At 56.9% G+C, this 139114-nt stretch overlaps 13 protein-coding genes and 1 pseudogene across 16 annotated transcripts; all 14 read right to left on the reverse strand.

Annotated features, from left to right (window-relative positions):
• Positions 1–349: 349 nt before the first annotated feature.
• LOC137672773 (protocadherin gamma-C3-like) lies at positions 350–53390 on the reverse strand. 4 transcript variants are annotated; one of them, XM_068417169.1, is made up of 5 exons: positions 51615–53390; positions 50949–51203; positions 24474–24532; positions 8803–8891; positions 350–2691 (listed from the first exon to the last, which is right to left on the reverse strand). In XM_068417169.1, the coding sequence occupies exons 1-5, from the start codon at positions 53388–53390 to the stop codon at positions 2465–2467; spliced, it is 2406 nt and encodes an 801-aa protein (XP_068273270.1). In that variant the 3' UTR covers positions 350–2464. The 4 variants fall into 4 exon arrangements, with proteins under 4 accessions (XP_068273270.1, XP_068273271.1, XP_068273272.1 ...); XM_068417170.1 differs by lacking the exons at positions 50949–51203; positions 51615–53390 and adding an exon at positions 46083–47146; XM_068417171.1 differs by lacking the exons at positions 50949–51203; positions 51615–53390 and adding an exon at positions 41378–41589.
• On the reverse strand, positions 26437–28965 carry LOC137672715 (protocadherin gamma-C5-like). Its single transcript, XM_068417117.1, has one exon. It carries the CDS (start codon positions 28963–28965, stop codon positions 26437–26439), a length of 2529 nt encoding a protein of 842 aa, XP_068273218.1.
• Positions 29627–32080, reverse strand: LOC137672716 (protocadherin gamma-C5-like). Its single transcript, XM_068417118.1, has one exon. It carries the CDS (start codon positions 32078–32080, stop codon positions 29627–29629), a length of 2454 nt encoding a protein of 817 aa, XP_068273219.1.
• On the reverse strand, positions 32478–34943 carry LOC137672717 (protocadherin gamma-C5-like). The gene has a single exon (XM_068417119.1). The coding sequence runs from the start codon at positions 34941–34943 to the stop codon at positions 32478–32480; it is 2466 nt and encodes an 821-aa protein (XP_068273220.1).
• Positions 53391–57167: 3777 nt separating the features above from the next.
• Positions 57168–59696, reverse strand: LOC137672723 (protocadherin gamma-A5-like). Its single transcript, XM_068417123.1, has one exon. The coding sequence runs from the start codon at positions 59694–59696 to the stop codon at positions 57168–57170; it is 2529 nt and encodes an 842-aa protein (XP_068273224.1).
• A 13652-nt stretch (positions 59697–73348) lies between these two features.
• LOC137672724 (protocadherin gamma-B5-like) lies at positions 73349–77757 on the reverse strand. The gene is made up of 4 exons (XM_068417124.1): positions 77727–77757; positions 74638–77442; positions 73552–73648; positions 73349–73436 (listed from the first exon to the last, which is right to left on the reverse strand). Exons 1-4 carry the CDS (start codon positions 77755–77757, stop codon positions 73349–73351), a joined length of 3021 nt encoding a protein of 1006 aa, XP_068273225.1.
• A 5417-nt stretch (positions 77758–83174) lies between these two features.
• LOC137672726 (protocadherin gamma-A12-like) lies at positions 83175–85706 on the reverse strand. The gene has a single exon (XM_068417125.1). The coding sequence runs from the start codon at positions 85704–85706 to the stop codon at positions 83175–83177; it is 2532 nt and encodes an 843-aa protein (XP_068273226.1).
• Positions 85707–89532: 3826 nt separating this feature from the next.
• On the reverse strand, positions 89533–97879 carry LOC137672727 (uncharacterized). Its single transcript, XM_068417126.1, has 4 exons — positions 97829–97879; positions 93911–96637; positions 92869–92948; positions 89533–92482 (listed from the first exon to the last, which is right to left on the reverse strand). The coding sequence occupies exons 1-4, from the start codon at positions 97877–97879 to the stop codon at positions 89533–89535; spliced, it is 5808 nt and encodes a 1935-aa protein (XP_068273227.1).
• Positions 97880–103285: 5406 nt separating this feature from the next.
• Positions 103286–106228, reverse strand: LOC137672728 (protocadherin gamma-A5-like). The gene has a single exon (XM_068417127.1). It carries the CDS (start codon positions 106226–106228, stop codon positions 103286–103288), a length of 2943 nt encoding a protein of 980 aa, XP_068273228.1.
• Positions 106229–109647: 3419 nt separating this feature from the next.
• Positions 109648–112176, reverse strand: LOC137672729 (protocadherin gamma-A5-like). Its single transcript, XM_068417128.1, has one exon. The coding sequence runs from the start codon at positions 112174–112176 to the stop codon at positions 109648–109650; it is 2529 nt and encodes an 842-aa protein (XP_068273229.1).
• A 1516-nt stretch (positions 112177–113692) lies between these two features.
• LOC137672730 (protocadherin gamma-B5-like) lies at positions 113693–116810 on the reverse strand. The gene is made up of 2 exons (XM_068417129.1): positions 114387–116810; positions 113693–113704 (listed from the first exon to the last, which is right to left on the reverse strand). The coding sequence occupies exons 1-2, from the start codon at positions 116808–116810 to the stop codon at positions 113693–113695; spliced, it is 2436 nt and encodes an 811-aa protein (XP_068273230.1).
• Positions 116811–124274: 7464 nt separating this feature from the next.
• LOC137672731 (protocadherin gamma-A12-like) lies at positions 124275–126803 on the reverse strand. Its single transcript, XM_068417130.1, has one exon. The coding sequence runs from the start codon at positions 126801–126803 to the stop codon at positions 124275–124277; it is 2529 nt and encodes an 842-aa protein (XP_068273231.1).
• Positions 126804–128115: 1312 nt separating this feature from the next.
• LOC137672732 (protocadherin gamma-B5 pseudogene) lies at positions 128116–131723 on the reverse strand (annotated as a pseudogene).
• A 4007-nt stretch (positions 131724–135730) lies between these two features.
• LOC137672734 (protocadherin gamma-A3-like) lies at positions 135731–138896 on the reverse strand. Its single transcript, XM_068417131.1, has 2 exons — positions 136452–138896; positions 135731–135748 (listed from the first exon to the last, which is right to left on the reverse strand). Exons 1-2 carry the CDS (start codon positions 138894–138896, stop codon positions 135731–135733), a joined length of 2463 nt encoding a protein of 820 aa, XP_068273232.1.
• Between the last annotated feature and the right edge of the window lie 218 nt (positions 138897–139114).

The following is a 139114-nucleotide window of genomic DNA, read 5'->3' on the forward strand; positions in this document are numbered from 1 at the left end:
AAGGGTGACCAGATCCCTGCCAGTGATGGGGAAGGGCAACTAGATCCCCTCGGGGCTGGGGCAGGGGCTGTAGCTGTGGACACCACGGTCTCCTCGGTGGGGTGTGCTAGGGTCTGCCCTGCCCTTCCCCCAAAACACCAGCTGGAATCCCACCAGTGCCACCCAGAGCCATGTCACCCTGTGCCCAAAGGCCTGAGGGACCTCAGGATGGGGGTGTCCCAAGAGCATCCCCACTGCTGGAGCCAGGCTTGGGCTGACCCACCCCCTCCACCAGCAGCCTCGGCACAGCGGCAGCATTGGGCTGGACAGACCCCTCCTGTGCCCCCTTCTTCCCACAGAATAAATCCCATTTATTCAGAAGAAACCATTTTATTATTTTTTTTTTTCCCAAAGAAAAAAAAAGCAATATAAATATTAGAGTATAAAACTTGCGTGTAACACATCGACGTTGGTCTATACGGGTATAAGAAGGATATAAGCATATATATAATATATAAGTATAATTCAATATTAGACACATTGAAAGGGCAAACGTGGTTTCATTTCACGTACACTCGGAGCACAGACCACATGGGAAGAGGATACAGAGAAAAAATTGGAAATACTGGTGTCCACAAGTTAGTTACCGCGATTAAAAATAACACGCCACTAAATACACGACACTCACTACGCTACCTCAGATTGCAGATTAAAAAGAAATATAAAGACTACGATTGAGCTACAGCATTTCTAGGGGTGGGGGGGAGGTGACAGCTGCAGGGGACAGGGTGGGAACCGCTCCCAGCGCAGCCAGCGCTGGAGGTGGCTGGATCTGGATGAAACCACGGCGGCTGCTGGTGCTGCCCTGGGTTTGGGGAGGGGGGACCGCTGCCGTGCCGGAGCCTGGCTGAGAGGGCTGGGTCTGCCCGGGTGAGGTACGTGTTAGTGATTAAAAAGGGGAAAAACAACACACCCCCCCCTCGGAAACGCGGTGCGGCCCCTGCTTGGCCACCCCGCAGCCCCTCTCCTCCTTCTGGCGACACAAAGTCCCCTTCTGCCTCCCCGAGGGGACTCAGAGCTCCTTTGATACAGGAAGCCAGCCCGGTGTAAGGGTGATGGGCACATGGAAAAACTCTATTCCTCATCCTTCGATTCCCTGCGCAGGGTGGAAAGCCCAAAGCCAGCAGGAGCATCACCTGTGGGCTGGCCTGGCGTGGTCCCATGCAACCCCCCCCCTCCCTCGACACCCCACACTCACCCCCAACTCTCGGGTCCCTCCTCCGGGTCTGGTCCCCAAGCGCCACCAAACCAACTCTCACTTACTCACTCACCAGCTCTGCACCAAAGCCATGCGCACCCTCGGGGTGAGACCCCCAATAACCCCCTGCTTTGGGCTCCACACCCCAAATACGAAGCAATGAGTCTCCCCATCCCACCTGACGGATCCCAGCCCCCCCCTCCCAAGGCAGCCCCGGCACAGGGGGGTGGTGGTGGGTCCGTGGAGCTAACTGCGCTGGTGCAGGGGAGGTGAAGGGTGTGCATGCAGACACGGTGCGCAGAAACGTGAAGCATCATCATCCCCTGGTCCCCTTGGTGGGGACTTGGCCAGGCTGCTGCCTGGCCCTGCAGGGGAGCAAGACTCTCTTAGCTTTAATTCCAGCAGAACATTGACTGTACATATAAATATTTACTGCCAAGAAGGGATGAGATGTGTCTGCCCTTCGGAGACCCCTAGAACCGCCGGGGCAGCGGCTGCGCACCTCATTGAATTCCCTACCTCTGGGACATCAGGACATCAGTTTTTTGTCTCATATTTCAGGCCATCAGTGGTTGCACTTTAGAAAAAAATAATAAAAAAAAATGTTTAGGATGCAGCTTTGCCATATTCCCTTTGACTCATGCAATATAAACACTTATTTGTTTTTCAGGGTACCAGGTAAGCAGGGACTGAAGCACTCCCTCCCAACAAATCCCTCGCGATCGTTAACTGGAGGTGAATTTTACTAATGGCAAGCTTCAGAGAAAAGGTCTGGAGCATGGGCGCTGAGCTAGGAACTTCCTTTTCCTTTCCAAAAAAAAAAAAACGATGGAAGGTTTATAAATTAAAAGATCCCCATTAAAATTATTTACACTGGGCAAAGCCGAGCACAAGCCTTGGGCCTTTCTCAGACTATCTGGGAGCAAATCGTGGCAGAAGACCTTCCGCCCTTGCGTATTCGAGGGGATCGTATCAAACATTAGCAAATATTCACAGGGCACTTGTTTGCGTTCAATTTAGCTTGCGGGTCGCTTTTCATCACGAGACCTAAGAGCAGCGAGCCCCTGCTCCCAGCTCTGATGATGAGGAGATACATTCGCAACGTTTCCTACTTTTTGCTTCACAAAAAAAAAAATATATATATGACATTCGTCCTCCGGCCTGGGCTGTGGTTTGGGGAGTGCTGGAGCCGGCTGCCCTGTAGCTCTAAGGTCTCCTTCTTCTTCTCTACTTCTTCTCCTTCTTCCCGGATTTCTTCTTGTTGCCCCCCGAGGAGCCGGCGCCCTTGGCGTCGCGCTTGCCGGCGGCGTTGGTGAGGGTGGCCGTGCTGCCCGGGATGTAGACGTTCTGCCGGTAATCGGGGACGTGCTGCAGGGTGAACTGGGGGCCGTAGCGGGCGCTCAGCCCCATGGTGCCCGTCCCGCCGCCCAGGGTCGAGTTGCCGTCAGCAGCTTCTGTAGGGGATGCCAGGGACGGGGCGGGGGGAAGAGAAGGGCAAGTTGTTAGCGCTGGCCAGAGCCCACCCCAAGGCCCAGGAGCCCCCAAAGGCTCTCACCAGTACAGGGTGTCAAACCCAGACCTCGGTGCCACCAACCTTCACCCCCACCCCTCGCTGCCCTCCAGTGCTATCGCTCCACGGGACGGCTGTGCTGCACGTGGTGGGGAGCATGGCACAGCCGGCACCAAAACCCTTTGTTTCCATCTCACGTCGTTGCTAAAGGTTTGGGATTTGGGGCTGGAGGCCGGCCGGGGTAGGGCAACCTCTGCCCTCGGCAGCGATGGGGCTGCCTGTCCCTGCCTGACGCTGTCTGCTCTGCCCCCCTCCCCGGCTGCTGCCTCCGCAGAAAAACACCCCCCGCCCCGACAGCAGCCCATTACCAACACGCTGTACAGCCACAACCATTAATAAAGCATTCAGGGAAAGCCAGTATTACATTTTTTTCTCCGTTGCATTTAAAACCCTGCCCCCAGGATTTCTCCAGCCAAGTTTATTCAGGCAGCAGAACACAGGAGATGAGAAAGAAAATCCTCCCCCTGCAGTACCACAAAATGGCTCTAGGAAGCCGAGGGCGAAGCAAATCAATGCTGGGGCGCGTCTGATGGGCCAGATCTGGGAGCAGGGGGAGGGGAAAGCAAATTCATTCCTGTCGCTGCAAAGCTCCAGCACGGAGAGAGCAAGCGCAGAGGCAGCGAAGGGCGCCGGGGCCCCCCGGGATGCTGGGGCACTGCTGGGAGGTGGAGAGCAGATGGAGATGGGGGATGTACAGAGGCAGGGGGAGAAATGAGCACGGGGGGATGGCAGGGCACGAGCGATGCTGTTGCCATGAGCCGCTGCACGACCTGCTCCGGCGTGACTGTCCATGCGTGGCTCAGGGTGGGATCCGTGCACAGTCCCCCTCAGAAGTGGTTTCACAGAATCACAGAATCACGGAATCAATCAGGTTGGAAGAGCCCTCTGGGATCATCGAGTCCAACCATTGCCCTGACACCACCATGGCAACTAGACCAGGGCACTAAGTGCCATGTCCAGTCTTTTCTTAAACCCCTCCAGAGATGGTGACTCCACCACCTCCCTGGGCAGCCCCTTCCAATGGCTAATGACCCTTGCTGAGAAGAAATGCTTCCTAATGTCCAACCTGAACCTCCCCTGGTTTGCTAAAGCCCTGCCTCTGTGTTAGATACTATGGATCCGATCTCAGCCTTTTAACTGTTTCATACATGGACACGCTCTCCTTGGAAGCTGGAGAGACCCAGCAAGGGCACCTGAAGGGCCCAAGGCTGAGTCTGGGGTTTGCTCCCTCATTTTGCAGGTGGGGAAACTGAGGGAATAAAGAAAAACAACAAGCAGAGAACGTGAGCTGCTCCTCTCGTGTTTTCCCTCGCTCCAGACCAGCTCCGTGCACGCCTCCGTGCTGCCTCAGCTTTCCCCTGAGCAGATGGAGGTGGCTAAGCCAGCCAGAAAGCTAGACAGAAAGCTGGGCCACATCCCACCACCCCCTGAAACATCACTGTGTACACATCACTCGCAGAGGTCGGAAGCATTAAGCAACTGCAGTTTGAAAAGTTACAGCTGGAAAACACACAGCGAGGCCGAAAACAGGCGGGATATTGTGCAGGAGGCCGGGGGACACCCAGGAGGGTGCACAAACACAGCGAACCAGCACGGGGAAAGGCCATTTTGCTTTCTGCTGTGGAAGCATTCACCAGCAGAAGAGTTTTTCTTCAGTCCCCATTAAATGGGTCCCAGACCTGGTGGGGCTTTGATGGAGCATATACAGTTAGGGGATATTTATCGCTCATCCTCGCTCGCCTCACCAGCAGCTCGTTTTGTTAGCAACCAACTCAACCCCACACCCATCGGGGTATTAAAAACGGGGATGGGACGGCTGGAGACAGCCGGCTAAACATGAGCCAGCAGTGTGCCCAGGTGGCCAAAAAGGCCAATGGCATCCTGGCCTCTATTAGGAATAGTGCAGCCAGCCGGTCTAGGGCAGGGATTGTCCCTCTGTACTCGGCACTGGTGAGGCCACACCTTGAATCCTGTGTCCAGTTCTGGGCCCCGCACTTCAAGGAAGACCTTGAGGTGTTGGAGCGAGTCCAGAGGAGGGCGACCAAGCTGGTGAAGGGTCTGGAGGGTCTGACCTACGAGGAACGGCTGAGGGAGCTGGGGGTATTTAGCCTGGAGAAGAGGAGGCTCAGAGGTGACCTTAGTGCAGTCTACAACTACCTGAAGGGAGGTTATAGTGGAGTGGAGTGGAGTGGGAGTCGGCCTCTTCTCCCAGGCAACCAGCGATAGGACAAGAGGACACAGCCTCAAGCTTCGCCAGGGGAGGTTCAGGTTGGACATTAGGAAGCATTTCTTCTCAGCAGGGGTCATTAGCCATTGGAAGGGGCTGCCCAGGGAGGTGGTGGAGTCACCATCTCTGGAGGGGTTTAAGACAAGACTGGACATGGCACTTAGTGCCCTGGTCTAGTTGACAGGGTGGTGTCAGGGCAACGGTTGGACTCGATGATCCCAGAGGGCTCTTCCAACCTGACTGATTCTGTGGCTCTGAGATGCTCTGTCAGACCAGGCTGCAGCCAGGGACCAGCTTGCAGGTGGACTATGGCCTTTGTCAGCGGAGGAGATCTTTTTTTCTGGGGTCCCCCAGTTGGATACAGCCCAGCTGGGGGCTTGGTGGGCTTGGGTACCTCCTCCTCTGCCCTGGGTGCCACTGCCCTGCTTCCCCCCTGGGCCATCCCAGCAGTGAGGGGGCTGGGGGCTGCCAGCACCATCCAGGACAACTGGTCCCCATGAACTAGTTTGCAGTCACAGCACAGCTTTCACGGGGGAGAAAAAGCCGCCTGTGAAGTTCCCAGCCAGCCAGTTGGTCCAGGGTAAGAGTAAAGGGCTGTTTCTAGGTAACATTGACATTAAGGCTGAAAAGAAGAGAGAACAGGGACAATAGAGGTTTACAAATGGGCACTGAGCTGCTCTTGCCAAGCTGGGCACTTCAGCTCGTGTTGCTGGGAAGGTTACGCTCAGCCTTTACCAGCAGCCACCCCTTATCCCAAACGGTTCTGAGGAGGAAAACAAGAATTTGGGCTTCGGCAAAAATAACCAGCTAGCGACTGCATTGCCCTCGTAAGCAGAGGGGAGGAGAGGCCGGCCGGAGGCAGCCCTGGAGCACGTGCTGCTGCAGCTGCTGGTGGGGCTTTCAGGAGAACCCAATATAGCACATCTGTCCCTGCCTGCAGGCAGCAGAGCTGGGCAGAAGGACCTCCTCAGGCTGCCTTTCCGTCTGCTCTCCCACCACCTCATGGCTCCCCTATAAATTCTCCCTGGAAGCCAGAGTATTTTAAGGACAGGGTGTCTGCCCTTTAGCGTCTGGTGTCCTGAAGCATCTGTGCTCCTTGGGCTGTCTTAGCAGCTGCCTCTGCCCCCTCAGATGGCTCAAAACACTGACTTTTCATGCTGTTCCCAGCTACAAGGGAGGAAAATCCAGAGGAAGAGAGCCTGGGAAGGGAGACAGAAGCCCTACAACAGGGTCACAGCCCTGGGGGGACACCAGCTCCCCAGGCACTCTGGCTTGGGAGGGTTTTTTAAGCATTGGGCAAGTGATTTCATCCTCAGGGCAACTGGCTCAGCAGAGAGGCTTGGCATGGCAGTACCACCTCTGCCTCTTGCTGTAACGAAGGATAACCCCCAGCATGGGGTAGGGATGCAGGCAGGGCATCACCAGCCCCTTCCCCATGCTTGAGGAGCAAAGCAACAGCAAAGGAGCTTCTGCCTCCCGGGTGGGTCAGCAAAAGGCACAGTGCCATCACCTGTCCCACCTGCCACCCAGGAGCTCAGAGCTCAGCAGGTGACAGTAAGAGGTAAGGATCATTTAAATAGCCAGGAAACATCACCCAAGGATCACCAGCACCAAGCTTAATGGGCCATTAGCACTGCCCTTAATCAAAGCCTGCTCCAATCAACACTATTAGCTTAATGAGTGAGAGCAGAAAAGGAGGGGACGGAGAGCAGGGGTGGGGCGGGGGAAAGACATGAAAACACAGTGCTGGTGGAAAAAGCTGATGCTGTGTCCTGCCCCAGCCTCATCCATCCATCCATCCATCCATCCATCCATCCACCCATCCACCCATCCATCCAGAGCAGCAAGGGACCAGCATGGGCAAGAAAAGGATGGGGTGCAGGGAGCCATCCTCTCCCCGGGGCTGCAGCAGGGAAAGCCCTTATCTAGTGGATGGATCTGATTTAAATTGACCCCCCTGGGCGCACTAAGGCCGTGGGAGAGGTTAGGGCTGTTTGAGACTTGTGGATTGGAAGAGATTTGCTGCAATAGGGCCTGGGGCTACGTGGAAGTGGGTGCTTAACCTGGAAGGGACCAGCTCAGCTCTCAGATCCTGGGGACTGCTGGAGCTGCGGTCAGAAAAACATCTTTATTTGCGAGCAAGGAAACTGGATCCGGAGGCACGAGGTGATGATAACCACATGCACCCCCCCAGAGGCTATTTTTCCATGGTCATTTTTCAGAGCAGAGACACATTTTCGCATTGTTTCTTTCCCTTGAGTGTAAACAACTCCCTTGCCCAAGACCTTCGTCCCCTTCCCCGGCCACGGCAGCTGGGTCTCCAGCCTGCCTGGTGTCTGCAGAGCAGCAAAGTTCAGCTGCTGCAGCTTTCCAAGAAAGCAACGCCAAAACCATCCCTCCTCCTCCCCCAGATTCCTTCTCTCCCAACAGCTCAAAGGAAACATCCAAAGCATTTTGCACAGGGTTTTATGGCTGTGCTGTTGCTTCTATTTTTAAATCAAGGGGGGGAAGACTTGGAGGTATTTATAAACAAAGACTGTATGAAAACCAGCCTCTTCATCTGCGCGGAGTGATAATTGCACTTCTTTTCTATAAAGCCATGGAGACAGCGAGTGCGTGGGAACAGCCCTCCCTGCCCACCGTGTCCACACAGCACAGCCATAAACCAGAATGACCCAACCCAAAACGACCCCAAACCAAATCCAACTGCAAAGAGCTAGCAGCAGCTGGTGGGGCAAAGCTCGGTGAGCCCGTAGCTCAGCGGAGGGACCCAGCGCGAGCAGGGAGCACACACCGGCGTCTCTGGACACAAGGTTTGTTCATAGAATCATAGAATCATTTTGGTTGGAAAGGATCTTTAAGATCACCGAGTCCAACCGTTAACCCCACACTGCCAAGGCCACCACTAACCCATGCCTCTCAACACCACATCTACACGGCTTTTAAATCCCTCCAGGGATGGGGACTCCACCACTGCCCTGGGCAGCCTGTGCCAGTGCTTGACAACCCTTTTGGTGAAGACATTTTCCCTGATCTCCAATCTAAACCTCCTCTGGTGCAACTTCAGGCCATTTCCTCTCATCCTGTCACTTGTTACCTGGGAGAAGAGACCGACCCCCACCTCACTACACCCTCCTTTCAGGCAGTTGTAGAGAGCAATAAGGTCTCCTCTCAGCCTCCTTTTCTCCAGACTAAACACCCCCAGGTCCCTCAGCTGCTCCTCATCACACTTGTGCTCTACACCCTTCACCACCTTCATTGCCCTTCTCTGGACTCGCTCCAGTTGTTGGGGAAACTGAGTCAGGCATTTGCTGTATTCCTGGCCCAGCCTCTAGCCACAAGCAAATCTTCCAGGCTTCCTACCTCCTCGCCTTACAGCAAGTTGCAATGCAGCAGACGTTCCATCTACTGTGACCTTCTGGAACCAAGTAGTTTATAAAACATCATCTCAAGACCGGCTCTTTCATGTAACACAACCACATCATGAGTCAGATAATGTTCTGTCCAGTACACAGATAATATAGTTTGGGTGGAAGAGGTACCTGTGTCTACAGCACACCTGACGCTGATGGCTACCTGGCATCTCCTCTGCTTGAATCTCCCAACCCAACACACAGACAGCAGTGTTTTCCCACCAGAAAGCACTAAGGGACTTTTGAAGCCACCCCAGACACATAAGTCCCACCAGCATCTTCTCTGACAGCATGCATCTGAGATGTCCACGCAAGAGCAAGTGCCGCGGTTTTCCCACACGTGATAGAGACCAACCGTTTGCTGAAGCCAGGATCATGGCTTGGAGCATCTCTGTGTCAAACTGGTTGTTCGGCCAGGCTCCACCTTCCTCTCCATTCTGGGAGCTATGGGAAAAGAAAAAAATCAGCAAGTTACTGCAGCTCGGTCAGGAGGAGTGGGCTTGCCAGAGAGCGTGAGAAGCCAAGGCTGTGGGCTTGGTCGCTGGCAAAGAGGAGTCTGCAGGCTTTAAATCCTTCTATTAAATAACACTCAAGAGTCAAGACACTTTCAGAAGTCTCCATCCCTCTCCAGGCTTTTGAAGAATAACTGCCAATACCAAAAGCAAGCACTCAGTGGTGCTTCCAGCAACACCTACCTAACTCCTGCTGACTTCAGAGACAGCCAGCACCTCACCACCTCAAAATCCCACCAATATAATGTAATGCCACAGAAAATGCTGGTCCTAAAGCCCCAGAGGTGCTTTGTATGACCCCTTGTACGACCAGGTCCTCTGTTCCTTTTGCAAGCCATACAAGTGGATGCACCTTTCAAGCTGTTTGAGGCTACAACTCCATTTGGCAGCTTCATGCATAAGACAGAGGGTGAGAAAACCCCGTGGCATGGTGGGATTTGGGATCAGCATGGACCCAGCTGCCCACCACCGAAAAGCTTGCTCTGAAGGGAGGCCACGAGCAGGCATCAGCTCCGCAGAGCCGGCAGCAAACAGTCCTGGGGAGACCGAGCAACAGGGAGAGGAGAGAAGGGAGGTGGGCATCCACCTTGGTTCCCCAGGACTGGCTGATGGTGGGGCTGAGCACCACAGATCCACCTGGGAAACCTCTGGGGATGCTACCAGGCTTTGGTTAAGGAGGGTTTGTGACCAAGGTTACCATCAGCAGTCTGTGTGCAGTCTAACAAGCCCCACATTCATGTTTGCCAGGTGCCAGCTGTGCCTGTGGCACTTCCCCTCTGGAAAGGTCAGGACTGTGTACCCAGAGCCCCTCCAGACCCTTCCTGCTTCCAGCAGAGACCTAAATATCTCACCAGCTTCCTGGCTCCTCCTCTGCTCTGACCCTAAGTGACCACAGCACTCAGACCACCAGTCTCCCCTCTCCCAGTTGAGTGCTCTGACCACCCACAGCTCTTGCAGCCCACTGGGATGCCAGGCTCTGCCCCTTGGCTGTGTGCTGGCTTGCCTGGGGCAAGGGCTGCCCCGCTCTTGCAAATGGGAGCTCTCCAGAAGCAAGACAGAGGATTTGAAAGCCCTTCCCCTTGGAGAGAGCTGAGCCTGTTTCTCAGGCTGCCACCGGGCTGCAAGGCACGGAGGTGGCCTCCTCCACCGCTGTGGTCCCAGCCCTCGCACCCAGGAGCTGCCAGACCCCGAAGGCCTGCTCAGACCCCGAAGCCCTGCTCAGACATGCTTAAGCAGCCAAGATCTCCCCCCAGCTTTGGGGTCTCCTGCTGGCAGCTCCGTGCTTGAGCGCTCAGCACCCCACGTGTGGCAAATGCCAGTGCAGGCACTGCCGGTGCCAACACAAAGTCACATGCTGGGTGGCAGATGGGCTCTTCACCACCATGCTGAGCATCTCATTGCCCAAGTGTCCCTGATGGTTGCACCCGCTGCAGCCCTCACACACAGGACAGGCTCAATATGGCCATTTCGGAAATGGGACAGACCCACAGGCACATCCTTGAAGGTTGTATCTGCCACAGTGACCTTGTTGCACGAGCAGCTCTCGTGTCCAGGTCACTGCCCCCGCCGCATCAAAGCTCTGCAAGGAGGGAAGCCCTGAATGCTTTCTCCATCCTCCCTCTGCAAATGTCCTGCACACAGGAAGAAAAACTGCAGATGCACAGGATGGATGAGTGCCCATGAGCTCTGGTCAGGCCCCACACGGCCCTGCTCAGCTACACAGAATCACAGAATCACAGAATTAATGAGGTTGGAAGAGCCCTCTGGGATCATCAAGTCCAACCATTGCCCTGACACCACCATGGCAACTAGACAATGGCACTAAGTGCCATGTCCAGTCTTTTCTTAAACCCCTCCAGAGATGGTGACTCCACCACCTCCCTGGGCAGCCCCTTCCAATGGCTAATGGCTCTCTCTGAGAAGAAATGCTTCCTAATGTCCAACCTGACCCTCCCCTGGCGAAGCTTGAGGCTATGTCCTCTTGTCCTATCGCTACTTGCTTGGGAAAAGAGGCCGACTCCCACTGCGCTACAACCTCCCTTCAGGTAGTTGTAGACTGCACTAAGGTCACCTCTGAGCCTACAGCTTGGTATGGACCCAGCGAGGGGTATATATGGGCAAACTCCCGTTGAAACACAAGATCTGTGTGGAAGGATGAGTGTAGGGACACTCCCAGGCACTCTGCTGAAAATCTGGTCTTAAGCAATTTGCCCAAGACACGCAGGACCTACATCAGGACCACACGGCCATCCATCCCTTCCCCTTCTGTACCTCCTGCCTGATCCCTCCCCAGGCAGGCGCAGGGCACTGCTCTCACGCTGGTTTATCTGTGGAGGGTGCAAACAATCACTAACGCAGCAGAGGCTGCCCTGGCACCACACTGCCACCAGCTTCTGAAGTACCTGCTGCAACCCAGGGCATCCCCAAAACTATTTATAGAGCTCCTCCATGACACCTGTGGTGGCACAGCGGGGACGAGGCAGGGACAGCCCTGGGGCTGCAGTGACCTGCTAATGTCACAAGCAGGGCTGGGAATAGAGCCCCGGGCTAGATCCAATAAAGGACTTAGGAACCTAAACCCCATTGCAAACCACAACCCATTCAGGCACCAGTTAACCCCAGCAGCTCCTGCCCCACCAGCTGCCCCCCCCCCCCAGCTGGCAGCTGAGGTTCCCAGGTGATTCAGGGCTGTGGGAAAGCTGCCCAGAAACACTCCGGTGCCTCCCAACCGCTGCTCCTGGCTCTGGGGGCTGCCCCAGCACACTGATGGGGAAAGGGAAAGCACAAGAAAGTGCCAAATCCATTTTTATTTTTTAAATTGTAATATTCCAGTGGTTTGAACTCTGTTCTGAAATCAGAAGCCCAGGTTCAACTCCCTCTTTGACACGGCAGTGCCGGCATCACATTTTCCACCTCCTGAAACACTCTTTCCTCCCCTCCCACCTCTCCTTTGGGCACCAGGCTGCACTGGACAGAAGCTCCTCCTGCCTCTGTCAAAGCCATGTCTCCATGCCCTAGGACAGTGGGAACACGTGGAAGGAGGAAGGAAAGGTGTTACAGCCCATGTGTTACAGCTATATCCCAGTGTCAGAGGGCCAGCCCAAGCCCCACATCCCTGTGGGATCACAAAATCACAGACTGATTCAGATGGAGAGGGCCATGAAGCACCCAGCCTAATGAAGGTGGGAAGGTCTCTGATCCAACACCCCACTCAAAGCAGGGCCAAGCTTTCAGCTGGATCCAACTTGATATTAGATGCTCAGGGCTCTGAGCAGCCACAGTTTGAGTAAGAGATTTCTCTGTCTCTCTGGCCTCCTGTTCCAGTGTTTGACCACCCTTGGGTGAAAAATGTTTCCTAACATCTACTCCAAATTTGCCTTGTTGCAACATGTGCCCATTGCTCCTCCTCCTTTCGCTGTGCACCTCTGAAGACAGCCACGAGACCCTTCTCCTAGCTCTCATGCCTCCAAGCTGAAGGAACTCTCAGCCTCTCCTCCCCTGCCTCAGGCACCAGACCTCTGATCATTTTGGTGGCTCCTGTATGGCCACGTCTTTGTTGCAGTGGGGAGCCCAACCAAAAGAGGGCACAAGTGCTCCAGGTGTGGTCCCATAAGTGCCAAACTGAGGGCAACCATCTCTTCCCTTGACCTTCTAGCTACAATCTTACCAGTACAACCCAGTATACAGCGGGTCTCCATCACAGCAAGGGTGCATTTGCGACTCAAGTTCACCCTGATGGCCTCCAGGTCCTTTTCTGCAAACCTACTGCACCCAGTGGTCCCAAATTTTTGCCCAAAGCTGTGTGCCTGCGCCCCATGATGCCACACAGCAAAGCTATTTTAGAAATTCCTTAGAGTTGCAAAAAAATGGTATTGAGCTCAGGAAATTCAAGTGCCTCAATTACTTGCAGTGCAATCATCCAGAATTCAGAGGCACATAAAAAAAAAGCGCCGTAATCGTAAAACCCCCAAAAATAACTTCTCACATTGAAAAAGGCACACAGCTGATGGCCGGATCTGGCTGCCTGCCACGGCTATAGGATAGAGCTGTGAATCAGAGCTGTGAATCACTGATTCAAGAGCGAGCAGCCTGCCCTGCCCTGCTCCCCACGCCTGGGGCGGGCAGAGCTCGGGGCCCCCCCTCGCCGCACAGCCTCGGGCACTGCTGCGGGGAGGCTGCCCAGCACAGGAGAGCTGGTTCCTATGGAAATCACCCCAAGGACTTGCTGGTTTTAATACAAATGCCGTTGACTCAATAGGTTTTTTTCAAAAAACCCATCCCCCACAAGGCAGATTTAATTTTTTTTCTCTGTTCAACTCTATTCTACACTTCAAAGCTCAGCAAAGAGCTGGCTTTCATTTTCAGGAATGCTTCCAGCTCAGCTAGGACTGGAGGGAAGGAAGCAAAGCCATGTTTGAGACAAACCCAGGGATGCAACATCTTAGGGGGTTCAGGGCACGGTGGCCATGGAGCAGGGGCCGAGGGCTGTGCCAGCAGAGGCGGGTACAGCCGGTGCACGGCGTGCAAACGCCTTCATTAACCCTGGCTACGTGGAAATCGGGGGATGCTGAAACAAAAGGCTTGTCCTGCCGCCTTGACACAGCCCCATCGCATGCTGCATCGCGGGGCTGCCCCGTTACCGAGGGCTTCCACGAGCATCTGCCCGAGCAGCGCAGGGTGGACCCAGGTGCTTTGCTGACCGGCTGCTCTGCAGCACCCCCAGCCACCACGTCCCTTTTTACCTTCCACTTCGAGCACAGAATTATTCATTTCCTTGCGAGGTTGCTATGGAGCCCGTCACTATGGCAGCCAAAGGCCTTGCAAACAGTTATTTGCACAACTGCCCAGTGGATTCGGGAAAAATTGTTTTCCTCGCTCTGCAGCTGGAAACACGAGCCGTAGCAGCACCACAATAAAATGAAGTTGATTCGTGCCAGAGCGGTGCTGTCAGAGCCCCAGGGGCTGGAGACCCCATGGACGAGACCCCAGCACCTCGGGGGTGCCTGGAAGGACTGCAGGCAGTGCTTGCCATGGGGGTTTTCCTGGGACATCCTCAGCATCCTCCCTCCTTTCTCATTTAGGGATTTCTGGCTCCCCCAGCCAGCACCACTCCCACCCCACAGCCTGGCTGCTCCCAGGTTTCCCTCCTCTGGGGAAGAGGACATGGCTGCGGTTTGTTTCTTTTCCCAGCCTCTTCCCCTTTCACTCCCGTTTGCTCCCCAGCTCTGGCTGCTGCTCCCACCCTCCCATCACCTCCCCCAGCAGCCTGGCTGGGGCACCACTCTGCCCTCCCCTCCCTGCCCAGTTCCCAGGGCCAGGAGGAATCTTCAAGCCCATTTTTCCAGCCCCATTCCCGGGCAGCCCCTGGTCCCCCAGGTTGCCCCCCCGCCTAAACCCCCCTGCGCTGCTGTCTCCTCTCTCCCAGCTTCCCCCAAGCCCTCCCCACCCCCCCCATCACCTCCCACACGCAGCTCCAGCCAGAGGCAGCAGCAGAAGTAAAATCTCCGCCTGTGCGTTTCCAGGCTGGCAAAGTGACAAGCAAGAGGGAACGGATTCATCCCTGATGGTGCTGAGCCTCCGCCACGCTCAAGGTGTGCTGAGGACACAGCCCCACAGCTGGGGGTGCAGCCCCAGGGCCAGCATCCCTCTGTCCCACCACCCACACCCCCAGCCCACAGCCCACCACCCTCCCGCCTCCCCCAGCCTCCGAAAACCCAGAACCAGCTCCAAAATTGCCACAGTTTCCTTCCCTTCTCCCTTCCCGAGGGTGCTGCCAGCCCTTCCCCCATGCTCCTCACATTCCCTGCCGCTTCCGTAATGCAATTACAAGGGCTGCAGAGGACCTGGAGGAGGCCCAGCTTTAAGATCATGACTTTGCAAAGATGGGATTGAAAAAATGTTAGCAGGCGAGCAGGGGAAGATGTGCAGCCTCCCAAAACACCGGCGAGGCGTTACGTCCAGCCAGCGGAGCTGCTGGGATGCTGCTCTGCCAGGCAGAGGCAGAACAAAAGGCCATGATGTCCCTAAAAGGGGGAGCCGGGGCTGTGTACCCCCTCCCAGGGACTCTTCCAGCCTTCCTAGAGGAGCTGGAGCTAAAACCAGGATTATTTCACCCAGCCCATCCTGCCCCAAACACGCCGGGAAGGATATTTTGAGAAATTCTTTGGAAGGGTTATTGTGTCTGTTTGTCAGGTCCCTGCGCCTCTGCAGCCGGCCATGGCATGCGCTCAGCTGCGAGGAAGCAGATGGAGAGAGAAAAATTAAACTAATACTCGTAGCACCTGCTAAATTACCTAAAATAACATTTCTATACATAACACGGTGGTGATGAAACTCCTGATATTTTGGGGGCTTTCCACAATGAGAAACACAGCCCATCACTAGGATATTTCCCCTTCTCCATAAAAGACCCTCCAGCTTTTGTCCCACCTGGCAGGATCCTGATGTCTGTAACTTCAAGGGTTGTGACAAATGCAGATAAAGGGATTATTGGCCCAGGATGGTCCATAAGGGAAGGAAACATTCAGCCGAAGAGGGCTACATGATCTAGAAAGAAGCCCAAATGCTGAACCTGCCAAGATTTGGGCTGTTCATAGACAAAAGGTTGAACCCTGCAAGCAGGAGCGCTCACAGGCGTTGTGCACAGCACGGGGGACCAGCTCTGTGGTCTCCTGGCTGTGGAAGGGGAGGTGGAACCAGGACACATCATTACAAAACCATCAGCTTCCAGTCCCAGGATGGGTTCAGCTCCTCAGGAAGAGGGGAAAGGAGAGCAGTTATCCCAGGTCAGCTCCTGCTCCCAGCATCAAAACAGCTCCTGCCTGTCCCAGCACCCCAAATGCACTCCAGAATTGCACCATGGGGCTGCAGCCCACGCTCAGAGCAAAGCCAGACCCTGAGCAGCCTTGTAATGCTTTAAAGCAGTGTTTTCTCTGCAGTGCTTGATAGGAAACCACAGTCATAGAGTCATGGAATCATGGAATTATTTTGGTTGGAAAAGACCTTTAAGATCATAAAGTCCAATCGTTAACCCAGCACTGCCAAGCCCACCACTAAACCATGTCCCTCAGCACCACATCTACATGTCTTTTAAATCCCTCCAGGGATGGTGACTCCACCACTGCCCTGGGCAGCCTGTTCCAATGCTTGACAACCCTTTTGGTGAAGAAATTGTTCCTGATATCCAGTCTAAACTTCCCCTGGCACAACTTGAGGCCGTTTCCTCTCATCCCATCACTTGTTACCTGGGAGAAGAGACTGACCCCCACCTCACAGAGAGCGACAAGGTCTCACCTGAGCCTCCTCTTCTCCAGGCTAAACAACCCCAGTTCCCTCAGTGGCTCCTCATAAGACTTATTCTCCAGACCCTTCACTAGCTTCTTTGCCCTTCTTTGGACTCGCTCCAGCATCTCAAAGCCATGAGCCTCTGTCTGGTCTTCAGCCTTTCCTGTTTCAGGACCCACCAGGGCAACACCAAACCTGGCAGATGGAACCATCTGGCCCTTGTTGGGCTTCTGTGATTCCCTCCAAGGTGTTTGCTGAGCAAAAGACACACAAACAGGCAGGGGGCTGGCATGGGCTGCATCATCGGGCATAAACAACCACCTCAAATACTCCCCAAAAAGGCAACTTCTCTCCCAGGATCCCCAGGACCTGGCACAAGCTGGTGATTTGAGCTCTGCAGCCCCAGAGGCTTTGGCAAGGGGAAAACCCTCCTTTCAGAGCAGAGCCCCTTCACAACTCCTCCTTCACTCAGGGGTCCACAACCCACATTAAAGCGCGGCAGCTCTCAATCTTAGGTGAGCACTGTGTCACTTCGGTTACAGCTGGTCCTGCAAAGCGACGACCTCAAAGGGGTGCTGTGATTTTTCAGGCTGCTGGGCTCCACTCACACCTTCCTGAAGCCCCGGGGTGGCAGCTGAGAGCACCTCCACGCTTCGCATGCTGCAGGAGCCATGGAGGAATCACTCAATACTCCAGCATCTGAACAGGCAGACAAATGCAAACCAGCCAGAAGCAGAAGTCATTTTAGCCCAAAGACTGTTGCACTTCTTTTGCTTCACCGGCAAAACATGTGGAACCTCACCTGGCAAAGCAAATGCCACTGCTGGTTTCAACCCTTGAGTGCATTTGGGATGGAAACCTGAGGATTACAATTATTTCCTAAACTTCCCAGGGTGGCAGTTATTTCTGCTGCTCCTCTTGCCCCTGTCAATGAGAGGTGAGGGTGGGGAGCCTGCACATCCCAGAAGTGCCAGCAGTCGCTCCCAGGACTCCTGGCCTTCCTCAAGCCATGGGGACACCAGCTGCGGTGCACATCCCACTTAGCTACACGTTCTCCAGGTGACACGGTCCTGATGACTGTCTCCTTTTCCCTTTTTCAGCCCATTTCCCCCACGCTGCCCATCCACTCATTCAATTACCCCTGGCTTCTGGAAGCTGTTGAGTGGTTTCAACCAGATCCGACGGCCAGGTGGAAATATCATCTGATATGCTACTCTTCTACTACTTGCATGAAAATCAACAGAGGAAGACCCTCGTTGGTGTCTCCTGCTAGGGAAAGGCTCAGTTACCCACCATGTTTGGCCCACTATCTTGCCTGTCACTGCCCATCATCACATGGGTGGCTGGAAATTGCAAAAGCTGCTTGTTCTGCTGCTTGTTTGGAGCTGGGCACAGCCTGGGATGCTGTGTGGGATGACGGCGGTGCTGGGGAGGGGGTCAGAGAAAGCAGGAGGCTGGAGTTGCGGTGGGGAACAGAGAAGAGGGGCACAGGGAGACCCTCGCTGCATGGTGCACAGGAGGGCAACAAGAGCAGGGAAATGCCAGGGACCTTGACAGGCTGGAGGAGTTCAACAAGGCCGAGTGCAAGGTCCTGAACCTGGGCTGGGGCAATCCTCAATTTCAATACAGGTTGGGGGATGAATGGATTGAGAGCAGCCCTGTGGAGAAGGACTTGGGGATACTGGTGGGTGACAGATGAGACACAAGCTGGCCATGTGTGCTCGCAGCCCAGAAAGCCAGTTGTGTCCTGGGCTGCGACACATTCAGCATGGCCAGTAGGTCAAAGGAGGTGACTCTGCCCCTCTGTTCCCCTTCCATGAGACCCCTCCCCAAAGCACTGTGTTCAGCTCTGGGGTCCCCAGCACAAGACAGACATTGACCTGGTAGAGCAGGTCCAGAGGAGGCCATGGAAATGGTGCAAGGGCTGGAACAGCTCTGCTATGGAGAGAGGCTGAGAGAGCTGGGGGTGTTCAGCCTGGAGAAGAGAAGGCTCCAGGGAGACCTTACTGTGGCCTTTCAATACTTAAAGAGGGCTTATAAAAGAGAAGGAGAAAGACTTTCCACAAGGGCCTGTCATGACAGGACAAGGGGTAACAGTTTTAAACTGAACGAGGGTAGATTTAGACTAGATATTAGGAAGAAATTCTTTACTATGAGGATGATGAGACACTGGGACAGGTTGCCCAGAGTTGTGGACACCTCATCACTGGAAGTGCTCAAGGTCAGGTTGGATGGGGCTTTGAACAACCTGGTCTAGTGAAGGATGTCCCTGCCCATGGCAGGGGGGTTGAACTGGATGATTTTTTGAAGGTCCCTTCCAACCCAAACTGTTCTGTGAATGTGATTCTATGAAAAGATGCCAGAAGAGCCACAGTGGGGCATGAGAGGGACCAAAGAGTCACAGCCACAGGGACCTGGCTCTGCAACCCAGTGGTAGCACAGGAGGGGAGGGACAGGACTGCTGCAGGCTGCAGCTGGGCCAGCGCCTCTGCCCAGCATGTGCCCATTTTCACACATTTTCAATGAAAGAGTGACCAGAAGGTAAATCCCTCAGCGTTTGCCCGTACATCCCCACCAGTGCACCTGTGCACGTGCTTTATAGCACTTGCTGCTGTGTCCACTCTAACATCACACTGACTTCCAACATAAATTCTTAGGGCATTACAACACCCACAGACACTTGAGTTAGCAAGTGTTTTTTTCAGGAAGGACGTGGTAAAGCCTGCAGCTCTGGCCAGTTGTCTCTCTGCTGTGTATCCACCCCCGTGCTGCGTAAGCCCATGAACGTCCGTGTCTCCCTCTGCCTCTGGCCTCTGACCCCAGCTGCTGCGGGCTCTGCGATGTCCCACCCAGACATACAGGGTCCCCTTGGCGGAAGCGTGTCATGGCACACTGGGGTGTCATGTAGGACACCCCAAAACACACAGCAGAAGCCTCCCCTGAGCTGCTGCAAACCCTTTGGCAGTACCTGCATGTTCTGAGCCCCAAGAACACTCGTGAGAGCTTTAAAGACTGTTCTTGGGATGCCTTCTTTCCCCTCCCTGTCGCCCACCACACACAGGCAGGCTGCCATTAGTCCTGCAAGCCCAACTCTTGGGGCTCTTGCGTGAAAACAAACCAAACCACAACAGAGAGATCAAAACAAAGAGCTACTGGCATCAGGCAAGTGATGGGGGTGATGGTCGACAAGAAGCTCACCATGAGCCGGCAACGTGCGCTTACAGCCCAGAAAGCCAACCGCATCCTGGGCTGCATCCCCAGCAGCGTGGCCAGCAGGGCAAGGGAGGGGATTCTGCCCCTCTGCTCCGCTCTCGTGAGACCCCCCCTGCAGTGCTGCGTCCAGCTCTGGGGCCCCAACAGAAGGACACGGAGCTGTTGGAGCCAGTCCAGAGGAGGCCACGAAGATGCTCAGAGGGCTGGAGCCCCTCTGCTATGGAGACAGGCTGAGAGAGCTGGGGCTGTTCAGCCTGGAGAAGAGAAGGCTCTGGGGAGACCTTCTAGCACCTTCCAGTGCCTGAAGGGGCTACAGGAAAGCAGGAGAGAGACTTTTTACAAGGCCATGGAGTGACAGGACGAGGGGGAACGGTTTTAAACTGAAAGAGGGGAGACTGAGATGAGATCTGAGGAAGAAATTCTTTCCTGTGAAGGTGGTGAGACCCTGGCCCAGGTTGCCCAGAGAAGCTGTGGCTGCCCCCTCCCTGGCAGCATTCAAGGCCAGGCTGGATGGGGCTTGGAGCAACCCAGTCTAGAGGAAAGGTGTCCCTGCTTGTGGCAGGGGGGTTGGAACGAGATGACCTTTAAGGTCCCTTCCAACCCAAACTATTCTATGATTCTTCTATGATTCTAAGTACCACGAATGTGCAGGGCACAAGCCCGGTCTCTGTTCCTTTGGCAACTAGTGAAAAAGCCACAAGATGGGTCCCTCATACCAGCCCCAGTCCCTGCATTCTTCCCCCACATAAGCCGCCTCTCCCAGGGAAACCCCACACTGATGCTCCCACAGGGATGTCCTGCAACACTGCCGGACTCTACATCTACCACACTTAGGACAATTCATCGCTGTAATCTCCACGACAGCCACTGATCTGATTTGTCTGGGAACAGCGTCTGCTGCTCGGTATCATTCACATTTGCCCAGAGACAGCATGGGTGCTTTCTTTTTTTTTAGAAAACAAAATGCAAACATCATTAAACAAATTAATCTATCCTCCTGTTTCTCCCAAACAAGATTAATTGAGAATCGCTCTACTTGGGTCTGACTCCTACCACATTTTCAGAGGATATTGTCTGAGCTCTTAGTTCCTGAGCACGTGCACCAGAGCTCTCCTGTGCTTCAGAACAAAGAACAAATTCTCTTTGTTGTCCTGTAACAGCGCTCTGAATGCAGTGATACATGAGATCAAGAGATGGTCTCTACCTTATTGAGCTTACCCTGAGTTTTGCCTGGTTCCAGGTGCTCGGAGACACGTGGGATTTGTTTCAGTGGGCAGGGCTATGCTGAGAAAAGACAGGATTGTTCCCTTTCTCCAACTCCCATGAAGGCAGCAAAGGAGAAATGGTTGAGTCTCTATCCCCAGAGGTATTTAAAAGCCATGTAGATGTGGTGCTGAGGGCCATGGGTTAGTGGTGGCCTTGGCAGTGCTGGGTTAATGGCTGGACTCGATGATCATAAAGGCCCTTTCCAATAAAAACGATTCTGTGATTCCATGAAATCACAACATGGGTTCAAGCCTGCTTTCTGGCTCAGGGTCAGTGCTGGACTCCCTCTGGGAGCCATTCAAACCACCAGCCTAAGCTGCCTTGTCTTTATTGCTATTTAATTTGGGTCAGACAAATGCAATTAAGATCACGTCCCTTTTTTTTCTTTTCAGCTAAGAGGTGGCCTGTGTTCCTCAAGTGCCAAGCAGAGCCCGGCAGTTCGGAGAGCTCACGGTGCTGGAGAGGTTTGTGTGTCAGCAGGAGACACAGTTGTACGTGAGCTAATGTCGGAGAGAGTAACAGTGAGCAGGGCTCAGGCAGCTGCCCTTGCGCCCTCCTTAATACCTGCACTCCCAACGAGTGCCTGGGGAATTCACACACCAGACATCAAAATGCTGGAAAGAGCATAATGGGGAGCAGACTGCTCTCCAGGATCTGCCTGTTTGATCACCAGAGAGATGTCAGGGCTGGGCACTTTCTATTGCCATCCTTTAGTATCGTAACACAAGTTTAGAATAAAAACATCGCCCTTGATTTAACTTAAAATAGGATAAAAGAAACAGGGAAAAAAAAAAAACAGCAAGAGCTGTTTCATTGCGAATGTGGAATCTGCTCACAGGCCGGTGGGGAAACCCAGCAGGAATTAAAATCCTCTGACTTATTTCAGTACCAGCCTGTGCTCAGGCAAAGCCCCTCTCCAAACCCAGGGGACAGTCTGGGCAGCCTGTGCTACGGGAGCCCCTGCCACAACAGGCACTGACACAAGCCACTAGTGACTGTTTAAGGGACCACCATGGGCACCCAGGTCACAGATCATCAGAGGTAACATCACAGCTCGTGCACCAGAACCAACATGTCACAGAAACATAGAACCACAGACTGGTTTGGGTTGGAAGGGACCTTAAAGATCATCTAGTTCCACCCCCCTGCAATGGGCAGGGACACCTTCCACCAGACCAGGTTTCTCCAAACCCCATCCAACCTTGCCTTGAACACTGCCAGGGAGGGGGGCAGCCACAGCTGCTCTGGGCAACCTGGGCCAGGGTCTCACCACCCTCACAGCAAAGAATTTCTTCCTCATATCTCATCTCAATCTCCCTCTTTCAGTTTAAAACCGTTCCCCCTCGTCCTGTCACTCCATGCCCTTGTAAAAAGTCTCTCTCCTGCTTTCCTGTAGCCCCTTCAGGCACTGGAAGGTGCTAGAAGGTCTCCCCGGAGCCTTCTTTTCTCCAGGCTGAACAGCCCCAACTCTCTGAGCCTGTCTCCATAGCAGAGGTGCTCCAGCCCTCTGAGCATCTTTGTTGCTCTCCTCTGGACTCGCTAGTTGTTGTGCTACTTCAGCTCCCCATGAACAGAGTCTGAGGCTGCCTTTCCTCCTGCCCTCTCTCTTCCCACCCCACATGCTGCTGCTCCCACTTAGGCACTGGGAAGGGGCTGGAGCTTGTAAAGAGCTGCAGGCAGAGGCTGGGAGCTGGGGTGAAGGTCACTGTCCCATGGCCTGAGAAAAGGTCCCTGTCACTGAGTTAAGTAGGTCTGGACTGCATCAGCTCTGTGCCTTGAAGAGCTCCGGAATGATGCTAGAAGAGGAAGTAATAGGGCTTGCTCTGATGGGGCTCATTTACTCGCTTCTTGTAACAAAACTATTACAGCAGCTCTGGCACACTTCTATGTTAGCCGGGTTTTGAAAATTGTCATTTGAACTAGAGCGTAAATGGTTAGAAAGGCTTTTCTTGATTAAAATGTTGTCAGTGATGGGGAATTCAACAGAACTCTGAGAAAACTGTTCCAGCAATAGCCTTGTTTCAAAGTCCATGGCTGGTTTCTAGTAGGAATGCTTTATCTCCTTTACATCAAACCCTCACTCCATTTTGGCTTTGTCAGCTAGAAGAGCCTAGTAACAAAGCTTAATCACTGCAACAAGTTGGTTATGGCAGTCTCTTAATTTTCTGTTACGCTAAACTATCGAGCCAGACCGAGGGAAAGACTCAGACACAACCGGCTGCTGCAGATGTTTAACTTCAAGCTCCAAAACCAGGACCCAACACTCCCTGTGGCACCACTTAAACCTCCATGAGAGCTGTCTGAGTGGCCACCAGGAATGACAAAGCATAGAGGCATGAGCTCCTCTCTTTTCTGCAGAGCTACAGTGCCTGACCCAGCCAGCCAAGGAAGCACAGCATCCGAATTTACTCCTGATTGCTCCAAGGATATAATCCTTGGGTATGCCCCAAAAGACATAATCTTTTCACATATAAATTATCCTGGAGCCAGTTTCCTCACACACAATAACCCCTGACTGGAGTATTCACAGAGGAAGGTGGCCTCCCAGTTTAAGTCCTTTCTTACCCTGACAGTACTCAAGGAAGTTCACCCTCTCAAGAGGATCCCTGCCCTGGCTTCTGAAACAGGAGGGAAAATGGGAAAGGTGAAGGGCACGTGCTCAACACTTTCTTGTCAATGCTTTCTCGCTGTGGACCATGAAAAGCAAGCTTTGTTGGGCCAGAGGCAAGAGGGCGCACAGTCGAGAGAGGGGTACTCACTCGGGAGGCAGGTCTCTGCTCTGCTGCCAGTGCTTCTTATCTTTTTGACATCACACCCCAACTGGCAAAAGCTCAGCCGTGGTTTTGACAGCAAGGCCAGACCTTAGGAGACATCCTTCCTGTGAGTCTCCTGCCCTGTTAGGTTTAATTTCTTCTTCCTTAGATTCCCTCTGCCCAGTTGCCCAGCTCCAGTGGGAAGTGTGCAGAGGGCTCCTCACGTGGGTGAACCAATGATCCACCCCGTGTTGGAGATGGTACTTCCCAAGGAATGCACGAAAGGTTCCAAACTGCCCAACAAATGGAGCTGGATCCAGGGGTCCCAACGCTGATTCAGCCAGACTAGCCCACAGGAGAAAGCATATACAGTGGCATTTCATGAGCGACCTGCTCCTGCTGACTTAGACATGGCTGGGACACGCTTCTCTAGAGGGGCCTTGGGGGACCTGAGGCTTATCCACTCAACTTCTGGCTGCCACGGGGGCTTACAGAGCGGTTTGGCTCTAGGTGGTCAAGCCAGAGCAGGCAATACACTTCAGCAGCACAGAGCCTGAGGCTCCATGGCTAGTAAAGTCACTCATACAGTGATTTCCAGTGGCCTCCGTGCAGGGGGAGGAATCAAGATTTTGGACTCAGAATCTAGTCTAAATGCTGAAAATGTGCTTTAGAGAAGAAGCCCTTCTCTGCAAAGCATGTTTTCCAGTCCTTTAACCATCTCAAAACTTCACCTGGAGTTCCCTCCGGTTCCTGACTGTCCTCCTTGAGCTGTAGACACCAAAACCAGACACATCACTGCAAACAAGAGCTGTCACACCACCACCAAACAGAGCTGACACAGAAGCAGCCCTATTTCTGCCTCTTTGGCTGGACAATTCTGCCAATGACAGGGGACACCCATCCTCAGAGCTGCCAGTTGAGGACTCCCCACCTCTGAAAGTGGCACGCAAAGGAAAGAAACCTTCACCAGACACATATATAGAGGAAGAGGCACTTACCCACTCGTTCCAGGTCTCTGGGTCTGAGAGAAGCGCCAGTCTGTGTTAGGCTGAGCTTGCTGCAGAGAAAATAGAAGAGTTTTAATATCTCCATTCTTGCCTTTGAAAATGAAAGCGAACTGATCCTGGATTATTTCAGTCTGGAATATCAGTGTGTTCTTTTCAAGTAAAGCAAATCAATTAGAACAAAAAGAAAGCTCCCCCTCCCCTTTTCTGGAGGATTTCTGAACCAGCATGAATACTAAAAAAAGCATGACAAAAACTATTCAGCGAATAATCTTCCAAAGCAGCTCAGGAAACCAGGCTGTGAAAGAAATGAAGCATGAAATAAACTGATAAGGGCATCGATTCAGCAGGAGCACTGGTACCAAAGTAATGAGTTTGGGGGGGGAGGGGGAGGGTGGCAGAATTAATTGATACTGAGAAAGATGCTTTTAATGCCAGAAGGTAAAATGATAACAGACCTTCCTAAGCTGTCCTCCTCCTGTCCTTAAAAAGGCCTGCCTGAGGTCTTGATTTCACACACTGTATTTGAATGACTTTTCCTAGATGCTCTAGCCTCAGAGCATTACAATATTTTTCTGTCACAGAGAAAAGAATGAACTTCCGAGAGCAAAAGAAAAAAGCATTATTTGTTTAAGGAAGACATAATAAACTCCGGCCACAGCAGCCCACTTTGTAACTTCATTAGTAAGCCCCCGTATCACTTTCTGCCCGTGTTATTTTACCCCCAGACAATGGACATGTTGTAAATAAGGAAGGACACGAAGCAGGCTTGCATGTTCCTGTTTGAATCACCCCTTTGTGAAGAGCACTAAATAGCAGAACTGTTTTCTGTCTGGAAGACACATACTTCCGAAAAGCATAATCTTCTTAATTAACTCCAGAATCATAACATGCTACCTGGAAAGGACAACATTTCTCTCAGTTACCTTAGGAATGAGCAGCTCATAGTCCATACAGTGGAACATCAATTTTATAGGATTATTCTGCTTGTACATGCAATTACTAAGGAAAAGTGAAGACGGGTACAGCTGACCTAGATTTTTATTTAGGAGATGTGATTTCACTAATTTCTCCACAGCTTTGATGATTCTCATGAAAGAATATATTAGAATAAATTACTCCCCTAAAATAGAGGCCCCACTGGTACCCATGCTGCATGCAAATTAAGCTGTTTAAATACTTGCCCTCCAGCTTTCCCATAGACATTTCTGCACACACTGACACACAGTCCTGCACTAGATAAGCCCTTCCCAATCTATATTTTGAATTCCTGTTGTAATCACCACTTGCAAATTTAGGGCAGGCATTTATGACACAAAATTGCTTTACTTTTTATATCCCAAAGTTATAAAAGCTACAGCTAAACACAGACACCTAAATCCATATTTAGACATCTGAATACGAGTGGCTAAAGTTGTCAAAGCTTGCTGCTGCCTATGTCTCTGCAAGTCCAAGGGCACGTAAGGTCACCAGGATTTTTGCGAAAAATGTCACTATGGTCAGTGCTGAATAGTGAATTCAGCCCCTCGCTCGAAATGACCAAGCTGGAAGATGATCCCTTGCTGAGGCACAATCAGTAATTAATAACACTTGGGAGTTGAGAAATGAGAAATTTCTACCATGCACCCCTAAAACAGCACAAAAGAAACATCGACAAACTTTGCTTTCAGCTGACCCCCTCCCACGTCACAGCTCGTAGCCACGCAGAATAAAGGGGTTAAACAGAATCAAGCAGTTAAACACCCAAAAACCATGTTCCTGACTGTGCTAAGAATCACTTTAAAAAGCAAAGAGTATGAACGGGGCCAAGGGAAAACTCTCCACTTCTACGAACACACAGTCTTTGATTTCACGGTGCTGCCCAGCCCCTTCCCCCACCTCCATCAAGCTGAGCCAAAGTTTTCACCTGGCACCTCCCAGGAGGTGACAGTGACACACATTCCCTGAAGCCACCTTCTTAGATGGAAGGGCAGACAGAGAACAGCCAACTGGCCTGGATATTACGGACCGTTGCGCTTAGCAGACAGGACAGTAAGAAAGACCCATCTCTTACCCCATCGCAGGGACTCGCTAAGGTGCTGGTCACCTGCTCATAGGCAGCCACGGTCTCCGCAGTGCTAGAATGGCTGAAAGGTTTTACAAAGAGGAAATCACTCTGGTCAGACATGGGCGAGAAACAAGAGGTGTAATTCTGTGCCTGGGAGGTCAAGCCCGCTCCTCCCACATCCAGGTACTTGATGAAGCCATCTGGCTTCATCTGCCCACGGAAATGGGAGGTGGGTTTGCGGCCAGTCCCTCGGCAGCAATCCGCAAAGGTCCAGCTGGCAGTGCCAGCTTTGACACACCGGGCAGCCACCACAGCAAACATGACGCAGGACACAAGGGAAATGGACACCAACGAGATGATGAGGTAAAGCGTTAGGTTGGTATCCTTGGGAGAAGATCTGGGGAGGTCCAAGGACTTGGCGAAGTCTGGCACACTGTCCTCCTCCAGAGAAATTACTATTACCACGGATGCCGAGAGGGAAGGTGTCCCATTATCCCTCACTTCGACCACCAGCCTATGGGGATCTTCTGACTCCCTGAGAGCCTGTGCAACCCTTATCTCTCCAGAGCGATGTTCCACTTGGAAAGGCAAAGCCTCAGCGGTCTCCTGCAGCTGGTAGGACAGCCAGGCATTATGGCCACTATCGGCATCAACGGCTACAATTTTGGTGACCAGATAGCCAGGTTCTACCAAGGCTGGGATGGTTTGGTGGAAGGCAGAGCCCTTGGGGACGGATGGGTAGACAATGGTGGGGGCATTGTCATTCTCATCCAGGATAAACACATGGACCACAGCAGTGCTACTCAGCGCAGGAGACCCAGCATCTTTCACCTCCACAGGCACCTGGAACACCTTGTCCTGCTCGTAGTCCAGAGCCCGCACGGTGTAGATGGTGCCATTGTCCTGGTCTATCCGGAAATAGGTTGAGATGGGTATATCCTGCATCCCGTTGTCCAGGATGGAGTAAGACAGCTTGGCATTGGTACCTTCATCAGGATCAGACGCTGACACCGAAAAGACAGAAGTTCCAGGAAGGGCATTTTCCTGAACGTGAGCAGTGTCGAAAGGGCTGGAGAAATTCGGTGCATTATCATTCACATCAGCAATTCGGAGGTAAAAGGTTTTTTGCGTGGCCCTCGGTGGGGACCCTGAATCCACAGCCCTGACCGTGATGTTGTATCCACTGGCCTTCTCCCGATCAAGGGGACCATTTGTGACCAGTGAGAAATGCTCTTTAAAAGATGACACCAGTTTAAATGGGAGCTCTTTCGCTATCTGCAGACGGACCTGCCCATTGTCACCAGAATCGCTGTCCTTCACACCAATGAGGGCAATCACAGTTCCCGGGGTTGCATCCTCCTGCACTGGGCTGGAGAGAGAGGTCAGCACAATCTCTGGGCTGTTATCATTGATATCAATTAATTCCACTCGCAGGTGACAGTGTCCTTCCATGGCTGGGGATCCCTTGTCCCTGGCTCGAACTGCAATCTCGTAAGCACTGGATTCCTCATAATCCAGAGGTGCTTTGGTTCTTATCTCCCCTGTCCGGGGATCTAAGGAGAACAGCTTGGTGAATTTACCAGGTGCGTTATTGCTAATTTTGAAAGAATATTCCACGTCCCCGTTGGGACCTTCATCCAGGTCAGTGACATTCAATTTGGTGACCAGAGTGCCCACTGGCACGTTCTCCTCCAGATGTACCTTGGATATGGGTGGGTCGCAGACAGGAGGGTTGTCATTTGCATCCAGGACGTGGATGGTAACCTTGGCAGTGCCAGATTTCACTGGACTCCCTCCATCCAGGGCTGTCAGTGTTAGGCGATGAACAGCCACCTTCTCTCTATCCAGTGCTTTTTCAAGTACGATCTCAGGCATTTTAACACCATCTCCTCTCACATTGATACTTAGGGTGAAATGTTTGCTGGGGCTGAGCTCATAGGTGGAGATGGAGTTGGAGCCCATGTCCGGGTCTTCTGCTACCTCCAGGGGTAGCCGAGTCCCAGGGTTGGCTACCTCAGTGATCTCCAAGACCACCTCCGGCTTGGGGAACTGGGGCGCGTTGTCGTTGACATCGAGGACATCCACCTCGACGCGGTGGAGCTGGAGGGGGTTCTCCATGACGAGTTGGAGGTGCAGGGAGCACGTGGGGCTCTGCCCGCACAGTGCCTCCCGGTCCAGCCTGCTGTTGAGGAGCAGCAAGCCCGCTGCCAGGTCCACCTGGAAGTGCCGCTGCCCACCCTCGCTCACCAGGCGCAGGTTGCGGGTGACCAGGCTTCTTAAGTCCACCCCCAGGTCCTTGGCCAAGTCGCCCACCGAGGAGCCCGGTTCGCGGTCCTCGGGCACGGAATAGTGGAGCTGGGCGCTGCTGGGAGCCGGCAGGCAGCAAAGGGCTGCGAGCAGCAGCGGGAGCTGCCACGGCAAACTCCGTCCCCCGAGCATCCCGGGCCGGGGGTGCGAGCGGAGCAGCGCGGAGACGAGCGGAGCAAAGCGGAGCGGCGGCGGTTCAGCGCAGCCTCCCCCGCCTCCCCGCCCCCGGGAGCCGCCGCCGAGCCGGAACCCCCGCGCCCCGGGCCGGGGGGGAGCCGAGAGGGGTGCGCGGGGAGGAAGCCGCCGCCGTCGGAGCCGCCGGAGCCGGGCGGGGAGGGATGGAGGGGGCGGGGGGTGAGGGGGGACGATCACAAACCGGCCGGCTGAGCCGCTCCTGGGCACGCAACGGCACACAAAGTCGGCGAGCGGAGGGGATGGACCGAGTGACAGTTTTACGTCTCTCCACAGCCCCCTCCTCCTCCTCCTCCTCCTCCTCCTTTTTCTCTCCCTCCTCCTCCTTTTTCTCTCCCTCCTCCGCCGCCTTCCCCAAAATACGCACGGCGTAGTCCCCCCCCCCACACCCCCCCCGCCGCCACTCCACCCCCGCAGCGCCGGGAGGGCGCCGGGGACTCCCGGCAGCGGGAACCCCCCGCTCCGCCCCGCCCCGCCCCGCCCGGCTGCTGGGAGCGGGGACCGGCAGCCCCCCCCTCCCACCCCCCTCCCCAAAAGCCGGCTGAGGATGTCGCATCCCGAGCCGGTTCGGCGCCGAGCCCCGCAGCCGCCGGGGCTGCGGTCAGGCTGGGGGACACGCTCCCGAGCTCACCTCGCTGCGCAGGGTGGCATCCGGCGGGCTGGCACCGACTGGACCCGCGGAGGGTTTCACAAACACGAACTCGCTGATGTCGGAGACCGGCGAAAAGCAGGAGCGGTAACGCGGAGCGGGGGGTGCCGTGGCCGTCACCTGGACGCCCATCACCGTGTCCCCTTGCTTAGGCTCATAGTGCATGCGGCCAAAAATGTGGCTGGGAGGGGGCTGAAGCGTGTTCACGCTCTCCACGCAGCAGCCCTGGTTGGCGGGCGCAGAGCCCCGCCGGAGGCACCGCACGCCCAGCACTGCCAGTCCCACCAGCGAGACGGTGGAGATGAGCACTAGGGACACGATCAGATAAAGCGTAATCGTGGGTAAGCCCCCACCATCGGTGGCCCGAGCCTCGGAGCCCTGCAAAGCCTCCGGGCCCTTCTCCTCCACCAGCACCACCAACGTGACGGCTGTGGAGAGCGGGGGCTCACCAGCATCCCGGACCACCACCAGCAGTTCGTGGGCAGAGGCATCCGTCTCCTGCAGGGCCCGCGTGATCCGGATCTCCCCAGAGCGCAGGGCCACGCTGAAAAGCCCTGGGTCTGTGGCTTCCACGAGGTGGTAGGAGAGCCAAGCATTGAGCCCCGAGTCCGCATCTATTGCCATCACCTTGGTGATGAGAGCAGGAGGAGCAGTGGAGGGGGAGATTCGGAACTGGGTAGCAGACTCCTCCCCGGCCCTGGGGAAATGCACCTGTGGGGCATTGTCATTCTGGTCCACTATAAAAACGTGAACCAGCGTCCTGTTCCTCAGGGCCGGGGAGCCACCATCAGAGACCTCCACATGGAACTGGAGATAGGTGGTTTGCTCATAGTCAAAGGGGAGTTTGGCAGAGACCTGCCCACTTGTGAGATGTATGGAGAGGTAGCGAGTCGGATCCAGGCCTGGATCTGTCCCAGCAGCTCGCAGGATGGAGTAGGAGAGGCGGGAATTCTGCTCCGAGTCCGGGTCGGCAGCAGATACCGTAACCAGCACACTGCCCACCGGGTTGTTTTCTGCCACCATCACTTCATAGGACGCTTGCTCAAACTGGGGCGCGTTGTCATTGACATCGGCCAGGGCGATTGACAAGATGGTGTGGTGGGAGAGCGGGGGATTGCCCAGGTCCGAGGCAGAGATGGTGACATTGTAGTAGGCAACATGTTCCCGGTCCAAACGGGCGCTGGTTAGCAGCGAGTACTGGTGCTCATAGTCCTTACGCAGCTGGAAGGGAAGATCTGGAGGTACGTGACACTGGACCTTGCCCTGCTCACCAGAGTCCCTGTCTCTGACGTGTATTACGGCCACCACTGTGCCCGGGAGCGCATCCTCGCTCAGGGAGCTGGAGAAGGAGGTAAGAATGACCTCGGGGGCGTTGTCATTCACGTCAGTGATTTCCACCACCACGCTGCAGTGCTCCTCCATCGTGGGTGACCCCATGTCTTTGGCCTCCACTTCGATCTCATACACCGTTGCCTCCTCAAAGTCCAGGTTGCCCTGGACGCGAATCTCCCCAGTTTGCTCATCAATGGCGAAGATCTGGCGTAAGGCAGCCGAGTTGTGGCTGCTGAGGGAGTAGCGGATGTCTCCATTGGGCCCTTCGTCCACATCGGTGGCATTTAACTTCACCACAAGGGTGCCCAGTGGTGAGTTCTCCACCAAGCGTGCTCCATACGATGGTCTGTCAAAGACCGGGTGGTTGTCATTGGCATCCAGGACCTGAATAGTGATGTGTGTCTTGCTGGACTGGGGAGGAGAGCCGCCATCTTCTGCAGTTAGGACCAGGTGGTGGAAAGCTCTAAGTTCCCGGTCCAGGGCCCTCTCCAGCACCAGCTCAGGGAACTTGCCACCGTCTGTGCGTGCCTTCACGTTGAGGTTGAAGTTCTCATTGGCACTCAGGTGATAGGTCTGCAAGGTGTTGGTGCCCACGTCTGGGTCCTGGGCAGGCTGGATGGGGAAGCGGGCACCCAGGGACGCCAGCTCGTAGATGCGCAAGGAAACCTCGTCACTGGGGAACTCTGGGGGGTTGTCGTTGATATCCAGAATCTCCACCTCAATGCGGTAAAACTCCACCGGGTTCTCGATGGCAAGTTTCAGGTGGAGGAAGCAGCGGGGGTTCTGCCCGCAGAGCTGCTCCCGGTCTATCCGTTCGCTGACCATGATAACGCCGGTGTTCACGTTGACCGAGAAGTACTGGGAATCCGAATCGGACAGTACCTGCAGATTAGCTGCCGCCAGTTTCGCCACATCGGTGCCCAGATCCTTCGCGATATTGCCCACGAAGGCGCCCCGGGTGAGCTCCTCCGGGATGCTGTAGCGGATCTGAGCCGAGGAGCTGTGCAAGAACAAACAGAAGGAGAAGACAGGCGGCAGCGCCAGGGCCCGGCCCGCCTTCCCGACCCTCGGCATCCTTCCCGGGGTGGGCGGCGGGGCAGCGATGCCCTCCGCGCTGCGGGGCCGCGCTCAGCGCTCGCCGCTCCCATTCATTGTTTGGGGCGGACGCGGTTCGACGGGGGCGGGTGAGGCGGCGGCGGCGGGGGGGGACGGCGCCGGTGCTCCGCGCAGCCGCCTCGCCATTGGCTCCGAGCGCCGCGCCGCTCCTCCAATCGCCGCGCTCCGTGCCCAGGACAGCAACACCGGCGCCAATCGCCGCCCGCGGGCGGGGGCTGTTGCCGCGCGGCGCGAACCTGCGGCGCTTCCCCGAGCGGCGGCGGCGGCTCCGCGCACCCCCCGCACCGGGTGGGGAGGGGGGAGGCGCGATCCGCCCCCGCGGCGAGCCCCGCACCGGCACCGCCTTCCCCTGCCCCTAGGCTCTCACCTGGCCGGGGTCCCGCAGCGTACCGGTAGCGGAGAGGAAAGCCCCGGTTTCCCTCGGTAGGGTGGCGGGGGGTGGGCAAGGCCGGAGGAAGGTGAAGTCGCTCCGGTCGGAGCCGGGGGAGAAGCAGGTGCTGTAGCACTGGGACTGGGAGTCGGTGGGTCGCAGGGTGACCTCCATGTACTTGAGGGTGCCGTCGGAGCTGAGCTGGAGCTTGGGGCTGGAGTGCTTGAAGAAGTCCCGGGAGGGCGACTCGCTGAGCCAGCAGCAGCACCAGGGCGAGGCGGCCGCCCGGCCCCTGCGACGGAGGCAGCGGGCAGCCAGGAGGGTGAAGGTGGCAAGTGCCACGGTGCTGATGGCTGCCAGAGCGATGATCAGGTAGAAGGTCAGGTCCGGCTTCTCCTTAGCACCAGCCAGGAAATCCCGAGGCTTGTAGCTCTCCTCCAGGGCTGCCTCCTCCAGGGCCACGCTGATGGTGACAGTGGTGGAGAGCGGTGGGTCACCATTGTCCGTCACCTGGACAATGAGCTGCTGTGCTGCCGCATCGGTGTCCTGGAGGGCACGTGCTGTCCGCACCTCCCCAGTGTACAGCGACATGTGGAACAAGGAGGGGTCAGTGGACTGTGGCAGCAGCCGGTATGAGAGCCAGGCATTGTGCCCGGCATCCGCATCCACTGCTGTCACCTTGGTGACCAGGTAGCCCGGTGGGGCAGACAGTGGGACCCTCTGGGGTGCCGAGACATCGCTGTCAATGGCAGGGTGCAGGATGGTGGGGGGGTGGTCATTCTGGTCCAGCACAAATATGTAGACAGTAACGTTGGCATGGAGCGGCGGGGATCCCGAGTCCCGCACGGCCACAGAGACCGGCAGAACCTGCAGCAGCTCAAAGTCAAAGGTGCGCTGAGCATAGAGGTTGCCATTGTCAGGGTTGATGTGGACGAAGGAAGAGGTGGGGGCACCCTGCACTTGGCCGCTCTCTATGGAGTAAACGAGACGGGAATTATCCCCGTCGTCGGGGTCCGAGGCAGAGACAGTGCACAGCAGGGAGCCAGGTGGGTTGTTCTCCTGGAGAAAGGCATCGTAGGAGGGCTGTAAGAAGCGCGGGGGGTTGTCATTCACATCAGATATGTTGAGGAGCAGCGTGAGAGTCGTGGTGAGGGCAGGAGACCCACCATCCTGGGCAATTAGCTCCACTATGTACTGTGAGGTGGACTCTCGATCCAGACTCTCCCGGCTGACCAGGGAGAAGTGGTTCTGAAGGGACCTGATGGTGAAAGGCACGTTGGGGGAGATCTCCAAGCTCACATCCCCATTGGCCCCTGAGTCTCGGTCCCGTACATTGAAGAGCCCCACAACAGTCCCTGGTGGGGTGTCTTCTGGCACCGGGTTCAGCAGGGAGGTAAGCAGCACCTCCGGGGGGTTGTCGTTGACATCCTCCACTTCCACCTGTAGCACACAGTGGCCCTCCATCTCCGGGACCCCGCCGTCATGGGCTCGCACATAGATCTCGTAGAAAGGTGATTCCTCAAAGTCCAGGGCCCCGCTCACCCGGACCTCACCGCTGCGGGGATCCAGGGTAAAGAGCCTCCGGACCGAGTCAGAGGTGTGGACCCCAAAGGAGTACTGCGTCTCCCCATTGGTGCCCTCATCAGGGTCAGACGCGTTGAGCCGGAGGAGCAGAGCCCCCACGGGGGTGTTTTCTGGGACTTGCACCTTGTACGTGGTGCGGTCAAAGGTGGGCGCGTTGTCATTGACATCCAGGACCAGGACCGTTATCTGTGCCGTGCCCGAGCGGGCTGGCCTTCCCCCGTCCATGGCCGTCAGCACCAGCTGCAGCTCTGGCTGCTCTTCCCGGTCCAGGGCACGCTCCAGCACCAGCTCCGGAAAGAGTTTGCCATCCTGCTGCTGCTTGACGTCCAGGGAGAAGTGGGAGTTGGGGCTGAGTCGGTAGGAGCCCACGGTGTTGGTGCCCACATCAGGGTCCTGCGCGCTCTCCAGGGGGAAGCGGGCAGCCACGGTGGCAGACTCGGCGATGCGCAGGGTGCGGTGAGCGGCGGGGAAGCTCGGAGAGTTGTCATTCACATCCAGGATCTCCACTTCCAGGCGGAAGAGCTGCAGGGGGTTCTCCACCACCACCTGCACCGACAGCACGCAGCTGGCAGCCGCTCCGCACAGCCGCTCCCGGTCCAGCTGCTGGCTCACCACCAGCGTGCCACTGTCCAGGTGCACGGCGAAGGGGCGCAGGCTCTCCTCTGAGCCCAGGCGCAGCCTGCGACCCGGCAGCTCCTCCACCTTCAAGCCCAGGTCCCGGGCCACGTTACCCACCACGGTTCCCACCTCTGACTCCTCAACAACCGAGTAGCGGATCTGCCCGGAGACCCAGCCCCAGCCGCAGAGTGAAAACAAACTCAGTACTTGCCATTTCCAGGCGGGTCGCTGGAGGCTGATGCTCTCCATGTCCGTTCGCATCCGGCCCGGGACGCAGCAGGCACTGAGAAGCTGTGAAAAAATCCCTGGGTCTCTCTTCCACGGCTTGGAAAACAGCTCCGGGGCTCCGGCAGGCTGCAGCTCCGGCTGTCAGGCTCTGAGCAGAGGGGGTGGGCTGGGGGAGGGGAACTGAATCACAGCCCCAGAGCGGAGGTGGAAGAGGAGGGGGGGGGAGAAGCAGATTTCCCCCCCCACACTTCAGATCAGCTCCCAATTGGCCGAGAGCTCCGGCCGCTCTCGGCCAGCAGTGGTCCCCCAGAGGTGCGGGAAGCGGGGCCCTGAGCTGGCATCGGGGGGCTGCTACCCCCGGCCTCCCCTCTGCCAGCCTGAGTCACTTGCTCCGACAGCTCGCTTCCCGTTCGCAGGGAAACTGCACGTCCTGGCAGCCTGGAAGCAAGGTACAAGCCCTCCCCGTGCGCTCCCCCTTCCACAATGGTGGCTTCACAGAGCGCCCACAGACAAAGGGCAGCTGTCATGAACGCGGGCCAAAGGACTTTTCATGCCTGATGAAAAGGTGCTTGTTAGAGCCCTGAGGTGCCAGGGGCTCTTCTCCCACCCCTTTTCTCCCCCCCCAGCTAATGCTTTGGCTGCTGCCCGGACCCCAGGATTGCCTCTGTAAGTGAGGCATCACTGCCCCCAGTACCACCATTAGCCAGGAAACCTCACACCGAGACAGGGATGCCCACCCCTGCCAGCCCCCCGTGGGTGTCAGAGGCTGAAGGTGGGAAGGCAGAGGTGGATGGAGACATTCAAAGCTGGAATGCAATTGCTCCCCACGCACACCCAGCAGGATGCCCCTTCCCCACCCTGAGACCAGGAAGGGGTCAACCTCCACAGTACCAGAATCACTGCAAACAAGCCCACGAGACTACCACCAGATCACAACACCAGGTCAGGACGTCAGACAGGGAAGGAGAAGGCCCAAGCCTCCCACCTGGCAGATGCACACACTGAATTCTGCAGCAGACACAGCTTTGCAGTCAAGTGATGTCCTGGAGGGCAAAAGCAGGGGTCTCAGCCTCCCCAGGGAGAAGCAGAGCAGTCATTTCCCCCTCTCCCTGTCCCAGAGGATGGTGGCAAGCTGGAGGGTGTTAGCTCGGCTCACATCTCTGCAGAAGCCTCTCGCAGTCATGCCCTGGAGTCCTGTCCTTGGCGCGCTCAAGGCCACCCTGACCTCCCTTGGGTGCACGCAAACCCTGCAGGGCTGGGGTCCACAGTGGTGCGGCAGGCAGGGGAGCCAGATCGTGCTGGGGACCCTGCCCATCCCCACCACCCGGGCACCAAGGGGACCTGGGGGAATAGGCAAGAGAGGCTGGAGGCACCTGTGCCTGGCAGGGTGGACGGTGTCCCTGTCACCATCCACCCTGGATGAGGACAGAATCGGAGGTGCTGCCATCAAGGGGCCTCCCCCCCTCTGCAGCCCCTCCCTGCCTGTTCCAAGAGCCACAGGGTGGGACCATCTTGCTGCCAGTCAGGGAGAGATGAAGCAAGGAACTTCACAATTGGTGCAGAACACCACCCAGGTCCCACCTACTGCCTGCTCCAGGGGAGGGAGAAGGCATTCTTAAAGGGACAACCCAGGAACAAGCTGGACAAGTGGATTCCCCAGCATCAGACACCCATACCTGTTTGGATGTACTCATTCCCCAAGAGCTTCTAACAGTGCCACCAGCAGTAAGCTGTCACAGTAACCTTGACTCTGGGATGTGCCCTGTCCCCATCCCAGGCAGGGCCCTGGACAGCACAGCTGCGTGACAGACGTTGCTGCTGGTAACATGGGGTGCTGCGCCCCTGGGAATGGGTTTGGTGCTGCTGCAGTGCCTCAGCAGAAGTCCCCTGTGAAGCCCATGTGGTCCGGGAGAATCCACGCAGTGTCCCAAGGTGGGTCAGTCACCATGGGGCTGGAGCAAGGGACAGGTTTCACACAGGGGATCCCGCTGTTGCGCGGGTCTGCTGAAGCCCGGGATGGGGATGGTGGCAAGGCAGGAAGGGTATGGGGTATCTAGGATGGAGAAGGAGATGCCCCCGTTCCAGAGGGCCAGAGCTCACCCTGTGGAAAGGCTCCAACCCAGACGACCCAAGGGAGCTGAGAGATCCCTGGAGATCCTGCAGGGTAGGATCCCCATGGCAGGACACATCACCTGCCACAGATGGGGTCAGCACCATCCCCACTGCATTGGTTTGGGGGTCTGGCTGTTGCCCTGCAGAGCAAAGGGGTGTGAAGCCTTTGCAGGCTTGGCACAGTCCGTGGCATTGGGCTGGATCTTCTGTCACCACAGACTGAAAATCCAGGGCCCAATGCCAGCTCAGATGGTTTCTCACTGCCAGTGCCTTTCCAGTGTAGTACTGGGGAGTAGGAGAGAGCCATGGCTAGGGCTCGGGCTTACTGCTTGCCCATTATAACCTCCCTCCATCCCCACTCTCAAACCATTTACTGCCCCCACCCCCCCAGGCATCTTGCCAGGACCGTTTGGTAGAGGGGTCATCCTTGTCCCCAGCTGTAGCACAACCCACACGATGCAGAGGAACACTTGCTCCTGCAGCTGCTGCAGCTATTCCCACCTGCCACAGATCCAGAGTGCTGAGTCTGAGCAGTGACGCAAGAGGGGAAAAAAAAAAAAAAAAAGGCATAAAATAATTCTGGGAGGTTTCTGCCTCCGCCTGTGATGCGGCCACAGTGAGCAGACAGCACACACAGCCCCACACCCGTGCACCTCACTTCCTTCTGTCCTTAGGAACCGATTGCTCCTACTCACAGCCTCCTGGGAAGGGACACATGACCGGCACCAACCACCTTGGAAACCCAGCAGATCCCCCCCTCCTTCCACTGGATCCACTACCTGGCCTCACTCTGAGGATTGAAGCGTTCCTCTAATTGAAAGCTCTCCAATTAAGCTGCACAATTCCCACCGGGAAGAAGCACAGAAGCTGCCTGCCATGCGCAGACGCCTTCCTGGCTGCAGTTTGTTCGGTCAGGATGTTCGACATCACCCGGAGACCATTACAAACCACGCCTGTACTGTAACAGGGTTGATAAAACAGCATCTGGGTGGAGGACTCACCATCCTGCTCAGAGCCACCATCCAGCCCAGAGCCCTGCAAGCAACTAGGGTAGTCTGCAATCCCACCCCACCCCACCCCGCAGCGAGCATCATCACAAAACTGCCACAGAAACAAAACCGGAACCATCAGGAGTCAAACACGAAGGGAGACATGGACAGGAGGGACTGCTCTTTGGCCACAGTCTGTCAAACAGAGGAACCAGCATCATCCTTCAGCTTTGCATACTACACCGTCGGAAGCGACGCCCCGATCCACCACTGGCAGCTGGTGGTTCCCAGCCCCATTTGCACCACCACCTCCCCAGCCCACACCGGGGCACGACGTGGAGAAGCTACGTCCCCCTCCCAGTGCTTGACCGCCACCTCCCCAGCCCACACCGGGACACGACGTGGAGAAGCTACGTCCCCCTCCCAGTGCCTGACCACCGCCTCCCCAGCCCACACCGGGGCACGACATGGAGAAGCTACGTCCCCCTCCCAGTGCCTGACCACCACCTCCCCAGCCCACACCGGGACACGACATGGAGAAGCTACATCCCCCTCCCAGTGCCTGACCCCGCAAGTCCTCCCTTCGGCTCTCATTTTGCAAAGGGAAGGAAATACCATTACCAGCAAACTTTCTGCCAAGGATTTGCAAGTGGTGGCAAGCTGACCTCAGCCTCCACTGGTTACTCACGCAAGGCATACCCAAAACTGCATCGGAAAGACGTATTGTTCACTAACCTGAGCAAACTTGCTCACTTGACCCTGCTCACCACAGTGCAAATGTCATCGACACATAGGACGGCTCATTTGACTCCAAAGAAGACCTGGTCAGCTCTAGCTAACCACTCTTCAGAGGAAAGGCGCAACTGGATATTCCCCCCAACGCCAACCCGCTACCATATGCATATGGCACAAATGAACCATGGCTCTGCCCGGCACTGGGACATGCCAAGGAAGGAGCTACATTACCTCAGCAGGAGTGGGGAGCTGGCTAGCGGTGCCCACGATCTGGTGGTACAGCCCTGGCTCACCATTCCTCATGGTGCTCTGGCGGCTCCCCAGGGGACTGGAAGTGAAGGGCTTTTTACACAGGAGATCACTGTGGTGAGAGTCTGTGGTGAGATAGACCTGGTGGTAGAAGTTGGGTGGTGTAAAGCCACCCCGCACAGCATCAATGTGGTGGAAGGGCCCTGGTGTCCTGTACAGGGTGCTCCTGGAGCTGTTGAACATCTCCTTTGACTGTCTCCACTTGTAACACTTGAAGATGCCCACTGACAACATAGTGATGAAGAAAGCTGCTGACACCAAAATCACAGCCAGGATGAGATAGAAAGTCACATGCCTCCTGGGATCATTGGCAGGTGTCACGTCAGTGAGGTCAGTGAGCACCTCCTTGACCATCTCAGCCACAGAGATGGAGACAGTGGCACTGGCAGACAGCACAGGCTCCCCATGGTCTTTCAGCAGGATGACTAGCGTGTGCTGAGGAGCGTCATCCTCCTGGAGCTGGCGGGCCGTGACGATCTCCCCACTGTGCAGCCCAACTGAGAAAAGGCTGGGGTCAGTGGCCTGCAATAGGGTATAGGAGATCCAGGCATTGTACCCTGCATCCGCATCCACCGCCACCACCTTGGTGACTATGTGCCCGGCAGGAGTGCCTGGTGCCACCACATCGGTATAGGTGGCAGTGGTGTTGGGGTGAGGGTACAGCACAGTTGGGGCATTGTCATTGAGGTCAGTGACAAACACACTGACTGAGACATTAGTGGCCAGAGGCAGAGAGCCGCCATCCTGGACCTGCACCATCATGTGGAACTCCACCTGGTCCTCATGGTCCAGGGAGGTGAGCAGGTAGAGGGTGCCATTCTCCCGGTTGATGGAGAAGAGGTGGCCTACAGCGGAGTCACCCTGCAAGAGGGTATAGGAGAGACGGGCGTTGCGCCCAAGGTCTGGGTCTGTGGCACTGACATTAAGGATGGGGATGCCAGGCATGTTGTTCTCCAGCACATACACATCATAGGAGTCCTGGGAAGACTTGGGCGCATTGTCATTGACATCTGACACCTGCACCAGGATCTGTTTTACTGCAGACAAGGGTGGTGAGCCCGAGTCCCTGGCTGTGATAGTGATGTTATACTCCGATGCCTTTTCCCGGTCCAGAGCTGCTTTTGTTTTCAATGTGTAGTAATTTTTGAGGGAGGAGCTGAGCATGAACGGGATCCCAGGGGAAATGACGCAGTTCACCAGACCGTTGTCATCGGAGTCCAAGTCCGTTACACTCAGCAGAGCTACGACCGTCCCTGGGGCTGCATCTTCAGGCACAGGGCTGTACACAGAAGTCACTGTCACCTCTGGAGTGTTGTCGTTCACATCCACGACTTCCACCAGCACTTTGCAATGAGCCACGCCAGGAACGGCACCCTTGTCTTTAGCCTGTAAGTAAATCTCGTACAGCTTTGCTTCCTCGTAGTCCAGCTGTCCCTTGACCCTCAACTCCCCCGTGGCCGAGTCCAGAGCAAAGAGTTCTCGTACCTTGGCGGGTGTGTGGCTGCTGAAGGAATAGATGATGTCTCCATTGGGCCCATCATCCAGATCGTACGCACTGATCCTGGCGACCAGGGTACCACTGGGTGTGTTCTCCCTCACGCTTGCCTTGTAGGTGGACTGATTGAAGACCGGGGCGTTATCGTTAGCATCCAAAACGTCGATGTGGATCTGCACGTGGGCCGACCGGGGCGGGCTGCCTCCGTCCAGTGCAGTCAACACCAAGTGCAGCTCCCGTTGCTCCTCCCTGTCCAGCTCCTTTTCTAGCACCAGCTCCGCATACTTGCTGCCATCCACCCTCGTCTGCACGTCGAGCGCAAAGTGCGCATTGGCGCTCAGCTGGTAGGTCTGCAAGGAGTTAACCCCCACGTCGGGGTCTTGCGCGCTCTCTAGCGGGAAGCGTGCTCCGGCCGCCACCGACTCGCTGATTTCCAGCCTCGCCTGACTGCTGGGAAAAACCGGGTCGTTGTCATTGATGTCCTGGATCTCCACGGCGCCGCTGTACAGCTCCAGCGGGTTTTCCACCACGATCTCAAAGCTGAGGGAGCAGGGAGAGAGCGCACCGCAGAGCTCCTCCCGGTCTATCCGCTCGCTCACCAGCAGCGCCCCGTTCGTCAGATCCACCCCGAAGTACTTCTTGTTGCCACCGGACACCACCCGTAGCCGCCGTCCCGGCAGCCGCCCGAGGTCCAGCGCCAGGTCGGCTACCACGTTCCCCACCGCGGAGCCTCTCCGCGCTTCCTCGGGAATCGCATAACGAATCGCGGCGGAAACCCAGTCGGAAACGCCGAGCAAAAGCAAGAGGCTCAGTACCTGCCCCGTCGGTACCCCGCGGCTCCTTCCAGCAACGCCGGTCATCGCACAGGACGGCCGCGCTCTCCGCTTCGTTCCCCCCCCCACCGCCCCGGCTAGAAATCCGCAGCTCGCCCCGGCATGCCGCTGCCCAGCGAGCCCCGGGGAGCGGCGGCAGGCGGGGACACGGGCATTGCTCTGCGGGCTCCGCTCTGACTCACTCCCCGGCTCTCTCTGAGCCCGTCTGCGCCTTATCCCGGCTCCGAGCGGGGCCGGGCCGCCGGATCAACCCCCCGCTCCATCATTGGCCGACAGCGGCACACAGAGTCCCGGCCAATAACTGCACGGAGCGCAGGGCTACCGGAGCCTCGCCTCAGGGCAGCCGCTCGCCAAGCACCGCCAGGAGGGAGCGCCGGGGCGAGAGCGCTGGCAGAGGCAGCGTAGATGGGACACGGGGACTGCGTGTGCGGGCAGGAAGGTCTAAGAGTTGGTGGAGAGGATGACGCCAAAAGGGGCGATAAGGACAACAGGACCCGCTCCCTGTCCCGTGTCCCCCGGGAAAACCTCGCTAGAAAGAGGCAGCGGGAGAAAGAAGGGGAGGTGGAGCGGTTCGACCAGAGCTCCGGGGAGAGCCAGCCCCGGCACGACACGCCAGCTCCGAGTGTCCCTCGGGACCTCCGGGGTGCTGGCCCTCCCACCCAAGTGCTAGGTCAGCCCCTTCCTGACATCCCAGGACGTCACGCCTCTGTGTGCCCCCAAAGCAGCGTCGCGGGCAGAACGATGCGGATTTCGTGCTGCCGAGTTAGGAGCAGCTCCTCCGGCCGCGGCACACAGCCCGCGGGGCAGCTCCTGCCGCAGGGTTCCCAGGAGCATCCCCCCTCCTGGTCCCCCCGTCACCACTGTCCCAGCAGGCATCTTCCCCACAAATCGTAGAAATCTCGGTTTAACACGCCCTCCTGCTCTCGCTACCTCCCACCTTGCTCCCCGGTACCTGTTTCCACCAGCCAGACGCAGGGAAATCACGATCTGCGACGTGCTGGTTCTCTGGAGGCAGAAGCCGTTCCCGTTCCTGTGCAGCAACAGCCCGGCAGGTCACGGCACCGCGTAGACCACGGCACCGGCAGCGCCTGGGCAAGAAACAGCCATTTGCCGGGCTGCCCGCCTGCGTTTGGGGTTGTTGCTGTCAACAACTCATGATACGTCGAGTTTTCAGATTTTTTTGTGCGCACATACAGATAAAACTACCGCAATTTTGGCGTTCGTTGTCTGTCACCCGCGCAACTGCTCAGCTCTCACGGTGCAAGGGGAAGGAGCCAAGGAAGCTTGATAAAGGAGTGCCAGGAGCCCTGTCAAAACCCATCTGTGGCCGAGAAACACAGCGTCCAGGTTTATTCCCACAGCCGAACGTGATAAGGAAGGGATGGCGATGTCTGGGAAAGAAACTGGACTGGAAATCAGCACCCACGCGTTCATTCGCTTATCGCTCTCCACGCCCTGCAGAACTGTCTCGGAAACGTTGAGGCTGGTTATCTGTTACCCCACAGCTTGTCGTGGCTCAGGGCTGCAAATCACCCGCAATCAACGTGGAGACTCGACACCCACCCCAGAGCCAGGGACCTCGACTCTGGCTACGTGTCCTCGCCCTGCACAGTCCAGTCAACAGCCGTGAGCAAACGGGACCCACCCAGGACAATATATGAAGAGTCAACGATATCAAACGGGTCGGCACAGCCTTTCCTCTCTGCATCCTCAGCTATTTCCCTTCCTACCGAATAAACGTTGCCGAAAGATATCAGTGCTATTTACCATTCCTATCACCAGTCCACAGCATGTGATAGAAGTCACACACATAAAAAGGTTCACACCCATAAAATCCAACTTTAGTCATTAAACGTTGTATTTTAATATAATTTAATTCTGGAGAAATGTAAAGACTGAGAAGGAAAACGGTGTGATTTACCGCAGCTGCACCGTGTACGTAAGTACAAACGATTATGCTTCTCGGTCCGTGTTGGAGCGCTTCTGCAACAGACCGTGCCTGCAGGCTCACAGTCCTGACAGTAGATTTCTTTTCTCATAGGCCCTTATGCAGCCAAATCCCAATTACTTTTCTCCCTTACATATAATCGATAAAGAAGAAAATCCACAGCTCTCTTCGAGACAAATGTTGGAACAGTCTTCAGCCACTTATTTTCTCTGAAATAAGCTCTGAATCTGCTTTTCCAGCCACTGCCCATTTCATGTCTTTCCTAAATTCTGTTTACTGAGCAATTTCTCTAACGTGTGTATTGCAATTCTTAAAAGAGTTTCTCTTCACATTGTGCACACACGACCCATATTCAAATTACCCTGTCCGCTTAATCCCAGCAGCAGTAGGACGGGCAAGCAGCGGAGAGCTGAGTACGGCAAGGAGATCTCGGGAAAGGCGTGGAAGACGGAACATTTCCACCTCTCATATTTCGACTGACCTGGGGACATTACATCTCCTTGACTTTGCTAAGAAGCCCGAATATTGAAGGCGGCGCCTCGGAGCTCCTGAAAGCACCATTTGCAGGGAGAGGAGTGAAAACGTGAGAGAGCTAAGGGGAAAGACGCCTTTCCCCTGCACCAGGAATTCTTGCGGGGACGAGTTCAAGCCAAATCCCAGCCAGAGCCGCTCACTCCGGCGCTATTCCCGGCTCTGCCGAGGCTCCAGAGGAGCCGGTGGCAGCAGCGAGCTCAGTGTATTTTCTGCTCGGCTCCGGGCTTAGAGCTACCGTGAGGCACCAGCCCCGGCTCCCCGGGCGGAGAGGAAATGTTAAATCACGGGTGTACACAACATCTTCCTTTTGAGAGGTTCAGAGAATGAAAAGAACCCAGGTGGAAGAGAAAGCAGAGGACTATAGAGTCGCTGCCCTCACTGAGTGAACAGGCTGGGAAAGATCACACATGGTTACCGCAGGAAAGCTCTCAAATGCGGCAGAGACAATAAATGAAGCAGTCACTAGACCAAGATGAAAGGGTTATCTCAGCTTCAGAACCCACGACACTCTTGCCCCCGCTCCACCCCATGTCCACACCACCACCCCGGGTCGATGAAATTCACACCTGGAGTAGGACAAACAAACAGCAGTACTGACAACATAGCGTCGCTCCTCGGGGCACAACCTACAATTCGCGCATGAGACTGGGCAGGAAGAGCCAAGATCACACACACACGCGTCCACAGACAAAACCCACCCCCGAGCTATTGAGCAGTGCGACGTTGAGCTCTCCCAGTTGCCCACCGATCCCCGACGGCCGAACAGGGGAAGAAGACGACTCACAGAAGTCCGGAGAGAGGGACCTCGGGACAGAAGCTCACCTGTGCCGAGCTCCCGGGGCTAGGAGGGTCCTTCCCGGAGTGACTGTCTGAGCTGGGTTCCCCGGCCAGGAGAAGCTCAGACCGCGCTGCCGCCCCTGGTTTCAGAAATGTGAAGTCCTTCTGGCCCGACTCAGAGGCTAAACACACCTCGTAGGAGTAGGGCAAGGGCAGCGTGCTGCTGCAGTAGTTGTACAGTGCTTTTGAGCCCAGGCTGGAATACAGTTCCTTATCCGAAGTTATAAAAACGGGAGGACTCCTTGAACGTCGACATTTAAAGAACAATACCAAAATAACTGTCAAAACGAATAGCAAGGACACGAGAGCGAGAGCCACGACAAGAATGAGATTTAGATCAGATGTGAGCTCGGACACAGCGTCTCTGTCGCCCAGCTCCGGCAGCGCCTCCTGCACGCTCTCGGCCAGCACCACGTGCAGCGTGGCCGTGGCCGACAGCGCCGGCTGCCCGTGGTCCCTCACCACGGCCACCAGCCGCTGCTTGGCCGCGTCCCGCTCCGACACGGCCCGCGCCGTGCGCACCTCGCCGCTGTGCAGCCCCACGCGGAACAGCGCCGGCTCCGCCGCCTGCACCAGCTCGTACGACAGCCACGCGTTGCGCCCCGCGTCCGCGTCCACCGCCACCACCTTGGCCACCACGTACCCGGCCTTGGCCGACCGCGGCACCACCTCGAACGGCGCCACAGCCGCTCCCGCCCCCGCCGCGCCCGCGCCCGCCGCCGGCCACAGCACCCGCGGCGCGTTGTCGTTGCGGTCCAGCACGAACACGCGCACCGTCGCCGTCGAGCTCCTCGCCGGCGCCCCGCCGTCCTGCGCCCGCACCGCCACCGCGAACTCGCGGCACTGCTCGTAGTCGAAGGAGCGCTGCGCGTACACCGCGCCGCTCCGCGCCTCCACCGACACGTACGGCGCCGCGCCCGCGCTGCCGCCCGCCACCCAGTAGCTCACGCGCCCGTTGGCGCCCGCGTCCGCGTCCCGCGCGAGCACGCGCACCACGGCCGCGCCCGCCGCATTGTTCTCCGCCACGTACGCGCTGTACTCGGCCTCCTCGAACACCGGCGCGTTGTCGTTCACGTCCGACACCTCCAGCACCAGCTCCGCGCGGCTCGACAGCGACGGGCTGCCCCGGTCCCTGGCCACCACCGTCACCCGGTGCTCGGCCGCCTGCTCACGGTCCAGCTCGCTCGCCGTCACCACCTTGTACGACCCGCCCGGCGACGCCACGAGCGACAGCGGCGCCTCGCCCGACAGCTCGCACGACACCTGACCGTTCTCCCCGGAGTCCTGGTCCCGCACTTTCACCACGGCCACCACCGTGCCGACCGGCGCATCCTCGGGCACCGGGCTCGACACCGACGATAGTGTCACCTCGGGCGCGTTGTCGTTCACGTCCAGCACCTGCAAGTCCACTTCGCAGTGGGCCACCAGACCACCCCCATCCTTCGCCTCCACCAGCAGCGTGTAGCCTCGAGTGTCTTCGAAGTCCAGCGCCTCCTGCAGCGCGATCGTCCCGCTCTCCGCGTCCACCACGAACTTCTGACGCACCTTGGCCGGCGTTTCCCCGAAGCCGTAGCTGATGCGGGCGTTGGTGCCGGCGTCGGCATCGGAGGCGGAGACGTGCAGCACCGTCGAGCCCGGCGGCGCGTCCTCCCGCAGGCTCGCCCGGTACCGGTCCTGCGCGAACACGGGTGCGTTGTCGTTGGCGTCGGTGACGTTGATGCAGAGCTGGGCGGTGCCGCTGCGGGGCGGGTCGCCGCCGTCCAGCGCCGTCAGCACCAGACGCAGGCTCTGCTCCCTCTCCCGGTCCAGCGCCCGGCTCAGCACCAGCTCCGCGAATTTGCTGCCGTCCTGTCTCTCCTTCACCTCCAGCGCGAAGTACTCGTTGGCCTCCAACTCGTAGCCCTGCAGCGAATTGCTGCCAACGTCCGCGTCTTCCGCCATGCCCAAGGCAAAGCGGGCGCCGGGAGAAGTGAACTCGTTTATCTCAAGCTGGAAATTGTCTCGCAGGAAGCGCGGCGCGTTGTCGTTGACGTCCTGGATGGCCACCTCGACGTGGAAAACGTTGAGCGGGTTCTGCACCAGCGCCTCGAAGCTGACGGAGCAGGACGCCGACTCGCCGCACAGCTCCTCCCGGTCCAGCCTCTCGCTCACGTACAGCTCCCCGCTCTCCCCGCTCACGCCGAAGTAGGGCTTCTCCGCGCTGAGCCGCAGCTTGCGTGCCGGCAGCTCGGCCGGGCTCAGCCCCAGGTCCCGCGCCAGCGGCCCCACCAGCGAGCCTCTGCCCAGCTCCTCGGGGATGGCGTAGCGGAGCCGCTCGCCCGCCGCCCCGCACCACAAGCCCAGCAGCAAAGCGGGCAGCAGCACTCGCCCGCCCGCTCGCCGCCGCCCCTGCCCCTGCCTGCTCGCCATTCTCGGCAGCGCTCGCCGCGCTCCTCGCTCCTGCCGCTGCCCTCCGCCCTCCAGCCGCTCTCCGCAGCGAGCGCAGGGGCCGCCGCACGGCAGCGAGCTCGGCGCCGCCTCGGACGCCGCTGCTCCCCGCGCCGCCTCTCGCCTCTGCTGCCCGGGCCGCTGCCGCTCTGCCCGGCGCCGGCCGAGCGAGCAGCCTGCGGGGGCAGGACGCTGCGGCGGCTGCGGCTGCGGCTCCAGCGCCGGTGCGCGGCGGCCAACAGCGGCACCCGGAGGCGGCGCGACGCCACCGCAGCCGCCCGGTGGCGTGCGGCACTTGGGTCTCCGCGCTCCGAGCCGCCGCTGCCAGCAGCTGCCGGGAGTCGGCGCCATCGGCTCGCGAAAAGCGCGATTCAGCGCTCAGTTTGGCGAGTGTTCTCATACCCGGGGAGAAGCGGGCCAAGCCGCTCTGATCAGCGGCGGAAATGAAGGGTCTGGCTGGGAACGTGTTACCGAGCGGCGGAGGAGCGCGGACATTCCGTACGGCAGAGCACAGGTGAGTGCGGGTAAGTACAAGCAAGTACACAGTACAGCAAATGTCTGATATTCCAACAGCTTCTACTATTGCTGCGGGGTGTCTTTCCCCAGCTCTTTTATTTCATTTCTACGAGCTCTGAGAAGCAGCAGCTACAAAGTACTTCAGAGGAGAAGCTATGGTAGAAAGGAAGCACCGGAACCACCATTTGTCTTGAGAAGATTCTTGATTATATCCCGTTTATTTTATATATATCTCAGTGTGACCGAGACTCTGGGAGAACGCGGCAAGCCTTATTCCTACAACATCAGTATCAGTACAAGCTGCCATGTTACAAATCACGGAGATCACCGTAACTTCTTGCTCTAGAACTGGAAAGACAGACCCGTTAACGCATTTCTTCAAAATTGCTTCTTTGTGTGAACGGGTAAGTAAGTAGGTCTCAGAAAACGGACGGGAAGCAAAAAGGTACCCATGAGCCCAGGACAGTTCAATTACTCGTGTGCTATTCCGAGAATCGTGAAGAGGAGTGGTATGCTCCTCCGTGGTGATGCCCAAGGTGTATGCGACATGTCACCTGCCTTTCCCAGGATAGTCAGAGACACGAAGAAAAAAGACGGAAAAAGAAATCACAAGAAATCAGAAGGGCAGCACTAGAGAAGGCAGTTTACCCATGGCACAAACACAGCCGACGGGTACTTTGGACAGACAATACACAGAACGCACCAGGCGTGGGGTGGTCTGAAAATGGAAAGGATAAAAAGCTCTTGAGTGCAACGCCAATGAAAAAGTGCTCGATCCTCCTCAGTGCCTGTTTGAACGATAACACCACCTCTCAGCACCACTCAAAGGAAATCACGGAGTGCAAGACATTGCAAAACAACAAACCTTATTTCATGACCGTGGAGAGAGCAGGGCGTATTATAACCAGCTGAATCATTTCAAACTCTACACAGACCACGAGTTTGGAAACTACAGGTACAGCAAATTTTCCTATTGCTCCAAACAAGAGATGACTCCATGGATGACTACTGTTCTCATTAGCAAGGTACTGGTGATAATTCAGTTCCTGGTGATGCCATTCTCGCTGATCATTCAAAAGATACAAAGGTATGGACTACGGGACTCAGTTTCTCCTTCAAAAACTTCTTCCACTGTGGCAGTTATTAGCCAACGATCGCTCAGCCATAATGTCGCTGTGAGAACAGGCTCTTCCTCACCAACAAGACCATTCTCACAAAGAAGTAGCCACAGTCTACTTCAGATAGAGACACATATGAGAGGGTCACCTACCCATACTGAGAAGGTGTTTACATGGAATCTCGCCCTTCCTCAACGTTTGTGATTGCGTTACTAAAGTACTGCTTACATGCATTTCAAATAATTAACGTTAAATGAAAACTCTGTGTTGTAAAACAGTAGTGATTGATAAAGCAAGGAACGACATACTTTGAGAAAAACCTTCAACTAATAACCAGTTCACGACGTATCTGTGTATGTCTAACAGTCCAATCCTGCAAGTAACGCTGCCGAGCAAGAAATTAACGTTATATCAGCATCAGGCTCATTAGGACATACTGTCACTACAACCTCGGCTACACCACTCCCCTCTGACAACACCTCTCTGTAAAAGACACGATGATGAACAGTAAAGCAGATGAAAAGTGCCCATAGAACAGTAACAACCCCTCAGAGATTAACCGCCCTTTGGCAGAAGAGGCCACAAGCTTGCTGCATGAACAGGCTTCTCATGGTCAGCAAGGTCACTCGCAAAATGATTCCAGGTGCAATAAGACTCTGGATGCGCTCACCGGCTGCTAAGGAGCACAGAGGGAGAAAACAGTCTTTGAAACCAGTACCGCTGTTAAGAATGCATGCTACCCTGATCGTTTACATCGATTTAAACACTCAGCATCAAAAGATCAAGCACTGCTACACGAGGGATAATGATACGAAACAAGCTGCAAGGCGACACAAAAAGCAATAAGGACACAGAAAAAGTACAAGTTATAGCGAGTTATACACGCGGCAATTGACTTTCTATTTCAAGACAACTTCATCCTACTCAAGCACAATTGCTGTCGGAAACACTATGACCCTTGTTTCCACCAGTATCTCCTCACACACAGCACCCCCAAGACTCTCCTCAAACCCTTCACAGATTGCATGGTTGTCAATGGTCTTCACCATTTTTTGACAGACTCCACCCAAAGGAAAGTTGAACAGACAACTTCTACTTTACCATGGATAACGTTTGACTTCTCACCATAGAATGTGTATGTGACAAGCAAGAGCACTTCTTGCACTTACATTTTAAGGAAACACGTCTATGAAAGTCTTTCTTTTTACAGCTGTAAACATGAAAGGCACGTGTGGGACAGTCAGACAAATGTAACAGATGTGATCATCCACACATTATCACAGACAAATGCCCACCTTCAGATCATTACAATGAACAAGGCAAGACGTTAACACATGCAGAAAGGAAGGAATCACAACATACACTCCTATATTACGGCATATAGAGAAGATGCATAATCCAGGTATTTCGTATGGAATAAATAATCGGTTGTCTCCTCCAAAGCTCTCTTTATGGCATTTATAATTACTACAGACTTAAGCTGTTAGGTAAATACATCACAACAACCTGCAAACACACAGGAGGAATCTCCCAGGGCTCCCAATAAAGATGGAGTACCGTGTCTCAGGCCAAACTTTTATGGGAGGAAGAAACTCACATTGCATGATACTATAGATGGGCAACAGCCTCCCACAAAGAGCTCCCAGGACTCTCCTCTCTAACCTTTCACAACTTGCATAGTGTTCATTGACCTTCATAATTATCAAGCACATAACATCAAAGGGCAGTTGACGAGATCATTTCTCTTCAGCATGCACTACTATCACTCACGGACTTCACACAGATATTTTACATCTCTGTACTAAGACGAAGATACATTGTGTGCTAACTACACTTGACAGAAGAAACATCAAGGGTCTAAAAGTGAAAGAGGAGCGGTCCTCCAGGAGAGACTGGGTCAGCGAACGCAGAAACGACGTGATAAAAACACCAAGACCGACTCAAACGAGACTCACGCCAACATCAGCCTCACTTCGCCCGCCTCCCACACCAGCTGTAACGCTGAGTAACGGTCCCACGTTCACCTCCCCGCAGCAAGAGGCACCAGCACACAGCGCGCTCCTCAACGAACCTTCGCCTTCCCTGGAACTAAACCTCCCTCCGCAGGACGCAGAGCACGGGGGGGAAAGGGCGGAGAAGCAGCAGAGGAGCAAGTGCGGTGCGAGGAACTCACCGGGGCAGCGGCGGGGTCGGCGCGGCGGGCGCCGGCAGGGTCCTCCCCGAGCAGCGGCGCGGGCTCGTCGGGCGGCGGCCGGGCCGGGAGCGTGTCGCAGCAGCTGGCGGCCGACAAGCGGAGCTGGCTCTTGCGCGAGTCGGCGGTGAGCGACACCTCGTGCGAGTAGGAGTGCAGGAAGGCGCGGACGCCGTCGATGCCCACGAAGTGCGAGGCCGGGACGCCGCGCAAGGCGCCGCTGCCCGCCGCCAGCAGCTGCGAGCGCCGCCAGCGCCGCAGACGCAGCGCCAGCAGCAGCAGCACGAAGGCGACGAAGAGGCACGACACGGCCGCCACGGCCACCACCAGCCACCGCGTCAGCCTGCCGGCCGGCTCGCCCGGCGCCGCCGCCGCCGCGCTGCCCAGCTCCGACAGCAGCTCGGCCACGCTCTCGCCCAGCACCACCGTCAGCGTGGCCGTGGCCGACAGCGCCGGCCGCCCGTGGTCCTTCACCACCACCACCAGGCTCTGCCGCGCCGCGTCGCGGGCCAGCGGCGAGCGCGCCGTGCGCACCTCGCCGCTGTGCAGCCCCACGCGGAACAGCCCCGGCTCCGTCGCCTTCGCCAGCTCGTACGACAGCCACGCGTTCTGCCCCGCGTCCGCGTCCACCGCCACCACCTTGGCCACCAGCGCCCCGGCCTCCACCGACCGCGGCGCCAGCTCCACGCCCGCCCAGCCCGCGCCCGACGAAGACGCCGCCGCCGCCGGCGGGTACAGCACCTGCGGCGCGTTGTCGTTCTCGTCCACGATCACCAGCCGCACCGACACGTTGCTGCTCAGCGCCGGCGCGCCGCCGTCCTCCGCCCGCACCCACAGCCCCACCTCGCGCACCTCCTCGTAGTCGAACGAGCGCAGCGCGTACAGCGCGCCCGTCTCCGCCTGCACCGACACGTACGACGACAGCGGCGCGCCCCGCACACGCCCCTCCCACAGCCGGTACCGCACGCGCGCGTTCTGCCCCCAGTCCGCGTCCCACGCCCGCACCGTCAGCACCAGCGCGCCCGCCGCGTTGTTCTCGGCCAGCCGGGCGCTGTAGCTCGCCTCCGCGAACACCGGCGCGTTGTCGTTCACGTCCAGCACCCGCAGCGCCAGCACCGCGCTGCTCCACAGCGCCGGCGACCCGCCGTCCACAGCCCGCACCGTCACGTTGTACTCCGACACCTCCTCCCGGTCCAGCTCACGCGCTGTCACCACGCTGTAGTAGCTGCCCCGCGAGCTCCGCAGCCGGAACGGGACGGCCCCGTCCAGCGAGCACCGCACCTCTCCGTTCGGCCCCGAGTCCCGGTCCTGCACGTGCAGCAGGGCCACCACCGTCCCCGACGGCGCGTCCTCAGAGACTGAGCTCAGCTGAGAAGTCACTATCAGTTCGGGCGCGTTGTCGTTGACATCTGTCACCGTGATCACGATTTTAGCCGTGTCGAAAAGACCTCCGCCGTCTTCTGCCTGCACCTCCAGTTCGTACGAGTCGCCTTCCTCGAAGTCCAGGCTCCGCATCAGCGTGATCACTCCTGTCTCCGCGTCCAGCTGGAGAATCTGCCTCGCTTTCTCTGTGATTTTCTTCAACGAGTATTTCACGTCCCCGTACATCCCCTCGTCGGGGTCGGTGGCCGTGAGGGTGACGAGGGTGGAGCCCACGGGCACGTCCTCCGCCACACGCACCGTGTACTCCGCCTGGCTGAACACGGGCGCGTTGTCGTTCGCGTCCAGCACCGCCACGCGGAGCCGCGCCGTGCCCGTCCGTGCCGGCTCTCCGCCGTCGCTCGCCCTCAGCACCAGCTCGTGAAACGCCGCCGCCTCCCGGTCCAGCGCCTTCGCCAGCACCAGCTCGGGACGCTCGTCCCCGCCGGGGCCCGCCCGCACGGCCAGCGAGAAGTGCTCGTCGCCGCTCAGCTCGTAGCTCTGCACCGAATTCGGTCCCACGTCCGGATCGTGAGCCTCGGGCAGGGGAAACCGCGATCCCGGGGCTGTCGTCTCGCTCACTCTCAGCTCCGTTTCTACCTCTCGGAAGCTGGGGGCGTTGTCGTTAATGTCCCTGATTTCCACTTCGATTTCATAAACCTCCATGTCCCCCTCCACTATCAGCTCACAGCGCAGCACGCATTGCTGCACACTCTCGCACAGCCGCTCTCTGTCGATCCTCTCCGCCGTCACTAAATGTCCTGTCTTGCCGTTCAGAGCGAAATACCGCGTCCTACCTTTGTCGAGGATGGTCAAGCCACGGTCGCGGAGCGCCGGCAGGTCCAGCCGCAGGTCCTTGGCCACGTCGCCCACGAACGAGCCCTTCGGCATCTCCTCGGGAACCGAGTAGCGCAGCTGCCCCCACGCCGCCCCCCACGCCGCCCCCAGCACGCACCACAGCACGGTTCGCTCCCGCCGGCCCCACCGCCTCCCCGCCGCACACATCGCCGCCGCGGCACCGCCGGCACCCGAGGATTCCTCTCGGCGTCGCCGCTCCTGCCACTGCCGCCGGCCCCTCCGCCTCGCTGCAGCACGGCTCCGCACCGCGGGGACGCTCGCACACCGCCCGCCCGCCGAGCCAGCAGCCAGCGAGCGAGCGAGCCGGGCCGCAGCGGGCGGGGCTGCCTGCACCGCTCCGGCCTTCCTCTCGCTCCTCCTCGGTCAACAGCGGCGCCCGCAGCCTCCTCCCGGCACTGCAGGCACCGACCGCTGCCGAGCGCTGCCCGCCCTGCCTGGCCCCGCACAGCTCGTGCTGCCCGCCCAGCCGGGATCTCCTGCCTTGGCTTTTCTCCAGCTCATCTTTTCGTTCGTCCTCGAGGCCATCACGACCGGAAAGTACTAACACGCCTCCTTGTTGTAGTGTCATTTCTACAGCACGGGAAATACTTTTTTTTTTTAAGGGTGATCTAATATAGATAAAACGGTCTCTAAATATGCCGTGTAGAATATTATGAGTTTTATTCTCTTAGTCCAAAAGCACAATCTCCATCACTAATTGCACAGCTTTTGAGTCAGTCCTGCTGGAATTACTTTTCCCTCACCCTTTCTGCAGACCGATGCAGCATCACACTGGAACGCCACCAGCCACATTAATTCCCAAACCCCGCCCAATAGCACAAGGCAGCAATGAACATCCCCCCTCAAAAGGAGTCCTCCTCAGGGAAGACCCTTCCCTCTCGACCTCTTTACTTCTCACCTGCACATCGGAGGCTGCTCTCAATCAGCCTCCGTTTCTCCCCCTTCTCCAACCACCACGTCGGAATTTATCGTTATACCGTGACCCGGTACGGGCCGTGCTTACACTTCGGACTCAGCGCTCCGTTCTAGTGGAACTCAGCAGCAGGCAGCGATGCACATGCACTCCCTGTTCCGGGATCCATCACAAAAATAAACCAGCATATAGCAAACCCTTAGTGTTAAACGTGCTCAACCAGGACAAAATACAAATTTTGGGGGAAAAGGGATAGAAAAAGAAGACAGGTTCAGAAAAACAAAACACTATTTTCTGTTTTACATCCCATGCTACGCCTCTGTAGAAAAGACACATGATGAACGCTAAACAAGAGGGAACTATCACCGAAAATGGAACAAAAAAACCCCCAGAAATAACAGTACAGAGAAAACTAATAAATCACGTTCAGACCAAATTAACCCATCCCACTAACGCTGCGACTTCTGCTGCTGCCTTCCACCAAAATATGGGAGGGAAGGAACAGTCATTAAGGAGAAACAATCTGTAACTTCCTCATTCATGGAGACACACGTTTTCTTTGGGACTCCAACACCAAAACAGCATTAACCAACGAATTTTTGTTCAGCTGTCACCCAGATGCAAGTACATCGCTTCGGCAAAATGAGATGAGGAAGGGAAAATCTCCAAACAAAGCGTCAATCACATTTAACCGACTCCGTCGTGTAGAATCACCGGATCTCGTTTTCACTGTAAGGATCCGCCTTCACGGTAACTCATAACATTTCAGACAACACAAGTTACGCAGACAAAATTCTTCAGCTGAAACTCAACGTGTGATGAACGAAGAGTTGCAGTCGCTAACTGCCTGCTCCGAGTAGAAAAGGAACAAACACAAATCGCCAGTCAGAGCTTCACCACACCTGTACCCTTTTATCCAGCACAAGTTGAATGGCAAGAACCTCCCCACTGAGCCTACACGTGTGACACTGATGAGCCTGGAAGAGCCGGGGACACTTCGCGCTCCCTGCTGCCAGCGAAGCAGCGGTACAGGATTATTCCATTCCTTCGTGTAAACACAGCTCGGTACTAGCCGCCAAAGTAGAGAAACGGAGAGCAAGAGCCCACTACCGCCAGCATGAGGTTAGGAAATGCTGAGAGACAAGGAGTGAGCGGGCTTAGAGACCTGCGGGGCGTCGGGGTCCGCGGGCGGCTCCAACAAAGCACCAGCAGTTACTTCATATGAGCAAGAGCCATTAATAACAACTGGAGGTTGGTCAAGGCCGGGAAAAGCTTACTACAACCAGGATGAAACTCTACATCACAGTCTTACAAGGATTTTTAGATGGAATAATGACGTTTCACAAAGCAATTACTTGAAATAGCCCCCCTGAGTCCTGTTTGCATTTCCATGGCTATTACTTGCAGATAAATTCATCAGAGGATTGTTATCCCCTTTCAGGGTGTGGGAAAAGGGCGCTTGGTGGAAGTGGCATCGGCCTTGGCACTAGGCATGATATTAAAGCACTGCCCAGCCAGATGGAGCATACAACCCCCTCTTTTCCTCCGTCAAAGCCAGACTCTTGCTGAGCTTGCACCGACTTCTCTCCACGCGTATGTGACAAGAAAGAGCATTTCTTCCAGTGATATTCTCAGACACATTCTCAGACACACAGAGGCCCACCTTTACCTCAGCACGACATCACACAAGGCACGAATTTAAGTACTGTTCACAGGGAGCAGCATGCACTAGGAAAGCAAACTGATGAACCCACAACTTGGCCGGCTGGAGATCAAGCAAGGTGACAGCCATAAATAAGATAGCTTCAGATTCATTTTCAGAAGGCCATCAATAAACCCTGGGAATCGACAAAACACATGCCTTGTCTTCACCACTACCTCCTCACACACACAGCACTGCCAAGACTCTCCTCAAACCCTTCACAGACTGCATGGTTGCCAGTCATCTTCATTATTTGCAGACAAACTCCATCGAAAGAAAAACTCCACAGAAAGATTCTCCTTGCCATGGATAATCGTTGACTTCTCACCACGTGTATGTGAAGAGCAAGAGCATTTCTTCCAGTAACATTTTAAAGAAACACGTCTATGAAAGTTATACTCTTTACAGCGGTAAACGTGGAAGGCACATACGGGACAGTCAGACAAATGTAACAGCTGTGATCTTTCACACATTATCAGAGACAAAGGCCCACCTTTAGCTCATCACAACGAGCAAGATAAGAAGTTAACACATGCAGAAAGAAAGGGATGACAGACTCTTCCAAATTATGGCATTTACAGAATATACATAATCCAGGTATTGAGTAGGAAATTAATAATCGATTGACTCCTGCTAAAGCTCTCCTTATGTATGCATGTATAATTACTACAGAAATAAGCTATTACTTAAATACAACACGACAACCTGCAGAAAGGAGGAACCTCCCAGGGTCCCAATACAGCTGGAGTAACATTAGGCCAAATTTACTTGGGAAGAAGAAACTTACATTGCATAATATTACAGCTGGACACTGAGAAGGGAAAGGAGCAAACCATACTGCTTGGGTCCTACAACAGCATGTCACGTACTCTCCTCTCCAACTCTTTGCGACTTCCATGCTGTTCTTTCACCCTCATAACTTGCAAGCTCATATTATCAAAGGGACAGTTGCCCAGACCGTTTCTCTTCAGCATGCACTAACATCACCCACAGACTGCACATAGATATTTTACATCTCTGTACTAAGATGAAGATACATTGTCTCCTAGCTGGACTTGACAGAAGAAACATCAAGGGTCTAAAAGTGAAACAGGGGCGGTCCTCCACGAGACACTGGGTCAGCGAAAAGCGTACCGACGTGATAAAAACACAAAGCCCGACACAAACGAGACTCACGCTAACAGCAGCCTCACTTGTCCAACCTCCCACACCAACTGTAACGCTGAGTAACGGTCCCACGTTCACCTCCCCGCAGCAAGAGGCACCAGCACACAGCGCGCTCCTGAACAAACCTTCGCCTTCCCTGGAACTAAACCTCCCTCCGCAGGACGCAGAGCACGGGGGGAAAGGGCGGAGAAGCAGCAGAGGAGCAAGTGCGGTGCGAGGAACTCACCGGGGCAGCGGCGGGGTCGGCGCGGTGGGCGCCGGCAGGGTCCTCCCCGAGCAGCGGCGCGGGCTCGTCGGGCGGCGGCCGGGCCGGGAGCGTGTCGCAGCAGCTGGCGGCCGACAAGCGGAGCTGGCTCTTGCGCGAGTCGGCGGTGAGCGACACCTCGTGCGAGTAGGAGTGCAGGAAGGCGCGGACGCCGTCGATGCCCACGAAGTGCGAGGCCGGGACGCCGCGCAAGGCGCCGCTGCCCGCCGCCAGCAGCTGCGAGCGCCGCCAGCGCCGCAGGCGCAGCGCCAGCAGCAGCAGCACGAAGGCGACGAAGAGGCACGACACGGCCGCCACGGCCACCACCAGCCACCGCGTCAGCCTGCCGGCCGGCTCGCCCGGCGCCGCCGCCGCCGCGCTGCCCAGCTCCGACAGCAGCTCGGCCACGCTCTCGCCCAGCACCACCGTCAGCGTGGCCGTGGCCGACAGCGCCGGCCGCCCGTGGTCCTTCACCACCACCACCAGGCTCTGCCGCGCCGCGTCGCGGGCCAGCGGCGAGCGCGCCGTGCGCACCTCGCCGCTGTGCAGCCCCACGCGGAACAGCCCCGGCTCCGTCGCCTTCGCCAGCTCGTACGACAGCCACGCGTTCTGCCCCGCGTCCGCGTCCACCGCCACCACCTTGGCCACCAGCGCCCCGGCCTCCGCCGACCGCGGCGCCAGCTCCACGCCCGCCCAGCCCGCGCCCGACGACGACGACGCCGCCGCCGCCGGCGGGTACAGCACCTGCGGCGCGTTGTCGTTCTCGTCCACGATCACCAGCCGCACCGACACGTTGCTGCTCAGCGCCGGCGCGCCGCCGTCCTCCGCCCGCACCCACAGCCCCACCTCGCGCACCTCCTCGTAGTCGAACGAGCGCAGCGCGTACAGCGCGCCCGTCTCCGCCTGCACCGACACGTACGACGACAGCGGCGCGCCCCGCACACGCCCCTCCCACAGCCGGTACCGCACGCGCGCGTTCTGCCCCCAGTCCGCGTCCCACGCCCGCACCGTCAGCACCAGCGCGCCCGCCGCGTTGTTCTCGGCCAGCCGGGCGCTGTAGCTCGCCTCCGCGAACACCGGCGCGTTGTCGTTCACGTCCAGCACCCGCAGCGCCAGCACCGCGCTGCTCCACAGCGCCGGCGACCCGCCGTCCACAGCCCGCACCGTCACGTTGTACTCCGACACCTCCTCCCGGTCCAGCTCCCTCGCCGTCACCACGCGGTAGTAGTCCTCAAACGACTTCTCCAGCCGGAACGGGAGGCTCTCGGGGATGCTGCACCGCACCTCGCCGTTCGCTCCAGAGTCCCTGTCCTGCACGTGCAGCACGGCCACCACCGTCCCCGACGGCGCATCCTCAGAGATCGCGTTCAGTGCCGACGACACTGTCAGTTCGGGCGCGTTGTCGTTGACGTCTGTCACAGTGACCACGACTTTAGCCGTGTCAAAAAGACCCCCTCCGTCTTCTGCCTGCACTTTCAGATCGTAGGAGTTGCCTTCCTCGAAGTCCAGGCTCCGCAACAGCGTGATCGCTCCCGTCTCTGAGTCCAGATGGAAAATCTCTAATGCCAGATCCTTCGTTTTCTTGAACGAGTATTTCACCTGCCCGTACAGCCCCTCGTCGGCGTCTGTGGCCGTGAGGGTGACGAGGGTGGAGCCTACGGGCACGTCCTCCGGCACACGCACCGTGTACTCCGCCTGGCTGAACACGGGCGCGTTGTCGTTCGCGTCCAGCACCGCCACGCGGAGCCGCGCCGTGCCCGTCCGTGCCGGCTCTCCGCCGTCGCTCGCCCTCAGCACCAGCTCGTGAAACGTCGCCGACTCCCGGTCCAGCGCCTTCGCCAGCACCAGCTCGGGACGCTCGTCCCCGCCGGGGCCCGCCCGCACGGCCAGCGAGAAGTGCTCGTCGCCGCTCAGCTCGTAGCTCTGCACCGAATTCGGTCCCGAGTCCGGGTCGTGAGCCTCGGGCAGGGGAAACCGCGACCCCGGCGCTGCCATCTCGCTCACTCTCAGCTCCGTTTCTGCCTCTGGAAAGCTGGGGACGTTGTCGTTAATGTCCCTGATTTCCACTTCGATTTCATAAACCTTCATTTCCCCCTCCACTATCAGCTCACAGCGCAACACGCATTTCTCCACCAGCCGGCACAGCCGCTCTCTGTCGATCCTCTCCGCCGTCACTAAATGTCCCGTTCTCTCATGGAGGGCGAAATACTGCGTCCTACCTTTGTCCGTGATGCGGACGCCACGGCCGCGCAGCGCCGGCAGGTCCAGCCGCAGGTCCTTGGCCACGTCGCCCACGAACGAGCCCTTCGGCATCTCCTCGGGAACCGAGTAGCGCAGCTGCCCCCACGCCGCCCCCCACGCCGCCCCCAGCACGCACCACAGCACGGCTCGCTCCCGCCGGCCCCACCGCCTCCCCGCCGCACACATCGCCGCCGCGGCACCGCCGGCACCACCGCCGCCGACCAACGATCCAGCTCCGGCTCCCACTCGCCGCTCCCGCCGCTGCCGCCGGACCCTCCGCCTCGCTGCAGCACGGCTCCGCACCGCGGGGACGCTCGCACACCGCCCGCCCGCCGAGCCAGCAGCCAGCGAGCGAGCGAGCCGGGCCGCAGCGGGCGGGGCTGCCTGCACCGCTCCGGCCTTCCTCTCGCTCCTCCTCGGTCAACAGCGGCGCCCGCAGCCTCCTCCCGGCACTGCAGGCACCGACCGCTGCCGAGCGCTGCCCGCCCTGCCTGGCCCCGCACAGCTCGCGGGGACGGGACAGTGGCCGCGGGGACACCGCTGCCCGCCCAGCCGGGATCTCCCGCCTTGGCTTTTCTCCAGCCCATCTCTTCTCTCATCCTGGAGGTGTTCACGACCGGGAAGAAATAACACGCCTTCCGTGTTGTGTCATTTCTACCGCATGGATAAATTGTTTTTCTAACGGCGATATAATATAGTTCTTAAGTCCTCTTAATATGACGTGTACAATGTTACGACTCTTACTCTATCCGTCCAAAATCACAATCTGTATCACGAGGAGATTGTGCACGTTTTGTAGCAGTCGTCGCCGAATGACTTTTCCCTCCCCATTTCTGCAGATCAAAAGAGCGTCACTGAGTAGCAGAACTACTCACGGACTGTCACAACGGTCAGTTCCCACAACCCGCACTACAGGGAGGGCCCGTCACTCTGGAGGTCTTTACTTCTCACCTGCACATGGGAGGCTGCTCTGAGTCAGCCTCCATTTCTTCCTCTTCTCCAACTATCACTTCGTAATTTCTCATTATAACCTCACAAGACGGCGTAACTAGCCTATAGCACACCCTTAGCGTTCACGCTATCAACGAGGACAAAGTAGAAATTTTGAAGTAAAAGGGATGAAAAAGAAGTGAGGTTCAGAAAAACAAAACACTGCTTACTTCTTTAGATTCCGTTCTATGCCTCTGTGGAAAAGACAGATGACGGACGGTAAACAAGAGGGAAGTACCACCGAGCATGGAATAAAATTATGAGAAAGAACCGCACAAATAAAACAAAGAAATCACGCTCGGACGAAATTAACCCGTCCCACTAACGCTGCCATTTCTGCAGCCGCCTTCACCAAAAGCTGGGAGGGCACAGGGCGGGGGGGGAGGAACATTCATTAGGGAGGAACAATCTGTAACTTCCCCTTTCGGGGACACACACCGAAACAGCATTAACCAACGAATTTCTGTTCAGCTGTCACCACCATGCAAATACGTCGCTTTGGGAAAAAGCGACCAGGGAGGGAAAATCTCAAAACAAAGCGTTAATCACATTTAATCGGCTCCGCCAGGTAGAATCACCGGATCTCATTTTATACTGTAAGGATCCGCCTTCACCGTTAGTAACTCATAATATTTCAGACAACACAAGTTACGCAGACAAAATTTTTCAGCTAAACTTGAACGGGTGATGAACGAAGAATTGCAATAACTAAGTGCCTACTCTGAGTAGAAAAAACAAAAGCAAAAAGCCAGTCAGAGCTTGACCACACCTGTACCCTTTTATCCAGCAAAAGTTGAATGGCAAGAACCTCCCCACTGAGCCTACACGTGTGACACTGATGAGGCTGGAAATGCCGCTTCCCACTTACTGCCACCAGCAAAGCAACGGTACAGGATTTTTTTACTTTTCCGTGGAAACACTGATCGGATCTAGCCGGCAAAGCAGACAAATGAAAACCAAGAGCCCACTAAGGCCAGCGTGAGGTTAGGGAAGGCTAAGAGATGAGGAGTGCGCGGGCTTACAGACCTGCGGGGCGTCGCGGTCCGCGGGCGGCTCTCCCGCGCCGGCGCTGCTGCTCGGGCTCCGCTTCCCGCACGGCTCCCCGCCGACGAGCTCCTCCGCCGACACGCTGGGCAGCGGCGGCGGCAGCCAAGCGGCCTCGGCCACGGCGCGGCCCGGCGCCACGCACAGGTTGTAGGAGTAGGGCAAGGTGCCCTCGCAGAAGTCGGCCGGGAAGGCGGCGCCGGGCACGGAGAAGCGCTGCGCGCCCAGGCAGCGCAGGACGGCGGGCGGCCCGGCCCGGCGCAGCCGCGCCAGCACGGCCAGCGCCACGCTGAGCAGGAACAGGGCGGAGAGCAGCGCCAGCGCCAGCACCAGGTACAACTGCAGCTCCGCCGCCGCCTCGCCGCCCGCCGCCCGCTCGCCCAGCTCCGGCAGCGCCTCCTGCACGCTCTCGCCCAGCACCACGTGCAGCGTGGCCGTGGCCGACAGCGCCGGCTGCCCGTGGTCCCTCACCACGGCCACCAGCCGCTGCTTGGCCGCGTCCCGCTCCGACACGGCCCGCGCCGTGCGCACCTCGCCGCTGTGCAGCCCCACGCGGAACAGCGCCGGCTCCGCCGCCTGCACCAGCTCGTACGACAGCCACGCGTTGCGCCCCGCGTCCGCGTCCACCGCCACCACCTTGGCCACCACGTACCCGGCCTCGGCCGACCGCGGCACCACCTCGAACGGCGCCACAGCCGCGCCCGCCCCCGCCGCCGGCCACAGCACCCGCGGCGCGTTGTCGTTGCGGTCCAGCACGAACACGCGCACCGTCGCCGTCGAGCTCCGCGCCGGCGCCCCGCCGTCCTGCGCCCGCACCGCCACCGCGAACTCGCGGCACTGCTCGTAGTCGAAGGAGCGCTGCGCGTACACCGCGCCGCTCCGCGCCTCCACCGACACGTACGGCGCCGCGCCCGCACTGCCGCCCGCCACCCAGTAGCTCACGCGCCCGTTGGCGCCCGCGTCCGCGTCCCGCGCGCGCACGCGCACCACCGCCGCGCCCGCCGCGTTGTTCTCCGCCACGTACGCGCTGTACTCGGCCTCCTCGAACACCGGCGCGTTGTCGTTCACGTCCGACACCTCCAGCACCAGCTCGGCGCGGCTCGACAGCGACGGGCTGCCCCGGTCCATGGCCACCACCGTCACCCGGTGCTCGGCCGCCTGCTCACGGTCCAGCTCGCTCGCCATCACCACCTTGTACGACCCGCCCGGCGACGCCACGAGCGACAGCGGCGCCTCGCCCGACAGCTCGCACGACACCTGACCGTTTTCCCCAGTGTCCGGGTCGTTCACGTTCAAGAGGGCCACCACCGTGCCGACCGGTGCGTCCTCGGGTACGGGGCTCGACACCGATAACACGGTGATTTCGGGCGCGTTGTCATTCTCGTCGCTGATGTCTATTTGCACTTCGCAGTGCGCCGTGAGCCCGCCGCCATCCGTCGCCTCCAGGCTGAAGCTGTATTTGCTCTTCTCCTCGAAATCGAGCGGCCCCGCGGTCCTCACCTCGCCGCTGTCGCTGTCGACGCTGAACAACGCGCGGACGCCGTCCGGGACGTTGCCGAACGAGTAGGACACCCGCCCGTTCGAGCCCGCGTCCGCATCCGTGGCCCGCACCCGCAGCACCACCGACCCCGCCGGCACATTCTCCCGCACTCGCGCCTCGTACACACTTTTGCTGAACACGGGCGAGTTGTCGTTGGCGTCCGACACGTTGACGCGAACCTGGACACTCCCGGACCTCACGGGGTCCCCGCCATCCACCGCCGTCAGCACCAGCTCAAAGGAGCTCTGCTTCTCCCGGTCCAACGCTCTCTCCAGCACTAATTCCGGCTGCTTCTTTCCACCCGGGATCTCCTTCATGGCCAGAGCGAAGGTCGGGTTGGTAGTGAGCTGGTAAGTCAGCAGAGAGTTGCTGCCCACGTCCGCGTCTTGAGCAATCGGCAGCGGAAAACGAGCACCGGGAGGGATCCATTCATCGATCTCGAGGTCCAGAGCAGCCTTGCTGAAGGTCGGGGAGTTGTCGTTGACGTCCTGGATGGCCACCTCGACGTGGAAAACGTTGAGCGGGTTCTGCACCAGCGCCTCGAAGCTGACGGAGCAGGACGCCGACTCGCCGCACAGCTCCTCCCGGTCCAGCCTCTCGCTCACGTACAGCTCCCCGCTCTCCTCGCTCACGGTGAAGTATTTCAGCTGCCTTTTAGCGGCAGCCGCCACCCGCAGCTTGCGTGCCGGCAGCTCGGCCGGGCTCAGCCCCAGGTCCCGCGCCAGCGGCCCCACCAGCGAGCCTCTGCCCAGCTCCTCGGGGATGGCGTAGCGGAGCCGCTCGCCCGCCGCCCCGCACCACAAGCCCAGCAGCAGAGCGGGCAGCAGCACTCGCCCGCCCGCTCGCCACCGCCCCTGCCCCTGCCTGCTCGCCATTCTCGGCAGCGCTCGCCGCGCTCCTCGCTCCTGCCGCTGCCCTCCGCCCTCCAGCCGCTCTCCGCAGCGAGCGCAGGGGCCGCCGCACGGCAGCGAGCTCGGCGCCGCCTCGGACGCCGCTGCTCCCCGCGCCGCCTCTCGCCTCTGCTGCCCGGGCCGCTGCCGCTCTGCCCGGCGCCGGCCGAGCGAGCAGCCTGCGGGGGCAGGACGCTGCGGCGGCGGCGGCTGCGGCTGCGGCTCCAGCGCCGGTGCGCGGCGGCCAACAGCGGCACCCGGAGGCGGCGCGACGCCACCGCAGCCGCCCGATGGCCGCGCTCACGGGGACCCGGGCTTGTCACCGGAGTTGAGTGACTGCACCCAGCTTCGGGGGGTCTCGCTTTTATTAGAATCAGGGAACAGAACTCCAAAGGTAAAAATGTCATTCCTTTCATGCTCGACCTGCAAAAGGTTTCCATCTCCCCTGCATTTCTTCCTTTTGCTCATGTAAGTCTCTGATATTTGTCCTGTTCTTAATTTTTTTCCTAGGGAGGAGAACAATTACACTGAGAAATAGATCACCCCAAAGGCAATGTGTATAGCTCGATGCTAAGACAGCAGAACAACCTTTAAAATTTCATTTCTGATTTACAAAAGTTTCTTCGTTTCCATCGCCATATTTGAGGGGCTGACAACGGGAAAGTGCAAAGCTACGTCATGTCTTTTCATGGAACCATAGAATGGTTTGGGTTGGAAGGGATTTTTACAAATCATCGAGCCCACCACTCTGCCATGGACAGGGACATCCTTGAAAAGATCACATTGCTCAAAGGCCCATACAATCTGACCTTTAACCCTTGCAATGACGCCACATCCACAACTTCTGTGGGTAACCGCTTCCAGTGTCTCACCGCACTCATCATAAAACCTTTCTTGCTTCTGTCCAATTGAAATCTACCCTAATTCACTTTAAAACCGTGACCCCTTGTCCTGTCACAACAGGCCCTGATAAAAAGTCTTTCTCTGTTTTTCTTTTACGCTCCCTTTATATATAGAAAAAGCACAACAAGGTCTCACAGAGCCTTCTCCTCTCTAGGTTGAAGAACTTCAACTCTCTCAGGCCTTCTTCACAGCAGAGATGTTCCAGACCTTTGCCCATTTCCGTGGTGTTTATCTGGACCTACTTCAGGACGTTAATGTCTTTTTTGCACTGCGGACCCTAGAGCTGCACATTGCCATCTCATGTCCCATTTGTTGCCCACCAGTACCCCCCAGTCCTTCTCCACAAGGCTGCTCTCAGTCCCTCAGTCTGTATTCATACTGGGGATTGCCCAACCCATGTGCAGGACCTTGCACTTGGCCTTGTTGAACTTCATGAGGACCACATGGCATCACTCCTCCAGCCTGTCAAGGTCCTACTAGATGGCATCACTTACCTCGAGCAAAGCAACTGCACCACTCAGCTTGGTGTTGTCTGCAGACTTATGGTGGGTACACTCAATCCCACTGCCTATGAAGATACTAAATAGTATTGCCCCCCGTATAGACCCCTGAGGAACACCACACGCTACTGGTTTCCACTTGGACCTTCAGCCATCGACTATAAATTTTTGGATGTAACCACCCAAACAGTTTCATCCATCTAACAGTCCACCTGTCAAACCCATATCTCTCCAACTGAGCATTCTCCATGTTATGGAGAACCGTGTGAGGAACACCCTGCACACGTTCTCCCACTGGCCCCCAGTCTGTTCATGAAAACCTTGGCTGGGCTGGGTTGCCGCTCTGCACTGTGAGAACTACACTAGACATGGTTTTGCTTTCTTTCACTACAGACAAGTGTGCCTGGGTGAGCACAGTCATGTCTATGAAATGGTTCCTCTTTACAGCTGTCAACATCAAAGGTGTACATGGGAACTGCACCTGCACTCAGAAAATTGGAACAGATGTGACCTTCCCTGTTTCATCAGACACCCTGGGGTCGAACTGTAGCTTATGACAAGCAGCAAGGCAAGAGTTAGAAGCAAACAGAAATGAGCAGATCCGGTGGAATAACACTTCTTAGGCCAAACTTCTTGAGCAGAAGTAACTCCATTTGCATGGTACTCCATTAGACACACGGCTGTGTTAACTACGACAAGCAAGGAAATGACCATCTGTTCTTCTATAGGAGTGGTCATCCAAAGAGACTGGGTCAGCAAACTAATGGCTTAGGGGGAATCTCCTCCCCTCTTTTATCACACACACTGTTCCACAGAGATGTGACTTCTACTAAGGTCATGTTCACATCTATTCCCCATTGACAACAACAGAACACAAAGATCCCCTCACCTCTCCTGCCTTTCACACCCGCTGTAGCATGAGCAAGAGGCACTAACACACAACCCATTGCTAAATGAAGGTCTGATCATAATGACAAGTAAACATATGTACACAGTAGACGAGGTAAAGAAAAACAACAACATAAATCAGATAAGCAAGGCAAGGAAGCATTAGAAGACAAAGTGTTGTCAGAGAAACTCACCTGGAGGACGTGTCAGTCTTCACTGCGGGTGTTGAAATTCATCCCTGAGAGGAACTGAAAGTCATTCATATCTCAAGCTGCAAGTGCGGCCCCAAAGTCTTACTCTGGACTACATAGTAGGGGCATTATTTTAAGAAATACTCATCAGCTCTCAGCAATTTTTTTCTACTGTGTGGCCTGCTCATCTCCCACAAATATGAAGCCATAAGTGTAAACACCTTATCCCGAGCCTCTTTCTCAAGCTGAGTCTTCTGACAAATTACAACAGGTTCTCTTTTAGCTTCTGCTTTATTTTCCTCACACATAAAATTCTGTCTTACATGGTTAAAGTAAGTATTTGCTGCAAATCAACACTCACAGTTTCAAATGCAACAGCAGTACCCAGAAATGGGGAAAAGGAACCACATCCCAATGTTCCAGAAACAGACAGATGGATAAAGGAGATCTCACACAGGAATTATGAGCCATTCTACCCATGCTTCAGCATTCTACACACACACTTATTGCAGAAATACCTTGTTGCTGGAGGACTACCATTGTCTTTCAGGACAGAGAAACCAGGACCCCAGCACGAATGGCACCAGGCATGAAATGAAACCATTCCTCAGCCATAACCACATCGACCCATCTAGTTTCCTAGTTCAAAGCCAGCCTCTCGCCCTCCTTGCTCTGCATTCACAGCCTTTAGTGGCACCACAGACAATATCCAATATTTTGGCCATATGTCAGCCACCAGCAAAGGAACATTTCATTCAGCGACATTTTATGAAAACAGAAGTATATCAAAGTCTTTGTCTTGGCAGATGAACACCTTCAAGGTATGCATGGAAAATGCTCCCCCAGCCCAACAGTTATAAGAGATCTTTCAGCATTTTAGGAGTTACCAGCCACGATGAGGCCCAGCTTTAGACCTGGATGACAATCAAGGCAAGAATGGCAAACCTACAGATGTGAAGGAATCATAGCTTCATGTTTCAGATTATGTCAGCTGTAGTAGCTACACAAGGACAGTATCTAGTTGGTAGAAAGACCACAGGAGGCTCACACAGGAGCTCACACCATAGACGACAGCCACAGGAACTCAGTGCAATTTCTTTGGACAATAAAATGGGGAAAACTCATGGAACCATGTCTGTGGGCCCCATATAACAAGCAGGACAAGCTGAACCTTTAATCCGATCTTTCACGCATTTCAAATTATACCACAGCAAACTTCTTCACATGCCTTGTCTCTGGACTGACAGAATTTTTCACCCTGCCCAAACATCACACAACAGGAAAGCTGCCTTTGCACACAGACACTCTTGAAGGAAAAGTTGCAGGCACAGATTCTCTGTACTGGGAACAAGGATCACAACATGGATGCATGCCAAGAGATTTCTCTGCTCATAACATTAATTGGAAGTAATGTAAAATGTTCTCAAGTGCATAAGCGATATGCAGCTCCAAAAAAGACACTGTCATCAAGGTATCAACTGAAAGACACCATCGTCCTACTTCAGCACATGGGCTACTTGGAAGATACGTGATGCTCAAATCTTAACATAAAGTGTACACCTATGCTCAAAAACTACCATTCACTGGAAACACCAAGCAACAGGAAAGCAAACTGATGAACCCCCAACGTGGCTGGTTGGAATCTGAGTCGTGTGATATCCAAAACCAAGACGCCTTCACACTCATTTTCAGAAGGGCAGCAATGAACCCTGGGAACTAACAAAACATGTGCCTTGTCTCCACCACTACCTCCTCACACACAGCACCACCAAGACTCTCCTCAAACCCTTCACAGATTGCATGGTTCTCAATCATCTTCATCATTTCCAGGTAGACTCCATCCAAAGAAAAGTTGCACAGACAACTTCTCCTTTACCATAGATAACGGTTGACTTCTCACCATGTGTATGTGACAAGCAAGAGCATTTCTTCCAGTGACATTTTAAGGAAACACGTCTATGAAAGTCTTTCTCTTTACAGCAGTAAACACGAAAGGCACGTGTGGGACAGTCAGAGAAATGTAACAGATGTGATTTTCCACACATTATCACAGACAAATGCCCACCTTCAGATCATTACAACGAGCAAGGCAAGAAAGTAACACCTGCAGAAGGGATGGGATCAGAACATACTCTTCATGATAATGGCACATAATCCAGGTATTTAGTACCTAACGAATACACCGTTTGCTCCTCCCAAAGCACCCGTTATGACATTTGTCATATGTACACAATTAAGCTGTTAGTTAAGAATTGATGACAACCTGCAAACACACAGGAAGAACCTCCCAGGGCTCCCAGTGCAGCTGGAATAGCATGTCATCTAGACAAACTTATTTGAGAAGATGGAACTCACATTGCATGATACTACAGCAGGACACTGAGCAGGGAAAGGAGCAAAACATGTCTCTTGGGTCCTTCCGCAATCCCTCACACACAGCTCCCAGGACTCAACTCTCCAACCCTTCATAACTTCCCTGATGTTCTTTGACCCTCATAAATCACAAGCACATATCACCAGAGGGCCAGCTGCCCACATCATTTCGCTTCAACATGCACCACTACCACACCACAGACTTCACACAGATGTCTTCAGATCTGTACTAAGAAGGAAGATATATCTTCAGAGAAGACACATCAAGCTTGTAAAATTAAAAGAGAAACTGTCCTCCAGAAAAGACTGGGTCAGTGAACATCTGCATAAGAGCAATATCCCTATCTTGCACCTTAAATCTCTCCCCTCCCACCCTCGTACAGCTCTTGCAGTAGCATCTATTTTCAAGTCAGGACATATTCAGTTCCTTTTTAAACAGGTCAACCTTAAAAGATGGGGAAACTGCAAAACAATTCCCTCCCATAGTCGTTCACACGAAGCCACCCGGAGAGGTTCTCAAATAGTCACAAATTTTACGATTCTCTTTCATCTTCCTAACAGGCAGATAGACATCGTCAAGGCACCAGTTGCTGCCCAGCCCATTCCACCACTAGATACAGAAAAATAATGGCATGGACCAATGCAAAGACATTTTGTTGCTCCCATGTTATCATGGAGAAACAGAAAAGCTGAGAAGAGTAGAAACGATGAGCAGCTAAATTATACATTGAGCCATTAACGTTCCATTTCTGATCCTACTCAAGCACAGTTCCTGTCGGGAAGGATTCTGACCCTCCTAATAAGGGAAACTTCCATTTGCTGATACTGCAATTCATCCGTTCAGAGGAGCTAACACTGACAGGCAAACCGGTATTACACGTGTCAGGGGACAAAATAAATAACGACCTGGTGCGTGATAAAAACACATGATACTACAGAAGGGCAACAGCCTCTCACAAAGTCTCATCCCCTAGGATCCCCAGCTCCCACGACTCTCATATCCAACCCTTCAACTTCCGTGATATTCTTTGACCTTCATAATTTGCAAGTACTTCTCATCAAACAGCCACTTGCCCAGACCATTTCTCTTCAGGAACCACTACGATCACCCACGGACTTCACAGAGATATCTTTACATCTCTGTACTAAGATGAAGATACATTGTCTCCTAGTGGGACTACAGAGAAGAAACATCAAGGATCTAAAAGTGAAAGAGGGGCGGTCCTCGAGGAGACACTGGGTCAGCGAACAGCGTGGAAAAGAGTAACGACGTGATAAAAACACAAAGCCCCGCTCTAACGAGACGCCAACAGCAGCCTCACTTCTTCCGCCTCCCACACCAGCTGTAACGCTGAGTAACGGTCCCACGTTCACCTCCCCGCAGCAAGAGGCACCAGCACACAGCGCGCTCCTCAACGAACCTTCGCCTTCCCTGGAACTAACCCTCCCTCCGCAGGATGCGGAACACGGGGGGAAAGGGCAGAGAAGCAGCAGAGGAGCAAGTGCGGTGCGAGGAACTCACCGGGGCAGCGTCGGGGTCGGCGCGGCGGGCGCCGGCAGGGTCCTCCCCGAGCAGCGGCGCGGGCTCGTCGGGCGGCGGCCGGGCCGGGAGCGTGTCGCAGCAGCTGGCGGCCGACAAGCGGAGCTGGCTCTTGCGCGAGTCGGCGGTGAGCGACACCTCGTGCGAGTAGGAGTGCAGGAAGGCGCGGACGCCGTCGATGCCCACGAAGTGCGAGGCCGGGACGCCGCGCAAGGCGCCGCTGCCCGCCGCCAGCAGCTGCGAGCGCCGCCAGCGCCGCAGGCGCAGCGCCAGCAGCAGCAGCACGAAGGCGACGAAGAGGCACGACACGGCCGCCACGGCCACCACCAGCCACCGCGTCAGCCTGCCGGCCGGCTCGCCCGGCACCGCCGCCGCCGCGCTGCCCAGCTCCGACAGCAGCTCGGCCACGCTCTCGCCCAGCACCACCGTCAGCGTGGCCGTGGCCGACAGCGCCGGCCGCCCGTGGTCCTTCACCACCACCACCAGGCTCTGCCGCGCCGCGTCGCGGGCCAGCGGCGAGCGCGCCGTGCGCACCTCGCCGCTGTGCAGCCCCACGCGGAACAGCCCCGGCTCCGTCGCCTTCGCCAGCTCGTACGACAGCCACGCGTTCTGCCCCGCGTCCGCGTCCACCGCCACCACCTTGGCCACCAGCGCCCCGGCCTCCGCCGACCGCGGCGCCAGCTCCACGCCCGCCCAGCCCGCGCCCGACGACGACGCTGCCGCCGCCGCCGCCGGCGGGTACAGCACCTGCGGCGCGTTGTCGTTCTCGTCCACGATCACCAGCCGCACCGACACGTTGCTGCTCAGCGCCGGCGCGCCGCCGTCCTCCGCCCGCACCCACAGCCCCACCTCGCGCACCTCCTCGTAGTCGAACGAGCGCAGCGCGTACAGCGCGCCCGTCTCCGCCTGCACCGACACGTACGACGACAGCGGCGCGCCCCGCACACGCCCCTCCCACAGCCGGTACCGCACGCGCGCGTTCTGCCCCCAGTCCGCGTCCCACGCCCGCACCGTCAGCACCAGCGCGCCCGCCGCGTTGTTCTCGGCCAGCCGGGCGCTGTAGCTCGCCTCCGCGAACACCGGCGCGTTGTCGTTCACGTCCAGCACCCGCAGCGCCAGCACCGCGCTGCTCCACAGCGCCGGCGACCCGCCGTCCACAGCCCGCACCGTCACGTTGTACTCCGACACCTCCTCCCGGTCCAGCTCCCGCGCCGTCACCACGCTGTAGTAGCTGCCCTGCGAGCTCCGCAGCCGGAACGGGACGCCCCCGTCAAGCGAGCACCGCACCTCTCCGTTCGCCCCCGAGTCCCGGTCCTGCACGTGCAGCAGGGCCACCACCGTCCCCGATGGGGCGTCCTCAGAGATCGCGCTTAGCTGAGATGTCACTGTCAGTTCGGGCGCGTTGTCGTTGACGTCTGTCACTGTGATCGCGACTTTCACCGTGTCGAAAAGCTCTCCTCCGTCCCGTGCCTGCACTTCCAGTTCGTACGAGTCGCCTTCCTCGAAGTCCAGGCTCCGCAACAGCGTGATCGCTCCCGTCTCGGCATCCAGATGGAAAATTTCCGAGGCTTTCCCTGTAATTTTCTGCAACGAGTATTTCACATCTCCGTACAGCCCCTCGTCGGCGTCGGTGGCCGTGAGGGTGACGAGGGTGGAGCCCACGGGCACGTCCTCCGCCACACGCACCGTGTACTCCGCCTGGCTGAACACGGGCGCGTTGTCGTTCGCGTCCAGCACCGCCACGCGGAGCCGCGCCGTGCCCGTCCGTGCCGGCTCTCCGCCGTCGCTCGCCCTCAGCACCAGCTCGTGAAACGCCGCCGCCTCCCGGTCCAGCGCCTTCGCCAGCACCAGCTCGGGACGCTCGTCCCCGCCGGGGCCCGCCTGCACGGCCAGCGAGAAGTGCTCGTCGCCGCTCAGCTCGTAGCTCTGCACCGAATTCGGTCCCGAGTCCGGGTCCTGCGCTTCCCGGAGAGGAAACCGCGATCCCGGGGCTGTCGTCTCGCTCACTCTCAGCTCCGTTTCTGCCTGTGGGAAGCTGGGGGCGTTGTCGTTAATGTCCCTGATTTCCACTTCAATTTCATAAACCTGCATTTCCCCCTCCACTATCAGCTCACAGCGCAGCACGCATTGCTGCACACTCTCGCACAGCCGCTCTCTGTCGATCCTCTCCGCCGTCACTAAATGTCCCGTTCTCTCATGGAGGGCGAAATACTGCGTCCTACCTCTGTCTATGATGCGGACGCCGCGGTCGCGGAGCGCCGGCAGGTCCAGCCGCAGGTCCTTGGCCACGTCGCCCACGAACGAGCCCTTCGGCATCTCCTCGGGAACAGAGTAGCGCAGCTGCCCCCACGCCGCCCCCCACGCCGCCCCCAGCACGCACCACAGCACGGCTCGCTCCCGCCGGCCCCACCGCCTCCCCACCGCACACATCGCCGCCGCGGCACCGCCGGCACCGCACCACCGCCAACGATCCAGCTCCGGCTCCGACTCGCCGCTCCCGGCCGCTGCCGCCGGCCCCTCCGCTTCGCTGCAGCACGGCTCCGCACCGCGGGGACGCTCGCACACCGCCCGCCCGCCGAGCCAGCAGCCAGCGAGCGAGCGAGCCGGGCCGCAGCGGGCGGGGCTGCCTGCACCGCTCCGGCCTTCCTCTCGCTCCTCCTCGGTCAACAGCGGCGCCCGCAGCCTCCTCCCGGCACTGCAGGCACCGACCGCTGCCCGCCCTGCCTGGCCCCGCACAGCTCGCGGGGACGGGACAGTCGCCGCGGGGACACCACTGCCCGCCCAGCCGGGATCTGCTGCCTTGGCTTTTCTCCAGCCCATCTCTTCTCTCATCCTGGAGGTGTTCACGACCGGGAAGAAATAACACGCCTTCCGTGGTTGTGCCATTTCTACCGCATGGATAAATAGTTTTTCTAACGGCGATATAATATAGTTCTTAAGTCCTCTTAATATGACGTGTACAATGTTACGACTCTTACTCTATTCGTCCAAAATCACAATCTGTATCACGAGGAGATTGTGCACGTTTTGTAGCAGTCGTCGACGAATGACTTTTCCCTCCCCATTTCTGCAGATCAAAAGAGCGTCACTGAGTAGCAGAACTACTCACGGACTGTCACAACGGTCAGTTCCCACAACCCGCACTACAGGGAGGACCCGTCACTCTGGACTTTACTTCTCACCTGCACATCGGAGGCTGCTCTGAGTCATTCTCCGTTTCTTCCTCTCCTCCAGCGATCACTTCGTAATTTCTCATTATAACCTCACAAGACGGTGTAACTAGCATACAGCACACCCTTAGCGTTCACGCTATCAACGAGGACAAAGTAGAAATTTTGAAGTAAAAGGGATGAAAAAGAAGTGAGGTTCAGAAAAACAAAACACTGCTTACTTCTTTAGATTCCGTTCTATGGCTCTGTGGAAAAGACAGATGACGGACGCTAAACAAGAGGGAAGTACCACCGAGCATGGAATAAAATTATGAGAAAGAACCGCACAAATAAAACAAAGAAATCACGCTCGGACGAAATTAACCCGTCCCACTAATGCTGCCATTTCTGCAGCCGCCTTCACCAAAAGCTGGGAGGGCACAGCGGGGGGGGGGAGGAACATTCATTAGGGAGGAACAATCTGTAACTTCCCCTTTCGGGGAATCACACCCACGTTTCCTTTGAACGTCCAACACCGAAACAGCACTAACCAACGAATATTTGTTCAGCTGTCACCACCATGCAAATACATCGCTTTGGGAAAAAGCGATCAGGGAGGGAAAATCTCAAAACAAAGCGTTAATCACATTTAACCGACTCCGTCAGGTAGAATCACCGGATCTCGTTTAATACTATAAGGATCCGCCTTCACGGTGAGTAACTCATAATATTTCAGACAACGCAAGTTTCGTAGACAAAATTTTTCAGGTAAACTTGAACGGGTGATGAACGAAGAATTGCAGTCACTAAGTGCCTGCTCTGAGTAGAAAAACAAAAGCAAAAAGCCAGTCAGAGCTTCACCACAGCTGTACCCTTTTATCCAGCACAAGTTGAGTGGCAAGAACCTCCCCACTGAGCCTACACGTGTGACACTGATGAGGCTGGAAGTGCCGCTTCGTGCTGACTGCCACCAGCAAAGCAACAGTACAGGATTCTTTCACTTTTTCGTGGAAACACAGATCGGACCCAGCAGCCAAAGCAGACAAACGAATAGCAAGAGCCCACTAAGGCCAGCGTGAGGTTAGGAAAGGCTGAGAGACAAGGAGTGCGCGGGCTTACAGACCTGCGGGGCGTCGCGGTCCGCGGGCGGCTCTCCCGCGCCGGCGCTGCTGCTCGGGCTCCGCTTCCCGCACGGCTCCCCGCCGACGAGCTCCTCCGCCGACACGCTGGGCAGCGGCGGCGGCAGCCAAGTGGCCTCGGCCACGGCGCGGCCCGGCGCCACGCACAGGTTGTAGGAGTAGGGCAAGGTGCCCTCGCAGAAGTCGGCCGGGAAGGCGGCGCCGGGCACGGAGAAGCGCTGCGCGCCCAGGCAGCGCAGGACGGCGGGTGGCCCGGCCCGGCGCAGCCGCGCCAGCACGGCCAGCGCCACGCTGAGCAGGAACAGGGCGGAGAGCAGCGCCAGCGCCAGCACCAGGTACAACTGCAGCTCCGCCGCCGCCTCGCCGCCCGCCGCCCGCTCGCCCAGCTCCGGCAGCGCCTCCTGCACGCTCTCGCCCAGCACCACGTGCAGCGTGGCCGTGGCCGACAGCGCCGGCTGCCCGTGGTCCCTCACCACGGCCACCAGCCGCTGCTTGGCCGCGTCCCGCTCCGACACGGCCCGCGCCGTGCGCACCTCGCCGCTGTGCAGCCCCACGCGGAACAGCGCCGGCTCCGCCGCCTGCACCAGCTCGTACGACAGCCACGCGTTGCGCCCCGCGTCCGCGTCCACCGCCACCACCTTGGCCACCACGTACCCGGCCTCGGCCGACCGCGGCACCACCTCGAACGGCGCCACAGCCGCTCCCGCCCCCGCCGCGCCCGCCGCCGGCCACAGCACCCGCGGCGCGTTGTCGTTGCGGTCCAGCACGAACACGCGCACCGTCGCCGTCGAGCTCCGCGCCGGCGCCCCGCCGTCCTGCGCCCGCACTGCCACCGCGAACTCGCGGCACTGCTCGTAGTCGAAGGAGCGCTGCGCGTACACCGCGCCGCTCTGCGCCTCCACCGACACGTACGGCGCCGCGCCCGCGCTGCCGCCCGCCACCCAGTAGCTCACGCGCCCGTTGGCGCCCGCGTCCGCGTCCCGCGCGAGCACGCGCACCACGGCCGCGCCCGCCGCGTTGTTCTCCGCCACGTACGCGCTGTACTCGGCCTCCTCGAACACCGGCGCGTTGTCGTTCACGTCCGACACCTCCAGCACCAGCTCGGCGCGGCTCGACAGCGACGGGCTGCCCCGGTCCCTGGCCACCACCGTCACCCGGTGCTCGGCCGCCTGCTCACGGTCCAGCTCGCTCGCCGTCACCACCTTGTACGACCCGCCCAGCGACGCCACGAGCGACAGCGGCCCCTCGCCCGACAGCTCGCACGACACCTGACCATTCTCCCCGGAGTCCCGGTCCTTCACGTTCAAGAGGGCCACCACCGTGCCGACTGGCGCGTCCTCGGGCACCGGGCTCGACACCGACAGCATCGTGATTTCGGGAGCGTTGTCATTCTCGTCGCTGATGTCGATCTGCACCTTGCAGTGAGCCGTGAGCCCGCCGCCGTCCCTCGCCTCCAGGTCGAAGCTGTATTTGCTCTTCTCCTCGAAATCGAGCGGCCCCGCCGTCCTCACCTCGCCGCTGTCGCTGTCGACGCTGAACAACGCGCGGACGCCGTCCGGGACGTTGCCGAACGAGTAGGACACCCGCCCGTTCGAGCCCGCGTCCGCATCCGTGGCCCGCACCCGCAGCACCACCGACCCCGCCGGCACATTCTCCCGCACTCGCGCCTCGTACACGCTTTTGCTGAACACGGGCGCGTTGTCGTTGGCGTCCGACACGTTGACGCGAACCTGGACACTCCCGGACCTCACGGGGTCCCCGCCATCCACCGCCGTCAGCACCAGCTCAAAGGAGCTCTGCTTCTCCCGGTCCAGCGCTCTCTCCAGCACTAATTCCGGCTGCTTCTTTCCACCCGGACTCTCCTTCACGGCAAGAGAGAAGGTCGGGTTGGTAGTGAGCTGGTAAGTCAGCAGCGAGTTGCTGCCCACGTCCGCGTCTCGGGCCATCTCTAGCGGAAAACGAGCACCGGGAAGGATCCATTCATCGATCTCGAGGTCCAGAGCAGCCTTGCTGAATGTCGGGGAGTTGTCGTTGACGTCCTGGATGGCCACCTCGACGTGGAAAACGTTGAGCGGGTTCTGCACCAGCGCCTCGAAGCTGACGGAGCAGGACGCCGACTCGCCGCACAGCTCCTCCCGGTCCAGCCTCTCGCTCACGTACAGCTCCCCGCTCTCCCCGCTCACGCCGAAGTAGGGCTTCTCCGCGCTGAGCCGCAGCTTGCGTGCCGGCAGCTCGGCCGGGCTCAGCCCCAGGTCCCGCGCCAGCGGCCCCACCAGCGAGCCTCTGCCCAGCTCCTCGGGGATGGCGTAGCGGAGCCGCTCGCCCGCCGCCCCGCACCACAAGCCCAGCAGCAGAGCGGGCAGCAGCACTCGCCCGCCCGCTCGCCGCCGCCCCTGCCCCTGCCTGCTCGCCATTCTCGGCAGCGCTCGCCGCGCTCCTCGCTCCTGCCGCTGCCCTCCGCCCTCCAGCCGCTCTCCGCAGCGAGCGCAGGGGCCGCCGCACGGCAGCGAGCTCGGCGCCGCCTCTCGCCGCTGCTCCCCGCGCCGCCTCTCGCCTCTGCTGCCCGGGCCGCTGCCGCTCTGCCCGGCGCCGGCCGAGCGAGCAGCCTGCGGGGGCACGACGCTGCGGCGGCTCCGGCTGCGGCTGCGGCTCCAGCGCCGGTGCGCGGCGGCCAACAGCGGCACCCGGAGGCGGCGCGACGCCACCGCAGCCGCCCGATGGCCGCGCTCACGGGGCCCGAGCTTGTCACCGGGGTTTAGTGGCTGCACCCAGCTTGGGGGTCTCGCTTTTGTGAGAATAGGAAGCGCAGACGCAATTGCTTAATGCAACTCCAAAGGCGTTTAAAACTGAGATACGCTGTCACATACTTTTAGGTCATCGCCTTGAGTGGCAGTGAACATCTGAAGGAAATATTCATGACGGAGCAAGAAAGGAAGGAACTCAGTTGCCCTTAATAAAATCTACAGAGATATATAAGAGCAATACCAACTTCTATACCTAGGGAAGTACAAGAGCACTACACAGTTTTATAGCTGCAGAAGACTTTATTTTCCATTCTGCTTTCCTTACCTTCAACGAATACCAAGGAGGAAATATTCATGCTGGAATAACCTATAAGTAATTAGAAACAGAAAAAAACAAAAATAATGTCCTTCCTATCATGCTGGACCTGCAAAGCGTTTCTGTCCTTCCTGCATTTCTTCCTTTGGCTCATATAAGTCTCTGATGTTTGTCCTGTTCTTAATTTTTATTCTAGGGAGAACAATTACACTGAGAAATGTGTCACACTAAAGGCAATGGGTATAGCTCTATGCTTAGACAGCAGAATAACCTTTACTATTTTGTTTCTGATTCACAAAAGTTCCTTCTTTTGCATCTTCACAGCTGAGGGGCTGACAATGGGAAAGTGCAAAGCTACGTTGAGTCTTTCACAGAACCACAGAATGGTTTGGGTTGGAAGGAACCTTCACAGATCATCTAGTCCACACCTCTGCCATGGGCAGGGACATCCTCCAAAAGATCACGTTGCTCAAAGCCCTGGCCAACCTGAACTTGAACACTTCCAATGATGGTGCATGCACAACTTCTCTGGGGAATCTCTTCTGGTGCCTCACCACCCTCATCATAAAATATTTCTTCCTTATGTCCAGTTGAAACCTACCCTCTTTCAGTTTAAAACCATTCCCCCTTCTCCTGTCACAACAGGCCCTGGTAAAAAGTCTTTATTTTTCTTAAAATCTCCATTTATACATTGAAAAAGCACAATAAGGTGTCCCAGAGCCTTCCCTTCTCCAGGCTGAAGAACCTCAACTCCCTCAGCCCTTCTTCACAGCAGAGATGTTCCAGCCCTTTGACAATTTTCATGGTCCTTCTCTGGACCTACTCCAAGAGGTCCATGTCCTTTCAGTACTGTGCACCCTAGAGCTGTACATTGCCACCTCATGTGCCATTTGTCACCCACCAGTACCCTCAAGTCCTTCTCCACAAGGCTGCTCTCAGTCCCACAGTCTGTATTCTTACTAGGGATTGCCCCACCCCAGGTGAAGGACCTCCCATTTGATCTTGTTGAACTTCATGAGGTTTGCATGGGACCAGTCCTCCAGCCTGTCAAGGTCCCACTGCATGGCATCCCTTCCCTTGCACAAATCCTGAGGTCGGGCTGCAGCTCATGACAAGCAGCAAGGCAAGAGTTAGAAGCAAACAGAAATGAGCAGATCCGGTGGAATAACATTCCTTAGGCCAAACTTCTGGAGCAGAAGTAACTCCATTTGCATGGTACTCCATTAGACACACGGCTGTGTTAACTACGACAAGCAAGGAAATGACCATCTGTTCTTCTATAGGAGCGGTCATCCAAAGAGACTGGGTCAGCAAACTAATGGCTTAGGGGGAATCTCCTCCCCTCTCTTATCACACACACTGTTCCACAGAGATGTGACTTCTACTAAGGTCATGTTCACATCTATTCCCTGTTGACAACAGCAGAACACAAAGATCCCCTCACCTCTCCTGCCTTTCACACCTGCTGTAGCATGAGCAAGAGGCACTAACACACAACCCATTGCTAAATGAAGGTCTGATCATAATGATAAGTAAACTTGTGTACGTTGTAGACCAGGCAAAGAAAAACAACAACATAAATCAGACAAGCAAGGCAAGGAAGCATTAAAAGACAAAGTGTTGTCAGAAAAACTCACCTGGAGGACGTGTCAGTCTTCACTGCGGGTGTTGAAATTCGTCCCTGAGAGGAACTGAAAGTCATTCATATCTCGAGCTGCAAGTGCAGCCCTAAAGTCTTACTCTGGACTACATAGTAGGGGCATTATTTTAAGAAATACTCATCAGCTCTCAGCATTTTTTTTCTACTGTGTGGCCTGCTCATCTCCCACAAATATGAAGCCATAAGTGTAAACACCTTATCCCGAGCCTCTTTCTCAAACTAAGTCTTCTGACAAACTACAACAGGTTCTTTCAGCTTCTGCTTCGTTTTCCTCACACATAAAATTCTCTCTTACATGGTTAAAGTAAGTATTTGCTGCAAATCAACACTCACAGTTTCAAATGCAACAGCAGTACCCAGAAATGGGGAAAAGGAACCACATCCCAATGTTCCAGAAACAGACAGATGGATAAAGGAGATCTCACACAGGAATTATGAGCCATTCTACCCATGCATCAGCATTCTACACACACACTTATTGCAGAAATACCTTGTTGCTGGAGGACTACCATTGTCTTTCAGGACAGAGAAACCAGGACCACAGCACGAATGGCACCAGGCATGAAATGAAAACATTGCTCAGCCATAACCACATCGACCCATCTAGTTTCCTAGTTCAAAGCCAGCCTCTCGCCCTCCTTGCTCTGCATTCACAGCCTTTAGTGGCACCACAGACAATATCCAATATTTTGGCCATATGTCAGCCACCAGCAAAGGAACATTTCATTCAGCGACATTTTATGAAAACAGAAGTATATCAAAGTCTTTGTCTTGGCAGATGAACACCTTCAAGGTATGCATGGAAAATGCTCCCCCAGCCCAACAGTTATAAGAGATCTTTCAGCATTTTAGGAGTTACCAGCCACGATGAGGCCCAGCTTTAGACCTGGATGACAATCAAGGCAAGAATGGCAAACCTACAGATGTGAAGGAATCATAGCTTCATGTTTCAGATTATGTCAGCTGTAGTAGCTACACAAGGACAGTATCTAGTTGGTAGAAAGAGCACAGGAGGCTCACACAGGAGCTCACACCATAGACGACAGCCACAGGAACTCAGTGCAATTTCTTTGGACAATAAAATGGGGAAAACTCATGGAACCATGTCTGTGGGCCCCATATAACAAGCAGGACAAGCTGAACCTTTAATCCGATCTTTCACGCATTTCAAATTATACCACAGCAAACTTCTTCACATGCCTTGTCTCTGGACTGACAGAATTTTTCACCCTGCCCAAACATCACACAACAGGAAAGCTGCCTTTGCACACAGACACTCTTGAAGGAAAAGTTGCAGGCACAGATTCTCCGTACTGGGAACAAGGATCACAACATGGATGCATGCCAAGAGATTTCTCTGCTCATAACATTAATTGGAAGTAATGTAAAATGTTCTCAAGTGCATAAGCGATATGCAGCTCCAAAAAAGACACTGTCATCAAGGTATCAACTGAAAGACATCATCATCCTACTTCAGCACACAGGCTGAAGATATGGGAAGATAACATGACACTCAAATCTTAACATAAAGTGTACATCTATGCTCAAAAGCTCCCATTCACAGGAAATATCACGCAACAGGAAAGCAAACTGATGAACCCCCAACTTGGCTGGTTGGAATCTGAGCAGTGTGATATCCAAAAATAAGACGCCTTCACACTCATTTTCAGAAGGCCAGCAATGAACCCTGGGAACTAACAAAACACACGCCTTGTCTCCACCACTATCTCCTCACACACAGCACCCCCAAGACTCTCCTCAAACCCTTCACAGATTGCATGGTTCTCAATGATCTTCATAATTTTTTGATAGACTCCATCCAAAGAAAAGTTGCACAGACAACTTCTCCTTTACCATAGATAACGGTTGACTTCTCACCATGTGTATGTGACAAGCAAGAGCACTTCTTCCAGTGACATTTTAAGGAAATACGTCTATGAAAGTCTTTCTCTTTACAGCAGTAAACGTGAAAGGCCCGTCCGGGACAGTCAGACAAATGTAACAGTTGTGATCTTCCACACGTTATCACAGACAAATGCCCACCTTCAGATCATTACAACGAGCAAGGCAAGAAAATAAAAGCTGCAGAATGGATGGGATCAGAACATCCTCTTCATGATAATGGCATATATAGCAGGCACATAATCCAGGTATTTAGTACCTAACGAATACACCGTTTGCTCCTCCCAAAGCACCCGTTATGACATTTGTCATATGTACACAATTAAGCTGTTAGTTAAGAATTGATGACAACAACCTGCAAACACACAGGAAGAACCTCCCAGGGCTCCCAGTGCAGCTGGAATAGCATGTCATCTAGACAAACTTATTTGAGAAGATGGAACTCACATTGCATGTTACTACAGCAGGACATTGAGCAGGGAAAGGAGCAAAGCACATCTCTTGGGTCCTTCCGCAGTCCCTCACACACAGCTCCCAGGACTCAACTCTCCAACCCTTCACAACTTCCGTGATGTTCTTTGACCCTCATAAATCACAAGCACATATCACCAGAGGGCCAGCTGCCCACATCATTTCGCTTCAACATGCACCACTATCACACCACAGACTTCACACAGATGTCTTCAGATCTGTACTAAGAAGGAAGTGATGTCTTCAGAGAAGACACATCAAGCTTGTAAAATTAAAAGAGAAACTGTCCTCCAGAAAAGACTGGGTCAGTGAACATCTGCATAAGAGCAATATCCCTATCTTGCACCTTAAATCTCTCCCCTCCCACCCTCGTACAGCTCTTGCAGTAGCATCTATTTTCAAGTCAGGACATATTCAGTTCCTTTTTAAACAGGTCAACCTTAAAAGATGGGGAATCAGCAAAACAATTCCCTCCAATAGCCGTTCACACGAAGCCACCTGGAGAGGTTCTCAAATAGTCACAAATTTTACGATTCTCTTTCATCTTCCTAACAGGCAGATAGACATCGTCAAGGCACCAGTTGCTGCCCAGCCCATTCCACCACTAGATACAGAAAAACAACGGCATGGACCAATGCAAAGACATTTTGTTGCTCCCATGTTATCATGGAGAAACAGAAAAGCTGAGAAGAGTAGAAACGATGAGCAGCTAAATTATACATTGAGCCATTAACGTTCCATTTCTGATCCTACTCAAGCACAGCTCCTGTCGGGAAGGATTCTGACCCTCCTAATAAGGGAAACTTCCATTTGCTGATACTGGAATTCATCCGTTCAGAGGAGCTAATACTGACAGGAAAACCGGTATTACACGTGTCAGGGGACAAAATAAATAACGACCTGGTGCGTGATAAAAACACATGATACTACAGAAGGGCAACAGCCTCTCACAAAGTCTCATCCCCCAGGATCCCCAGCTCCCACGACTCTCATATCCAACCCTTCAACTTCCGTGATATTCTTTGACCTTCATAATTTGCAAGTACTTCTCATCAAACAGCCAGTTGCCCAGACCATTTCTCTTCAGGAACCACTACGATCACCCACGGACTTCACAGAGATATCTTTACATCTCTGTACTAAGATGAAGTCTCCTAGTGGGACTACAGAGAAGAAACATCAAAGATCTAAAAGTGAAAGAGGGGCGGTCCTCGAGGAGACACTGGGTCAGCGAACAGCGTGGAAAAGAGTAACGACGTGATAAAAACACCAAGCCCCGCTCTAACGAGACGCCAACAGCAGCCTCACTTCTCCCGCCTCCCACACCAACTGTAACGCTGAGTAACGGTCCCACGTTCACCTCCCCGCAGCAAGAGGCACCAGCACACAGCGCGCTCCTCAACGAACCTTCGCCTTCCCTGGAACTAAACCTCGCTCCGCAGGACGCGGAACACGGGGGGAAAGGGCAGAGAAGCAGCAGAGGAGCAAGTGCGGTGCGAGGAACTCACCGGGGCAGCGTCGGGGTCGGCGCGGCGGGCGCCGGCAGGGTCCTCCCCGAGCAGCGGCGGGGGCTCGTCGGGCGGCGGCCGGGCCGGGAGCGTGTCGCAGCAGCTGGCGGCTGACAAGCGGAGCTGGCTCTTGCGCGAGTCGGCGGTGAGCGACACCTCGTGCGAGTAGGAGTGCAGGAAGGCGCGGACGCCGTCGATGCCCACGAAGTGCGAGGCCGGGACGCCGCGCACGGCGCCGCTGCCCGCCGCCAGCAGCTGCGAGCGCCGCCAGCGCCTCAGGCGCAGCGCCAGCAGCAGCAGCAGGAAGGCGACGAAGAGGCACGACACGGCCGCCACGGCCACCACCAGCCACCGCGTCAGCCTGCCGGCCGGCTCGCCCGGCGCCGCCGCCGCCGCGCTGCCCAGCTCCAACAGCAGCTCGGCCACGCTCTCGCCCAGCACCACCGTCAGCGTGGCCGTGGCCGACAGCGCCGGCCGCCCGTGGTCCTTCACCACCACCACCAGGCTCTGCCGCGCCGCGTCGCGGGCCAGCGGCGAGCGCGCCGTGCGCACCTCGCCGCTGTGCAGCCCCACGCGGAACAGCCCCGGCTCCGTCGCCTTCGCCAGCTCGTACGACAGCCACGCGTTCTGCCCCGCGTCCGCGTCCACCGCCACCACCTTGGCCACCAGCGCCCCGGCCTCCGCCGACCGCGGCGCCAGCTCCATGCCCGCCCAGCCCGCGCCCGACGACGACGCTGCCGCCGCCGCCGCCGGCGGGTACAGCACCTGCGGCGCGTTGTCGTTCTCGTCCACGATCACCAGCCGCACCGACACGTTGCTGCTCAGCGCCGGCGCGCCGCCGTCCTCCGCCCGCACCCACAGCCCCACCTCGCGCACCTCCTCGTAGTCGAACGAGCGCAGCGCGTACAGCGCGCCCGTCTCCGCCTGCACCGACACGTACGACGACAGCGGCGCGCCCCGCACACGCCCCTCCCACAGCCGGTACCGCACGCGCGCGTTCTGCCCCCAGTCCGCGTCCCACGCCCGCACCGTCAGCACCAGCGCGCCCGCCGCGTTGTTCTCGGCCAGCCGGGCGCTGTAGCTCGCCTCCGCGAACACCGGCGCGTTGTCGTTCACGTCCAGCACCCGCAGCGTCAGCACCGCGCTGCTCCACAGCGCCGGCGACCCGCCGTCCACAGCCCGCACCGTCACGTTGTACTCCGACATCTCCTCCCGGTCCAGCTCCCGCGCTGTCACCACGTTGTAGTAGCTGCCCCGCGAGCTCCGCAGCCGGAACGGGACGCCCCCGTCCAGCGAGCACTGCACCTCTCCGTTCGCCCCCGAGTCCCTGTCCTGCACGTGTAGCAGGGCCACCACCGTCCCCGATGGGGCGTCCTCAGAGATCGCGCTCAGCGCCGACCGCACCGAAATCTTGGGCACGTTGTCGTTGACGTCTGTCACCGTGATCGCGACTTTCGCTCTGTCGGAAAGGCCGCCGCCGTCCCGTGCCTGCACCTCCAGTTCGTACGAGTCACCTTCCTCGAAGTCCAGGCTCCGCAACAGCGTGATCGCTCCCGTCTCTGAGTCCAGCTGGATAATTTCCAATGCCAGGTCCGACACTGTCTTCAACGAGTATTTCACATCTCCGTTCGACCCTTCGTCGGGGTCGGTGGCCGTGAGGGTGACGAGGGTGGAGCCCACGGGCACGTCCTCCGCCACACGCACCGTGTACTCCGCCTGGCTGAACACGGGCGCGTTGTCGTTCGCGTCCAGCACCGCCACGCGGAGCCGCGCCGTGCCCGTCCGTGCCGGCTCTCCGCCGTCGCTCGCCCTCAGCACCAGCTCGTGAAACGCCGCCGCCTCCCGGTCCAGCGCCTTCGCCAGCACCAGCTCGGGACGCTCGTCCCCGCCGGGGCCCGCCTGCACGGCCAGCGAGAAGTGCTCGTCGCCGCTCAGCTCGTAGCTCTGCACCGAATTCGGTCCTGAGTCCGGGTCGTGAGCCTCGGGCAGGGGAAATCGCGATCCCGGGGCTGTCGTCTCGCTCACTCTCAGCTCCGTTTCTGCCTCTCGGAAGCTGGGGGCGTTGTCGTTAATGTCCCTGATCTCCACTTCAATTTCATAAACCTGCATTTCCCCCTCCACTATCAGCTCACAGCGCAGCACGCATTTCTCCATCAGACGGCACAGCCGCTCTCTGTCGATCCTCTCCGCCGTCACTAAATGTCCCGTCTTGTCGTTCAGAGCGAAATACTGTGTCCTACCTTCGGAGACAACTCGGACGCCGCGGTCGCGGAGCGCCGGCAGGTCCAGCCGCAGGTCCTTGGCCACGTCGCCCACGAACGAGCCCTTCGGCATCTCCTCGGCAACCGAGTAGCGCAGCTGCCCCCACGCCGCCCCCCACGCCGCCCCCAGCACGCACCACAGCACGGCTCGCTCCCGCCGGCCCCACCGCCTCCCCGCCGCACACATCGCCACCGCGGCACCGCCGGCACCTCCCTGCCGCCGTCCAACGATTCCTCTCCGACTCGCCGCTCCCGGCCGCTGCCGCCGGCCCCTCCGCCTCGCTGCAGCACGGCTCCGCACCGCGGGGACGCTCGCACACCGCCCGCCCGCCGAGCCAGCAGCCAGCGAGCGAGCGAGCCGGGCCGCAGCGGGCGGGGCTGCCTGCACCGCTCCGGCCTTCCTCTCGCTCCTCCTCGGTCAACAGCGGCGCCCGCAGCCTCCTCCCGGCACTGCAGGCACCGACCGCTGCCGAGCGCTGCCCGCCCTGCCTGGCCCCGCACAGCTCGCGGGGACGGGACAGGCGCCGCCGGGACACCGCTGCCCGCCCAGCCGGGATCTCCTGCCTTGGCTTTTCTCCAGCCCATCTCTTCGGTCATCCTGGAGGCGATGATGATCGGAAATAAATAACACGCCTCCCGTGTTGTGTCATTTCTACAGCACGGGAAATTTTGTTTTGTAATGGTGACCTAATATAGATAAAATGGTCTCTAAATATGCCGTGTAGAATATTACGAGTCTTATTTTCTTAGTGCAAAAGCACAATCTCCATCACTAATTGCACAGCTTTTTTACCTATCCTGCTGGAATGACTTTTCCCTCACCCTTTCTGCAGACCGATACAGCATCACACTGGAACGCCACCAGCCACATTAAGTCCCAAACTCCGCCCAATAGCACAAGGCAGCAATGAACATCCCCCCTCCAAAGGAGTCCTCCTCAGGGAAGACCCTTCCCTCTACCTTTTTATTTCTCACTTGCACATCGGAGGCTGCTCTCAATCAGCCTCCATTTCTCCCCCTTCTCCAAACACCACTTCGGAATTCTCATTATACCCTGACCCGGTACGGGCCGTGCTTACACTGAGGACTCAGCGCTCCGTTCTAGCGGAACTCAGCAGCAGGCAGCGATGCACATGCACTCCCTGTTCGGGGATCCATCACAAAAATAAAACAGCATATAGCAAACCCTTAGTGTTAAACGCGCTCAACCAGGACGAAGTATAAATTTTTGGGGAAAAGGGATAGAAAAAGAAGACAGTTTCAGAAAAACAAAACACTATTTTCTGTTTTACATCCCATGCTACGCCTCTGTAGAAAAGACACATGATGAACGCTAAACAAGAGGGAACTATCACCGATAATGGAACAAAAAAACCAGAAATAACAGTACAGAGAAAACTAATACATCACGTTCGGACCAAATTAACCCATCCCACTAACACTGCGACTTCTGCTGCTGCCTTCCACCAAAGTATGGGAGGGAAGGAACAGTCATTAAGGAGAAACAATCTGTAACTTCCTCATTCATGGAGACACACGTTTTCTTTGGGAGTCCAACACCAAAACAGCATTAACCAACGAATTTTTGTTCAGCTGTCACGCAGATGCAAGTACATCGCTTCGGCAAAATGAGAACAGGAAGGAAAAATCTCAAAACAAAGCGTCATTCACATTTAACCGACTCTGTCGTGTAGAATCACGGGATCTCGTTTTACGCTGTAAGGATCCGCCTTCACCGTCAGGAACTCATAACATTTCAGACAACACAAGTTACGCAGACAAAATTCTTCAGCTGAAACTCAACGTGTGATGAACGAAGAGTTGCAGTCGCTAACTGCCTGCTCCGAGTAGAAAAGGAACAAACACAAATCGCCAGTCAGAGCTTCACCACACCTGTACCCTTTTATCCAGCACAAGTTGAATGGCAAGAACCTCCCCACTGAGCCTACACGTGTGACACTGATGAGGCTGGAAGAGCCGGGGACACTTCGCGCTCCCTGCTGCCAGCGAAGCAGCGGTACAGGATTATTTCATTCCTTCGTGGAAACATAGCTCGGTACTAGCCGCCAAAGCAGACAAACTGAGAGCAAGAGCCCACTACCGCCAGCATGAGGTTAGGAAAGGCTGAGAGACAAGGAGTGAGCGGGCTTAGAGACCTGCGGGGCGTCGGGGTCCGCGGGCGGCTCCAACAAAGCACCAGCAGTTACTTCATATGAGCAAGAGCCATTAATAACATTTGTAGGTTGGTCAAGGCTGGGAAAAGCTTAATTCAACCAGGATGAAAGTCTACATCACAGTCTTACAAGGATTTATAGATGGAATAACGACGTTTCACAAAGCAATTACTTGAAATAGCCCCCCGGAGTCCTGTTTGCACTTCCATGGCTATTACTTGCAGATAAATTCATCAGAGGATTGTTATCCCCTTTCAGGGTGTGGGAAAAGGGCGCTTGGTGGAAGTGGCATCGGCCTTGGCACTAGGCATGCTATGAAAGCACCGCCCAGCCTGATGGAGCATACAACCCCCTCTTTTCTTCCTTCAAAGCCAGTCTCTTGCTGAGCTTGCACCGACTTCTCTCCATGCGTATGTGACAAGAAAGAGCATTTCTTCCAGTGATATTCTCAGACACATTCTCAGACACACAGAGGCCCACCTTTACCTCAGCACGACATCACACAAGGCACGAATTTAAGTACTGTTCACAGGGAGCAGCATGCACTAGGAAAGCAAACTGATGAACCCACAACTTGGCCGGCTGGAGATCAAGCAAGGTGACAGCCATAAATAAGATAGCTTCAGATTCATTTTCAGAAGGCCATCAATAAACCCTGGGAATCGACAAAACACATGCCATGTCTCCACCACTACCTCCTCACACAAACAGCACTGCCAAGACTCTCCTCAAACCTTCACAGACTGCATGGTTGCCATTCATCTTCATCATTTGCAGACAAACTCCATCGAAAGAAAGACTCCACAGACAGATTCTCCTTGCCATGGATAATCTTTGACTTCTCACCACGTGTATGTGAAGAGCAAGAGCATTTCTTCCAGTAACATTTTAAAGAAACAGGTCTATGAAAGTTATTCTCTTTACAGCGGTAAACATGGAAGACACATACGGGACAGACAGACAAATGTGACAGCTGTGATCTTCCACACATTATCAGAGACAAAGGCCCACCTTTAGCTCATCACAACAAGCAAGATAAGAAGTTAACACATGCAGAAAGAAAGGGATGACAACAGACTCTTCCAAATTATGGCATTTAGAGAAGATACATAATCCAGGTATTGAGTAGGGAATTAATAATCGATTGACTCCTGCTAAAGCTCCCATTATGGCATGTATAATTACTACAGAATTAAGCTATTAGTTAAATACAACACAACAACCTGCAGAAAACAGAGGAGGAATCTCCCAGGGTCCCAATACAGCTGGAGTAACATCAGGCCACACTTACTTGGGAAGAAGAAGCTTACATTGCATGATATTACAGCTGGACACTGAGCAGGGAAAGGACCAAACCACATTGCCTGGGTCCTACAACAGCCAGTCACACATTCTCCTCTCCAGCTATTTTCGACTTCTATGGTGTTCTTTCACCCTCATAACTTGCAAGCACTTGTCATGAAAGGGCCAGTTACCCACACCATTTCTCTTCAGCATGCACTAGGAACAGCCACGGACTTCACATAGATACCTTTACATCTCTGTACTAAGATGAAGATACATTGTGTGCTAACTACACTTGACAGAAAAAACATCAACGGTCTCAAAGTGAAATAGGGGCGGTCCTCCAGGAGACACTGGGTCAGCGAAAAGCGCGTTAACAAAGCTTGTGTTAACACACAAAGCCCCGCTCTAACGAAACTTACGCCGACAGCAGCCTCACTTCGCCCGCCTCCCACATCAACTGTAACGCTGAGTAACGGTCCCACGTTCACCTCCCCGCAGCAAGAGGCACCAGCACACAGCGCGCTCCTCAACGAACCTTCCCCTTCCCTGGAACTAACCCTCCCTCCGCAGGACGCAGAGCACGGGGGGAAAGGGCGGAGAAGCAGCAGAGGAGCAAGTGCGGTGCGAGGAACTCACCGGGGCAGCGTCGGGGTCGGCGCGGCGGGCGCCGGCAGGGTCGTTCCCGAGCAGCGGCGCGGGCTCGTCGGGCGGCGGCCGGGCCGGGAGCGTGTCGCAGCAGCTGGCGGCCGACAAGCGGAGCTGGCTCTTGCGCGAGTCGGCGGTGAGCGACACCTCGTGCGAGTAGGAGTGCAGGAAGGCGCGGACGCCGTCGATGCCCACGAAGTGCGAGGCCGGGACGCCGCGCAAGGCGCCGCTGCCCGCCGCCAGCAGCTGCGAGCGCCGCCAGCGCCGCAGGCGCAGCGCCAGCAGCAGCAGCACGAAGGCGACGAAGAGGCAGGACACGGCCGCCACGGCCACCACCAGCCACCGCGTCAGCCTGCCGGCCGGCTCGCCCGGCGCCGCCGCCGCCGCGCTGCCCAGCTCCGACAGCAGCTCGGCCACGCTCTCGCCCAGCACCACCGTCAGCGTGGCCGTGGCCGACAGCGCCGGCCGCCCGTGGTCCTTCACCACCACCACCAGGCTCTGCCGCGCCGCGTCGCGGGCCAGCGGCGAGCGCGCCGTGCGCACCTCGCCGCTGTGCAGCCCCACGCGGAACAGCCCCGGCTCCGTCGCCTTCGCCAGCTCGTACGACAGCCACGCGTTCTGCCCCGCGTCCGCGTCCACCGCCACCACCTTGGCCACCAGCGCCCCGGCCTCCGCCGACCGCGGCGCCAGCTCCACGCCCGCCCACCCCGCGCCCGACGACGACACCGCCGCCGCCGGCGGCGGGTACAGCACCTGCGGCGCGTTGTCGTTCTCGTCCACGATCACCAGCCGCACCGACACGTTGCTGCTCAGCGCCGGCGCGCCGCCGTCCTCCGCCCGCACCCACAGCCCCACCTCGCGCACCTCCTCGTAGTCGAACGAGCGCAGCGCGTACAGCGCGCCCGTCTCCGCCTGCACCGACACGTACGACGACAGCGGCGCGCCCCGCACACGCCCCTCCCACAGCCGGTACCGCACGCGCGCGTTCTGCCCCCAGTCCGCGTCCCACGCCCGCACCGTCAGCACCAGCGCGCCCGCCGCGTTGTTCTCGGCCAGCCGGGCGCTGTAGCTCGCCTCCGCGAACACCGGCGCGTTGTCGTTCACGTCCAGCACCCGCAGCGCCAGCACCGCGCTGCTCCACAGCGGCGGAGACCCGCTGTCCACCGCCCTCACCGTCACGTTGTACTCCGACACCTCCTCCCGGTCCAGCTCACGCGCCGTCACCACGCGGTAGTAGTCCTCAAAGGACTTCTCCAGCCGGAACGGGAGGCTCTCGGGGATGCTGCACCGCACCTCTCCGTTCGGCCCCGAGTCCCGGTCCTGCACGTGTAGCAGGGCCACCACCGTCCCCGATGGGGCGTCCTCAGAGATCGCACTCAGTGCCGACGATACTGTCATGTCGGGCGCATTGTCATTGACGTCTATTACGGTGACCACAACTTTCGCCGTGTCGAAAAGCTCTCCTCCGTCCCGTGTCTGCACCACCAGTTCGTACGAGTCGCCTTCCTCGAAGTCCAGGCTCCGCAACAGAGTGATCGCTCCCGTCTCTGAGTCCAGAAGGAAAATCTGCGAGGCTTTCTCTGTGATTTTCTTCAAGAAGTATTTCACCTGCCCGTACATCCCCTCGTCGGTGTCGGTGGCCGTGAGGGTGACGAGGGTGGAGCCCACGGGCACGTCCTCCGCCACACGCACCGTGTACTCCGCCTGGCTGAACACGGGCGCGTTGTCGTTCGCGTCCAGCACCGCCACGCGGAGCCGCGCCGTGCCCGTCCGTGCCGGCTCTCCGCCGTCGCTCGCCCTCAGCACCAGCTCGTGAAACGCCGCCGACTCCCGGTCCAGCGCCTTCGCCAGCACCAGCTCGGGACGCTCGTCCCCGCCGGGGCCCGCCCGCACGGCCAGCGAGAAGTGCTCGTCGCCGCTCAGCTCGTAGCTCTGCACCGAATTCTGTCCCGAGTCCGGGTCGTGAGCCTCGGGCAGGGGAAACCGCGATCCCGGGGCTGCCATCTCGCTTATTCTCTCCTCCAGCTCAACATCCTTGAAGCTGGGAGCGTTGTCGTTAATGTCCCTGATTTCCACTTCGATTCCGTAAACCTGCATTTCCCCCTCCACTATCAGCTCACAGCGCAGCACGCATTGCTGCACACTCTCGCACAGCCGCTCTCTGTCGATCCTCTCCGCCGTCACTAAATGTCCCGTCTTGCCGTGCAGAGCGAAATACTGCGTCCTACCTTTGTCCAAGATGCTGAGACCGCGATCCCGGAGCGCCGGCAGGTCCAGCCGGAGGTCCTTGGCCACGTCGCCCACGAACGAGCCCTTCGGCATCTCCTCGGGAACCGAGTAGCGCAGCTGCCCCCACGCCGCCCCCCACGCCGCCCCCAGCACGCACCACAGCACGGCTCGCTCCCGCCGGCCCCACCGCCTCCCCGCCGCACACATCGCCACCGCACCACAGCCGGCACCACCGCCTCCGACCAACGATCCAGCTCCGGCTCCGGCTTCGGGTCGCCGCTCCCGGCGGCTGCCGCCGGCCCCTCCGCCTCGCCGCAGCACGGCTCCGCACCGCGGGGACGCTCGCACACCGCCCGCTCGCCGAGCCAGCAGCCAGCGAGCGAGCGAGCCGGGCCGCAGCGGGCGGGGCTGCCTGCACCGCTCCGGCCTTCCTCTCGCTCCTCCTCGGTCAACAGCGGCGCCCGCAGCCTCCTCCCGGCACTGCAGGCACCGACCGCTGCCGAGCGCTGCCCGCCCTGCCTGGCCCCGCACAGCTCGCGGGGACGGGACAGGCGCCGCCGGGGCACCGCTGCCCGCCCAGCCGGGATCTCCTGCCTTCGCTTTTCTCCAGCCCATCTCTGCGGTCATCCTGGAGGCGATGATGATCGGAAATAAATAACACGCCTCCCGTTTTGTGTCATTTCTACAGCACGAGAAATACTTTTTTTGTTTTGGTAAAGGTGATCTAATATAGATAAAACGGTCTCTAAATATGCCGTGTAAAATATTACGAGTTTTATTCTCTTAGTCCAAAAGCACAATCTCTATCACTAATTGCACAGCTTTTGAATCAGTCCTGCTGGAATGACTTTTCCCTCACCCTTTCTGCACCCCAATACAGCATCACACTGGAACGCCACCAGCCACATTAAGTCCCAAACTCCGCCCAATACCACAAGGCAGCCATGAAGTTCCCCCCTCCAAAGGAGTCCTCCCCAGGGAAGACCCTTCCCTCTCGACCTCTTTACTTCTCACCTGCACATCGGAGGCTGCTCTGAACCAGCCTCCATTTCTCCCCCTTCTCCAACCACCACGTCGCAATTTCTCATTATACCCTGACACGGTACGGGCCGTGCTTACACTGAGGACACAGTACGGGCTGTGCTAAAGGAACTCAGCAGCAGGCAGCGATGCACAACCACTCTCAGAAGTTCGGGGATCCATTACAAAAGTAAACCAGCATATAGCAAACCCTTAGCGTTGAATGGTATCAACCAGGAGAAAGTACAAATTTTGTGGGAAAAGAGATAGAAAAAGAAGACAGGTTCAGAAAAATAAAACACTGTTTTCTGCTTTAGATCCCATCCTACGCCTCTGTTGAAAAGACACATGACAAAAGCTAAACAGGAGGGAACAACCACCCAGGATGGAACGAAAAAATGAGAAATAACTGCAGGAAGAAAACAAAGAAATCATGCTTAGACAAAATTAACCCGTCCTACTAATGCTGCCATTTCTGCAACGCCTTTCACCAAAATATTGGAGGGCACTCGGCGGGGGGGGAGGAACATTCATTAGAGAGGAGCAATCAGTATCTCCCTCTTTCATGGAGAAACAAGGTGCAAGTACATCACTTCAGCAAAATGAGATCACGAAGGAAAAATCTCAAAAACAAATCCTCAATCACATGTGACTAACTCCGTCGTGTAGAATCACCGGATTACGTTTTACACAGTAGGGATCCTCCTTCACGATTAGGAACTCATAACATTTTAGAAAACCAAGTTTTAGTAAATGCTTTAACGAAATCTGAGGGTGTGATGAACGAAGAGTTGCAGCCACTAACTGTCTGCTCTGAGTAGAAAATGTGACATGTGAAACATGGGACAGCTGATGAGGCTGGAAGTGACGGGTCTCACTGCCGGGTGCCAACAAAGCAGCAGGGCAGGATTCTTTCATTCGTTCGTGGAAACAGAGAAACTAAGAGCGAAAGCAGAGAAATGAAGAACCAGAGCCCACTACCCTCGGCGTGAGGTTAGGAAAGGCTGAGAGACAAGGGGTGCGCGGGCTTACAGACCTGCGGGGCGTCGCGGTCCGCGGGCGGCTCTCCCGCGCCGGCGCTGCTGCTCGGGCTCCGCTTCCCGCACGGCTCCCCGCCGACGAGCTCCTCCGCCGACACGCTGGGCAGCGGCGGCGGCAGCCAAGCGGCCTCGGCCACGGCGCGGCCCGGCGCCACGCACAGGTTGTAGGAGTAGGGCAAGGTGCCCTCGCAGAAGTCGGCCGGGAAGGCGGCGCCGGGCACGGAGAAGCGCTGCGCGCCCAGGCAGCGCAGGACGGCGGGCGGCCCGGCCCGGCGCAGCCGCGCCAGCACGGCCAGCGCCACGCTGAGCAGGAACAGGGCGGAGAGCAGCGCCAGCGCCAGCACCAGGTACAACTGCAGCTCCGCCGCCGCCTCGCCGCCCGCCGCCCGCTCGCCCAGCTCCGGCAGCGCCTCCTGCACGCTCTCGCCCAGCACCACGTGCAGCGTGGCCGTGGCCGACAGCGCCGGCTGCCCGTGGTCCCGCACCACGGCCACCAGCCGCTGCTTGGCCGCGTCCCGCTCCGACACGGCCCGCGCCGTGCGCACCTCGCCGCTGTGCAGCCCCACGCGGAACAGCGCCGGCTCCGCCGCCTGCACCAGCTCGTACGACAGCCACGCGTTGCGCCCCGCGTCCGCGTCCACCGCCACCACCTTGGCCACCACGTACCCGGCCTCGGCCGACCGCGGCACCACCTCGAACGGCGCCACAGCCGCTCCCGCGCCCGCCGCCGGCCACAGCACCCGCGGCGCGTTGTCGTTGCGGTCCAGCACGAACACGCGCACCGTCGCCGTCGAGCTCCGCGCCGGCGCCCCGCCGTCCTGCGCCCGCACCGGCACCGCGAACTCGCGGCACTGCTCGTAGTCGAACGAGCGCTGCGCGTACACCGCGCCGCTCCGCGCCTCCACCGACACGTACGGCGCCGCGCCCGCGCTGCCGCCCGCCACCCAGTAGCTCACGCGCCCGTTGGCGCCCGCGTCCGCGTCCCGCGCGAGCACGCGCACCACCGCCGCGCCCGCCGCGTTGTTCTCCGCCACGTACGCGCTGTACTCGGCCTCCTCGAACACCGGCGCGTTGTCGTTCACGTCCGACACCTCCAGCACCAGCTCCGCGTGGCTCGACAGCGACGGGCTGCCCCGGTCCCTGGCCACCACCGTCACCCGGTGCTCGGCCGCCTGCTCACGGTCCAGCTCGCTCGCCGTCACCACCTTGTACGACCCGCCCAGCGACGCCACGAGCGACAGCGGCGCCTCGCCCGACAGCTCGCACGACACCTGACCGTTCTCCCCGGAGTCCCGGTCCCGCACTTTCACCACGGCCACCACCGTGCCGACCGGCGCGTCCTCGGGCACCAGGCTGGACACCGACAACACGGTGATTTCGGGAGCGTTGTCATTCTCGTCGCTGATGTCTATCTGCACCTTGCAGTGCGTCGTGAGCCCGCCACCATCCGTCGCCTCCAGGCTGAAGCTGTATTTGCTCTTCTCCTCGAAATCGAGCGGCCCCGCCGTCCTCACCTCGCCGCTGTCGCTGTCGACGCTGAACAACGCGCGGACGCCGTCCGGGACGTTGCCGAACGAGTAGCACACCCGCCCGTTGGAGCCCGCGTCCGCATCCGTGGCCCGCACCCGCAGCACCAGCGACGCCGCCGGCACATTCTCCCGCACTCGCGCCTCGTACACGCTTTTGCTGAACACGGGCGCGTTGTCGTTGGCGTCCGACACGTTGACACGAATCTGGACACTCCCGGACCTCACGGGGTCCCCGCCATCCACCGCCGTCAGCACCAGCTCAAAGGAGCTCTGCTTCTCCCGGTCCAACGCTCTCTCCAGCACTAATTCCGGCTGCTTGCTTCCATCTGGACTCTCCTTCACGGCCAGAGCGAAGGTCGGGTTGGTAGTGAGCTGGTAAGTCAGCAGCGAGTTGCTACCCACGTCCGCGTCTCGGGCCATCTCTAGCGGAAAACGAGCACCGGGAAGCGTCAGCTCTGTGATCTCGAGGTCCAGAGCAGCCTTGCTGAAGGTCGGGGAGTTGTCGTTGACGTCCTGGATGGCCACCTCGACGTAGAAAACGTTGAGCGGGTTCTGCACCAGCGCCTCGAAGCTGACGGAGCAGGACGCCGACTCGCCGCACAGCTCCTCCCGGTCCAGCCTCTCGCTCACGTACAGCTCCCCGCTCTCCCCGCTCACGCCGAAGTAGGGCTTCTCCGCGCTGAGCCGCAGCTTGCGTGCCGGCAGCTCGGCCGGGCTCAGCCCCAGGTCCCGCGCCAGCGGCCCCACCAGCGAGCCTCTGCCCAGCTCCTCGGGGATGGCGTAGCGGAGCCGCTCGCCCGCCGCCCCGCACCACAAGCCCAGCAGCAAAGCGGGCAGCAGCACTCGCCCGCCCGCTTGCCGCCGCCCCTGCCCCTGCCTGCTCGCCATTCTCGCCAGCGCTCGCCGCGCTCCTCGCTCCTGCCGCTGCCCTCCGTCCTCCAGCCGCTCTCCGCAGCGAGCGCAGGGGCCCCCGCACGGCAGCGAGCTCGGCGCCGCCTCTCGCCGCTGCTCCCCGCGCCGCCTCTCGCCTCTGCTGCCCGGGCCGCTGCCGCTCTGCCCGGCGCCGGCCGAGCGAGCAGCCTGCGGGGGCAGGACGCTGCGGCGGCTCCGGCTGCGGCTCCAGCGCCGGTGCGCGGCGGCCAACAGCGGCACCCGGAGGCGCCGCGACGCCACCGCAGCCGCCCGATGGCCGCGCTCACGGGGACCCGGGCTTGTCACCGGGGTTCAGTGACTGCACCCAGCTTGGGGCAGTCTCGCTTTTATTAGAATCAGGGAACAGAACGCCAAAGGCGTTTAAAACTGAGACACGCTGTCAGGTACTTTTAGGTCACCTCCTTGAGTCGCAATGAGCATCTGAATGAAATATGCACAGCAGAGCAATAAAGGCACTCAGCTGTCCTTAGTGAAATCAAGAGGGGACTACAAAGCACTACACAATTTTAGAGCTGCGGAAGATTCTTTTCAATGCTGCTTTCCTTACCTGCAACGAGTATCAAGAAGAAAATACTAATGCTTGATTAATCAATAAGTAATTAGAAACAAAACAAAGCAAAAATTATGTAATTCATTTCATGCTCGACCTGCAAAAGGTTTCCATCTTCCCTGCATTTCTTCCTTTTGCTCATGTAAGTCTCTGTCGTTTGCCCTGTTCTTAATTTTTTTTCTAGGGAGGAGAACAATTACACTGAGAAATAGGTCACCCTAAAGGCAATGTGTATAGCTCGATGCTAAGACAGCAGAATAACCTTTAATATTTTGTTTCTGATTCACAAAAGTTTCTTCGTTTCCATCGCCATACTTGAGGGGCTGACAATGGGAAACTGCAAAGCTACGTCATGTCTTTTCATGGAACCGTAGAATGGTTTGGGTTGGAAGGGATTTTTACAGATCATCTAGCCCACCACTCTGCCATGGACAGGGACATCCTTGAAAAGATCACAGTGCTCAAAGCCCTGGCCAACCTGACCTTGAACACTTCCAATGATGCCACATCCACAACTTCTGTGGTTAACTGCTTCCAGTGTCTCACCACCCTCATCATAAAACCTTTCTTCCTTATGTCCAATTGAAATCTACCCTAATTCACTTTAAAACTGTGACCCCTTGTCCTGTCACGACAGGCCCTGGTAAAAAGTCTTTCTCTGTCTTTCTTTTATGCTCCATTTATATAATGAAAAGGCACAATAAGGTCTCCCAGAGCCTCCTCCTCTCTAGGTTGAAGAACCTCAACTCTCTTAGCCCTTCTTGTAGCAGAGATGTTCCAGCCCTTTGACCATTTCCATAGTCCTTCTCTGGACCTACTCCAAGAGGTCCATGTCTTTTCCGAACTGTGCACCCTAGAGCTGAACATTGCCACCTCATGTGCCATTTGTCACCCACCAGTACCCTCAAGTCCTTCTTAACAAGGCTGCTCTCGGTCCAGCAGTCTGTATTCATACTGGGGATTGCCCCACCCCAGGTGAAGGACCTCCCATTTGGCCTTGTTGAACTTTATGAGGTTTGCATGGGACCAGTCCTCCAGCCTGTCAAGGTCCCACTGCATGGCATCCCTTCCCTTGCGCAAATCCTGAGGTCGGGCTGCAGCTCATGACAAGCAGCAAGGCAAGAGTCAGAAGCAAACAGAAATGAGCAGATCCGGTGGAATAACATTCCTTAGGCCAAACTTCTGGAGCAGAAGTAACTCCATTTGCATGGTACTCCATTAGACACACGGCTGTGTTAACTACGACAAGCAAGGAAATGACCATCTGTTCTTCTATAGGAGTGGTCATCCAAAGAGACTGGGTCAGCAAACTAATGGCTTAGGGGGAATCTCCTCCCCTCTCTTATCACACACACTGTTCCACGGAGATGTGACTTCTACTAAGGTCATGTTCACATCTATTCCCCATTGACAACAACAGAACACAAAGATCCCCTCACCTCTCCTGCCTTTCACACCCGCTGTAGCATGAGCAAGAGGCACTAACACACAACGCATTGCTAAATGAAGGTCTGATCATAATGACAAGTAAACCCACGTACATTGTAGACCAGGTAAAGAAAAACAACAACATAAATCAGATAAGCAAGGCAAGGAAGCATTAGAAGACAAAGTGTTGTCAGAGAAACTCACCTGGAGGACGTCTCAGTCTTCACTGTGGGTGTTGAAATTCATCCCTGAGAGGAACTGAAAGTCATTCATATCCCAAGCTGCAAGTGCAGCCCTAAAGTCTTACTCTGGACTACATAGTAGGGCCGTTATTTTAAGAAATACTCATCAGCTCTCAGCAATTTTTTTCTCCTGTGTGGCCTGCTCATCTCCCACCAATATGAAGCCATAAGTGTGAAGACCTTATCCCGAGCCTCTTTCTCAAGCTAAGTCTTCTGACAAATTACAACAGGTTCTTTTTTAGCTTCTGCTTCATTTTCCTCACACATAAAATTCTCTCTTACGAGGCTAAAGTAAGTATTTGCTGCAAAACACCACTCACAGTTTCAAATGCAACAGCAGTTACCCAGAAATGGGGAAAAGGAATGACAACCTTCCACGAAACAAAAGGCCTGATTACAACTGTGAAGAAACTCTACACCCCAATGTTCCAGGAACATACAGATGGATAAAGGAGATCTCACACAGGAATTATGAGCCGTTCTACCCGTGCATCTTCATTCTACACACACACTTATCACACAAATACCTTGTTGCTGGAGGACTACCATTGCCTTTCAGGACAGAGAAACCAGGATCCCAGCACGAATGGCACCAGGCATGAAATGAAAGCATTGCTCAGCCAAAACCACATCGACCCATCTAGTTTCCTAGTTCAAAGCCAGCCTCTCACCCTCCTTGCTCTGCATTCACAGGCTTTAGTGGCACCACAGACAATATCCAATATTTTGGCCATATGTCAGCCACCAGCAAAAGAGCATCTCATTCAGCGACATTTTAGGAAAACAGAAGTATATCAAAGTCTTTGTCTTGGCAGATGAACACCTTCAAGGTATGCATGGTATATGCTCCCCCAGCCCAAGAATTATAAGAGATCTTTCAGCATTTTAGGTGTTACCAGCCACAATGAGGCCCTGCTTTAGACCTGGTTAACAATCAAGGCAAGAATGGCAAACCTACAGATGTGAAGGGATCATAGCTTCACATTTCAGATTATGTCAGCTGTAGTAGCTACACAAGGACAGTATCTAGTTGGTAGAAAGAGCACAGGAGGCTCACGCAGGAGCTCACACCATAGACAACAGCCACAGGAACTCAATGCAATTTCTTTGGACAATAGAATAGGGAAAATTCATGGAACCGTGACTGTGGGCCCCATATAACAACCAGGACAAGCTGAACCTTCACTCCTATCTTTCAGACATTTCAAGTTATACCACAGCAAACTTCTTCACGTGCCTTGTCTCTGGACTGACAGAATTTTTCACCCTGCCCAAACATCACACAACAGGAAAGCTGCCTTTGCACACAGACACTCTTGAAGGAAAAGTTGCAGGCACAGACTCTCTGTACTGGGAAGAAGGATCACAACATGGATGCATGCCAAAAAATTTCTCTGCTCATCTCATTATTCAAAGAAATGTAAAATGTTCTCAAGTGTATAAGCAATATGCAGCTCCAACAAAGACACTGTCATTTAGGTATCAACTGAAAGACACCATCGTCCTACTTCAGCCATGGGCTAGTTGGAAGATACATGATGCTCAAATCTTAACATAAAGTGTACATCTCTGCTCAAGAACTACCATTCACAACTACATCAAGCAATAGGAAAGCAAACTGATGAACCCCCAACATGGCTGGTTGGAATCTGAGCTGTGTGATATCCAAAAATAAGACACCTTCACACTCATTTTCAGAAGGGCAGCAATGAACCCTGGGAGCTAACAAAATGTGCCTTGTCTCCACCACTACCTCCTCACACACAGCACCACCAAGACTCTCCTCAAATCCTTCACAGATTGCATGGTTGTCAATCATCTTCATCATTTCCAGGTAGACTCCATCCAAAGAAAAGTTGCACAGACAACGTCTCCTTTACCGTGGATAACGGTTGACTTCTCACCATGTGTATGTGACAAGCAAGAGCATTTCTTCCAGTGACATTTTAAGGAAACACATCTATGAAAGTCTTTCTCTTTACAGCAGTAGACACGAAAGGCCCGTCCGGGACAGTCAGACAAATGTAACAGTTGTGATCTTCCACACATTATCACAGACAAATGCCCACCTTCAGATCATTACAACGAGCAAGACAAGAAAGTAACAGCTGCAGAAGGGATGGGATCAGAACATCCTCTTCATGATAACGGCATATAGAGTAGGCACATAATCCAGGTATTTAGTACCTAACGAATACACAGTTTGCTCCTCCCAAAGCACCCGTTATGACATTTGTCACATGTACACAATTAAGCTGTTAGTTAAGAATTGATGACAACCTGCAAACACACAGGAAGAACCTCCCAGGGCTCCCAGTACAACTGGTATAACATGTCTTCTAGGCAACCTTACCTGGGTAGAAGAAACTCACATTGCATGATACTACAGCAGGACACTGAGCAGGGAAAAGGGCAAAGCACGTCCCTTGGGTCCTTCCATAGTCTCTCACACACAGCTCCCAGGACTCTCCAACCCTTCACAACTTCCATGATGTTCTTTACCCTCATGATTCTCAAGCACAGATCATCAAAAGACCAGTTGCCCAGATCATTTCTTTTCAACATGCACCACTATCACTCCATGGACTTCACACAGATGTCTTCACAGATCTGTACTAAGAAGGAAGGGATGTCTTCAGAAAAAAACCATCAAGCTTCTGAAGTTAAAAGAGAAGCCGTCTTCCAGAAAAGACTGGGTCAGTGAACATCTGCATAGGAGCAATCTCCCTCTCCCGCACCTTGAATCTCTCCCCTCCCACCCTCGTACAGCTCTTGCCATAGCATGTATTTCAAGTCAAGACATATTCAGCTCCGTTTTAAATAGGTCAACCTTAAAAGATGGGAAAGAAGCAAAACACATTTCCCGTTCTCTCCAATAGTGCTTCACATGCAGCCACACAGAGACTTCTCAAATAGTCACAACTTTTATGATTCTCTTTCATCTTCCTAACAGGCAGACAGACGTCGTCAAGGGCCCATTCTGCACCGCATGGACCAATGCAAAGACATTCCGTTACTCCCCACGTTATTATGGAGAAATAGAAAGGCTGAGATGAGTAGGAACAATGACCAGCTAAATTATACACTGAGCCATTAACATTCTCTTTCTGATCTTACTCAAGCACAATTGCTATCGGGAAGGATTCTGACCCTCCTAATAAGGGAAACTTCCATTTGCTAATACTGCAATTCATCCGTTCAGAGCACCTAATACTGACAGGAAAACCGGTATTACACATGTCAGGGGACAAAATAAATAATGACCTGGTGCGTCATAAAACCACAGGATGCTACAGACAACAGTCTCTCACATACTCTCGTATCCCAGGACTCCCCAACCCTTCAACTTCCGTGATGTTCTTTGACTCTAATAATTTACAAGCACTTGTCATCAAACAGCCAGTTGCCCAGACCATTTCTCTTCAGCGCGTTCTAGGACCACCAACGGACTTCACATAGATATTTTACATCTCTCTACTGAGATGAAGATACATTGTCTCCTAGCTAGACTTCACAGAAGAAACATCAAGGGTCTCAGTAAAAGAGGAGCGGTCCTCCAGGAGACACTGGGTCAGCAAACAGCGTGTTAACACAGTAACGACGTGATAAAAACACAAAGCCATCGAAAGAATAACTCCACAGACAGATTCTCCTTGCCATGGATAATCTTTGACTTCTCACCACGTGTATGTGAAGAGCAAGAGCATTTCTTCCAGTGACAGTTTAAAGAAACATGTCTACAAAAGTTATTCTCTTTATAGCAGTAAACATGGAAGCCACATACAGACACGGACAGTCTGACAAATGTGACAGCTGTGATCTTCCACACATTATCACAGACAAAGGCCCACCTTTAGCTCATCACAACAAGCAAGATAAGAAGTTAACACATGCAGAAGGAAAGGGATGACAACAGACTCTTCCAAATTATGGCATTTAGAGAAGATACATAATCCAGGTATTGAGTAGGGAATTAATAATCGATTGACTCCTGCTAAAGCTCCCCTTATGGCATGTATAATTACTACAGAATTAAGCTATTAGTTAAATACAACACGACAACCTGCAGAAAACAGAGGAGGAATCTCCCAGGGTCACAATACAGCTGGAGTAACATTAGGCCATACTTACTTGGGAAGAAGAAACTCACATTGCATGATATTACAGCTGGACACTGAGCAGCGAAAGGACCAAACCATATTGATTGGGTCCTACAACAGCCAGTCACACACTCTCCTCTCCAGCTCTTCGCGACTTCCATGGTGTTCTTTCACCCTCATAACTTGCAAGCACTTGTCATGAAAGGGCCAGTTACCCACACCATTTCTCCTCAGCATGCACTAGGAAAACCCACGGACTTCACACAGATACCTTTATATCTCTGTACTAACATGAAGACAACTACACACATCCTGATTACAACACTGCACAGAAAAAGCATCAAGGGTCTCAAAGTGAAAGAGGGGCGGTCCTCCAGGAGACACTGGGTCAGCGAACACCGTGTTAACACAGTAACAACGTGATAAAACACAAAGCCCCGCCCCAAAGAAACTCACGCCAACAGCAGCCTCACTTCGCCCGCCTCCCACACCAGCTGTAACGCTGAGTAACGGTCCCACGTTCACCTCCCCGCAGCAAGAGGCACCAGCACACAGCGCGCTCCTCAACGAACCTTCGCCTTCCCTGGAACTAAACCTCCCTCCGCAGGACGCAGAGCACGGGGGGAAAGGGCGGAGAAGCAGCAGAGGAGCAAGTGCGGTGCGAGGAACTCACCGGGGCAGCGGCGGGGTCGGCGCGGCGGGCGCCGGCAGGGTCCTCCCCGAGCAGCGGCGCGGGCTCGTCGGGCGGCGGCCGGGCCGGGAGCGTGTCGCAGCAGCTGGCGGCCGACAAGCGGAGCTGGCTCTTGCGCGAGTCGGCGGTGAGCGACACCTCGTGCGAGTAGGAGTGCAGGAAGGCGCGGACGCCGTCGATGCCCACGAAGTGCGAGGCCGGGACGCCGCGCAAGGCGCCGCTGCCCGCCGCCAGCAGCTGCGAGCGCCGCCAGCGCCGCAGGCGCAGCGCCAGCAGCAGCAGCAGGAAGGCGACGAAGAGGCACGACACGGCCGCCACGGCCACCACCAGCCACCGCGTCAGCCTGCCGGCCGGCTCGCCCGGCGCCGCCGCCGCCGCGCTGCCCAGCTCCGACAGCAGCTCGGCCACGCTCTCGCCCAGCACCACCGTCAGCGTGGCCGTGGCCGACAGCGCCGGCCGCCCGTGGTCCTTCACCACCACCACCAGGCTCTGCCGCGCCGCGTCGCGGGCCAGCGGCGAGCGCGCCGTGCGCACCTCGCCGCTGTGCAGCCCCACGCGGAACAGCCCCGGCTCCGTCGCCTTCGCCAGCTCGTACGACAGCCACGCGTTCTGCCCCGCGTCCGCGTCCACCGCCACCACCTTGGCCACCAGCGCCCCGGCCTCCGCCGACCGCGGCGCCAGCTCCACGCCCGCCCAGCCCGCGCCCGACGACGACGACGACGCCGCCGCCGGCGGCGGGTACAGCACCTGCGGCGCGTTGTCGTTCTCGTCCACGATCACCAGCCGCACCGACACGTTGCTGCTCAGCGCCGGCGCGCCGCCGTCCTCCGCCCGCACCCACAGCCCCACCTCGCGCACCTCCTCGTAGTCGAACGAGCGCAGCGCGTACAGCGCGCCCGTCTCCGCCTGCACCGACACGTACGACGACAGCGGCGCGCCCCGCACACGCCCCTCCCACAGCCGGTACCGCACGCGCGCGTTCTGCCCCCAGTCCGCGTCCCACGCCCGCACCGTCAGCACCAGCGCGCCCGCCGCGTTGTTCTCTGCCAGCCGGGCGCTGTAGCTCGCCTCCGCGAACACCGGCGCGTTGTCGTTCACGTCCAGCACCCGCAGCGCCAGCACCGCGCTGCTCCACAGCGCCGGCGACCCGCCGTCCACAGCCCGCACCGTCACGTTGTACTCCGACACCTCCTCCCGGTCCAGCTCCCTCGCCGTCACCACGCTGTAGTAGCTGCCCTGCGAGCTCCGCAGCCGGAACGGGACACCCCCGTCTAGGGAGCACCGCACCTCTCCGTTTGCCCCTGAGTCCCTGTCCTGCACATGCAGCAGGGCCACCACCGTCCCCGATGGGGCGTCCTCAGAGATCGAGCTCAGCGCTGACCGCACCGAAATCTCGGGCACGTTGTCGTTCACATCTGTTACGGTGATCGCAACTTTAGCTGTGTCGAAAAGAGCCCCTCCGTCTTCTGCCTGCACTTTCAGTTCGTAGGAGTCACCTTCCTCGAAGTCCAGGCTCCGCAACAGCGTGATCGCTCCCGTCTCTGAGTCCAGATGGAAAATTTCCAGTGCCAGGTCTGACGCTTTCTTCAACGAGTATTTCACGTCCCCGTTAAGCCCCTCGTCGGCGTCGGTAGCCGTGAGGGTGACGAGGGTGGAGCCCACGGGCACGTCCTCCGCCACACGCACCGTGTACTCCGCCTGGCTGAACACGGGCGCGTTGTCGTTCGCGTCCAGCACCGCCACGCGGAGCCTCGCCGTGCCCGTCCGTGCCGGCTCTCCGCCGTCGCTCGCCCTCAGCACCAGCTCGTGAAATGCCGCCGCCTCCCGGTCCAGCGCCTTCGCCAGCACCAGCTCGGGACGCTCGTCCCCGCCGGGGCCCGCCCGCACGGCCAGCGAGAAGTGCTCGTCGCCGCTCAGCTCGTAGCTCTGCACCGAATTCGGTCCCACGTCCGGGTCGTGAGCCTCGGGCAGGGGAAACCGCGATCCTGGGGCTGCCATCTCGCTCATTCTCAGCTCCGTTTCTGCCTCTCGGAAGCTGGGGGCGTTGTCGTTAATGTCCCTGATCTCCACTTCGATTCCGTAAACCTGCATTTCCCCCTCCACTATCAGCTCACAGCGCAGCACGCATTTCTCCATCAGACGGCACAGCCGCTCTCTGTCGATCCTCTCCGCCGTCACTAAATGTCCCGTCTTCTCATGCAGAGCGAAATACTGTGTCCTACCTTCGGAGACAACGCGGATGCCGCGGTCGCCGAGCCCTGGCAGGTCCAGCCGCAGGTCCTTGGCCACGTCGCCCACGAACGAGCCCTTCGGCATCTCCTCGGCAACCGAGTAGCGCAGCTGCCCCCACGCCGCCCCCCACGCCGCCCCCAGCACGCACCACAGCACGGCTCGCTCCCGCCGGCCCCACCGCCTCCCCGCCGCACACATCGCCGCCGCACCACCGCCTCCGACCAACGATCCAGCTCCGGCTCCGGCTTCGGGTCGCCGCTCCCGGCCGCTGCCGCCGGCCCCTGCGCCTCGCTGCAGCACGGCTCCGCACCGCGGGGACGCTCGCACACCGCCCGCCCGCCGAGCCAGCAGCCAGCGAGCGAGCGAGCCGGGCCGCAGCGGGCGGGGCTGCCTGCACCGCTCCGGCCTTCCTCTCGCTCCTCCTCGGTCAACAGCGGCGCCCGCAGCCTCCTCCCGACACTGCAGGCACCGACCGCTGCCGAGCGCTGCCCGCCCTGCCTGGCCCCGCACAGCTCGCGGGGCCGGGACAGTCGCCGCGGGGACACCGCTGCCCGCCCAGCCGGGATCTCCTGCCTCGGCTTTTCTCCAGCCCATCTCTGCGGTCATCATCGAGGCGATGATGATCGGAAATAAATAACACGCCTCCCGTTTTGTGTCGTTTCTACAGCACGGGAAATTTTGTTTTGTAATGGTGATCTAATATAGATAAAACGGTCTCTAAATATGCCGTGTAGAATATTACGAGTCTTATTCTCTTAGTCCAGAAGCACAATCTCCATCACTAATTGCACAGCTTTTGAATCAGTCCTGCTGGAATTACTTTTCCCTCACCCTTTCTGCAGACTGATACAGCATCACACTGGAACGCCACCAGCCACATTAATTCCCAAATCCGCCCAATAGCACAAGGCAGCAATGAAGGTCCTCCCTCAAAACGAGTCCTCCCCAGGGAAGACCCTTCCCTCTCGACTTTGTTACTTCTCACCTGCACATCGGAGGCTGCTCTCAATCAGCCTCCATTTCTCCCCCTTCTCCAAACACCACGTCGCAATTTATCGTTATACCGTGACCCGGTACGGGCCGTGCTTACACTTAGGACTCAGCGCTCCGTTCTAGTGGAACTCAGCAGCAGGCAGCGATGCACATGCACTCCCTGTTCGGGGATCCATTACAAAAATAAAACAGCATATAGCAAACCCTTAGCGTAAAACATGCTCAACCAGGACAAAGTACAAATTTTGGGGGAAAAGGGATAGAAAAAGGAGACAGGTTCAGAAAAACAAAACACTATTTTCTGTTTTACATCCCATGCTACGCCTCTGTAGAAAAGACACATGATGAACTCTAAACAAGAGGCAGCAACCACCCTGGATGGAACAAAAAATGAGAAATAACTTCACAGAGAAAACTAATAAATCATGTTCGGACCAAATTAACCCATCCCACTAACACTGCGACTTCTGCTGCTGCCTTCCACCAAAGTATGGGAGGGAAGGAACAGTCATTAAGGAGAAACAATCTGTAACATCCTCATTCATGGAGACACACGTTTTCTTTGGGAGTCCAACACCAAAACAGCATTAACCAACGAATTTTTGTTCAGCTGTCACCCAGATGCAAGTACATCGCTTCGGCAAAATGAGATGAGGAAGGGAAAATCTCAAAACAAAGCGTCAATCACATTTAACCGACTCCGTCGTGTAGAATCACCGGATCTCGTTTTCACTGTAAGGATCCGCCTTCACGGTAACTCATAACATTTCAGACAACACAAGTTACGCAGACAAAATTCTTCAGCTGAAACTCAACGTGTGATGAACGAAGAGTTGCAGTCACTAACTGCCTGCTCTGAGTAGAAAAGGAACAAACACAAATCGCCAGTCAGAGCTTCACCACACCTGTACCCTTTTACCCTGCACAAGTTGACTGGCAAGAACCTCCCCACTGAGCCTACACGTGTGACACTGATGAGTCTGGAAGAGCCGGGGACACTTCGCGCTCCCTGCTACCAGCGAAGCAGCGGTACAGGATTATTTAATTCCTTCGTGGAAACACAGCTCGGTACTAGCCGCCAAAGCAGACAAAGGGAGAGCAAGAGCCCACTACCGCCAGCATGATGTTAGGAAAGGCTGAGAGACAAGGAGTGAGGGGGCTTAGAGACCTGCGGGGCGTCGGGGTCCGCGGGCGGCTCCAACAAAGCACCAGCAGTTACTTCATATGAGCAAGAGCCATTAATAACATTTGTAGGTTGGTCAAGGCTGGGAAAAGCTTAATTCAACCAGGATGAAAGTCTACATCACAGTCTTACAAGGATTTATAGATGGAATAACGACGTTTCACAAAGCAATTACTTGAAATAGCACCCCTGAGTCCTGTTTGCACTTCCATGGCTATTACTTGCAGATAAATTCATCAGAGGATTGTTATCCCCTTTCAGGGTGTGGGAAAAGGGCGCTTGGTGGAAGTGGCATCGGCCTTGGCACTAGGCATGCTATGAAAGCACTGCCCAGCCAGATAGAGCATACAACCCCCTCTTTTCTTCCTTCAAAGCCAGTCTCTTGCTGAGCTTGCACCGACTTCTCTCCATGCGTATGTGACAAGAAAGAGCATTTCTTCCAGTGATATTTTCAGACACATTCCCAGACACACAGAGGCCCACCTTTACCTCAGCACGACATCACACAAGGCACGAATTTGACTACCATTCACAGGGAACAGCATGCACTAGGAAAGCAAACTGATGAACCCACAACTTGGCCGGCTGGAGATCAAGCAAGGTGATAGCCATAAATAAGATAGCTTCAGATTCATTTTCAGAAGGCCATCAATAAACCCTGGGAATCGACAAAACACATGCCATGTCTCCACCACTACCTCCTCACACACACAGCACTGCCAAGACTCTCCTCAAACCTTCACAGACTGCATGGTTGCCATTAATCTTCATAATTTGCAGACAAACTCCATCCAAAGAATAACTCCACAGACAGACTCTCCTTGCCATGGATAATCTTTGACTTCTCACCACGTGTATGTGAAGAGCAAGAGCATTTCTTCCAGTAACATTTTAAAGAAACACGTCTATGAAAGTTATTCTCTTTACAGCGGTAAACATGGAAGACACACACGGGACAGTCTGACAAATGTGACAGCTGTGATCTTCCACACATTATCACAGACAAAGGCCCACCTTTAGCTCATCACAACAAGCAAGATAAGAAGTTAACACATGCAGAAGGAAAGGGATGACAACAGACTCTTCCAAATTATGGCATTTAGAGAAGATACATAATCCAGGTATTGAGTAGGGAATTAATAATCGATTGACTCCTGCTAAAGCTCCCCTTATGGCATGTATAATTACTACAGAATTAAGCTATTAGTTAAATACAACACGACAACCTGCAGAAAACAGAGGAGGAATCTCCCAGGGTCACAATACAGCTGGAGTAACATTAGGCCATACTTACTTGGGAAGAAGAAACTCACATTGCATGATATTACAGCTGGACACTGAGCAGCGAAAGGACCAAACCATATTGATTGGGTCCTACAACAGCCAGTCACACACTCTCCTCTCCAGCTCTTCGCGACTTCCATGGTGTTCTTTCACCCTCATAACTTGCAAGCACTTGTCATGAAAGGGCCAGTTACCCACACCATTTCTCCTCAGCATGCACTAGGAAAACCCACGGACTTCACACAGATACCTTTATATCTCTGTACTAACATGAAGACAACTACACACATCCTGATTACAACACTGCACAGAAAAAGCATCAAGGGTCTCAAAGTGAAAGAGGGGCGGTCCTCCAGGAGACACTGGGTCAGCGAACACCGTGTTAACACAGTAACAACGTGATAAAACACAAAGCCCCGCCCCAAAGAAACTCACGCCAACAGCAGCCTCACTTCGCCCGCCTCCCACACCAACTGTAACGCTGAGTAACGGTCCCACGTTCACCTCCCCGCAGCAAGAGGCACCAGCACACAGCGCGCTCCTCAACGAACCTTCGCCTTCCCTGGAACTAAACCTCCCTCCGCAGGACGCAGAGCACGGGGGGAAAGGGCGGAGAAGCAGCAGAGGAGCAAGTGCGGTGCGAGGAACTCACCGGGGCAGCGTCGGGGTCGGCGCGGCGGGCGCCGGCAGGGTCCTCCCCGAGCAGCGGCGCGGGCTCGTCGGGCGGCGGCCGGGCCGGGAGCGTGTCGCAGCAGCTGGCGGCCGACAAGCGGAGCTGGCTCTTGCGCGAGTCGGCGGTGAGCGACACCTCGTGCGAGTAGGAGTGCAGGAAGGCGCGGACGCCGTCGATGCCCACGAAGTGCGAGGCCGGGACGCCGCGCAAGGCGCCGCTGCCCGCCGCCAGCAGCTGCGAGCGCCGCCAGCGCCGCAGGCGCAGCGCCAGCAGCAGCAGCAGGAAGGCGACGAAGAGGCACGACACGGCCGCCACGGCCACCACCAGCCACCGCGTCAGCCTGCCGGCCGGCTCGCCCGGCGCCGCCGCCGCCGCGCTGCCCAGCTCCGACAGCAGCTCGGCCACGCTCTCGCCCAGCACTACCGTCAGCGTGGCCGTGGCCGACAGCGCCGGCCGCCCGTGGTCCTTCACCACCACCACCAGGCTCTGCCGCGCCGCGTCGCGGGCCAGCGGCGAGCGCGCCGTGCGCACCTCGCCGCTGTGCAGCCCCACGCGGAACAGCCCCGGCTCCGTCGCCTTCGCCAGCTCGTACGACAGCCACGCGTTCTGCCCCGCGTCCGCGTCCACCGCCACCACCTTGGCCACCAGCGCCCCGGCCTCCGCCGACCGCGGCGCCAGCTCCACGCCCGCCCAGCCCGCGCCCGACGACGACGACGACGACGCCGGCGGCGGGTACAGCACCTGCGGCGCGTTGTCGTTCTCGTCCACGATCACCAGCCGCACCGACACGTTGCTGCTCAGCGCCGGCGCGCCGCCGTCCTCCGCCCGCACCCACAGCCCCACCTCGCGCACCTCCTCGTAGTCGAACGAGCGCAGCGCGTACAGCGCGCCCGTCTCCGCCTGCACCGACACGTACGACGACAGCGGCGCGCCCCGCACACGCCCCTCCCACAGCCGGTACCGCACGCGCGCGTTCTGCCCCCAGTCCGCGTCCCACGCCCGCACCGTCAGCACCAGCGCGCCCGCCGCGTTGTTCTCGGCCAGCCGGGCGCTGTAGCTCGCCTCCGCGAACACCGGCGCGTTGTCGTTCACGTCCAGCACCCGCAGCGCCAGCACCGCACTGCTCCACAGGGCCGGCGACCCGCCGTCCACAGCCCGCACCGTCACGTTGTACTCCGACACCTCCTCCCGGTCCAGCTCACGCGCCGTCACTACGCGGTAGTAATTGTCAAACGACCTCTCCAGCCGGAACGGGAGGCTCTCGGCGATGCTGCACCGCACCTCTCCGTTCGCCCCCGAGTCCCGGTCCTGCACGTGCAGCAGGGCCACCACCGTCCCCGACGGCGAGTCCTCAGAAATCGAGCTCAGCGCCGACCGCACCGAAATCTCGGGCGCGTTGTCGTTGACATCTGTCACCGTGATCGCGACTTTCGCCGTGTCGGAAAGACCCCCGCCATCCCGTACTTGCACTTCCAGTGCGTACGAGTCACCTTCCTCGAAGTCCAGGCTCCTCACCAGCGTGATCGCTCCCGTCTCTGAGTCCAGATGGAAAATCTGCGAGGCTTTCTCTGTAATTTTCTTCAGCGAGTATTTCACGTCCCCGTTCAGCCCCTCGTCGGCGTCGGTGGCCGTGAGGGTGACGAGGGTGGAGCCCACGGGCACGTCCTCTGGCACACGCACCGTGTACTCCGCCTGGCTGAACACGGGCGCGTTGTCGTTCGCGTCCAGCACCGCCACGCAGAGCCGCGCTGTGCCCGTCCGTGCCGGCTCTCCGCCGTCGCTCGCCCTCAGCACCAGCTCGTGAAACGCCGCCGACTCCCGGTCCAGCGCCTTCGCCAGCACCAGCTCGGGACGCTCGTCCCCGCCGGGGCCCGCCCGCACGGCCAGCGAGAAGTGCTCGTCGCCGCTCAGCTCGTAGCTCTGCACCGAATTCAGTCCCACGTCCGGGTCGTGAGCCTCGGGCAGGGGAAATCGCGATCCCGGGGCTGTCGTCTCGCTTATTCTCTCTTCCAGCTCAACATCCTTGAAGCTGGGGGCGTTGTCGTTAATGTCCCTGATCTCCACTTCGATACCGTAAACCTCCATGTCCCCCTCCACTATCAGCTCACAGCGCAGCACGCATTGCTGCACACTCTCGCACAGCTCCTCTCTATCGATTCTCTCCGCCGTCACTAAATGTCCCCTTCCCTCATGCAGAGCGAAATACTGCGTCCTACCTTCGGAGACAACGCGGATGCCGCGGTCGCGGAGCGCCGGCAGGTCCAGCCGCAGGTCCTTGGCCACGTCGCCCACGAACGAGCCCTTCGGCATCTCCTCGGCAACCGAGTAGCGCAGCTGCCCCCACGCCGCCCCCCACGCCGCCCCCAGCACGCACCACAGCACGGCTCGCTCCCGCCGGCCCCACCGCCTCCCCGCCGCACACATCGCGCCGCACCACCGCCGGCACCACCGCCTCCGACCAAGGATTCCTCGCCGCGTCACCTCTCGCCGCTGCCGCCGGCCCCTCCGCCTCGCCGCAGCACGGCTGCGCACCGCGGGGACGCTCGCACACCGCCCGCTCGCCGAGCCAGCAGCCAGCGAGCGAGCGAGCCGGGCCGCAGCGGGCGGGGCTGCCTGCACCGCTCCGGCCTTCCTCTCGCTCCTCCTCGGTCAACAGCGGCGCCCGCAGCCTCCTCCCGGCACTGCAGGCACCGACCGCTGCCGAGCGCTGCCCGCCCTGCCTGGCCCCGCACAGCTCGCGGGGCCGGGACAGTCGCCGCGGGGGCACCGCTGCCCGCCCAGCCGGGATCTCCTGCCTTGGCTTTTCTCCAGCCCATCTCTTCGGTCATCCTCGAGGCCATCACGACCAGGAGGAAGGCAGAGGCCCCGTGTTCGGGTTGTTGTTACCGCACGGGAAAATTGACTTGCTAATGGCCATATGTGTAAAGTAAAACAGCAGCTGTGAAATGCCGTGAGCCTTATCCCGTTATTCCAAAAGCACAATCTCCACCACGAGTTGCACAGCTTTTGCAGCAGTCGTCGCTGAATGACTTTCTCTCCCTCTTTCTGCAGATCAAAAGTGCGTCACACTGCAATGCCACCGGCCACATTAACTCCCCACATCCCGCTCAATAGCACAAGGCAGCAATTAGGATCCCCCCTCAAATTGAGACCCGTGATTTCCTACATTGTGGGGGTTTTTTTCTAAGCCATGTTTTTTTTTTTTTTTGACGCTGCAACATCAGCATTGTCACGGAGGTGATCACAACCAGGAGGAAGGCAGAGGCCTCCTGTGGTCACGTTCTTCTACCGCACAGGAAAAGTGACTTGCTTATGGCGATATATGTAAAGTAATTAATGAAGTAAAATATATTTTCTTAATATGACGTGCAGAAAATTACGAGTCTTATCCCATTCGTCCAAAATCACAACGCCCACCACAGTCTTTTTTAGCTGTCATGCTTCAATGATTGGTACAAGGATAGCAAAAGAAAACAGGCTCGGAAATAAAACATGTGATATTCAGACACACACCTCCGGAGTAACAGAGGTATCAGGCACATTAACCATAGCAGTAGGAACTCCTCTTCTTTAAATAATTCAGTTCATATGGAACATGGTCTAAATTAACTACTCCATCACCACTGACGGAGATCAGACATTTGAAGGCTGAAGAAGGTGGGGTCAATCCACTGAAATTGAAACACCACCCCCCTAAGCCCGTACAGCTCCTGAGGAGGTGGGGCTGCTCGGGCACCTGCCATGGGCTCAGGGGTTTCTGCCCAGGAGAGCTTCCTGAGAACGCAGTACAGAGGAGGCTGCCCCGCTACTCGGAAATTGTTCTCTCCCACCCAGCCCCGTTTGAAGCCGAGAGACTGAATTGCTCAACCAGGTCCAAGCACCTGTCCTTGGAAAAGAGGAAAGGGGTTCAGAAAAGAAGACTTTTTTTTGAGATCCCATTTTACGCCTTCACCTGTGTTTGAAAGACAGATCAGGAACGAAAAAAAGGAGGGAACTACCACCCAGGGTAGAAGAAAAAAAAGAAATAACTTCACAAAGAACTCGGAAAAATCATGCCTGGATAAAATTTATCCGTCCCATTCCTGCTGCCATTCCTGTAGCAGCATTCCCTCAAAAGATGGGAGGGCACAAGGCTGAAGAGGGGAACATTCAGTTGGGAGGAATACTCTGTAACTTCTCTACTCATCGAGCCACACGCACCTTTCTTTCGGAAACAGCATTAACCAGCCGTTATGCATCCAACTATCAACCAGATCCAAGTACATCGGTTTGTGAAAAAAAGCCGATAGGGAAAGAATAATCTCCAAGAACAATCATCCACCACATTTTCCCAACTCCGTCATGCAGAATCATTAATTTACCGCGTTCGCTGTTAATAATTAAAACTAATTCAAAGTTGTAGTCAAAATCTCTCAGTGAACCTGAACGTGTGACCACCGAAAAAACAAGAAGTGCCGCCACTACCTGCCTGATGTGAGTGCAAGGGGTATACCCCGTTCCTTATTTCATTCCTTTCTTCACAAAGACACGGATCAGCACTGCCCATCCACACCACCCACGGAAAACCCAGGGGAAAAGGGACGGCGATGCGGAAAGTCTCGAGGATAAAAGCGAGAGCGTGCGGGCTTACAGACCTGCGGGGCGTCGCGGTCCGCGGGCGGCTCTCCCGCGCCGGCGCTGCTGCTCGGGCTCCGCTTCCCGCACGGCTCCCCGCCGACGAGCTCCTCCGCCGACACGCTGGGCAGCGGCGGCGGCAGCCAAGCGGCCTCGGCCACGGCGCGGCCCGGCGCCACGCACAGGTTGTAGGAGTAGGGCAAGGTGCCCTCGCAGAAGTCGGCCGGGAAGGCGGCGCCGGGCACGGAGAAGCGCTGCGCGCCCAGGCAGCGCAGGACGGCGGGCGGCCCGGCCCGGCGCAGCCGCGCCAGCACGGCCAGCGCCACGCTGAGCAGGAACAGGGCGGAGAGCAGCGCCAGCGCCAGCACCAGGTACAACTGCAGCTCCGCCGCCGCCTCGCCGCCCGCCGCCCGCTCGCCCAGCTCCGGCAGCGCCTCCTGCACGCTCTCGCCCAGCACCACGTGCAGCGTGGCCGTGGCCGACAGCGCCGGCTGCCCGTGGTCCCTCACCACGGCCACCAGCCGCTGCTTGGCCGCGTCCCGCTCCGACACGGCCCGCGCCGTGCGCACCTCGCCGCTGTGCAGCCCCACGCGGAACAGCGCCGGCTCCGCCGCCTGCACCAGCTCGTACGACAGCCACGCGTTGCGCCCCGCGTCCGCGTCCACCGCCACCACCTTGGCCACCACGTACCCGGCCTCGGCCGACCGCGGCACCACCTCGAACGGCGCCACAGCCGCGCCCGCCCCCGCCGCGCCCGCCGCCGGCCACAGCACCCGCGGCGCGTTGTCGTTGCGGTCCAGCACGAACACGCGCACCGTCGCCGTCGAGCTCCGCGCCGGCGCCCCGCCGTCCTGCGCCCGCACTGCCACCGCGAACTCGCGGCACTGCTCGTAGTCGAAGGAGCGCTGCGCGTACACCGCGCCGCTCCGCGCCTCCACCGACACGTACGGCGCCGCGCCCGCGCTGCCGCCCGCCACCCAGTAGCTCACGCGCCCGTTGGCGCCCGCGTCCGCGTCCCGCGCGAGCACGCGCACCACCGCCGCGCCCGCCGCGTTGTTCTCCGCCACGTACGCGCTGTACTCGGCCTCCTCGAACACCGGCGCGTTGTCGTTCACGTCCGACACCTCCAGCACCAGCTCGGCGCGGCTCGACAGCGACGGGCTGCCCCGGTCCATGGCCACCACCGTCACCCGGTGCTCGGCCGCCTGCTCACGGTCCAGCTCGCTCGCCGTCACCACCTTGTACGACCCGCCCGACGACGCCACGAGCGACAGCGGCGCCTCGCCCGACAGCTCGCACGACACGTGACCGTTCTCCCCGGAGTCCCGGTCCTTCACGTTCAAGAGGGCCACCACCGTGCCGACCGCTGCGTCCTCGGGCACCGGGCTCGACACCGACAACACGGTGATTTCGGGCGCGTTGTCGTTCTCGTCGCTGATGTCTATTTGCAGTTCGCAGTGAGCCGTGAACCCTCCGCCATCCGTCGCCTTCAGGCCGAAGTTATATTTGCTCTTCTCCTCGAAATCGAGCGGCCCCGCCGTCCGCACCTCGCCGCTGTCGCTGTCGACGCTGAACAACGCGCGGACGCTGTCCGGGACGTTGCCGAACGAGTAGGACACCCGCCCGTTCGAGCCCGCGTCCGCATCCGTGGCCCGCGCCCGCAGCACCACCGACCCCGCCGGCACATTCTCCCGCACTCGCGCCTCGTACACGCTTTTGCTGAACACGGGCGCGTTGTCGTTGGCGTCAGACACGTTGACGCGAACCTGGACACTCCCGGACCTCACGGGGTCCCCGCCATCCACCGCCGTCAGCACCAGCTCAAAGGAGCTCTGCTTCTCCCGGTCCAGCGCTCTCTCCAGCACTAATTCCGGCTGCTTCTTTCCACCCGAGATCTCCTTCACGGCCAGAGCGAAGGTCGGGTTGGTAGTGAGCTGGTAAGTCAGCAGAGAGTTGCTGCCCACGTCCGCGTCTCGGGCCATCTCTAGCGGAAAACGAGCACCGGGAAGGATCCATTCACCGATCTCGAGGTCCAGAGCAGCCTTGCTGAAGGTCGGGGAGTTGTCGTTGACGTCCTGGATGGCCACCTCGACGTGGAAAACGTTGAGCGGGTTCTGCACCAGCGCCTCGAAGCTGACGGAGCAGGACGCCGACTCGCCGCACAGCTCCTCCCGGTCCAGCCTCTCGCTCACGTACAGCTCCCCGCTCTCCCCGCTCACGCCGAAGTAGGGCTTCTCCGCGCTGAGCCGCAGCTTGCGTGCCGGCAGCTCGGCCGGGCTCAGCCCCAGGTCCCGCGCCAGCGGCCCCACCAGCGAGCCTCTGCCCAGCTCCTCGGCGATGGCGTAGCGGAGCCGCTCGCCCGCCGCCCCGCACCACAAGCCCAGCAGCAAAGCGGGCAGCAGCACTCGCCCGCCCGCTCGCCGCCGCCCCTGCCTGCTCGCCATTCTCGGCAGCGCTCGCCGCGCTCCTCGCTCCTGCCGCTGCCCTCCGCCCTCCAGCCGCTCTCCGCAGCGAGCGCAGGGGCCCCCGCACGGCAGCGAGCTCGGCGCCGCCTCGGACGCCGCTGCTCCCCGCGCCGCCTCTCGCCTCTGCTGCCCGGGCCGCTGCCGCTCTGCCCGGCGCCGGCCGAGCGAGCAGCCTGCGGGGGCAGGACGCTGCGGCGGCTCCGGCTGCGGCTGCGGCTCCAGCGCCGGTGCGCGGCGGCCAACAGCGGCACCCGGAGGCGGCGCGACGCCACCGCAGCCGACCGATGGCCGCGCTCACGGGGACCTTAGCTTGGAACCGGTCTCTAGCGACTGCACCAGCTTGGGATGTCTCGCTTTTGTTAGAGTTAGGGAACAGAATTCCAAGGCGTTTGAAACTGAGACACGCTGTCACATACTTTTAGGTCCCCTCCTTGAGTCGCAATGAGCATCTTAAGGAAATATTCACAGCGGAGCAATAAAGGCACTCAGCTGTCCTTAATGAAATCAAGAGGGGACTATAAAGCACTACACAATTTTAGAGCTGCGGAAGACGTTCTTTTCAATGCTGCTTTCCTTCCCTGCAACGAATATCAAGAAGGAAATACTAATGCCTGAGTAATCAGTAAGTAATTAGAAACAAAACAAAGCAAAAATAATGTCATTCCTTTCATGCTTGATCTGCAAAAGGTTTCCATCTTCCCTGCATTTCTTCCTTTTGCTCATGTAAGTCTCTGACATTTGTCTTGTTCTTAAATTTTTTTCTAGGGAGGAGAACAATTACACTGAGAAACACATCACCCCAAAGGCAATGTGTATAGCTCGATGCTGAGACAGCAGAATAACCTTTAAAATTTTGTTTCTGATTCACAAAAGTTTCTTAGTTTCCATCTCCATAGTTGAGGGGCTGACAATGGGAAAGTGCAAGGCCGGGTCAAGTATTTCATGGAACCATAGAATGGTTTGGGTTGGAAGGGACTTTTACAGATCATCTAGCCTACCCTTTTTCCATGGGCAGGGACACCCTTCAAAAGATCACGTTGCTCAAAGCCCCATCCAACCTGACCTTGAACCCTTGAATGATCGGGCTTGCACAACTTTCTGGGCAACCTGTTCCAGTGCCTCACCAGCCTCATCATAAAATATTTCTTCATTATGTCCAATCAAATCCTACCCTCTTTCAGTTTAAAACTGTTGCCCCTTGTCCTGTCACAAGAGGCCCTGGTAAAAAGTCTTTCTCTGTCTTTCTTTTACACTCCATTTATATATAGAAAAGGCGCAATAAGGTCTCCCAGAGCCTTCTCCTCTCCAGGCTGAAGAACCTCAACTCTCTCTGCCCTTCTTCACAGCAGAGGTGTTCCAGCCCTTTGACAATTTTCATGGTCCTTCTCTGGACCTACTCCAAGATATCCATGTCTTTTCAATACTGTGGACCCTAGAGCTGCACATTGCCACCTCATGTCCCATCTGTCACACACCAGTACCCTCAAGTCCTTCTCGAAAAGGCTGCTCTCAGTCCCACAGTCTGTATTCATACTGGGGATTGCCCCGACGCAGGTGAAGGGCCTTCCATCTGGCCTTGTTGAACTCCATGGGGATCACATGGGCCCACTCCTCCAGCCTGTCAAGGTCCTGCTTCATGGCATCCCTTCCTTTGCTCAAATCAACTGCACCACTCAGCTTGGTGTTGTCTGCAAACTTGCTGAAGGTGCACTCAATTCCACTGCCTATGAAGATACTAAATAGTACTGGTCCCAGTACGGACCCTTGAGGGACACCACACGTTACTGGTTTCCACTTGGACATTCAGCCATTGATAACTCTTTGGACATGGCCACCCAGCCATCTATCTAACAGACCATCTGTCAAACCCATACCTCTCCAACTGAGTGGCCACCAAGTTCTGGGGGACCATGTGTGGGACACCCTGCACACATTCTCCAACTGCCCCCAGTCTGTTCATGGAAACCTTGGCTGGGCTGGGTTGCCACTTTACACTTTGAGGACTGCACTAGAGATGGTTTTGCTTTCTTTCACTACAGACAAGTGCACCTGGGTGAGCACACTCATGTCTATGAAACGGTTCCTCTTTACAGCTGTCAACATCAAAGGTGTACATGGGAACTGCACCTGCACTCAGAAAATTGGAACAGATGTGACCTTCCCTGTTTCATCAGACACCCTGGGGTCAAACTGTAGCTCATGACAAGCAGCAAGGCAAGAGCTAGAAGCAAACAGAAATGAGCAGATCCGGTGGAATAACATTTCTTAGGCCAAACTTCTTGAGCAGATGTAACTCAATTTGCATGGTACTCCATTAGACACACGGCTGTGTTAACTACGACAAGCAAGGAAATGACCATCTGTTCTTCTATAGGAGTGGTCATCCAAAGAGACTGGGTCAGCAAACTAATGGCTTAGGGGGAGTCTCCTCCCCTCATTTATCACACACACTGTTCCACAGAGATGTGACTTCTACTAAGGTCATGTTTACATCTATTCCCCACCCACAACAGCAGAACACAAAGATCCCCTCACCTCTCCTGCCTTTCACACCCGCTGTAGCATGAGCAAGAGGCACTAACACACAACGCATTGCTAAATGAAGGTCTGATCATAATGACAAGTAAACTTGTGTACGTTGTAGACCAGGAAATGAAAAAAACCAACATAAATCAGACAAACAAGGCAAGGAAGCATTAAAAGACAAAGTGTTGTCAGAAAAACTCACCTGGAGGACGTGTCAGTCTTCACTGCGGGTGTTGAAATTCATCCCTGAGAGGAACTGAAAGTCATTCATATCTCGAGCTGCAAGTGCGGCCGTAAAGTCTTACTCTGGACTACATAGTAGGGCCGTTATTTTAAGAAATACTCATCAGCTCTCAGCAATTTTTTTCTACTGTATGGCCTGCTCATCTCCCACCAATATGAAGCCATAAGTGTAAACACCTTATCCCGAGCCTCTTTCTCAAGCTAAGTCTTCTGACAAATTACAACAGGTTCTCTTTCAGCTTCTGCTTCATTTTCCTCACACATAAAATTCTCTCTTACGTGGCTGAAGTAAGTATTTGCTGCAAATCAACACTCACAGTTTCAAATGCAACAGCAGTACCCAGAAATGGGGAAAAGGAACCACATCCCAATGTTCCATGAAACAGACAGATGGATAAAGGAGATCTCACACAGGAATTATGAGCCATTCTACCCATGCATCAGCATTCTACACACACACTTATTGCAGAAATACCTTGTTGCTGGAGGACTACATTGCCTTTCAGGACAGAGAAACCAGGACCCCAGCACGAATGGCACCAGGCATGAAATGAAAGCATTGCTCAGCCATAACCGCATCGACCCATCTAGTTTCCTAGTTCAAAGCCAGCCTCTCGCCCTCCTTGCTCTGCATTCACAGCCTTTAGTGGCACCACAGACAATATCCAATATTTTGGCCATATGTCAGCCACCAGCAAAAGAGCATTTCATTCAGCGACATTTTAGGAAAACAGAAGTATATCAAAGTCTTTGTCTTGGCAGATGAACACCTTCAAGGTATGCATGGAAAATGCTCCCCCAGCCCAACAGTTATAAGAGATCTTTCAGCATTTTAGGAGTTACCAGCCACGATGAGGCCCTGCTTTAGACCTGGATGACAATCAAGGCAAGAATGGCAAACCTACAGATGTGAAGGAATCATAGCTTCATGTTTCAGATTATGTCAGCTGTAGAAGCTACACAAGGACAGTATCTAGTTGGTAGAAAGAGCACAGGAGGCTCACGCAGGAGCTCACACCATAGACGACAGCCACAGGAACTCAGTGCAATTTCTTTGGACAATAAAATGGGGAAAACTCATGGAACCATGTCTGTGGGCCCCATATAACAAGCAGGACAAGCTGAACCTTTAATCCGATCTTTCACGCATTTCAAATTATACCACAGCAAACTTCTTCACATGCCTTGTCTCTGGACTGACAGAATTTTTCACCCTGCCCAAACATCACGCAACAGGAAAGCTGCCTTTGCACACAGACACTCTTGAAGGAAAAGTTGCAGGCACAGATTCTCTGTACTGGGAACAAGGATCACAACATGGATGCATGCCAAGAGATTTCTCTGCTCATCACATTAATTGGAAGTAATGTAAAATGTTCTCAAGTGCATAAGCGATATGCAGCTCCAAAAAAGACACTGTCATCAAGGTATCAACTGAAAGACACCATCGTCCTACTTCAGCACATGGGCTACTTGGAAGATACGTGATGCTCAAATCTTAACATAAAGTGTACACCTATGCTCAAAAACTACCATTCACTGGAAACATTGTGCAACAGGAAAGCAAACTGATGAACCCCCAACGTGGCTGGTTGCAGATCAAGCAAGGTGATATCCAAAAACAAGACGCCTTCACACTCATTTTCAGAAGGGCAGCAATGAACCCTGGGAACTAACAAAACACGTGCCTTGTCTCCACCACTACCTCCTCACACACAGCACCCCCAAGACTCTCCTCAAACCCTTCACAGATTGCATGGTTCTCAATCATCTTCATCATTTCCAGATAGACTCCATCCAAAGAAAAGTTGCACAGACAACTTCTCATTTACCATAGATAGCGGTTGACTTCTCACCATGTGTATGTGACAAGCAAGAGCATTTCTTCCAGTGACATTTTAAGGAAATACGTCCATGAAATCTTTCTCTTTACAGCAGTAGACACGAAAGGCCCGTCCGGGACAGTCAGACAAATGTAACAGTTGTGATCTTCCACACATTATCACAGACAAATGCCCACCTTCAAATCATTACAACGAGTAAGGCAAGAAAGTAACAGCTGCAGAATGGATGGGATCAGAACATCCTCTTCATGATAATGGCATATAGAGTAGGCACATAATCCAGGTATTTAGTACCTAACGAATACACAGTTTGCTCCTCCCAAAGCACCCGTTATGACATTTGTCACATGTACACAATTAAGCTGATAGTTAAGAATTGATGACAACCTGCGAACACACAGGAAGAACCTCCCAGGGCTCCCAGTACAACTGGCATAACATGTCTTCTAGCGAAACTTACCTGGGTAGAGCAAACATTGCATGATACTACAGCAGGACACTGAGCAGGGAAAGGAGCAAAGCACGTCTCTTGGGTCCTTCCACAGTCCCTCACACACACCTTCCAGGACTCAACTCTCCAACCCTTCACAACTTCCATGATGTCCTTTGACCCTCATGATTCTCAAGCACAGATCATCAAAAGACCAATTGCAAGGTCATTTCTCTTCAACATGCACCACTATCACACCATGGACTTCACACAGATGTCTTCACAGATCTGTACTAAGAAGGAAGGGATGTCTTCAGACAAAACAAAACAAAAAAAAACCAACATAAAAAACCGGCTTCTTTGAAAGCAAAAGAGAAGCTGTCCTCCAGAAAAGACTGGGTCAGTGAACATCTGCATAGGAGCAATCTCCCCCTCCCACACTTTGAATCTCTCCCCTCCCACCCTCGTACAGCTCTTGCAGTAGCATGTATTTCAAGTCAAGACATATTCAGCTCCGTTTTAAATAGGTCAACCTTAAAAGATGGGAAAGAAGCAAAACACATTTCCCGTTCCCTCCAATAGCGCTTCCCATGCAGCCACCCAAAGACTTTCTTAAATAGTCACACATTTTACGATTCTCTTTCATCTTCCTAACAGGCAGACAGACATTGTCAAGGGCCCATTCTGCCACCGCATGGACCAATGCAAAGACATTCCGTTGCTCCCCACTTTATCATGGAGAAACAGAAAGGCTGAGAAGAGTAGGAACGATGAGCAGCTAAATTATACATTGAGCCATTAACGTTCCATTTCTGATCCTACTCAAGCACAGTTCCTGTCGGGAAGGTGTATGACCCTCCTAATAAGGGAAACTTCCATTTGCTAATACTGCAATTCATCCGTTCAGAGGAGTTAATACTGACAGGAAAACCGGTATTACACATGTCAGGGGACAAAATAAATAACGACCTGGTGCATCATAAAACCACATGATGCTACAGACAACAGTCTCTCACATACTCTCGTATCCCAGGACTCCCCAACCCTTCAACTTCCGTGATGTTCTTTCACCCTCATAATTTACAAGCACTTGTCATAAACAGCCAATTGCCCAGACCATTTCTCTTCAGCATGCATTAGGACCACCAGCGGACTTCACATAGATATTTTACATCTCTCTACTGAGATGAAGATACATTGTCTCCTAGCTAGACTTCACAGAAGAAACATCAAGGGTCTCAAAGTAAAAGAGGAGCCGTCCTCGAGAAGACACTGGGTCAGCAAACAGCGTGTTAACACAGTAACTACATGATAAAAACACAAAGCCATCGAAAGAATAACTCCACAGACAGATTCTCCTTGCCATGGATAATCTTTGACTTCTCAGCACGTGTATGTGAAGAGCAAGAGCATTTCTTCCAGTGACAGTTTAAAGAAACACATCTACGAAAGTTATTCTGTTTATAGCAGTAAACATGGAAGGCACATACAGACACGGACAGTCAGACATATGTACCAGCTCTGATCTTCCACACATTATCACGGACAAAGGCCCACCTTTAGCTCATCACAAGGAGCAAGATAAGAAGTTAACACATGCAGAAAGAAAGGGATGACAACAGACTCTTCTAAATGATGGCATTTAGAGAAGAAACATAATGCAGTTATTGAGTAGTGAATAAATAATTGATTGGCTCCTGCTAAAGCTCCCCTCCTGGCATTTATAATTACTACAGAATTATCCTATTAGTTAAATACATCATCACAATCTGCAGAAAACAGAGGAGGAATCTCCCAGGGTACCAATACAGCTGGAGTAAAGTGTCTTAGGCCAAACTTACTGGGGAAGAAGAAACTCACATTGAATGATACTACAGCTGGACACTGAGCAGGGAAAGGAGCGAACCATATTGCTTGGGCCCTACAACACCCAGTCACATACTCTCGTCTCCAATTCTTCATGACTTCTGTGGTGTTCTTTTACCCTCATAATTCTCAAGCACATATTATCAAAGGGCCAGTTGCCCAGACCATTTCTCTTCAGCAAGCACTAGCATCACCCACAGACTTCACATAGATATATTTACATCTCTGTACTAAGATGAAGATAACTACATGTATCCTGATAACAACACTGCACAGAACAAACATCAAGAATCGAAATGTGGAAGAGGGGCAGTCGTCTAGGAGACACTGGGTCAGCAAACAGCGTGTTAACACAGTAACGACGTGATAAAAACACAAAGCCCCTCTCTAACGAAACTCACGCCAACAGCAGCCTCACTTCCCCCGCCTCCCACACCAGCTGTAACGCTGAGTAACGGTCCCACGTTCACCTCCCCGCAGCAAGAGGCACCAGCACTCAGCGCACTCCTCAACGAACCTTCGCCTTCCCTGGAACTAAACCTCCCTCCGCAGGACGCAGAGCCCAGGGGGAAAGGGCACAGAAGCGGAAGAGGAGCAAGTGCGGTGCGAGGAACTCACCGGGGCAGCGTCGGGGTCGGCACGGCGGGCGCCGGCAGGGTCCTCCCCGAGCAGCGGCGCGGGCTCGTCGGGCAGCGGCCGGGCCGGGAGCGTGTCGCAGCAGCTGGCGGCCGACAAGCGGAGCTGGCTCTTGCGCGAGTCGGCGGTGAGCGACACCTCGTGCGAGTAGGAGTGCAGGAAGGCGCGGACGCCGTCGATGCCCACGAAGTGCGAGGCCGGGACGCCGCGCAAGGCGCCGCTGCCCGCCGCCAGCAGCTGCGAGCGCCGCCAGCGCCGCAGGCGCAGCGCCAGCAGCAGCAGCAGGAAGGCGACGAAGAGGCACGACACGGCCGCCACGGCCACCACCAGCCACCGCGTCAGCCTGCCGGCCGGCTCGCCCGGCGCCGCCGCCGCCGCGCTGCCCAGCTCCGACAGCAGCTCGGCCACGCTCTCGCCCAGCACCACCGTCAGCGTGGCCGTGGCCGACAGCGCCGGCCGCCCGTGGTCCTTCACCACCACCACCAGGCTCTGCCGCGCCGCGTCGCGGGCCAGCGGCGAGCGCGCCGTGCGCACCTCGCCGCTGTGCAGCCCCACGCGGAACAGCCCCGGCTCCGTCGCCTTCGCCAGCTCGTACGACAGCCACGCGTTCTGCCCCGCGTCCGCGTCCACCGCCACCACCTTGGCCACCAGCGCCCCGGCCTCCGCCGACCGCGGCGCCAGCTCCACGCCCGCCCAGCCCGCGCCCGACGACGACGACGACGCCGCCGCCGGCGGGTACAGCACCTGCGGCGCGTTGTCGTTCTCGTCCACGATCACCAGCCGCACCGACACGTTGCTGCTCAGCGCCGGCGCGCCGCCGTCCTCCGCCCGCACCCACAGCCCCACCTCGCGCACCTCCTCGTAGTCGAACGAGCGCAGCGCGTACAGCGCGCCCGTCTCCGCCTGCACCGACACGTACGACGACAGCAGCGCGCCCCGCACACGCCCCTCCCACAGCCGGTACCGCACGCGCGCGTTCTGCCCCCAGTCCGCGTCCCACGCCCGCACCGTCAGCACCAGCGCGCCCGCCGCGTTGTTCTCGGCCAGCCGGGCGCTGTAGCTCGCCTCCGCGAACACCGGCGCGTTGTCGTTCACGTCCAGCACCCGCAGCGCCAGCACCGCACTGCTCCACAGCGCCGGCGACCCGCCGTCCACAGCCCGCACCGTCACGTTGTACTCCGACACCTCCTCCCGGTCCAGCTCCCGCACTGTCACCACGCTGTAGTAGCTGCCCCGCGAGCTCCGCAGCCGGAACGGGAGGCCCCCGTCCATCGAGCACCGCACCTCTCCGTTCGCCCCCGAGTCCCGGTCCTGCACGTGCAGCAGGGCCACCACTGTCCCCGATGGGGCGTCCTCAGAGATCGTGCTCAGCGCCGACCGCACCGAAATCTCGGGCGCATTGTCGTTGACATCTGTCACAGTGATCACGACTTTTGCCGTGTCGAAGAGGCCGCCACCGTCATGTGCCTGCACCTCCAGTTCGTACGAGTCGCCTTCCTCGAAGTCCAGGTTCTGCATCAGCGTGATCGCTCCCGTCTCCGCGTCCAGTCGGAAAATCTGCGAGGCTTTCTCTGTAATTTTCTTCAACGAGTATTTCACGTCCCCGTTCAGCCCCTCGTCGGCGTCGGTGGCCGTGAGGGTGACGAGGGTGGAGCCCACGGGCACGTCCTCCGGCACACGCACCGTGTACTCCGCCTGGCTGAACACGGGCGCGTTGTCGTTCGCGTCCAGCACCGCCACGCGGAGCCTCCCCGTGCCCGTCCGTGCCGGCTCTCCGCCGTCGCTCGCCCTCAGCACCAGCTCGTGAAACGCCGCCGCCTCCCGGTCCAGCGCCTTCGCCAGCACCAGCTCGGGACGCTCGTCCCCGCCGGGGCCCGCCCGCACGGCCAGCGAGAAGTGCTCGTCGCCGCTCAGCTCGTAGCTCTGCACCGAATTCGGTCCCGAGTCTGGATCGTGAGCCTCGGGCAGGGGAAACCGCGATCCCGGGGCTGTCGTCTCGCTCACTCTCAGTTCTTTTTCTGCCTCTCGGAAGCTGGGGGCGTTGTCGTTAATGTCCCTGATTGCCACTTCGATTTCATAAACCTGCATTTCCCCCTCCACTATCAGCTCACAGCGCAGCACGCATTGCTGCACACTCTCGCACAGCCGCTCTCTGTCGATCCTCTCCGCCGTCACTAAATGTCCCGTCTTCTCATGGAGGGCGAAATACTGCGTCCTACCTTCGGAGACAACGCGGACGCCGCGGTCGCGCAGCGCCGGCAGGTCCAGCCGCAGGTCCTTGGCCACGTCGCCCACGAACGAGCCCTTCGGCATCTCCTCGGCAACCGAGTAGCGCAGCTGCCCCCACGCCGCCCCCCACGCCGCCCCCAGCACGCACCACAGCACGGCTCGCTCCCGCCGGCCCCACCGCCTCCCCGCCGCACACATCGCCACCGCGGCACCGCCTCCGACCAGCGATCCAGCTCTGTCTCCCACTCGCCGCTCCCGGCCGCTGCCGCCGGCCCCTCCGCCTCGCTGCAGCACGGCTCCGCACCGCGGGGACGCTCGCACACCGCCCGCCCGCCGAGCCAGCGGCCAGGGAGCGAGCGAGCGAGCCGGGCCGCAGCGGGCGGGGCTGCCTGCACCGCTCCGGCCTTCCTCTCGCTCCTCCTCGGTCAACAGCGGCGCCCGCAGCCTCCTCCCGGCACTGCAGGCACCGACCGCTGCCGAGCGCTGCCCGCCCCGCCTGGCCCCGCACAGCTCGCGGGGACGGGACAGTGGCCGCGGGGACACCGCTGCCCGCCCAGCCGGGATCTCCTGCCTTGGCTTTTCTCCAGCCCATCTCTTCGGTCGTCCTGGAGGTCATCACGACCAGGAGGAAGGCAGAGGCTTCCCGTGGGCGGGGACTTTTAATCGCATGAGAAAAATTACTTGTAGTGATGATATATGTACAGTAACATATGACGTGTGAAATACTGCAGTCCTTACCCCATTATTCCAAAAGCACAATCTCCATCATGAATTGCGCAGCTTTCTGCAGCAGTCGTGCTTTAATGACTTTTCCCTCCCCCTTTCTGCAGATCAAAAGTGCGTCATACTGGAAAGCCACCAGCCACATTAATTCCCCACGTCTCGACCAGGCAGCACAAGGGAGCAATGAAGATCCCCCCTCAAACGGAGACCCGTCATTTCTTCCATCGGCTTTTCTCTAAGCCGTGCTTTTCCTTAACGATGCGACGTTTCGTCAAGGCAATCACAACCAGAAAGAAGGCAGAGGCCTCCCCTGGGCGTGTTATTTCTACCACACGGGAAAATTTACTTACTAATGGTGATATATGTAAAGTAAAAAATAAAGTAAAACATCTTTTCTTATTATGACACGCAGAATATTACGAGTCTTATCCAATTCCTCCAAAATCACAGTCTCCACCACGGATTTTTGTAGCCGTCATGCTCGAATGATTGGTACAAGGATAGCAAAAGAAAACAGGCTCGGAAATAAAACGTGATATTCAGACACACACACACACGGAGTAACAGAGGTATCAGGCACATAAACCATAGCAGCAGGAACTCCTCTTCTTTAAATAATTCAGTTCATATGAAACATGGTCTAAATTAACTACTCCACCACCCCTGACGGAGATCAGACATTTAAAGGCTGAAGAAGGTCGGGTCAATGTACTAAATACGAAAGACGAACCCCCTAAACCCGTACAGCTCCTGAGGAGGTGGGGCTGCTCGGGCACCTGCCATGGGCTCAGGGGTTTCTGCCCAGGAGAGCTTCCTGAGAACACAGCACAGAGGAGGCTGCCCCGCTACTCGGAAATCGTTCTCTCCCACCCAGCCCCGTTTCAGGCTAAGACCGAATTCCTCCCTTTAGTAGTCCCTTGTCAACACAATCAACCATGTCCAAGCACCTTTCTTGGGGAAAAGGGGATAGGGAAAGAAGACAGGATCTGAAATACAAAAGGCGATCCCATTCTGTGACATTACCTATGTATGAAAGACAGATCAGGAATGTTAAATAAGAGGGAACTATCACCCAGGATGGAAAAAGAACCCCAGAAATAACTGCACAAAGAACTCGGAAAAATCATGCCTGGATAAAATTTATCCGTCACATTCATTGCTGCAGCAGCCTTCCCCCAAAAGATGGGAGGGCACACCGTGGTAGAGGGGCACATTCACTAGGGAGGAACAATCTGTAACTTCTCCATTCATGGAGCCACACGTACCTTTTCTTTCGGGAGCAGCATTACGGTTCTGCATCCAACTATCAACCAGGTCCAAGTACATCGGTTTGGGAAAAAAACAATCAGGATGCATGCACCACATTTTCCCACCTACGTCGTGCAGAATCATTAATTTACGGCGTTCACCGTTAGTGACTCAAGTTCTAGTTAAAATCTCTCACCTGAACCTGAACCTGTGACCACCAAAGAACCAAGAAATGCCGCCTCTACCTGCCTGATCTGAGTGGAAGCGGGATACCCCAGTCCTTTTTTCACGGAGACACGGACCAGCACTCACCCCACACACCACCCACGGAAGCCCCGGGGGAAAAGGGACGGCGGTGCAGAAAGGCTGCAGGATAACAGAGAGAGCGCGCGGGCTTACAGACCTGCGGGGCGTCGCGGTCCGCGGGCGGCTCTCCCGCGCCGGCGCTGCTGCTCGGGCTCCGCTTCCCGCACGGCTCCCCGCCGACGAGCTCCTCCGCCGACACGCTGGGCAGCGGCGGCGGCAGCCAAGCGGCCTCGGCCACGGCGCGGCCCGGCGCCACGCACAGGTTGTAGGAGTAGGGCAAGGTGCCCTCGCAGAAGTCGGCCGGGAAGGCGGCGCCGGGCACGGAGAAGCGCTGCGCGCCCAGGCAGCGCAGGACGGCGGGCGGCCCGGCCCGGCGCAGCCGCGCCAGCACGGCCAGCGCCACGCTGAGCAGGAACAGGGCGGAGAGCAGCGCCAGCGCCAGCACCAGGTACAACTGCAGCTCCGCCGCCGCCTCGCCGCCCGCCGCCCGCTCGCCCAGCTCCGGCAGCGCCTCCTGCACGCTCTCGCCCAGCACCACGTGCAGCGTGGCCGTGGCCGACAGCGCCGGCTGCCCGTGGTCCCTCACCACGGCCACCAGCCGCTGCTTGGCCGCGTCCCGCTCCGACACGGCCCGCGCCGTGCGCACCTCGCCGCTGTGCAGCCCCACGCGGAACAGCGCCGGCTCCGCCGCCTGCACCAGCTCGTACGACAGCCACGCGTTGCGCCCCGCGTCCGCGTCCACCGCCACCACCTTGGCCACCACGTACCCGGCCTCGGCCGACCGCGGCACCACCTCGAACGGCGCCACAGCCGCTCCCGCCCCCGCCGCGCCCGCGCCCGCCGCCGGCCACAGCACCCGCGGCGCGTTGTCGTTGCGGTCCAGCACGAACACGCGCACCGTCGCCGTCGAGCTCCGCGCCGGCGCCCCGCCGTCCTGCGCCCGCACCGCCACCGCGAACTCGCGGCACTGCTCGTAGTCGAAGGAGCGCTGCGCGTACACCGCGCCGCTCCGCGCCTCCACCGACACGTACGGCGCCGCGCCCGCGCTGCCGCCCGCCACCCAGTAGCTCACGCGCCCGTTGGCGCCCGCGTCCGCGTCCCGCGCGAGCACGCGCACCACCGCCGCGCCCGCCGCGTTGTTCTCCGCCACGTACGCGCTGTACTCGGCCTCCTCGAACACCGGCGCGTTGTCGTTCACGTCCGACACCTCCAGCACCAGCTCCGCGCGGCTCGACAGCGACGGGCTGCCCCGGTCCCTGGCCACCACCGTCACCCGGTGCTCGGCCGCCTGCTCACGGTCCAGCTCGCTCGCCGTCACCACCTTGAACGACCCGCCCGGCGACGCCACGAGCGACAGCGGCGCCTCGCCCGACAGCTCGCACGACATCTGACCGTTCTCCCCGGAGTCCCGGTCCTTCACGTTCAAGAGGGCCACCACCGTGCCGACCGGCGCGTCCTCGGGCACCGGGCTCGACACCGACAGCATCGTGATTTCGGGAGCGTTGTCGTTCTCGTCGCTAATATCTATCTGCACTTCGCAATGAGCCGTGAGCCCGCCGCCGTCCCTCGCCTCCAGGCTGAAGCTGTATTTGCTCTTCTCCTCGAAATCGAGCGGCCCCGCCGTCCTCACCTCGCCGCTGTCGCTGTCGACGCTGAACAACGCGCGGACGCCGTCCGGGACGTTGCCGAACGAGTAGGACACCCGCCCGTTGGAGCCTGCGTCCGCATCCGTGGCCCGCACCCGCAGCACCACCGACCCCGCCGGCACATTCTCCCGCACTCGCGCCTCGTACACGCTTTTGCTGAACACGGGCGCGTTGTCGTTGGCGTCCGACACGTTGACGCGAACCTGGACACTCCCGGACCTCACGGGGTCCCCGCCATCCACCGCCGTCAGCACCAGCTCAAAGGAGCTCTGCTTCTCCCGGTCCAACGCTCTCTCCAGCACTAATTCCGGCTGTTTCTTTCCACCCGGGATCTCCTTCACGGCCAGAGCGAAGGTCGGGTTGGTAGTGAGCTGGTAAGTCAGCAGAGAGTTGCTGCCCACGTCCGCGTCTTGAGCCGTCGGCAGCGGAAAACGAGCACCGGGAAGCGTCCATTCACCGATTTCGAGGTCCAGAGCAGCCTTGCTGAAGGTCGGGGAGTTGTCGTTGACGTCCTGGATGGCCACCTCGACGTGGAAAACGTTGAGCGGGTTCTGCACCAGCGCCTCGAAGCTGACGGAGCAGGACGCCGACTCGCCGCACAGCTCCTCCCGGTCCAGCCTCTCGCTCACGTACAGCTCCCCGCTCTCCCCGCTCACCGCCGAAGTAGGGCTTCTCCGCGCTGAGCCGCAGCTTGCGTGCCGGCAGCTCGGCCGGGCTCAGCCCCAGGTCCCGCGCCAGCGGCCCCACCAGCGAGCCTCTGCCCAGCTCCTCGGGGATGGCGTAGCGGAGCCGCTCGCCCGCCGCCCCGCACCACAAGCCCAGCAGCAGAGCGGGCAGCAGCACTCGCCCGCCCGCTCGCCACCGCCCCTGCCCCTGCCTGCTCGCCATTCTCGGCAGCGCTCGCCGCGCTCCTCGCTCCTGCCGCTGCCCTCCGCCCTCCAGCCGCTCTCCGCAGCGAGCGCAGGGGCCGCCGCACGGCAGCGAGCTCGGCGCCGCCTCGGACGCCGCTGCTCCCCGCGCCGCCTCTCGCCTCTGCTGCCCGGGCCGCTGCCGCTCTGCCCGGCGCCGGCCGAGCGAGCAGCCTGCGGGGACAGGACGCTGCGGCGGCTCCGGCTGCGGCTGCGGCTCCAGCGCCGGTGCGCGGCGGCCAACAGCGGCACCCGGAGGCGGCGCGACGCCACCGCAGCCGCCCCATGGCCGCGCTCACGGGGACCTTGGCTTGGAAGCGGTCTCTAGTGACTGCACCCAGCTTGGGGGGGTCTCGCTTTTATTAGAATCAGGGAACAGAACTGCATAGGCTTTTAAAACTGAGATACAAAGTATGTGACAGCGTCTTGAATTGCAATGGACATCTTAAGGAAATATTCACAGCAGAGCAATAACGAACTCAGCTTCCCTTAATAAAATCTAAAAGGAAGCAGAAGAGCCCTACACAGTTTTATAGCTGCAGAAGACTTCCTTTTCAATTCTGCATTCCTTACCTGCGGCCAATATCAAGAAGGAAATATTCGTGATTAAGTAATCAGTAAGTAATTAGAAACAGAACGAAGCAAAAATAATGACATTGTTTTAATGCTCGACCTGCAAAAGGTTTCCATTTTCCCTGCATTTCTTCCTTTTGCTCATGAAAGTCTCTGACATTTGTCCTGCTCTTAATTTTTTTTCTACATAGGAGAACAATTACACTGAGAAATACACCACCCTAAAGGTAATGAGTATAGCTCTATGCTTAGACAATAGATAACCTTTAATATTTTGTTTCTCATTTATAAAAGTTCCTTCTTTTGCATTGGCACTGATTCAGGTGCTGACAATGGGAAACTGCAAGGCCAGGTCGAGTCTTTCACAGAACCATAGAATGGTTTGTGTTGGAAGGGACATTTACAGGTCATCTAGTCCATACCTCTGCCATGGGCAGGGACAGTCTTCAAGAGATCACGTTGCTCAAAGCCCCATCCAATCTGACCTTGAACCCTTCCAATGATAGCTCTTCCATGACTTCTCTGGGCAACATGTACCTGTGTCTCACCCCTCTCATCATAACACATTTCTTCTTCATGTCGAATTGAAATCTACCCTATTTCAGTTTAAAACCATTGCCCCTTGTCCTGTCATGACAGTCCTTCTCCATCTTTCTTTTGTGTTCCCTTTTTATATTGAAAAGGCACAATTATGTCTCCCAAAGCCGCCTTTTCTCTGTATGGAAGAACCTCAACTCTCACAGCCCTTAATCATAGCAGAGATGTTCCAGCCCTTTGAGGATTTTCACAGTCCTTCCCTGGACCTGCTCCAAGAGGTCCACGTCTTTTTTTGTACTGTGGACCTGTCTTCATTTAGCCCACACCCGGGGCTAAACAATAACAGTTTCTCTCACCCAATGTCCCTTTCCCAACTGAGAGAGGAAATTGGGAAAAAGAGGGAGACTCGTGCGTTAAAATTAAACTGATTTAAGAAAATAAAGAAACCAATATAAATGCTAACACAAAACACACAAAAGTATACTTAGCTACAGGTTGCAGCAGGTTGTCCAGGAATAACAATTGTCAGCAATGAGGAAAAAAAGGAGGCCAGAAGAGAGGAGAGCAAAACCAGCCTCCCTTCTCCCCAGCAAGCCCTCCCTTTTAACTTGATTGTTAATGCTATAGAATATACCTGTGGCCAGCCTGGGGCAGCTGCCCTGCATTTAACTGCTAAAGGCCCTGATCACCATGGCTGGCCAGACGCTGAAACAAAATCCCAATGAAACCAGGACAATTCTAAAGCACACAAATAATAAAAGAGCGGTCATCTAACAGAGACTGGGTCAGCAAACTAATGGCTATGGGGGAATCTCCTCCCCTCTTTTATCACACACACTGTTCCACAGAGATGTGACTTCTTTTAAGGTCATGTTCACATTTATTCCTCACCCACCACAACAGAACACAAAGATCCCCTCACCTCTCCTGCCTTTCACATACACCGTAGCATGAGCAAGAGGCACTAACACACAACGCATTGCTAAACAAAGATCTGCTGATAACGACAAGTAAACCTACGTACATTGTAGATCAGGCCAAGAAAAACAACAACATAAATCAGACAAGCAAGGCAAGGAAGCATTAGAAGACAAAGTGTTGTCAGAGAAACTCACCTGGAGGACGTCTCAGTCTTCACTGCTGGTGTTGAAATTCATCCCTGAGAGGAACTGAAAGTCATTCATACCTCAAGCTGCAAGTGCAGCCCTGAAGTCTTACTCTGGACTACATAGTAGGGGGGTTCCTTGTAAGAAACACTCATCAGATCGCAACAATTTTTTTCTACTGTGTGGCCTACTCATCTCCCACAAATATGAAGCCTTAAGTGTAAACAGCTTATCCTGGGCATCTTTCTCAAGCTAAGTCTTCCGAAAAACCATAACACATTCTCTTTTAGCTTCTGCTTTATTTTCCTCACACATAAAATTATGTCTTACGTGGCTGAAGTAAGTATTTGCTGCAAAACACCACTCATGGTTTCAAATGTAAAAGCAGTACCCAGAAATGGGGAAAAGGAACCACGACCTTATGGGAAACAAAGACCTGAAAGAAAGTGTAGTTACAACTATGACAAAACTCTACATCCCAATGTTCCAGGAACATACAGATTAATAAAGGAGATCTCACACAGGAATTACAAGACATTGTACCTTTGCATCATCATTCTACATGCATACTTATCACGCAAATACATGCATAATTATTGTGGAAATACCTTGTTGCTGGAGGACTACCATTGCCTTTCAGGCCAGAGAAACCAGGATCCCAGCACGAATGGCACCAGGCGTGAAATCAAACCATTGCTCAGCCGAAACCACGTTGACTCATCTAGTTTATGAGTTCAAAGCCAGCCTCTCACCCTCCTTGCTCTGCATTCACAGACTTTAGTGGCACCACAGAGAATTTTATACAAGGCAACATTTTACGGAAACAGAAGTATATCAAAGTCTTTGTCTTGGCAGATGAACACCAGATGAAGTCCAGGGGAAGCTCACACAGGAGCTCACACCATAGACAACAGCCACAGGAACTCAATGTAATTTCTTTGGACAATAAAATAGGGAAAATTCATGGAACCATGACTGTGGGCCCAATATAACAACCAGGACAAACTGAACCTTTAATCCTATCTTTCAGACATTTCAAATTATACCACAGCAAAAATTTTCACCTGCTCTGTCTCTGGACAGACAGAATTTTTCACCCTGCTCAATCATCACACAACAGGAAAGCTGCCTTTGCACACAGACACTCTTGAAGGAAAAGTTGCAGGCACAGATTCTCCATACTGGGAACAAGGATCACAACATGGATGCATGCCAAGAGATTTCTCTGGCTCATCACATTAATTCGAAGAAATGTAAAACATTCTCAAGTGCTTAAGCGATATGCAGTTCCAATAAACAGCCAGCAGTCAAAATACCAACTCAAGGACACCATCATCCTACTTCAGCACATGGGCTACTTGGAAGACCCTGAAACCTAAATCTTAACGTAAAGTGTACATCTATGCTCAAAAACTCCCATTCACAGGGAACATCATGCAACAGGAAAGCAAACTGATGAACCCACAACTTGAAAAGCTGGAATCTGAGCTCTGTGATATCCAAAACCAAGACACCTTCAGACTTATTTTATGTACTCCACCAATGAACCCTGGAAATTAACGTCTCCACCACTACTTCCTTACATGCAGCACCCCCAAGTCTCTCCTCAAACCCTTCACAGATCGCATGGTTGTCAATGATCATTATAACTTGCAGACGGACTCCACCCAAAGAAAAGTTGCACAGACAGCTCCTCCTTACCATGAATAATGTTTGACTTCTCAACATGTGTGACAAGCAGAGCATTTCTTTCAGTGACATTTTAAGGAAACACATCTATGAAAGTCTTTCCTTTATAGCTGGTATTGTGAAAGGCACATATGGGACAGTCTGACAAATGTGACAGATGTCATCTTCCACACATTATCAGAGACGAAGGCCCACCTTTAGCTCATCACAACGAGCAAGATAAGAAGTTAACACATGCAGAATGGATGGGATGACAACATGTATTCTAAATGATGGCATTTAGAGAAGATACATAATCCAGGTATTCAGTAGGGAATTAATAATTGATTGGCTCCTTCTCAAAGTTCCCGTTATGGCATGTATAATTACTACAGAATAAAGCTATTAGTTCAATAGATCACAACAACCTGCAAAAAACAGCAGGAACCTCTCAGGGCCCCAATACAGCTGAAGTAACATGTCTTAGGCCAAACTTACTTGGGTGGAAGAAACTTACATTGCATGATACTACAGCTGGACACTGAGCAGGGAAAGGAGCAAACCATATTGCTTGGGTCCTACAACAGCCAGTCACACACTCTCGTCTCCAACCCTTCACAACTTGCATGGTTTTCTTTGACCCTCATAACTTGCAAGCACTTGTCATCAAACAGACAGTTGCCCAGTCCATTTCTCTTCAGCATGCACTAGGAACAGCCACGGACTTGACATAGCTATGTTTACATCTCTGTAGTGAGATGAAGATACATTGTCTCCTAGCTAGACTAGCAGAAATATCAAGGATCTCAAAGTGAAAGAGAAGCGGTCCTGCAGGAGATACGGGGTCAGCGAACAGCGTGTTAACACAGTAACGACGTGATAAAAACACAAAGCCCCACTCTAAAAAAACTCACGCCAACAGCAGCCTCACTTCGCCCGCCTCCCACACCAACTGTAACGCTGAGTAACGGTCCCACGTTCACCTCCCCGCAGCAAGAGGCACCAGCACACAGCGCGCTCCTCAACGAACCTTCGCCTTCCCTGGAACTAAACCTCCCTCCGCAGGACGCAGAGCACAGGGGGAAAGGGCAGAGAAGCAGCAGAGGAGCAAGTGCGGTGCGAGGAACTCACCGGGGCAGCGTCGGGGTCGGCGCGGCGGGCGCCGGCAGGGTCCTCCCCGAGCAGCGGCGCGGGCTCGTCGGGCGGCGGCCGGGCCGGGAGCGTGTCGCAGCAGCTGGCGGCCGACAAGCGGAGCTGGCTCTTGCGCGAGTCGGCGGTGAGCGACACCTCGTGCGAGTAGGAGTGCAGGAAGGCGCGGACGCCGTCGATGCCCACGAAGTGCGAGGCCGGGACGCCGCGCAAGGCGCCGCTGCCCGCCGCCAGCAGCTGCGAGCGCCGCCAGCGCCGCAGGCGCAGCGCCAGCAGCAGCAGCACGAAGGCGACGAAGAGGCAGGACACGGCCGCCACGGCCACCACCAGCCACCGCGTCAGCCTGCCGGCCGGTTCGCCCGGCACCGCCGCCGCCGCGCTGCCCAGCTCCGACAGCAGCTCGGCCACGCTCTCGCCCAGCACCACCGTCAGCGTGGCCGTGGCCGACAGCGCCGGCCGCCCGTGGTCCTTCACCACCACCACCAGGCTCTGCCGCGCCGCGTCGCGGGCCAGCGGCGAGCGCGCCGTGCGCACCTCGCCGCTGTGCAGCCCCACGCGGAACAGCCCCGGCTCCGTCGCCTTCGCCAGCTCGTACGACAGCCACGCGTTCTGCCCCGCGTCCGCGTCCACCGCCACCACCTTGGCCACCAGCGCCCCGGCCTCCGCCGACCGCGGCGCCAGCTCCACGCCCGCCCACCCCGCGCCCGACGACGACGACGACGCCGCCGCCGGCGGGTACAGCACCTGCGGCGCGTTGTCGTTCTCGTCCACGATCACCAGCCGCACCGACACGTTGCTGCTCAGCGCCGGCGCGCCGCCGTCCTCCGCCCGCACCCACAGCCCCACCTCGCGCACCTCCTCGTAGTCGAACGAGCGCAGCGCGTACAGCGCGCCCGTCTCCGCCTGCACCGACACGTACGACGACAGCGGCGCGCCCCGCACACGCCCCTCCCACAGCCGGTACCGCACGCGCGCGTTCTGCCCCCAGTCCGCGTCCCACGCCCGCACCGTCAGCACCAGCGCGCCCGCCGCGTTGTTCTCGGCCAGCCGGGCGCTGTAGCTCGCCTCCGCGAACACCGGCGCGTTGTCGTTCACGTCCAGCACCCGCAGCGCCAGCACCGCGCTGCTCCACAGCGCCGGCGACCCGCCGTCCACAGCCCGCACCGTCACATTGTACTCCGACACCTCCTCCCGGTCCAGCTCCCGCGCCGTCACCACGCGGTAGTAGTCCTCAAACGACTTCTCTAGCCGGAACGGGACGCCCCCGTCCAGGAAGCACCGCACCTCTCCGTTCGGCCCCGAGTCCCTGTCCTGCACGTGCAGGAGGGCCACCACCGTCCCGGATGGGGCGTCCTCAGAGATCGCGTTCAGTGCCGACGACACTGTGAGTTTGGGAACGTTGTCGTTGACGTCTGTCACAGTAATCACGACTTTAGCCGTGTCGAAAAGACCGCCTCCGTCTTCTGCCTGCACTTTCAGATCGTAGGAGTCGCCTTCCTCGAAGTCCAGGCTCCGCAACAGCGTGATCGCTCCCGTCTCTGAGTCCAGGTGGAAAATCTGCGAGGCTTTCTCTGTAATTTTCTTCAAGGATAATTTCACGTCCCCGTTCAGCCCCTCGTCGGCGTCGCTGGCCCTGAGGGTGACGAGGGTGGAGCCCACGGGCACGTCCTCCGCCACACGCACCGTGTACTCCGCCTGGCTGAACACGGGCGCGTTGTCGTTCGCGTCCAGCACCGCCACGCGGAGCCGCGCCGTGCCCGTTCGTGCCGGCTCTCCGCCGTCGCTCGCCCTCAGCACCAGCTCGTGAAACGCCGCCGCCTCCCGGTCCAGCGCCTTCACCAGCACCAGCTCGGGACTCTCGTCCCCGCCGGGGCCCGCCCGCACGGCCAGCGAGAAGTGCTCGTCGCCGCTCAGCTCGTAGCTCTGCACCGAATTCGGTCCCAAGTCCGGGTCCTGCGCTTCCCGGAGGGGAAACCGCGATCCCGGGGCTGTCGTCTCGCTCATTCTCAGCTCCGTTTCTGCCTGTGGGAAGCTGGGGGCGTTGTCGTTAATGTCCCTGATTTCCACTTCGATTCCGTAAACCTGCATTTCCCCCTCCACTATCAGCTCACAGCGCAGCACGCATTGCTGCACACTCTCGCACAGCCGCTCTCTGTCGATCCTCTCCGCCGTCACTAAATGTCCCGTCTTCTCATGCAGAGAGAAATACTGCGTCCTACCTTTGTCGAGGATGCTGAGGCCGCGGTCGCGGAGCGCCGGCAGTTCCAGCCGCAGGTCCTTTGCCACGTCGCCCACGAACGAGCCCTTCGGCATCTCCTCGGGAACCGAGTAGCGCAGCTGCCCCCACGCCGCCCCCCACGCCGCCCCCAGCACGCACCACAGCACGGCTCGCTCCCGCCGGCCCCACCGCCTCCCCGCCGCACACATCGCCTCCGCGGCACCGCCGGCACCTCCCTGCTGCCGTCCAACGATTCCTCTCCCACTCGCCGCTCCCGGCCGCTGCCGCCGGCCCCTCCGCCTCGCTGCAGCACGGCTCCGCACCGCGGGGACGCTCGCTCACCGCCCGCCCGCCGAGCCAGCAGCCAGCGAGCGAGCGAGCCGGGCCGCAGCGGGCGGGGCTGCCTGCACCGCTCCGGCCTTCCTCT

This window comes from Nyctibius grandis, chromosome 22 (genome assembly GCF_013368605.1).
Source record: "Nyctibius grandis isolate bNycGra1 chromosome 22, bNycGra1.pri, whole genome shotgun sequence".
Classification (NCBI taxonomy): Eukaryota; Metazoa; Chordata; class Aves; order Nyctibiiformes; family Nyctibiidae; genus Nyctibius; species Nyctibius grandis.

Excerpts from the sequence above, each read along its gene's own strand:
- LOC137672724 (XM_068417124.1), bottom strand. The coding sequence starts at position 77,757 with ATGAATATTTCCTCCTTGGTATTCGTTGAAG. Across the intron at positions 77,443-77,726 it reads CTCCTTGGTATTCGTTGAAG|CGAGACCCCCAAGCTGGGTG; the intron begins GTAAGGAAAGCA and ends TTCTCACAAAAG. Across the intron at positions 73,649-74,637 it reads CCGCGACGCCCCGCAGGTCT|TTACACCGTCTTGTGAGGTT; the intron begins GTAAGCCCGCGC and ends GCTGTATGCTAG.
- LOC137672716 (XM_068417118.1), bottom strand. The coding sequence starts at position 32,080 with ATGCCGAGGGTCGGGAAGGCGGGCCGGGCCCTGGCGCTGCCGCCTGTC.
- LOC137672728 (XM_068417127.1), bottom strand. The coding sequence starts at position 106,228 with ATGATGACCGCAGAGATGGGCTGGAGAAAAGCCGAGGCAGGAGATCCC.
- LOC137672727 (XM_068417126.1), bottom strand. The coding sequence starts at position 97,879 with ATGAATACAGACTGCTGGACCGAGAGCAGCCTTGTTAAGAAGGACTTG. Across the intron at positions 92,949-93,910 it reads CGGACCGCGACGCCCCGCAG|GGTATAATGAGAAATTGCGA; the intron begins GTCTGTAAGCCC and ends GTACCGTGTCAG. Across the intron at positions 92,483-92,868 it reads GAGCAGCCTCCGATGTGCAG|GATGACCGCAGAGATGGGCT; the intron begins GTGAGAAGTAAA and ends CATCGCCTCCAG.
- LOC137672773 (XM_068417168.1), bottom strand. The coding sequence starts at position 41,422 with ATGACCGGCGTTGCTGGAAGGAGCCGCGGGGTACCGACGGGGCAGGTA. Across the intron at positions 24,533-38,989 it reads AGCTCCCCACTCCTGCTGAG|CAAGCTCAGCCTAACACAGA; the intron begins GTAATGTAGCTC and ends TTTTCTCTGCAG. Across the intron at positions 2,692-8,802 it reads GATCCTGGCTTCAGCAAACG|AAGCTGCTGACGGCAACTCG; the intron begins GTTGGTCTCTAT and ends CATCCCCTACAG.
- LOC137672717 (XM_068417119.1), bottom strand. The coding sequence starts at position 34,943 with ATGGAGAGCATCAGCCTCCAGCGACCCGCCTGGAAATGGCAAGTACTG.
- LOC137672734 (XM_068417131.1), bottom strand. The coding sequence starts at position 138,896 with ATGTGTGCGGCGGGGAGGCGGTGGGGCCGGCGGGAGCGAGCCGTGCTG.
- LOC137672730 (XM_068417129.1), bottom strand. The coding sequence starts at position 116,810 with ATGGCGAGCAGGCAGGGGCGGCGGCGAGCGGGCGGGCGAGTGCTGCTG.
- LOC137672729 (XM_068417128.1), bottom strand. The coding sequence starts at position 112,176 with ATGTGTGCGGCGGGGAGGCGGTGGGGCCGGCGGGAGCGAGCCGTGCTG.
- LOC137672731 (XM_068417130.1), bottom strand. The coding sequence starts at position 126,803 with ATGTGTGCGGCGGGGAGGCGGTGGGGCCGGCGGGAGCGAGCCGTGCTG.
- LOC137672726 (XM_068417125.1), bottom strand. The coding sequence starts at position 85,706 with ATGTGTGCGGCGGGGAGGCGGTGGGGCCGGCGGGAGCGAGCCGTGCTG.
- LOC137672715 (XM_068417117.1), bottom strand. The coding sequence starts at position 28,965 with ATGCTCGGGGGACGGAGTTTGCCGTGGCAGCTCCCGCTGCTGCTCGCA.
- LOC137672723 (XM_068417123.1), bottom strand. The coding sequence starts at position 59,696 with ATGTGTGCGGCGGGGAGGCGGTGGGGCCGGCGGGAGCGAGCCGTGCTG.